This window comes from Thamnophis elegans, chromosome Z (genome assembly GCF_009769535.1).
Source record: "Thamnophis elegans isolate rThaEle1 chromosome Z, rThaEle1.pri, whole genome shotgun sequence".
Lineage (NCBI taxonomy): Eukaryota > Metazoa > Chordata > Lepidosauria > Squamata > Colubridae > Thamnophis > Thamnophis elegans.
This window is the reverse complement of record NC_045558.1, coordinates 92,206,159-92,350,337: the sequence shown is the minus strand read 5'-3', so window position 1 is coordinate 92,350,337 and position 144,179 is coordinate 92,206,159. Positions and strand designations below refer to the sequence as shown.

Below are 144,179 nucleotides of genomic sequence, written 5' to 3'. Positions count from 1 at the left end.
CCGCAAGGCTTTCCTTTCACTGGGACTGCCTCCTCTGTATTGGAAAATGTGGCCGGTGGTGGCATGGCCACTGCCATGGGAGCGGTGAGTGCTTCCACATGTGTACTGGACCCGTGCCCCTCCTGGCTGGTCGCGAACAGCAGGGAGGTGACGCGGGGCTGGATCCAGGCGGTGGTGAATGCCTCTCTTCGGGAGGGTTTCTTCCCACCAGCATTGAAGGTAGCGGTGGTGAGACCCCTCCTGAAGAAGCCATCACTGGACCCAGCCAGTTTGAACAACTACCGTCCAGTCTCCAACCTCCCCTTCATTGGGAAGGTTGTTGAGAAAGTGGTGGCCTCGCAACTCCGGCGGTCCTTGGATGAAGCCGATTATCTAGACTCCTTTCAGTCAGGTTTCAGGCCTGGCTACAGCACAGAAACCGCTTTGGTTGCACTGACCGATGATCTCTGGAGAGCCAAGGATGGAGGTCATTCCTCTATCCTAGTGCTCCTTGACCTCTCAGCGGCCTTCGATACCATCGACCATGGTATCCTTCTGCGACAGTTGCGAGAGGTGGGGGTGGGAGGCACCGTTTTTCGGTGGTTCTCCTCCTACCTCTCGGACAGGTCGCAGTCAGTTGGGGAGGAGAGGTCGACCCCTAGGCCCCTGAAATACGGGGTTCCTCTGGGTTCGGTCCTGTCCCCCCCGCTATTTAATATCTACATGAAGCCACTGGGTGAGATCATTCGACGGCACGGGATAAAACACCATCAATATGCGGACGATACACAGCTGTATCTGTCCGCCCCGTGCCAACTCAGTGAAGTGGTTGACATGATGTGCCAGTGCCTGGAGGCTGTTAGGGTCTGGATGGGGGTTAACAAGCTTGTACTCAATCCAGACAAGACCGAGTGGCTGTTGTGTTTCCCTCCCAAAAACTTGGTCAATATTCCATCACTCAGGCTGGGGGGTGAAAATCTACACCCCTCAGACAGGGCTCGCAACTTGGGGGTCCTCCTGGATTCACAGCTGACTTTAGAACACCATTTGTCGGCTGTGACCAGGGGGGCATTTGCCCAGGTTCGCCTGGTGCACCAGTTGCGTCCCTACTTGGACCGGGAGGCACTTGCAACAGTCACTCACGCCCTCGTGACCTCAAGACTGGACTACTGCAATGCACTCTACATGGGGCAGCCCTTGAAGAGTATTCGGAGACTTCAACTCGTCCAGAACGCAGCCACGCGAGCGATTGTGGGTGCACCTCGGTACACCCACGTTACACCTATCCTCCGCGAGCTGCACTGGTTACCGATCAGTCTCCGGATACGCTTCAAGGTGCTAGTCGTAACTTATAAAGCCCTTCATGGTATTGGATCTGGGTACTTGAGAGACCGCCTGCTGCCAATTACCTCCCACAGACCCATTAGATCTCACAGGGTTGGCCTCCTCCGGGTGCCATCTACCAGCCAATGCCATCTGGCTATTACCCGGGGGAGGGCCTTCTCTGTGGCAGCTCCGGCCCTCTGGAATGAACTCCCCGCAGGGATTCAGACCCTCACCTCTCTCCAGGCCTTCCGAAAAGCCGTCAAAACCTGGCTTTGCCGGCAGGCCTGGGAGTGATGAGTTCCCTCCCCTCTCGACATGTATGGTTGTGCGACTGTTGCTTACTTTTATTATTGTATTTCGGTTTTTTTATGTTCCCCTTTTTCCCCCTTGAATTGTTCGCCGCCCTGAGTCCTCCCGGAGGAGGGCGGCATACAAATAATAAAATTCTATTCTATTCTATTCTATTCAGTGCTGCCAATCTCTTCCACATCCCTTGTCCCTTTCTGAGCATGAAGGGAGGAAGGAGATAGGAATGGGAAGGAGGGGGGAGATGGACGGAAGGAAGGAAGAAGGAAATCATGGGTGGGCAGCAGTGGAGCAACCTCAGTCCATCACTCTGCCAGGCACCATGTTCCAAGGGCCTAGGTTCGACATGGTGAGACTCAGCTCCATTGGAAGGGATGGTTTCTTTCACCAGTGCCTGCATGGTCCGCTTGCTGGCTTGGCCCCATCTTTCACTGAGACTGATGCTGCCCCCGCCCGAAAATGGAATGGGACCTTTAGGCCAATCTAGTGTAGCAGTGGGATTCAAAAACATTTACTACCAATTCTGTGGGTGTGACTTGGTGGGCGTGGCATGACTTGGTGGGTGTGGCAGGGGAAGGATACTATAAAAATCTCCATTCCCTCCCCACTCCAGGGGAAGGTTACTGTAAAATCCGCATTTCCTCCTGATGGGACTCGGGAAGCAGAGAATAGATGGGGTCAGGGCCAGTCAGGAGTGATATTTATTTAGGTTTTCTGAACTACTCAAAATTTCCGCTACTGGTTCTTCAAAACTGGTCAGAACCTGCTAAATACCACCTCTGATCAGGTGGCAGACAGAAGCCATGACGCTTCTGCCTGTCAGTGTGTGATGGGTGATAGGCAATTGCAGGAACTTTGGAGCTGTTGTGGGGGGGAGACGTGGCAGGTGAATGGTGGTGGCATGCAGCTTTTGGCATTGTGGGGGCACAGAAGCAGAACTGCCCTTTTGGCATCAGGTGTAGAATCAGTCCGGGAATAGAGACAATGGCGGGGGGGGGGGTGTTAGACAAAAAGAACAGGTTTTTTTTAAAAAAAAAAAAAAACCTGGCAGAGATTCCACTGGAGACAATGGATCCCCCAGCCTTGTCTGGGTCACAACTGGTGCCTCCCCATGCGAGTGATGTTGAGCTGGCCATACCCAGCTGGCCCCCTGAGGCCAACCACAATCCTGATGCAGCCCTTAATGAAATCAAGTTTGATACCCCTACACTAAGCCATGAGTAATAAGAACCTTAGCGCAACACAATTGCAATTGCTCCAAATGGGAGAATAGCCTCAGAATAAAGATAATAAAAAAGGTGGATGGAAAAATGTATTTAATAATATAAATAGCAATAAACAGAGCTGTAGTTAAATAGGATTAATCTTCCTCTTCCTCTTCTGAATTTCTGTAGATATAAAAGGAATGAAAGATGATATTACAGTGTGGTTATAAAACTTATTCTTCTAATAAGTCTGTTCAACTTTTGTCAAGCTATTATTATTATAATTGATCCATTACGATTATTCTCAGATGCTTCTAAAGAAATATCCATATATTGAGGTGCCATTATTTTTTTGAGAAGAGCAAGAATTTCAGTATTTCAGAGCTGCATTTCAACAACCCTCTGATAGCCAGTCGCTCTAAGAGAAAAGGCTTCTGTAAGCACCCATAGAATCTTCTCCCAGTAGCTATTTTGGGTCTGGCACCATCACTTTCTATCTATGGTAAGATAGGAAAGGGAGAAGTGAACCCCTAAGGCGAGCAGTAGGTTTCCTCGTAATTGCACTTCCAACAAGACTGAGGAAAGAACTACTGTGTTCTGGCTTCTCTTTTTTGGCATGTTTGAATAAATGTTATAACCCACCTGGAATTACCTATATGTGAGTTGGGCTGTTATATACGTTTGTTTAATAAATAAATGAAATGCATGACTATTTCTATCTTCCTGTAAACAAGCATCTGTGCTAAGTAAAATATTTCAATAGGAGGAATGCAATGGGTACGACTAAAAAAAAGTACCGCTTATTCCTAGTAAAGCAGTGTTTGGGAGGATAGTTATTGTGGCATCCAAATGGAAATGTACTTAGGAGTAAGACATACTATATTCTCTAGGGTTCATCTGTGAATTGGTTATACAGATCGGGAAGCATATTCTTCAGGGGTGGTTTTCATTTACCTTCCCTACCAATTTGCAAATGTGCACTCACAGTTTTTTTTTATTATTATTTTAGATTTCATTTATTATTGTAATTATATATTGCTCTAGCAGAGGACCTTATTAATTCACCAAACATTTCCATTTTTAAAAAGAGCCATTTGTCCATAAGTTGTTGAAGGTTTTCTGAGTATTCTTCAAAGAATAAATATAGGATCCAATTTAAATACAAATGCAAAAGCAAAACTGAAAAAGCCTCCAATCTGTTAGAATTAGATAGATGGAAAAATGATTGGAAATTAAATCTACATTTATGCATGAAAAGTTTCTAGTTTCATCTTTATCTTCATTTTCAAATTGTTCTGTATTAAAATATGAATGATGCTCCAATTTATTTATTTTTGCTTTATCACATCTCCACCGTAAAGGATAGAAAGTCCCTTCTTTACTTTTACACTTCCACCACTAGTTTGACATATTTTTATACATCTTAGATGACTTACCTGGTGTTAGATACCAGCGATACATCATCTTATAAAAAGTTTCTTTTAAATTATAATTTAATGTAAATTTTAAATTCTCTATTCACATATTCTCCCATTCTTCAAGCATCACATATATAAAATTCCCTAGCCACTGAATCATGCAATGTTTCACATTTCAATTTCACTAACAGTTTATAAATCTTAGCAATAATATGTTTATCATTTCCACACAGTAAGATTTCCAACTCATTTTTAACAAAGTCAAACTCATAACTCTTTTTATCCAATATAAATTTTCTTTCTGTTGTTGACAAGTAAACCAATGGCAAACATAACCTTCTGATTCAAATTCTTCCCTCGGCTTTAGTTTTGGGTCACCAGAGTTTAAAGATAAACCAGTCTGGCTTTGCCACCATTTCTTTTCTTTAAAAAAGCTTCCTGGGTTAACATCCAAAGAGGCAGCTTCATAGAGAGCCTTGTTTTATATTTATTCCAAACTCTTAGTGTGGAACATCTAACAAAGTGAATATTAAAATCAACATTAATTTTAATTTCATCATACCATAGATAGTTGTGCCATCCAAACCTTAATTTATGGCCCTCTAGTTCAAGTAGCCTCTTGTTCTGGAGGTTCACCCATTGTTTTAACCAGGGCAGACATCAAAATACAGTTTCAAGTCTGGTAGACCCAAACTCCCTCTTTCCTTAGCATCTTGCAGTAGCTTTTAGCTAATTCTTTTTTCCCTTGCCATATAAACTTAGAAATATCCTCCTGACATTGCTTAAATGGATTATTAGTTGCAAATATTAGTAACGTCTCAAATTTTAAAAAAGCATCTTTGGTAAAATATTCATCTTAATTACAGAGATTCTGCTCAATAGTGATAGGTGCAGTTTGGCCCATCTTTGTAGGTCTGGCTTAATATCCCTCCAAAGAGGAACATAACTATTTTGAAACAGTTTTATATTTGTACTTGTCAACATAAAACTAAATATTTCATCTTTTTCTCAACCCTAAAATCCAACGTTTTGGTCAATATATCACTGTCCTGAAAAAACATATTCTTAATCAACATTGTTGTTTTTGGTTTGTTTATTTTAAAACCTGTCAAAGGCCCAAACTCATTTCACAAATTTTTCCAAGAAAAGTGCAGGGACTTCTCCAGACAGTTTCCAGAGGTCAACACTGATTAGAAGGCACCAAACTTCAATCTTTCATCTTCGATTATATTTATTGTCTCTTAAAACTGGAGTTTCCTGGCTCTGCTGTCTCCTTGAAAAGGTTGCTTTGTGCAACAATAGAAATAACCCTAGGTACTCAGACAAGGACTTGCCAAGCTTCCCCAACAGTTGCCATCAAATCAGATTCCTAGAATTTTCTGTCCGCAACCTCTCCACTTCTACCTCACCTGAAATGGTGCCTCTCCTGATATCTCTCAGGCATCTACAGACATGGTTCTTAAACATCTACTGGACACTTGCCACTTCCCCAAAACCTTTACTATGTAAATGTTTGTGTTTATTTATTATAATTGTAGTTGATAATCTCTCAATAATCTTTATTTTCTTCGTCTACCACTTGAGAGTGTAAAAATAACAAGATGGCTTCCCTTTGTGGCTTCTGCTATAAATACAATAATTTTCCCATAGCTGCAAGAATGTTTGTTTTTCATACTATAAAATCAGATAGCAGACACCATGCTTTAGCATATGACTTTGGATCAATAGCTCTATTTTTAAAAGAAGAACAGCAATACCTCAGGAACAAATAAGCTTCCATTATTTGATTTCATTGGAGCTTTTGACACCATCAAACCTTCTATTATTCTGGACAGTCTATACAAATTGTATGCTGGAGGTGAAGCTTGAACTAATTACATTCTTGCTTCAATGGCTAGTTTATAATAGTGATAGTAGCAGAGTCCCATTAAGGATTTCCTTCTTTTTTCCAAGTTAACTTTGATGTTTCAATCAATCTCTGGATGAGAGAGATCCAGAAATATCACAAATAGATGAATTTGAGGTTTTTTTTCTCAATGAATATAAAGAATGATGTGGTTATGGATAGAATAATATTAGGAAACTTGAAACTAAGCATACAAGAAGGGAATATTGGTGTGCATATGTGTTTAAACTATTCATCCAGTTCTGAATGGGGTTATCAGAGAGCTTTCTGATCCAAGGTTGCCCCTAAAAACTTGAGCAGTCTTTGTGACAAAAAATAAAGATTCTTCATCAGTTTTGGCTGATACGCTGGTTGTCACTTTTCTTGCAGGTAACAACCTGTCTACCCTTCACCCTGCTATGGTCATCTTCCACAGTGCATTGTTTTCAAATAGTCTTAAAATTTCAGTGGGCCAAATAATGCTGCAAAATTTTTGAAGATTAAGAAATTTTCCATACTACTCTAGTGATTTATTAGCTGCACAGGATGTTTCTGGGCTCAACATCTGGGAGCAAGATTTTAGAAAGAGTTTATATTCTCACATCTCTCCGTTTGAACCATGAAAGCTTTTTCAAAAGCTGTTTTATTTTATTTTATTGCTCCTGACAAGTGAAGTGAGGAAAATTTAATGTTTTTCCTTGCAAAGGAGAACAGTCTTATACAGCTATTTTTTTAATTTACCATCAAGTAAATATTGTTTTATTCCTCAGTCTTTTTAATATCTGTTACATTTTCATTTTGTATTGTAAATGTTGTGGATTCTTAGTCACATTGTGAGTTTTATTTCACTCCCTGCTATTATTTGTCTCTCTCTGTGTGTTACAGTTTATAGTCATAATTTTAGTTACAGATATAAAAAGAACTGATACTTATTCTGCATTTGGTGACCTGGAAACATTACTGAACATTTTATAGAGATACAATAAATAAATGAATACATACATACGAGGGTAATCCTGCTGCTACACAAATATCATGTGAATGATCTACACATTTGTAAAACATCATTCTGGCACCAGAAAACCTATATAGATTTTATCACTGGTAGTCACTAGGGCCATAAGTAATAAGAACTTTAGCCCAACCCAATTGCAGTTGCTCCAGATGGGAGAATAGCTATGCTGAAATGTTTTAAAGCGTCGTGATAAGGATAACAATAAAAAGGTGCATGAAGAAATGTATTTAATAGTAAAATATGTAGCAATAAGCAGTGTTCTGTATAAGTAGGATTAGTCTTCTTCCTCTTCCTCTTCCCCTTCCCCTTCCTCTTCCTCTTCCTCTTCTCCTTCTCCTTCTGAACTTCTGTAGATATAGAAGGAATAAAAGATGATATTACGGTGTGGTTATAAAACTTATTCTTCTAATAAGTCTGTTCAACTTTTGTCAAGCTATTATTATTATAATTGATCCAGTACTATTATTCTTAGGTGCTTCCAAAGAAATATCCATATATTGAGGTGCCATTATTTTTTATGAAGAGCAAGAATTTCAGTATTTCAGAGATGCATTTCAACAACCCTCTCATAACCAGTTGCTCTAAGAGAAACGGCCTCAGTAACCACCCATAGAATCTTCTCACAATGGCTACTTTGGGTCTGGCACCATCACTTTCTATCTATGGTGAGGATAGGGAAAGGGAGAAGTGAAGCCATAAGATTTCTGACTATTCTTCAAATATAGGATCCAGATAGGATTAAATATAGGATCCAATTTAAATAGATAGAAATAGAAAAGCAAAACTGAAAAAGGCCCCAATCTGTTAGAATTGATGGAATGAAATTGAAAAAGAGTTAATATTTTGTATGAACACTAGAGGGAGCCAAGAGAGAGTTTTAGAAGAGAACTTTGTAATCATTTAATTGGTTAAAGAAAAACAATGTTAGAAGTTGATTGGTTAAATGTCATAATTCTATATAAGGTAATAGTTAGGGCGTTACTGTCGCTGACTGGTTTGTGACCGCCCCGATCAGGCTAGCTGATATGGGAGTAGGAGGAGTTAGGGAGGGTATAACTGCTGTCTCACTTTCATTGTGGGTGTGGCTCTCCTTGTGACTTAGGTGAAGTCAGGGTGAGACCCACCAACGCTTTGCAAACCGTTTTCAAATTAGCTTTGATTTTTGAAAATAAAGAAGAATTTTATTACTCTACTCCGAACCTCGTCTCCAGAATTCTTTTAAATTCTGTAAACAAATTGGGGGCTCGTGTCCGGGATCCAATCTGCGTTGGGGCTCTGAGGGGTCCCCCTCAGGTGCACCCCTTTCCTTTTTGAAAGGAGGGGAGCCACCCAGAGGACTGCGTAGCTTTTGGAAGCCCGTAAAAATTGTGTCATAGACGAACAGTAGGAGGGGAGTGAATAAAATAAGAAAAAGCCTGAAGACAGACCGGATAACTCCTGCGCGCGGACCCTGGTGAGTACTGGTTTTGAAAACACCAGAGCACGAACCCCAGGGCGGTCAGGAAGTGTGTGAATGTGAGAACTGGCAGTGGGGCTGGGCATAAGTCCTTTTGAGGACGGAGTGAGTGATGGGGATATTGTAAATATCCGGAGACGGTGACGTGTGGAATTGAAAAGAGCTGCTGGGAGGGACACAGAAGCACACACTTAAGGGAGGGCTACCTACCCATATAAGAGATGGGGGGAAATACAAGTTCAGCTGAGAAAGGAACACAGTGTGTAAAGAAAATTAGAAAGAATCCTAAGCTTAAAATTGACCCGAATGGCCCATTGGGCCAAATGCTGGCTGGATGGGGATCCCCACCTTATAATTGGGAAATTTTGAGATTAGGATTAACTAAAGAAAATATGGTAAATTTATGCTGTTTTATTTGGTGGCAAGATGATAATATTGAGTGGCCGCGGGACGGCTCTATGAATTTCTTTAAATGCCATAATCTATATGATTATGTGAAACAGAAAAAGTGTAAATATTTGGACAATGAGTTAGATTATGCTCTGCTCTGGAACCCGGACCTTTGGCCATCAGAACGTATTCTGATGGTGAAGCCCGGAGAGCAGGAAGAAGAGGAAGAAACCCCAAAAAGGGATTTGTTGAAAAATATCCCTCCTCCGTATAATCCAGTTCATATCCAAAATCCCCCACACCTGGCTAATGCAGTAACTCCCCCATTATATCCTGGAATGCAGGGAGGGATAAGCCAATTTACCCCAGGGCAGTGGCCTGGTTCTCCGATGCCCGTATTAAGTCCACAGGGAGGGGAGAACCCAGTTTGGACTCCTAATTGCAACACACCCCCCATCCCTTCCTTAATGCCATACTCTCCGGGGGTTGATGAGAAAACAGGATGTTCAAAGGACAAATTGGATAGTGCAAGGAAGAATTTAATAAACCAATTGGGTGAAGAGGAACAGGTTAAGCAATTTCCTCTAAGAGAGACCCCGAATGGAGTAAATGCCCAAGGGGCCCCAATTATAACATATGTACACGAACCGCTAAGGGCAACGGAGGTTCGGGCATTTAAAAAGGAAATGAAAAACTTCATTGAGGATCCATTAACAGCTAGCGATCAATTGGATTCCCTATTAGGACCTAACATATATACTTGGGAAGAAATACAAAATATAATGGGTATTTTGTTTAGCCCCGAAGAGAGAAATTTAATCAGAGTAGCCGCCATGGCAGTGTGGGAAAGAGAAAACCCTGTGGTGGCGGGAGGGAATCAAGATAGAGGAGATACTAAATATCCCCTGGTAAAGCCAAATTGGAATAATAATGAAGCAGAGGGGAGAAGAAACATGCAAGATTTAAGATCAATAATTATAAAGGGGATGAGGGAATCAATACCAAGAACTCAGAACATGGCTAAAGCCATGGATATAGAGCAGGGAAAGGAAGAAGCACCAGCTACATTTTTGCAACGTCTCAAGGACGGAATGCGAAAGTATGCGGGGGCGGATCCTGACGATGCCCTAAATGTACAGATAGTTAAAATTCAATTTGTAACTAAAGCATGGCCAGACATTGCAAGGAAATTACAAAAGAGAGAGAATTGGGCTACAGAATATTTAGAAGTTTTGTTAAAGGAAGCGCAGAAAATATATGTGAATAGGGAAGAGGAAAAAGTGAAAAGGGACGGACAGAGGACAAGTCGGATGATGGCTATAGCAGTAAGGGGGGCTATGCAAACACAGCCCGAGCAAGGGAGGGGGCGGGGCTGGGTGCCACATGGACGAGGGAGAGACGATACCGGACTTAGAGGGAAGCTCGGAATGAGAGGCAGAGGCGGAGTTAACCGAGGAATGATGAGAAGGGGAACAATGGGAGAAAGAGGAACTTGCTTCCATTGTGGCAAGATAGGACATTTTAAGAGAGAATGTCCCACTTTGGCCGGGGAGGAGCAAATTAACCGATTGATGGAGGAAGATGAAGATATATATTAGGGAAGTCAGGGGCCCTTCATTAGGAGTTCCCGCCGGGAGCCCTTGATAAATTTGGAGGTGGGAACCCAGGAATATACCTTTTTAGTGGACACTGGAGCATCTCGCACCTCTATGTGTGTGATGCCAAAGGAGGGAAAAATTGATGATCAAGCAAAAATAAAAGTTAGTGGGGTAAAGGGGGAAGCTTTTAATGTGAAGCAGTTAGAACCAGTGAAAATAAGATATGGGAAAAATGAGATCCGGACTCTAAAATTATTGTATGTGCCTGAAGCAGGAATTAACATCATGGGAAGAGACCTGATGTCTGCCTTGGGAATTACAATAAGCTTTGACAAAAGTGAAACAGTTTATGTTCTAACAGAAGAGAAAGAACAAAAGATCGACCCTTTAGTGTGGGTGCAACCGGGAAATAGGGGTGGGTTAGAGATAGAGCCTCTAAAGATAAAATTGAAACCCAATAGTGAGATAGTAAGCCAAAGACAGTATAATATTCCGATGGAAGGAAGAAAAGGTCTTCAACCAGTGATAGACCAACTAATAAACGACGGATTATTAGAAGGAACTATGTCACCTTACAATACCCCTATATTGCCTGTGAGAAAACCAGATGGTACTTACAGGATGGTGCAGGACCTGAGACTTTTAAATAAAATAGTAGAAACCAGACATCCGGTAGTCCCAAATCCCTATACTATCTTGAGCAAAATACCTGTAGAACACCGCTGGTTTAGTGTAATAGATTTAAAAGACGCTTTTTGGTCCTGTCCTTTAGACAAAGACAGTAGGGCTCTATTTGCATTCGAATGGGAGAACCCTTTCACTGGGAGGAAACAGCAGTATCAATGGACAGTGTTGCCTCAAGGGTTTACAGAATCTCCAAATTTGTTTGGACAAGTATTAGAACAGACCTTAGAAAAGTTTAAGTTACCAAAAGGAATAAACATGATCCAATATGTAGATGATCTTTTAGTGTCAGGCAAGAAGAAAATAGATACCGAGGAAGGAACAGTGGCTTTATTGAATTTTTTGGCCCAACAGGGTCTGAGAGTAAGTAAAGGGAAACTTCAGTTTGTAGAACCGGAAGTGAGATATTTGGGACATTTAATTAGTCAGGGCTCAAGAAAGATCAGTGCTGAAAGAATTCAAGGGATTATAGAACAACCAAGGCCTAAAACGCAAAAAGAGTTGAGAAAGTTTTTAGGATTAATTGGATATTGTAGGTTATGGATAGAAGATTATGCCAAATGGACCAAAGGATTATATGAACAGTTAACTCAAACAAAACCATTTAAAATTGGGTGGACCAAGGAGTTGGATGAGGACTTTCAGAGACTTAAGCACTTGTTAGTCAGTGCCCCAGTCTTAAGTCTTCCCAATTTAGAGAAACCATTTCACCTTTTTGCGTCAGTGGAAGGAGGGACAGCCCTGGGGATTTTGACACAAAGTTGGGCAGGGCAAAAGAAACCAGTAGCATATTTGTCCGAAAACCTTGACCCTGTAGCTCAAGGATGGCCCACATGTATTCAAGCCATAGCAGCAGTAGCGTTATTAGTAAAGAAGAGTGAGAAAATCACAATGGGAGGGGCGTTAATTGTAAGCAGCCCACATCAAGTGAGAACATTGTTGAAACAAAAAGCTGGGAGGTGGTTGACTGATTCAAGGTTGCTAAAATATGAGGGGATGTTACTGGATCATGCTGACTTAGTCCTGACAACTGACTCAGCATTGAATCCAGCCCAATTCCTCAATAAAACCAGTTCATCTGAAAGTGAAGAAATTGAACACTGGTGTAGTGAAATAGTAGATTTAGAAACAAAAATCAGGCCAGACTTACAGGATACCCCTTTGGAAAAAGGAGAAAGATGGTACATTGATGGTTCTTCACGAGTGGTAGAAGGGAAAAGACAAAATGGATACGCTATAATCCAGGAGGGCACATGGGCTCTTCTAGAAGGGGGGAGATTGCCAAACCATTGGTCTGCACAGGCAGCCGAATTGTATGCCTTGAAAAGAGCTCTCATATTGGGGGGAAAATCAAATTTAACGATTTACACCGACTCTAAATATGCGTTTGGAGTGGTGCAGACCTTTGGGAAGATTTGGAGGGAAAGGGGATATGTGACAAGTCAGGGAAAGGACCTGATCCACCAGCAATTAATTGAGAAGGTGTTATCAGCCCTTGCCCTGCCCCATAGAATTGCTGTAGTGCATTTGAAAGCACACCAAAAGGGAGATGAGGTTGAGAAGAAGGGAAACAGGTTGGCAGACCAGGAAGCTAAAGAAGCTGGTATGAATGAAGTTATTGAACAAATTAAAATTATGATTCCCCATGTATTTGAAATGAAGGAGATACCAATTTTTAATGAGAAAGAGGAAAACAAAATTAAACAGATGGGGGGAACGAAAGATGAAGATGGGAAATGGTGGTTACCAGATGGGAGACAAATTCTCAATTACCCCCTCATGAGACAAATCTTTGAAAGACTACACGAGGGGAGTCATTGGGGAACTCAAGCCTTGATTGATGAAGTATTAAAAAAATATGCAGGAGTAAAAGTCTATACGGCAGCACAACAAGTAACTCAAAAATGTATAATTTGTCAAAGAGTAAATAGAAATCAATTAAGGGAAAAACAAAAGGGAGGGAGGCCTTTAGCGCTCTATCCTTTCCAAAATATACAAATAGACTTCACCGAAATGCCACAAGTGGGAAGATATAAATATTTGTTAGTTATTATAGATCATTTGACAGGATGGGTAGAAGCCTACCCATGTTTTGATGAAACTGCTAGAACTGTTGTTAGATTATTACTAGAACATATTATACCAAGATATGGGATTGTTCAGAGAGTTGATAGTGACCAGGGAAGACACTTCACGGGAAAAATTACTCAAGGAGTGGCTAGCGTATTGGGAATAAAATGGGACTTACACAGTCCATGGCATCCACCCTCTAGTGGGAAGGTGGAAAATATGAATGGAAAGATTAAAACAATGTTGACAAAATTGTATTTGGAAACAGGAGTGAATTGGATAAAAGCGTTGCCGATAGCCTTATTTAGAATAAGAACACAACCCAGGAGGGATGTGGGAGTCTCACCTTATGAAATGTTATTTGGAATGCCACTAAGGAATGCTGGGATACGAATGGGGAATTTACCTAGTAAAGACAAAGGATTGATACAATACTTGCAAATACTGTCCCAGACTTTTGACTCTTTCAGGAAAGCGGGCTATTTAATACAGACTCCTTCATTGAGCTTCAAAGTACATTCCATTGAAGTGGGAGACCAGGTGTGGATAAAAACTTGGAAGGACGATTCCCTAAAGCCGAAGTGGGATGGACCATTCCTGGTGTTGCTGACCACAGACACTGCCATCCGGACGGAAGAAAAAGGCTGGACCCACTACACCAGAGCGAAGAGAGCCAACTTGGAGGAGTCGGAAACTTGGAAGGCCTTTCAGAAGGAGCCATTGAAGTTGGTGTTGAAAAGGCAGTAATTCTTCTAAAGGAAAAGGCCCGTGAGTTCTTGGCTTGTGACTAATGTGCTGGTTCTGTTCTTGTCCGTGTGAAGCTTGCTGCTGTTCCCATTGTATTGACTGCGTACTTTGTATCCACTGCCGGATCCCCTGTGACATTATATTGATTGAACAATACCTGGCGGCATATTTTTATTATCCGAGTCTATCTTCAACTGCTCTCACCACAGACCTCCGTATTACCCCAACAGTACAGAGAGCGCTTGATAATCCCTTTTCTGACAATTATCACGCCGCCGGGCCCTAAAGAAGATGAAACCACGATGCCCTTCCATCAGAGGACTGTTACCTGGGCAGGAAACGGGATTTTGGGACTATTGGGCTCCTCGACCATCTTGCAAGTATTTCCTGTTGCATTTTCTAGGCATGACAATAATGATGGGTATGTTACTTTTGGTGGTGTGGGGAGCATGTGAATATCAAAATAAGGAGGGAATAGTAGAGGATTTCTATGGACCTCCCTCTAAACAGAATCGCTCAAAAAGAGAGATAAGTTTTCACCATCATGCGAAGAAATTCATAAACTCACCTGTAAACACCATTTGTATAAAAGGAGGAGGACTACAGAAAGGAGAATTCCAATATTCGAAAATGACACATGAGGGATGCAATCTAACATTAGAAGTAATGGAAAAACAAACTAAGAGAGGATTGGCCTGGTCATGTGAGAATCAAAATGATGGGTGGAGAAAGGGACTTTTCGAAATATGTAAAAATGCAACTAAGAAAGATTTAGATAATGGAGACCCAAGGTGTTATTGGATTGATAAAATTTTATGGTCTAGTAGCTGCAAAATTTCAGAAGAAAGCCCTGGAGATATACAATTTCTCTGTAATAATAATAATAAGAGTCAAAACATGCAATTAGGATGGAGTGGGATGTGTAAAGTATTATGGGAACCCAGTTGGTACAATAAAAGCCCTTCTCGAACTAAAAGGGTTCCAACTGCTGCAACTAAGGTTGAGTCAGAGAACTGTTCACCCTGCATTACCAAGGCTAAGGTGGGTGAACGGACTATCAACACCTTAATATATCATACGCATCCACCCCAGGGATGTAAACCTACTAAAATGGATTGCATTCACAACAAAACGATGTACAGTTTGTGTACTCTAAAGGGAAAAACTGTATGTTATAATCCCAACACTCCAGTTCGCCTTAACGTTACTTTATGGGCAGGCTTGCCTAAGACAGGTTTTAGAAAGAATCCACAGGGAGGGGGTAAGCTGTATTTCCTTAATTATACTATACAGTTGCAGAAGGGGAAACAACCCCTAATTCTGGTGTTTGATGCATGTACTGCCACTAAGTGGGGGAAAGGAGTGCCTTGTGGAAACCAGGCTTGGATTAATAGTTATAAAATTAATCATAAATACTTGTGTGAAGCTGTTACCAACTGGAATTATGGTAATCCTAATGTTTGGATGCCTTGTGGAGGTACCATCCAGTGCTCAGGATGGGAATGTGTTTGTGGTCACACAGGGGGTGGTTATAAGGGGTGCTCTTATGTAACTTCTTTCCGAAGGGGTGTCGGAAATACTATCCAATTAGAAATATCCCGTAATATCCCACCCATGGTGACGTATGGTTTTGGAATTGACGGAAAAGGGTTGGATCCAGAGACATATCTAACTATTAAAGTTGAGAGGATTAAAGATGGAGAAATAAAATCCCTTGGGTGGTCTGTGTATGATACTCTACGAAAATTAGATGACCCCTTACCAATAAATACTAAGGCTAATAATTTATTTATAGAAATGGCTGAGCAGGTGGCTAAAACCTTGACTGTTAAAAACTGTTTTGTTTGTGGAGGGACTAACATGGGAGAGCAATGGCCATGGGAAGCTCTGGAAGCTGATCCGGTGACATATAATAATCTTTCGTATGCTGGTAATGTCACAGCAAGAAAAGACTTCACTGGAATTGTGTGGACTCTGTCTACCAACCTGGTAGGGAGAAATTGCTTTGTTAGGAATGGATCTATTCATGTTGGGAATTTAATTTGTCTGGGAACATGGAGTCCTGACTATAGTATTTGGTCTTCCCCGGCTAATAATACTCAACCCCTACGTTTTAATATGACTAATTTGAGCTATTTGAATTCTTCCTCTATTAATGATATGTGGAGAGCACCCAATGCTATGTATTGGATTTGTGGAAAATTAGCGTATGAAACCTTGCCTAAAAATTGGTCTGGCTCTTGTATTTTAGGATGGATAAAACCATCATTTTTTCTGTTGCCTATAAAAGCTCGACAGGTGTTAGGGATCCCGCTATATGAAAAGGTTGGCTCTCAGAGCAGAAGAAGACGAGAGTTAGAATCAAACTCGGTCTTTTCCAACTTTCTTTGTAGTGATTACACGAAATTTGAAAATAGTGATGTTTGGAGCTCAGAAAGAATTATATGTACATATGGTAGAGCAACGTGGGCAGAAGATGGAACTTATGGGTACCGTACACCCATTTATATGATAAATAGAATTATTCGTCTCCAAGCAGTATTAGATTTGGCTGGCCAACGAATTGATAAAGCTTTTAATATTTTGTCTACTGCTACAGACAAAATAAGAACCGCAGTATATCAAAACCGTTTGGCATTGGACTATTTGTTAGCCAAGGAAGGGGGTGTATGTGGAAAATTTAATCTATCTAACTGTTGTTTACAAATTGATGAAACTGGGGCCGTTGTGAAGCAGTTAACTGCAGAGATGCGGCAATTAACTTATAATCCTGACCAGATATGGCGGGGATTCAATTTGGATGGTGGGGGCTTTTTAGGGGGGATTTTTAGAAATTGGAAACAAGCATTGTTCATGGTTGGTATAATTTTTATTGGATTAATGATGCTACCATGTTTAATTCCCATAATAAGAAATGTTGTCACCTCCACGGTGGGAAGCATAATACAAGTTCAGCAACATGAAAAGTCAATGATGGTATTAAAAGAAATTGGGGATCAGATCCAATTATTGGAAAGTATGAATACATTCCCTATGGAAAGTACAATAATAGAAAGAGAAAGGTTGAAAGAAATAAGGGAAAATATTAAGAAAATTGCCATATAAGAGATGGGGAAATTGATGGAATGAAATTGAAAAAGAGTTAATATTTTGTATGAACACTAGAGGGAGCCAAGAGAGAGTTTTAGAAGAGAACTTTGTAATCATTTAATTGGTTAAAGAAAAACAATGTTAGAAGTTGATTGGTTAAATGTCATAATTCTATATAAGGTAATAGTTAGGGCGTTACTGTCGCTGACTGGTTTGTGACCGCCCCGATCAGGCTAGCTGATATGGGAGTAGGAGGAGTTAGGGAGGGTATAACTGCTGTCTCACTTTCATTGTGGGTGTGGCTCTCCTTGTGACTTAGGTGAAGTCAGGGTGAGACCCACCAACGCTTTGCAAACCGTTTTCAAATTAGCTTTGATTTTTGAAAATAAAGAAGAATTTTATTACTCTACTCCGAACCTCGTCTCCAGAATTCTTTTAAATTCTGTAAACAGAATCAGATAGATGGAAAAATGATTGGAAATTACACCCACATGTATGCAACAGAAACATACAATGAATATACAGTGAAAGGAGCATCTGCTCCCTTTCGTAATAGGGTTTTGGTACTTCAGAACAGGAAAAGGCAAAAAGTTGTTGCTCTTTTCTAGTTTTGCTCCTTCCTTTTCCTATTTCCTACTAGAACTTTTTTTTTCTACTGTTGAACAGTGAAATAAAATGATGAGATGATGAGATTATGACATGTTTTACACATCAAAAATTCTTAAAGAGAAATACTCCTAATTTGCACACTGAAGCTACTTACGCTTTTTTGGAACCACCTTCAGTGTCTTCTGCTTCTGAAGCCCTGGTTAAAAGAAAAAATAAAAGCAGAATAAGTATTGTTGTGAATATTTTATCTTCACCTGGTCAGCTTGCCTTCCTCATTTATCTGTTTATTTATTCAATTTAATTGCCACCCATCTTCTTCCTGAGCAACCCTGGGAGGCTTATAGGACAAAGGATAAATATCTCTAAGATTATAAAAATGGCTACAATCAAAGATAAAGTTAATAAATGGAGGATAACTAAAAGATAAAAGATGGGGAAGGAGGGAGCAGGATGTTCAGTGGGGAGGGGGGGATTGCCTCTTAATTCACCAGCCACCTCCAGTGTGATGCTGTCTCTTGTTGGGGCCCCAAACCATCTGGCAGGATCAGGTCTTCAGGTCTAACTTTATGGAAGGTCAGAAGGGTGGGAGACAATCTCATCTCAAGGGTAAGTTATCCCGATGGCCAGGAGCCACAGCAGAGAAGGTCCTTCTCCTGGACCCCGGCAGCCACAATTCCTTGACTGGAGGAGCCTGAAGATTGCCTCCTCTGCTGATGTGAGTGGAGTGGGCCAGCCTCAATGGGGCAAGACTGTTCCTCAAATAGCCTGGACCTATGCCATGCAGGGCTTTAAGGGCAATAACCAACTCTTTGAATTGCACCCAGAAGCAAGCTAGCAACCAGGGCAGCTCTTAGAGCAGTGATGTAACATGGGCCACTCTAGGAGTCTCAAGAACTGCCTGTCTTGCAGTTATCACTTGTATGTAAGCTTGTTTTTGTATGGGTTCCTCACACACCAGATCTACCATTTTAGTCCTTTCCTTCCAAATACTACTGCTTATGACTCGCTTTTCTTTGTCTCTCCAAATTCAGTGATGAGGATTTTATTTTATTTTATTTTATTAGTAAGAATGTTCTCTTTCATCTCACATTGTGGTCTCTTCTGTTGGGCCTAGAAGACAATCAACCCCATATATAAGACTTCTTTTATCTAAGTCCCAGGTTGGAACAGAGTTTGCAGGTAAATGGATTTGTGGCAGAAGAGGTCAATCCACAAAAGCATTGTGCAAGGCACTTCTCTATCCCTATTATACCAGCAAACAAATCAGTTTTGTAGCATCATTAACTCCATTTACTTACACTAAAGAGAGTGAGAAGATTTCACAAAACCTTCCTTAATGTGCACCAAAATAAAATAAGCCTCCCTGGGAGGGAGGCACTCTCTGCTGCTCAAATTTGGGGAGCAAATTATTTTGGGCTGTTTCCTGCACTCAGCTGGAAACTCTCATTTGGGTTTGGGGAGTGGAACAGTCTGGAAAGAATGCTGCTTTTTGCCTTGTAGTTTCAACCAGGTTAGTGAATGCTGGAACTAAGAGGCATCCTCTGCTTCCTAGTTCTGCTTCCCCCAATTTACATTTTTAATTCAGAATAATCTTAGAATCTGAAATGTCTTCAGCTACTAAAAAATTGACCCTTTATTTTTCCAGATTATTTCATACTATTACAGTACAGGAGGAATTAGGATGTTTCAATTGTGTGTGCAGCATATTTTATTTTTGGTTTATATATGTAAAGGCTTTTAGGTGTGTAAAGTTGTTGATTTTAATAACGATGAAGCTGCAATAGTAACAGTACATATTAGATGTTGTTTTAAACAAACACATTACTTAGAAATAACGGAGGAAAAAAGTTCTAAGTGAAAGAACAGCCCTTGACACATTGTAGTACTCACTCAGTCACTGGTTCGGCTTCACTAGCGGCCGTCTCTTTTTCTGACCTGACAAAGAACAAACAAGCATAGACGTTAAAAAGAATTCTGCTTCAGCTAAGATTGTCTCCTTTCCTTCCCAGGAAATATCTTGGAGGAAAAAGGTTATAAGTTAAAGAACAATCCTTGAGAGAGACTCTACTACTCACTCAGTCGTTGGTTCGGCTTCACTAGCAGCCGTCTCTTTTTCTGACCTGACAAAGAACAGAGAAAACGTTTTAAGAGAATAGAAGTTAAAAAGAATTCTGCTGCATCTAAAATTGTCATTTTAGCTGTCAATTTAAAATTGTAAAATTCCCAGGAAATATCTTGGAGGAAAAAGCATATAAGTTAAATAGCTCACTCAGACTTTGGAGAGGCTTCACTAGCGGCCGTCTCTTTTTCTGACCTGACAAAGAACAAACAAACATAGACGTTAAAAAGAATTCTGCTGCATCTAAAATTGTCAATTTAAAATGTAAAGTTGTAAAATTCCCAGGAAATACCTGGGAGGAAAAAGCATATAAGTTAAATAACAATCCTTGAGAGAGACTCTACTACTCACTCAGTCGTTGGTTCGGCTTCACTAGTGGGTGTTTCTTTTTCAGACCTGACAAAGAAGAGAAAGGTGTTTTAACAGAAGTTAAAAAGAACTCTGCTGCAACTGAGATTGCATCCTTCCTATGGACACGTTATCCTGGGAAGGTAATGGCTCATTTCTTTTCAAACTTCTTAAAATGAAAGGAAATTTAGACTAGATTGTCTCAACCTCGGGAACTTTTAGATGTTAATATTAAGCATGGCTGGCTAGGGAATTTTGGGAGATGACATCCACTCATCTAAAAGATTCTATAATTGAGAAACATGCGGTAGATAAATTGTCCTCTCCATTCTATTGGAGATTTTTTTTTCTCCTGAGCAAATTAACCCAAATATCGCTCCATTACAATATGCTTGTCTATAGATAAGGCTAAGAATTTCAAGCTACCTCTCTTAGTATAGCAATTATGAAACACAATCAGTGTATATAAATATGATTAAGAAATTGTATAGCAATAGGACTAAGACTTATATACAGTGCTTTACAGAGTCAGATTTGTAGAGTCAGCATCAGAGGTCGTATTCCACAGGTTCTGACCAGTTCTAGAGAACCAGTAGCGGAAATTTTGAGTAGTTTGGGGAACTGGTAAGTACCACCTCTAACTGGCCCCACCCCTATCTATTCTCTGCCGCCCGAGTCCCAGCTGATTGGGAGGGAATGGAGATTTTACAGTATCCTTCTCCTGCCATGGCTATGGCACACCATGCCCACCAAGCCACTAGGAGGCATCCTCTGGTGGGCATGCCCACCAAACCATGCCCCACAGAACCGGTAGTAAAAACAAATTGAATTCCACCATTCTTCAGCATATTGCACCCAATAATCTGAGTCTTCAATTTAATGACACTGAAAGGGTGGAAGACTGAGTCAATCATGATTGAACTCCTGGCAATGAACGGTTGAGTTACCCTTCAATATTGCATTCTAACCACTGCGCCACCTTGGCTCTTTCATAAACTGAATGAATTAGACTCTATGAGTAGATCTACCTTCAAGTAAAGGAATACTATCCCACACATACTCACAGTTTCTTTGAACTAGCCTTTTTAACTGGAGCTGGGGCTGGGGCTGGGGCTGGGGCTGGGGCTGGGGCTGGGGCTGGGGCTGGAGCTGGAGCTGGAGCTGGAGGTTCAGTTGCTGCCGGTGAGGATGGTAGTATGACCCTAGGAAGATAAAGCAGAAACAGAGATTAATCCAAGTTTAAATGGTTAATAAAGAACAAAGTTGTAATCTTTTATTTCCTTATGTGAACCCAGAATTTCACAATTTCTCTAAAGATAGCAACAATTGTGTGTTTGCTCATAAGAATCCTAAAATGGCTTTGCTGCAAAACTCACAGCCTCAGCTCTGTTGAATTTGAAGTTTAGTTTTTCCAAAATGTCTAAGCAGACTCTTCTAGCTTTTTTCAAGCCTTTGATTCTTATGTACATGTATTTATTTTATGTATTCTCATTCTGCTTCAGCTTGTTGATTCATAGTTGAAAGTGTGACTTAAAGCAGTGTTTTTCAACCTTTTTTGTGCAAAGGCACACTTTTTTCATGAAAAAAATCACGAGGCACACCACCATTAGAAAATGTTTAAAAAAATTAACTCTGTGCCTATATTGACTATAGGCGGGTGTTTTTCCCACGGCACAGTGGTTGAAAAACACTGACTTAAAGGATAGCTGGGTTAAACTGTTGGACCAGATGTGGGGAGACCCAGATTCAAATCTCCACAAATGTCATGGAACCCTCCGAGTAATTTGGAGCCAGTCACTTCCCAAGATAAATCTACCTCACAGGTTCATTGCCTTTGGGATAAAATGAATGAGGAATCCCCTATATGCTATCTTAAGCCCACAGGAAAAGAAATGGTAAAACACATATCCAACAAATAAGAACATAAACAAATATGTCTCTAACTTTGGTACTAGAAGTGGATTAGCTTTCGGGAAGCACCAGTGGTTTGTGTCTCTTCTATGCCTCGAGAAACAACAGAACAGATGCAGTAGAATAACAAATTCATGTTAGTCAATGTAAAATGTGTATGTGTCCTTGAAGAAAATAGAATCTGATCCCAACATAAAGGACTTCTTCTGCAGTTCTTTTAAAGCCTTAAAACTCTAAGGCTTTAAAGGCACATTTAAAGGCAAATCTTTAAGGACATTTAAAGGCACTGTCTTAAAGGTACAGTTGTTTGTTTAATTGGTTCTGCGCCCAGATAGCGTTCTTGCTCTATGTTAACCAGTTTGGAGAGATTTGCATAAATATTTTTGTTGTATTTATTTATTTAACAATCATTCTTTGTGTGCATGATTTTACATCAATGTTGACTTTTTGGCAAATGTCTGGACTATCTGTGCAGTTTTCTAGGAAAGATTTCAGAAGTGGTTTGCCATTGCCTCCTTCCTAGGGCTGAGAGAGTGACTGACCCAAGGTCACCCTCCTGGCTTAATGCCCAAGGTGAGACTAGAACTCACCACCTCCTGGTTTCCAGCCTGCTATCTAAACCACTGCAACAACTTGGTCTCTGTATCCATTGTAGCTGTTTCTTAAATATTAATTGAATTATATCTCCATTTTTGGATTGCTAAAATATAAGGAAAATGTAGTTATATTTGAAAAATAAAATATATTATTTCAGAGGATAAGTCCTATAATACATAGGCTAAAATACACACACACACAAACACACACACACACAAATATATATATATATATATATATATATATATATATATATATATATATATATATATATATATATATATATATAATTTCAAATATATACTGGAAATTTAAAAATCCAATGAAATACCATAAATATTCTTCCAATGTTTTGAACTCTGCTTACTTACTCAATTGTGTTGGAAACAGCATTCTAAAGTTTTCTAATTTTATTTCAATAAAAATGCAAAGGAATTGCTGTGGTGCTCTAAATTTTAAACAGGGAAATAACATTAGTAATAGTTTTGTAGTATCTGTAGTAACTCACCTTACTCCCACAGGACGAGGCTCAAGTTTTTCTGGAGGCCTGATAAAGAGCAGAAATTACAGAGTTTGTTGTTCAACAATATCTTGTACATGACGGCTGTAAACAAACCTATTTTCAAAACAATATTACACACAAGGGTTCTGGAGAGATGTATGCCCATGTTTAAAGAAAGCAGCCATTCCAGAAAAGCTAACTGGTATCCCCAGCAAACTACAGAAGCAGTATATGAAGAGAACATCCAAATTTTGGAGTCAACAAAGGCAACATATGCAATTGCATATATTTTTCATTTTTACATAATTGTTGTGGCTTTTTCAATGGAAGAAAAAATAAGCATTTCTGTGAAATGCCAGACTTTACCTCTATAAGAAATATTTGTATGGCTGCCCATGTTTTTTTAATTAAAAGGTTTTTTTTATTTTAAATTTTCAAAACAAACATAACACAAAGAATCCTCCTTCTTTAAATACTGTAGAAACTGTATCAGTTGGTTACAAAAAGCTTTCATGCATTTCTTCTAATGTCGTCACAAAATTCGTATTAACTCAAGCATTTTAAATCAAATATTTTTATATATATTACCATCATCGTATCTCTATTTTCGTTTGACTATAATTGTTTAAATGTCCTTCATCATAAAATGTACCAAGATTTAAAACCTGACCACATACTGGCATTTCATTTGTTATTTCTAATATCCTCCAATAACACTATATCCTTATGGCCTATTCTGACTAAATATCAATAATATTTAGTAACAAAAAATTCTAATCCTCCTTTCCAAATCACTGTTTACAATTTACATCCAATTTCCTTATGTTGTACCCATACATATATATACATTGTTATCATTATCCCTTCTTCATTTAACTCTATCCATTATCATAGCATTTCCCCACCCCAACTAGTTTTAGATTATACACTTTAATCTATCAACCTGTATCTTTCCAGTAGCAAAACAATCTCATATCTTCTGCCATTGGTGGTATCAGTCTTCTAATCATCTCCTTAATCAAATTTGCATGGACTCCTCTTTGCAACTCATTGCTTATTGAGTCTCTCATGTAATTTTGATGCCCTTCTTCTGTTTCCTTAATCAGCTTATCTTTAATTGTCAGTGGTGTTATCAATGATGTTGCTAATAAAATTTCTCTCTTTAAATCCAAAAATTCTTTTGTTTTTTCTTCTTCTGTATCTTGCCATCTGGGATAGAGTTCCCCTCCATTTAATTCCTCTTTCTGTATTCCACTCTTTCCATTTCCAGACATAAACCAATCACCATAGATGGATTTGATTTCTTTGTGGTCATTTTTCTCTTCGGTTTTTAGGATTCTAACCTCCACTTTTTCCACTTGATAAACATCTCCAACATCTTCATCATATTTTATTGTTAGATCCTCTAGATTTTCCAACTTCTTCTCCATCATCTCAAATGTGTTTGATAATTTCTGAATTTCAAACATTATCTTTTGCAAACTTAAAGCTTCTTTCTGCTGTTGAAGTTGTGCCACAATTTCCAGCTGATAAATACTGCTGCTCTGGCTTGAAGTATTTTTACATGGTTAAACATAAATTAACATTAACATCTTCTTTTAACTTTCTGTAGTTAGAGATATAGTTCAAAAGGACACCTGTGTAAACAATTCATCCTTTGGTTCTTATTACTCTCTATAAACAAACTGTGAGACTTTGAATTGCCAAGTCAGACTGTTCAGTGAAGAAAGTGAAAGTGCTTTGTTCCCAATGTTCCGAGCAGCAGGACTAACTTTCCCTCTGTTTTTAAAATTATCTTTGTTTCCTTCTTTTCTTTTCTTTTTTATATTCCAAGTTAAAAAAAATAAAAATCAAATTCTTGAGTAAAAGAGAGAAAAAGAGGAAAACACATGTAGTAAAGAGGAAGGAGAATTTTAGTCCATAGGTTGCAAAAGTAATAATAAAAAAGATAGAAGAAGAAAACAATCCATTCGTTTTAAAAGGCTTGCATAAATTCCATCCATAAAAATAGCATTTAAGAGCAAGATAACACACTGACCAAAACCATTCAAAGCTTAATTCTGCCGCTTATTTCTTCTGTTCTCAGATTTAAATTAATTTTAAGTTTTTTGTAGGCAGTCTCTTTAAAATGGTAAAAATTCCTCACCAGCTGTAAACACTTTCTGTTTCCATTTCCTTCCATTTGGAGCTGTCCCAACTTCATCAGCCTAGAAGTTGTGCTTTTATTGCCAGCTAGAAGAACTTCTCCTGGGTTGATCAGGGACTTTGCGGTGTTTCTGAGATCAGCAGGATGTATTCTTCCCATTCGCCATCTCTGCGAGACAGTTTAGATCCAATTGGACCACCCTGCGATAAAAGTTTCAGCAGTGATCTCAGAGAATTGAGATCACATATCTGTCTCTTAGCAACATTGGCTCCTCCTCTATCTTAAACAAAATTCTGAGTAGTAATAATAATAAAATTAATAAAACATAAAATGAAACTATTAAACCATAAAATGAAAATGAAAACCAGGCTCTGTAGTCTTTCCTTTGGGATGTTTCACCACCAGATTCAGATATTCTTTTTGAATCCCTGCACCTGGGTTTGCCGAATCCTTTGGGTAGAGAGTGTTTCATAAGGTAGGGATAGCCACAGAAAAAGGCACACCTCTGAGCTTCCACCAGATGGCAAGACTTCAGGAAAGGACCCGGAGCATACCTACCCTATCTGATCTGGTAGGAAGGGCAGGTACTGTCAAGGAGAAGAAATCCTGCAAATATCCTGATCCTTGGTATGTAGGCATTTAAAGGTTACAACCAGGAGCTTGAATTACACCCAGAAGAAAACTGAAGCCAATATAGTTCATACAACAGAGGTATAAGATGAGCAAACTTGGGGCTGCATGTTTTGTGGCCTGTTGTAGCTTCTAAGTTGACTTCAAGGGCAGTTGAAGTGATCTTCAAGGACAGCCCCATGTAAAACACATTGCAGTGTTCTCAATTGGACAAATCCAAATTTGTTCCAAGAATTTTGTAATGAAAAATATGAAGATGTTCTCTGAGTGGCAGAATGGGATGATTCCCACTCTAGTTTTACTTTGGTTATGTCGCACAGGGGGGTTCACTGGAGAATGCAATTACATTTGGAAGATTCAATGGTAAAAGGAAGTCCGGCTGTCAAAAAAACATGGTGGCTGGGCACTATCAAAACCTGACATCAACCAAAGCAGACAAAAGCTCACGGAAGTAGTGCAAGAAAAGAAGATGTGGCAAGACCTGGCCATAGAATTGCGAAGAGATGGACATAATTAAGTGCACCTCATCCTCATCCTCCTCTTGATACCTTGTGAATTTGTTTCTTGTAATATGTGCCAAAGGGGAAAAAAGAAAAGAAAGATACCTTTCACGACTGAATATCACTTCCTCTTCAGAGGATTCTCCATCATGAGATTTATCACCGTTGTATTTTTTCCATACTTTATCTTGATATATTTTTTCAAGCCAAGGAGGCTTGTCCAAAGAAGATGCTGAAGTCTAAACATGAGAAAAGGATGTGAAATAATGAAAATAAAACTTCAGCCTGAGATTTAATTTGTTCATGTGGCATTAACATTTTATTTATATCCCAGATTCAAATTCCAGATCCTGGAATGGAGGTTCTTCCTGTAGGAATATATGGCTAGTAAATTAGAGCAAATTTAATTGTGAACTCCTAATTAAGTCACAAGTTTTAACTCCCTCTTTAACCATGATAGAGAATTCTGGAATGTGTTTTATATTTCTGCTAATTTAGTGTTAGTAGCCAGTAACATTAGTAGTTAGCTGTAGTTTAAAAAGTATTAGCATTCCTAAGTTTTGCAAATTTTGTTATGCTTAATATATATTATTTAATGTTAGTTTAATTATGATACATGAAATAAATGTATGCCTTAACGTTGTATGGAAATAAGGTTTTTATCAATTCATCTGGTAGATACCACTCTGGTTTAAGTGAATTGTCACTACTATTCTTATGGAATCTTTTCAAAAGATCAGTCTTGCTTCATGCATGCTATCTCCCACATTAATGGGGTTGACAGAGCTGGAAAAGATGCTTGCAAAATCTTCCAAAGCCATGTTTGTTCATCTTTGGTATATTTAATAAGTCACAAATGGCTGTAGCAAAACTTTTCTCCTGAAAAGATGCATTAGGAATAATGATAAGTACACAAAATACATAAAATTATAACATATAGTTTCCACATTTGACTCAATACACTTCACACATTCAGATTTTCCCTTTAGGTTTTGTGAATCCAGCCATTGGGATTTACTCTACAAATAATTTTCTGTTCATCCACAGTTTGGCACAATGTGGGAACTATGTCATAAAAAGTCTTCAAAATGTTCACAATATTGTTTTTTCTCTAAATACTGTAGCATATATTTAGTCATTTCAAATTGTCAGTCATCTATAAATCACAGGTGTTGGAAAGACTCCAGACCATTGGCTGTTACAATGGCCTTCTTCTCATTCTACAGAGAGAAGCTAAAGTGGTTCTGAATTATTTCTACTTGAACAGAAAATAAGTGTAATTCTGTTCCTGAAGGCAACTGATTGTCTTACAGGATCCAGAAGAAATGATAAGAAGCGGGAGAAACTGGCAAATTAGGAGGAACGGCTAGGAAGCTGCCATCTTTATTCACAGAACTGTCAAAATGGGGCAATTATCCTGCCTGGCTTAAATGACTTTAAAACTCAAAGAGTGACTTTAAAACAGGAACAGCTACATTTAGAGAGATAACTTCAATTACCAAGTAAAAGCCAACCTATGTTAAACTGCACCCAATCCTGAAGCATATTTACTCAGAAGCAATTCTCATTGAGTTTAATATACTCCCCAAATGACAGGATTATATATTTTTTATTTATTTAAGCAAATTTAAGTAACCATCCAAATCACACATAACTGATTCAAGGCAGCTTGCAAAAAATTTAAAAATCCACCATTCAGTGACACTTTAATTTGTGTTATTGATGATGATGATGATGATGATGATGATGATGATTAAATTCAGGCTTGCCTGAGCCACATCTATAATACTTATGTTGATCCATGTTTTTCAGATCCAAATAGCCAGTGGTTCTTTCTACATTTACATACCTGTTTTTCAGGTGTATCTTTCTTCTTTCTACCCAGAAATGACCTTAAAGAAACAATTAAAAAGAAATCAATAGTGAGATCTTAAGACTGGATAAACCCTTTTGAAAAGGTGATCAGATGTCCCGCTTTTAGCGGGACAGTCACAATTTTTAATAATTTGTCCCGTGGCGTGTTCAAAAAGTCCTGATTTTCCAAAAGAAAGAAAATCAATTTTAAAAAGGATGCTGTTAAAAAAAAGTTTTTATTTCTCTGAAGTGTCATTCCCGATGTGGCCTTTAGAGGGCAGTGGTTTCCCTCTCTCCGCTCAGGTTGATCGCAGCGCCCGACGTGTGGTGAGGCTCCCTCCCCCCTTGCGCCTGCGCGTGCCAACGCACAACGTTTTTCTGCAGGGGGAGCGACGGCTTTCTGACAGCGGCAGCATGGCAAGAAGGAGGCTTGGTCCCAGGCCAAGCGGCTTTTTTTGCCCGCTTCTCTCGGGCGCCGCTCTCCCTGCAGCCATTTCTCCCTCTTTCTCCTTTTTGTCCTTTCTCCTCCTTCCCCCCAAAAAGAGAACAAGAGGGAGAAAGAGGAGGTGGGGGTAAGGTGACCAGACCTCCTGCTTTTGGCGGGACAGTCATGATTTTCAATAATTTGTCCCATGTCCCGCGGCATGTTCAAAAAGTTCCGATTTTCCAAAAGAAAGAAAATCAATTTTAAAAAGGACGCCGTTAAAAAAAAGTTTTTATTTGTCTGAAGTATTGTTCCCGATGTGGCCTTTAGAGGGCAATGGTTTCCCTCTCTCCGCTCGGCTTGCTCGCAGCGCCCGACGAGGGGCGAGGCTCCCTCCCTTCCTGCACGTGCGTGCGCTGACGCATGTTTTTCTGCAGGGAGGGCGATGGCTTTCTGGCAGTGGCAGCGCAGCGAGGAGGAGGCTCGGTCCTGGGCCAAGCGGCTCAACCATCAGAAGTTGTTTTTTTTTGCCCACTTCTCTTGGGCGCCACTCTCCCTGCAACCATTTCTCCCTATTTCTCTTTTTTGTCCTTTCTCCTCCTTCCCCCCAAAAAGAGAACGAGAGGGAGAAAGAGGAGGTGGGGAGATATAGTGGGATCCTTGCTGCTTTCTGAGCTTGGTGCAGTAAGGATCCCATTATTCCCCCCACGTCCTCTTTCTCCCCCTTTCTCCTTTTTGTCCTTTCTCCTCCTCCCCCCCCCCAAAAAAAAGAACGAGAGGGAGAAAGAGGAGGTGGGGGGAATAGTGGGATCCTTGCTTCTTTATTTTCTGGATTAATTGGTGGAAATGTGCTCTCATTCATGATCCATTCCTATGACTTCGTGTATGTCCTGGAATAAATGTACAATAGTTATTGTTTCTTTTTCCATCATATTTTTCTTACAAAAAGATGAAAAGGATTGTTGATGGAGCTACCTGGCATTTGGAAGGCAGGATTGCTCAGGTAGTCCTCGATTTAAGCCTGGTAACTGAGTAACTATTCAAAGTTATGACAGACCTTTTCCTCCCTCCCAAAAGGTACTTACGACCTGGTTCGAAGTTCTGACACCTCATGTCTCCCCTGCAGTCACTCCATAACTGACCCACATTTATAACCATTTGCAGCATCTTGTGGACATATGACTGTGACATACATTTTTAAAAATTCTATGCACAATACTTTGAAATGTATTGTGCATAGAATTTTTAAAAATAGTTTTACTTCAATTTATTCTGTGTGGAGTAGTTTGAAATATTTTACTTCAATTTATTCTGTGTGGATTCTTTTTTTAAATTGTCTTAGACTATTTAAAAAAAGATTCTATCCAAAATAAATTGAAATAAACCATTTTTTAAAAATTCTATGCACAATACATTTCAAACTATTGTGCATAGAATTTTTAAAAATTGTTTATTTTCATTTATTTTGGATAGAATCTTTTTTTAAATTGTCAGGAGTCATTGACACTGAATTTGCACTTGTAATAATCAGGAAGCAAATACTGAGTTTCTTTGAAAGAAAATCCAATAATTTAAAAATCCAATAATTTGTTTCCTAGTATAATTTGATTGCTTATTAGTAACCTATGACTATCACTAAGTGTTGTAGCTTATGATTCTTGATGAATGTATTCTATTTTATTTTTCTTTATGTACACTGAGAGCATATTCACCAAAGACAAATTACTTGTGTGTCTAATCACTCTTGGCTAATAAACTATTCTACTCTACTTTACTCTACTCTACTCCACTCTACTCTACTCTACCCTACCCTACCCTACCCTACCCTACCCTACCCTACCCTACCCTACCCTACCCTACCCTACCCTACCCTACCCTACTCTATTCATTTCTATTTCAATTCTAATAAGGAGTTTAGCTTCTCTCTCTTGAAAATGTAAGCTAGCATAAGGCATTATAATGCAAGCTAGCCTTAGCTTTCAAACAGTTCATTTAGTGACCAAAGCTACAATGGCATTGAAAAAAGTGACTGATGACTATTTTTCACACTTAGCAACCGATCGCCTTTGTGACCTTTTGACAAAATATAAAAGTTTTAATCAAGCCCCCCCCCCCCCCTGGTCAATGGTGTCCCTCTTTATCAATCTGAAAATCTGGTCACTTTACCTTTTGACAATGTTCAAATCAAATATGGCATCCATTTCTGTACTGGAGAAGTATACAAACTCTTATCATGTAATGAAAGATGTATATATTTGTTTCTCAAAATGGACTTAAAAGGCTTTTCAGTCACAAGATTCTTCTGTGCATGTACAAACTATAACCAGGCAGCAGAAGCCTTAATTGCCTCTTATACTGAAACCCACACCTGCAATGTCTCCAAAGTTTAAGAGTGCCTGCTGCAGGTAGCCACAAAGCTGTTTGGGGTTTTACTTATTTTTGGTTTCATTTGCATGCATGTCGTCCTGGTAATCTGAACTTTAATGTTTGTTTAGCACTGAAAATAATTGAAAGTTGCCAAGAGGAGAAGAGAAAAAAGGATATGAAACCAATGAAGGAATGTAGCAGAAAGCCAATGCTAAACATACAAATTCAACCAGCAAAAAATCAGATTATTTGGCAATGTTTTCAGTGTTTTCAACTTTTAGATGCATCATCTTGTGAACTAAAATTTGCATTTTAAGAGTTTTATAAGTGCATTGCCACTTAATCTGGAGACTGTTCCTCATAAACAGGATTTTCACAGTAGAAAGTTACAAATAACTAAGTATCTCCAGGGAAGAGTTACCATTTTACAGAAGGGGTTCCTTCTCTTCTTTTGGCAGCTTGATGAGAACAGACCTGTTGAATCCAAAAAGAGAGGTGTGATTGTAAGGGATAAATGTAAATATTTTTCACACTGAGGAAAAAGAATCAATGGCTATCACAGAGAACAATGTTTTTTCTTTGCTTCTCAATAAGAAACTTTTCTTTTTCTCCATCTTCTGCTTATAAAAAGGTGTGGGGTCTCCAACATGGTCTTGGTCAGTGATGTGCAGGCAGGGAAGGCAGGGGCGGCAGGGCCTCACCACTGTCATCATGAAAAGAAAAAAAAATAAAAGGAAAAAGGCTGAGGTAGTTGCTGCCAGAGTCACAGTGGATGACTCTATTTAGTGCTTAACTGTTTAAAAAAGCCTCTTAAAAAGTGCCCTCTACAGGATGAGGTGGGAGAACCATGTGCCTCATTTAGTCTGACTTTATGATCATTCGAGCAGTGTTAAGCAAGGGTTAAAAGCCAAAAAATTCCTTATGTAGATGAGGCACGTGTTTCTCTTGCCTCCTCCTGTAGAGGGCGTTTTTTTAGAGGCTTTTTTAAACAGTTAAGCAGAGACATCCATTTGGGACTCTGGCATCAGCAGCTCTTGCTTTTTCCTTTTACATTTTTACATTTTCATCATGCCAGATAAGAGCAGAGTTGAAATCCTCTGTGAAACAGCTGGAAAAGGTATGTGGGTTGGAGGGAGGGGGAGGAATTCAAAATTAATGTAATTTGTAAGTAATTGTATTATTGTAAGTAATGTGTGTATGTGTGTGCATGTATGTGTTTTACCTGTCTCTGCTGGCCCGCGGGCTGGCACTTTTTTATGTTGGACATAGCAGCAAGGCTTTTGGACATAGTGGCAGGGCTTTTGGAAGCCCCAGCACTGTGTATAGAGGCGTCCCATGTCTATGGAGGCAAAGAAAGTCTGGGGCGCCCTGGGCTCCTGTGCACCACGCTAAAGGGAAAGCAGTGGTGGTGGCAGTGCTGGGAAAGGAGGACCGGTAAGCATGGGCTGTGGGCTGGCATGGGCACCCGGTGGGCTGGGGGCGCATCAGCGAGGGGCTGCATCCTCTTTCTCCTCCTCCTGCTGGCCAATCGGGGCTTCCAAACACTGCCAAACCCGAGCTGGGCTGAGAAGGAATTCAAGACATCTGCTTTGTTCAGCCTGCCAGTGTGTGCGGACAAGCCCGGAGCAAAAATAAACTCCAACAACACAGCCAAAGCTGGAATCCCCGCACTGGCCATGGCTTTGGAGCTGAAGGGAAGGGAGGGAGGGAGCAGGGAAGGCAGGCAGGCTCTCGGGAAGAGTCCACCCGCCTAGTGCAGGGAAGGCAGGCAGGCTCTCGGGAAGAGTCCACCCGCCTAGTGCAGGGAAGGCAGGCAGGCTCTCGGGAAGAGTCCACCAGCCTCCTCCTCCTTCGCGTCCCGCCTCTATGGTGGACCCAGCACTGGGGCATCCAAAAGTCCTGCTGCTGTGTCTGACATAGAGGCATCCCATCTCTATGACAGACACAGCGCCGGGGTGTCCAAAAGCCCTGCCACTGTGTCCAACATAGAGGCGTCCTGCCTCTATGGCGGACACAGTGCCGAGGCGTCCAAAAGCCCTGCCGCTATGTCCAACATAGAGGCGTCTCGCCTCTATGACGGACATAGCGCTGGAGCGGCAGGGCAGCTTTTTCCCACTTGCCTCACCAGCCATAAACCTCACCGCACATCACTGGGTCTTGGTAAACCTCATGAGAAGGTCTTATGGAGCAAATCAAGCTTACCAGCCAGACGTTCCCTCTCAGAATTGAAGATGGAATGAATCCAAGCTTAATACACCCATTTAGTCATGATTTATCCCACTCACCAATAATTTTACAAAAATCAATCCCTTTCTTTTTTTGAGGTTGAATATATTATATTAAATCCTGATTGCAGTAATGTGGTTTCTGAGTTACAGTGTTCAAGCAAATGCTGGCTCTTCAATAAAGCACTGTATTGAGTGTTTGAAGAAGTTTATCTTTTCATTATTAGACTTTGAAAATAGAGGGTAAATAGAAATATAGTTTAGCTTACCTCAATCAAACAAATTATTAAAATAACAACCACCGTCACTGTTGTCACTGAAACAGCCAACCACCATTTGAGACCATTCCCATATTGTGGAATTCCCTGCTTTGGTATCTGCACGGTTAAACAAAGAGGAGTAAAGTGGAAAACGGGCCTTTGTATATTTTAACATAAGAGCTCTTTTCCTTAAAAGTAAAGTATATTCGGGAACACCTATCCTTTAAAAGCAACAACAGTTTTACCAATCCAGTTTTATTAAAGTAATTGTATTTGAAATTTCTGATTTAATTTTAATAAACCTCATTCTGCTTTCCCTTGTTTTTAGTTGCTTTTGCTCTATGCTATATGCAGCTCTCCCCAGATACTGATCACAATTTGTAAGAACCTTACATGTCGCTTATCCTTGTATATAGAGATGGGAATCAGGCAAAGAAGCGGTCTTGGCACATGCACATTACAATAAACAATCCAACAAGACTTTTACTCAAAAAGAGTAATTGTCTTTACAGAAATGAATGCACAATTTGCCTCAATTGGGCCTTCTGAGGAAAATAAGGGAGGCAGCTAGGTAACTAAATCTTGTAATTCTCCTATTCTTGCACCTGTTAGGATTATTTATGTGGGTTGTTTTTACCTCATCAGAAGGTTTCTCCATTGTTCTGGAGCTTGCTGTTTTCATATTGGTTTCATTTTTAGTCAGCAATAAGTAGGGTTTCAACCGAGCAGATGGTTCCTGGATGGGTTTTCTCCTATTGAAGAGTCTCATTGCAAGCCCTATTCTAGAGATGAGAATATCACAAGATGTCTTGGTAGTCAGTTCTCTACAGTTCACTTTTATGATACGGATTAACTGGGCAATTAGGCTCCTCAGAGGCTCATTAATGATCAGGTGTGCCAACTGTTTTTTCACCACAATTTCAAAGACATTGGCCTGAAGAAGATAGTTTTCAGAGCTTGACAAAATGTCAGATGAAGGGGTAGCTGACATGGTTTGTTCCTGATACCCAAAATCTGCTTCATTGGACAATGTTTTATCAGGCAATGGTTCATTCAACGTTTCAGTTTCTTCGGTGGTAATTCTGGAGTTTTTTCTTCCAATTATTAAATGCTTGAGAAGATTTTCCTGTCTTGATTTTTGGGACTCAAGTTTGTGCTCCAAAAGTTTCTCTGCTATTTCTTCATTCTTAGGATTTTTCTCTTTTGCCTGTTGACTGATTACAAGTTGTTTTCGATGATGGGGCCTTGCTGATCCGTTATCAGATTCCAAAATGAAGATGGCTTTACCAGGCTGCTCCTCACTACCATCCGCTATAATAGAAGTAGTCAAAGGAGGCAGCTCAGTCGGAAGGTGCAAAATTGAGCGTTTGTGTAAAGTGTGAATGGATGTTTGAGGAAGCCTCTTAAGGGAAGAAACCTGCTGAGAATCTAGTAGCACTGCAGGCTTCCCTGTTTTTTCAGCCATGGAATGTGAAGCACGTTTTCCTCGCTCTGCTGAAAGTCTAACAGGAGTTTTTGCAAATCTTCGTCTATTAGTTAGGAATGGAGCAAAGAAATATTCTTCACTTGATGTATTTCCAAGCTCATGAACTTTCTGTTCCATTATCTGATGGATCTTTAACTTTTCCACAGGATTTTTAACACTCAGGCTGATGTCTCCAGAAGCTTCTGAAAGTTCTTTTGCCTTTTCCTTTTGGATCTCAAACTCATGAGATTTCTCTATTTTTACTTTTATTTTTGCTTTGAGGGTCATCTTTGGCACTGTATTAGCCTTCCGAATTTCTGAAATTTCTTTAGGCACTTCCTTTTGAATCTCCAAGTCCTGTGTTTTATCTTTCTTTCCTCTTGTTTTTCCTTTGAGAGTAACCTTCAGCCACCTCTTAACCTTCAGAGGTTCTGAAAATTCCGGAGGCAATTCCTTTTGAATGTCCAGCTCCTGAGTTTTCTCTTTGTTTTCTGTTAATTTTTCTTCAGTAGCAACCTGTGGCCACTTGTTATTCTTCAGAGGGACTAGTTGCCTTCCGACCTTCCTCCATTTTTCATCCATTTTAGGTGAAGCTGGTTTTATTTGCTCCCCTCTATCTGTTCCTTTAATTCTTTCAAATCTTTTCCTTTTTGTTACCAACTGAAGAAAGAAGTCTTCTTTTCTTGTATTTTTCCCAACCACATGAACCTCTTGTACTATTTTTTGTGGGCTCTTTAACCATTCCAGAGGGCTTTTAGATCTCATGTTGATGTCACCAGAATGTTCTGACATTTCTTCGGCCCCTTCTTTTTGAATCTTCAACTCATGAGTTTTCTCTTTGTTTTCAGCAATTTTTACTTTGGTAGTCAGAGGCACTTGCCACCCTACAAGCCTCCATCGTTTTTCAGCCATTGTATGTGAATTACGTTTTACTTCATCTTCTGCAAGTTTTCCTGTGTTTTTTTCTAATCCTTGCTTCTTTGTTGGTAACCTAACAACTAAGTCTTTTTTTCTTTGTTTTTTTTGAAGCCAAACCATATTCTGATAGTTCTTAAATCTATCTAGAGAGGTTTTAGTCCTCAAGATTATGTCATAAGCAATATCCAAAATTTCTGTAGATAAATCCTTTTGGAGTTCCAACTCTTGAGTCTCTACTTTTTTGGTTATTTCTGCTTTGGGTGCCACTTGTAGGACATTGGAAGATTTGTACAGTTTTTTCAGCAGATTTTCATGAGTTTCATTCAAATATTCATGAGGATTTGATTTCGTTAATCTACCCCATAATTTTAAAATTGATGACCTAATAAATTCAGTGGAATTACCAATTGTCTCCTGAATATGAGCATTGTAATAACTGGGAGAATTGGTATTCCTTTTGCAATAAATGTTTGAGGCTGGGCATGGAAGTACGAATCCATCCAACCTTTCAAAATATACCAGCATTCCAACCAGGAAAATTTGGGTCACAAAGGGGGCAACACATCTCATGATGCCCAACCCCTCTTGCTCACTTTACCCAAATGAAGGCTGCTTGGAATGTTGCAGCCAACAATTGAGGTGTGTTTATGTGGTTTCCAAGCAACCACATGTTATTCCATATGGAGGCTGCAGGATAATGCCACTGCTGTGACATCAGTTTACCATGATTCCTGACATCATAGAATTGCTAATAACCATGGCAACAATATAGGTAGTGGCCTCTTTTATTGATAATGAGTTGATTTTATGAGATCACTCAGATATTTATGATTAATAATTTTGGGTAGGAGTCACAGTAGGGAATACCATCTGTTTCCACTGGAAAATCAGATTGTAAGGCCTGGCTATCATTCTCCAGCTACTAAAACAAATTACTGCACATTGCTTATATCTAAAAAAGGAGGGATAAGCAGTTCAGGAAGGAAAGTAGCAGGACTAACTTATATACCTTCCCATAGTGCTTCACAGCATTTTCTGGGCAGTTTACAATGTCAGCATATTGCCCCTAACACTCTGGGTCCTCATTTTATTAACCTCGAAAAGATGGAAAGCTGAGGCAACCCTGAGCTGGTCATGATCAAATTCCAACTTTGGGCAGTGTTAGCCCCTGATGGTGCACGCAAGATAATCATCCACAAAAGAAAGAGCAGAGAAATGATAAACAGAAATTCCTGGGAAACACACAGCTGTCTTCCTTCACCCAAAGTTTATTGATTGTATGTGTGTCACATTGCAAGCACCCAAATCCTAGGAGTTTACATGATGAGTACCCTCTGTGGGACAATTTACAATAGTCATGGTAAGTCTAAAAACAAAATCAACCTTGAGAATATTAAAAATGACAACTCAGGAAGAAAAAAAATAAAGCAGCAACATCAAAAGTGACCCAAAATAATTAAATGTCTGAATACAATCTGGGAAATCAGCCTGATTTCCAAAGGAAGACATTTTTGTAAAAAAAAGGTTAAACTATAAAGCAATCCCTCCTGGCTTCACATTTATCACACTTGGGGGTGATAAAGACTAAGGATATTTGTGGGGAGGAGGGAACATGATGATGGTATCTGCATTTAAGTGCCATGGCAAACAGAAACATCCTTGTATCTAATGTCCTAACTAGTAAATTGATTGCTGGTGGCTTTGGGGTGATTAAATCATTACATGCTCATCATTTCACTATAACTGCTGTTGACACACATACCCCCCCCGCCCCCCAGAATCTACCTATGACGAAAAAGAAGAGCCAGCCAAAAATAAATACTTAACTTCATGACTAACTTAAATTATTTGCCTCCTTTTAAACATTGGCTGGCTTCTATCTATATCCCCTGACAATTCTTATATAGAGAAACTTCTCTCACCCACACTAACATAAGCATAACGACTCTGGCATCCAATTCTTTCTTAGTCCTGACAAGAAAAAGAGGACAATGAAGGACAAAAGGGGAGCTGGACTGGAGAGAAAGGTGAGAGGAAAACTGGAGAAGGCAAAAAAAAAAAAACATAATTGGAAAGGGAGCAAAAGTGGTACAAAAGAGGAGATTCCAGTCCAATTAATTTTCTTCTTGTTGTTGTGCCATATCCGTCATCACACATTGAAGATCATGTTGGCAATCCTATTTTTGTCAACAGCTTCACGAAAAAATGCTGCTGAATCTTGTCCAAACTAGTCCCTTAGGTTTTGAAGGCATGATGTTCTTCTTCTGCCTGGACCTCATTTGCCTTTAATCTTTCTCTGGAGGATTAAGTGAAGGATACCATATTTTTCTGGGTGTTGCATCATATTCCAAAATATTCTAACTTTCATTTTTTATTGGCTTTGACTATTTCCCTTTGCTTTTGTAGGTGGCTTATCACCACATCATTTATGATTTTTTTAACCCAGCTTATACATAACAGCTGTCTGTAAATCCACATTTCAAATGTTTCTAGTTTCTTCAAGTGGCTTTCTATCAGAGACCAATTCTCTACTCGGTAGAGCAGGATAAAAAAGATGTAACATCTGAGAAGCCTGATTTTCAATCTTAGGTTTATGTCGTGACTGCAGAAGACCTTTTTCATTTTGAAGACTGCTATTCAAGCTTTCTCTATCCTTGTCTTTACTTCAGTGGTCATGTCCCAGATTTCATGTAAATTAAAACTGAGGTACATGATCCTTTCAACTTATCTAGTGGCATTCCTTCCAAATTCAACAATGGTAAATTAATAGGTTGTTTATTGAGGAGCATGATCTTGGTTTTTGAAGCTTCAAGCCATATTTTTCAGATATTTCTGAGGCTCTGTTGATGAGGAGCTGAAGGTCTTCATGCTTACTGGCAAGCAGAACTGTATCATCAGCATATCTTAAATTGTTAATTTGAACACCATTTACTTTGAAACCAGCATCAGTGTGTTTCAATGCTTCATTGAAAATTCAGAGTAGATATTAGGCAACAGCAGAGACAGAATACAGCCCTGTCAGACCCCTTTTCATATTTCTGTATCATCTGAGTATTTTTGGCCTAGTTTCACATTTGCTATCTCATACCAATATAGATTCTTTATGATTAAAATGTCTTTATCATCTAGTCCCATTTGTTTCAAGATTTGTAATAGTTTACTGTGTCTTATTTTATCAAATGCTGTCACAAAATCGATGAAGCACATGTAAATATTGTGATTGATATCACTACAGCACTGTACAAGAACTTGAATGCGGAATAGGGCATTTTGTGTACCACAATTGTTTCTGAAAAGAAATTGTGTGCTACTTAGACACTCCTCAATTTTGTTGTATATTCTTGTGTGAATTATTCTCAGGAATATTTTCAGGGTATGACTCATTAAGCTAATTGTTCTGTATTTGGCACACTTCTTTGCATTTATTTTTGGGAGGATTGTCACAAAGGTTAACTTTAGCCAATCATTTGGAATCTTTCCTATTTCATATATTCGATTGAAGAGCTGCAGTAAAAATGTCTTCCATTTGACTTTACCAAACCTAATCTCAAGGGCATCCATTGTTTTCAACAGCAGTATTTGCCAGTATTTGCATTTCTTGCTCCTTCCTTTCTTTTTTCAATGGTTTCTACCAGGCGTGGGCTTCAAAAAACCAGTTCTGTGGGCATGGCTTATTTTGTGGGTGTGACTTACTTTTGTGGGTGTGGCTTGGGTCATGTGACCAGATGGGAGTGGCCAAGTCGATATCACTGAATTCTTTGCCTCAATGAATGATCTACAAAAAGAAGATGTAAGTACACAAGTACACAAAACAATAAAAGACCTACCTACAGAAGGAAAATGACTTTCCTTGCCTGTCTTCAACACCGCCAACACCTTGCTCCAATGAATGACCAGCACAAAGAAGAGACACAGAAAGGAACTATTTAATTGCATGCACTACATAAGGATGAAACCAGCACACAAAACAATAAAACAGCTACTTATAGAGGAAAGATGATTGTCCTGCTGATCTTCAACACCACCAACTGACCACCTTGCTCCAATGACCTGCACAAAGAAGAGACACAGAAAGGAAGACTTTAATTACACCTTACTTAAGAATAACACAATGAAAGAGATATACCTGTGTTATTGGTTTTTTGGTTGAAGATGTTTCCACATCATTCTTTTATTTCTGGACTCCTTGGTTACACTTCTTTTACTCTTCATTCATGGATTATTGGCCTTGTGATGGTGTGCTCTGAGCCGCTTTTTGACTGAAGACATCTTGCTACAGGCATGCCAATAACACTTATTGTCATCAACTTGCTAAGGTTTGAAATAGTTAGGCACGTTCTTAGTTCTAAACATATAAGGTTCATTTTTGAGAACCCCCTTTTCTGCCTCTGCTGAACTAACAGCAATTATCCTGACAATATCGCTAGCTTTTTTGATACTGTCAGGAATTGTATAGTTCTTTGGATCTTTGAGTACGTTTTCCAAAAAATCTCTGGAGCCATTCAAATTAATTTTGTAATTAAACATTTTGCCAAATTCAATCAATCCTTCCTCTGCTTCTGCCCATGGAAGGACTACATCTTCAATGTTCCAATAATCCAACTCCAAATGTGTGAGAAATTGTAATTTGTTTGCCTCTGGCAATTGGCTACCTGTTTTTAGATGTTCACAATCCATCAGCCTTTTCTTCAAATTGGTGATGATGGTTTCTAAAAGTTTTTCATGAGGAAATGCAACAAATCATTGATTTTGAACAAATTTTATATTTTGGAAGGCTTCTGAAGTTATCATTCTGTCAACCTTTTTTTCATATGGGCTCTTTCCCCACCTACGCATTTCAAATTCTTTAATTGATCACAATACCAATTATTTGGCCTTGATGATGTCTGTGTTTATCTCTTGCAGGGCATTTGACAGAAGAGAAATCTCATTTAGAATATCAATCATGATGGCCAAATCAGTAAAACAAATTAAATTTTCAAGATAGGCAGCCATGCCTGGGTATTTTTAATTGCCCAGAAAAAACCTGATGGAGCGCTGGATAAGCACACGACACAGCTATGGCAGCCCATCTTGATCCCAAAACTCTGCTAATCTTCATGATTCCAATGCCCAGTTGTTCAGAGATTTGGAAAAGTTCCATCTGGCTCTTGCAGGATTTATAGAAAGTAGTGTGTATCTTGTCAAGAAATTTTTTGGTTCAGTTGCTTGATTTGTTGTATGGAATGATCCAGCACAAGTTGGATGTGGTGGTTCAAGCAGTGCCAGATTACAATGTTTGGGAACTCTTTAGCTATTCTGGTGCTGACTCCACATTTTCTCCCAAGCATAACACTGGCATCATTGGAGCTGAATGCTATTAAATGCTTTCGCAGATATTCCATGGTAAACCCAACTTTATGTAAGTTTCCCATCACTGAGGAACATATAGTTGTTTGTCCAATTCCACTAGCTCAACAAAAATGGTTGCTGGGCATTCTGAATACTCAGCTTTTACAAAAACTCTCACAACTGCTGCTTTCATTGATAGTGTTGAGGCTTCATCAATCATCAAACACACTTTCAGATGCTTTGCAATAATACTGGTAAACATGATGGTTTTAATTTCTTTTCCAATGAAATCAACTATTTTCACTGCGGATCTCCGTGAACGCAAGCCTATTCCCAGATCTACTCCAATTGCAGTTAGCAAATCTACCTGTCCTTCAATGTCTAGAATGGTCTACAATTTTGCACCAGATTGTAAACTGTAAGAAATACTGTGCTAGTATTTAGTAGATATATGTTTTTCAGTTGACGTATCTACTGATTTTGTTATAGCAGCCTGCTCCCATTGTTTAATGTTTTCTCTGCAAATGGTGTGTGATTTTGATTTAAAGTGTTCTTTCATTTTTTTCCATGGATCTCCTTATTTGTCCCTGTTGCCTCAACCTGGAAATTTTTCCTTTCTCTGGAAACATGAGCACCTTTCTCTAATGGGAACCCATGTTTCATACAGTACTCATAACCTAACTTTTTGTCTGACAATGCCAGCCCATCATACTTCTCCTGGAAGTTTCTATATTGCTGCAAACTCCAGCAGTCAGGAAGACTTTCAGTTGAAATGGACTTGCTGGTTTCTCTCACTTCAAGTGGTGGAAATGGTGGTACTTGTGGTGCTGGTGGTGCTGGTGCTTGTGGTGCTGGTGCTAGTGCTGATGACTGTTTTGGATTAGCTAATTGTTCCTGTCTTGGTTTCTTGGTGATTGAAAGCAGTCACACTCTGTTGTCTCTTCTTCATCCTGTTAAATAATACTAACTTCAAAAGAAAAGAAATAAAACAATATTGTGCTTTGGACTCGATTGTGGTTGTAAGCTGAAGACTACAGGTAACAGAAGGGATCTCTATTTTCATCCAACAATGTACAGTCTTTTCAGGAAGGATGTCCCCCAACAAACAAGAAAGATATAGTTTTTCATCTAAGAAGTTAGATCAAATAGAATGAATGCCATAGATAGAGTCACTGAGCAATACAGATTTATTTGTATTTATTCCTCAGTTCAAAAAACAGGAATATATGAATTAGGTTCAGTACTTAGTCAGTCCAAATAGCTATTCAATAGTTAGTGGTGTCATAGTTAGAAGCAATGGTAAACCAAGATATGGATTTAAAACCAGAAATATTTGGGTATTTCAAAGGGAATACAATACATATTTAATTTTACACATGTTAACAGCTGCTGGAATTGTGTTTGTGCAACAATGGAAAAACAAAGATATGAAAATGAATAAAGAAAATAATAGGATGTACAGAAATGAATAAATTGACAATTAAAATCAAGGAGAAGCTTCAAATACTTTTTAACTTGTGATTTGTTTTATCAATGGCTAACTAACACAAACAGAAGTTAGAAATGTAAAAGTATGAAAGAAAATACCAATTATGTAAAGAAAGGTCACTCAAATATATAAGCAAATATTATTAGTATTTGATCATTATTAATGTGTAGATAACTGCGGGACATTACACACACATCCCAAACTATGACAGCACCAGGAACACCAAAAGAATAACAACCCCCACCGTAGGGAGGAGGAACCGACCAGCTGGTTCCGCCCCAAGCGACTGATGGATCCTGTTAGGTTCCAGACGGAGCTTGGGGTTATTCCTGATACCCTCGCCCACAGTTCGGCAGAGACCCTCGTCGCTGCCTGGCACTCGGCAGCTTCGGAGTCTCTAGACCGGATTGCGCCGCTACGGCCCCTCCGGGTCAGCGGCCCCCGGAGGCCTCCTTGGTTCACTGAGGAACTCCAGGAGGTAAAGCGCCGGAGGAGACGCCTAGAGCACTCGTGGAGGTCCGATAGGTCCGAGTCGAAACGGGCACTTTTAACAGCATGCACCAAGGAGTATATTCGGACTTTAAGAACAACAAAAAGAACATACATTGCCTCCTTGGTAGCGTCCGCCGAGTCCCGCCCAGCCGCCCTGTTTAGGATAACCCGCTCCCTCCTAAATAGGAGGGAGACGGGGGACTCCTTACAGGGTAAGGCTGAGGAGTATGTCCAGTTCTTGGCGGACAAAGTTGCCCGGTTTCGAGCGGACCTGGACTCCACCCCAGTAGATCCAGCCGAGACACAAGGAGAAAACTTGGCAAACCATCTCTGGGTTGAGTTTCAGGAAGTTGCCTCTGGGGATGTGGACAAGGCTATGCGAGCTGTGAGTGCCTCCACCTGCATACTGGACCCGTGTCCCTCCTGGCTGGTTGCCAACAGCAGTGAGGTGACACGAGGCTGGATCCAGGCGGTTGTTACCGCTTCTCTTCGGGAGGGGTACTTTCCCACCGCGCTCAAGACAGCGGTGGTAAGACCCCTCCTGAAGAAGCCGTCTCTGGATCCAGCTGTTCTTAATAACTATCGTCCAGTCTCCAACCTCCCCTTTGTAGGGAAGGTTGTTGAGAAGGTGGTGGCTCTCCAGCTTCAGCGTACCTTGGAGGAAGCTAACTATCTTGACCCCTTCCAGTCTGGCTTCAGACCCGGTTACAGCACAGAAACCGCTTTGGTCGCATTGACTGATGATCTCTGGAGAGCTAGGGATGGAGGCCATGCTTCCATCCTAGTTCTCCTGGACCTCTCAGCGGCTTTCGATACCATCGACCATGGTATCCTTCTGCGACGACTGCGGGAGATAGGGGTGGGCGGCACTGTCTTGCAGTGGTTCTCCTCCTATCTCTCGGACAGGTCGCAGTCGGTGTTAGTGGGGGGGCAGAGATCGTCCCTGAGGCCCCTAACCTATGGGGTGCCGCAGGGGTCGGTCCTATCCCCCCTACTATTTAACATTTACATGAAACCGCTGGGCGAGATCATCCGAAGGCACGGGATAAAATACCACCAATATGCAGACGATACACAGTTGTATCTGTCCGCCCCGTGCCAACTCAATGAAGCGGTGGACGTGATGAACCGGGGACTGGAAGCCGTTAAAGACTGGATGAGAGCAAACAAGCTGATACTCAACCCAGACAAGACCGAGTGGCTGTTGTGTTTCCCTCCCAAAAATTTGACCAACATACCATCACTCAGGCTGGGGGGGCAAAATTTATACCCCTCAGAAAGGGCCCGCAACTTGGGAGTCCTCCTGGATTCACAGCTAACTTTTGACCACCATCTCTCAGCTGTGACCAGGGGGGCATTTGCCCAGGTTCGCCTGGTGCGCCAGTTGCGGCCCTACCTGAATCGGGAGGCCTTCACAACAGTCACTCGAGCCCTTGTGATCTCTAGGCTGGAATACTGTAATGTGCTCTACATGGGGCTGCCCTTGAAGAGCATCCGAAGACTTCAGCTAGTCCAGAATGCGGCCGCGCGAGTGATCGTGGGCGCACCACGGTTCGCCCACATAACACCGATCCTCCGTGAGCTGCACTGGCTACCTGTTGGTCTCCGGGTGCACTTCAAGGTCTTACTCACCACCTATAAAGCGCTCCATGGTAGTGGATCTGGCTATTTGAGAGACCGCCTTCTGCCAATTACCTCCCTGCGTCCCATCAGATCGCATAGAGTTGGCCTCCTCCGTATCCCATCCGCCAGTCAGTGCCGACTGGCGACTACTCGGAGGAGAGCCTTCTCTGTTGCGGCTCCGACACTATGGAACAATCTCCCCGTGGAGATTCGTACCCTCACCACTGTCCAGGCCTTCCGCACAGCCCTCAAGAACTGGCTAGCCCGTCAGGCCTGGGGATAATCTTATTTTCGCCCCTCCCGAATGCTGAGTGAATGTTGAGTTTTACTGTCTAATTTACTTTGTGCACATCTCTTTTTGGTATTGTCCTACACTCCCCTTCCCTTTTTTGATTGTAAGCCGCCCTGAGTCCCCTCAGGGAAAAGGGCGGCCTATAAATAAACAAATCAAATTCAAACAGTTTTCTCCAAAATCACTGCAAATGAAACCAGTTTTTTCCCTAACCCTAAGGACAGGAAAGACAAAACCACTGGAATAAAAACCATCAAGGCATTGTGGGAAGTATTAGTATAAATAACGGTGCCAGAAACATCATAGAACCAGAAACAACAAAAAACAGTGCCAAAAAACTCAAGTCAGCCCTCGCTCCTTTAAGAAAACCCCAGGCAAAACCACCAGCTGAAAGGAAGACTTAAATTCTTAAGTACACACATTAAGACAAGGGAAATCAGCAGGCTAAAAATAGCTCACCTGGAACTTCCTTCCTGTTTTCTGGCAGAACTAACCCCCAGGATCGGAAAGACAAAAGACCTGGGACCAAGATTAACCCAGGAAAACTGGAAAACAAAAGCAGGGCAATCAGAAATCCATCAAAACTCATCAAACTACAAGAGCTCACAAAGCCGCACAGACTCAACATATGAAAGCAGCCATGGAATCACATAAAAGGTGATTGCTGCAAGAAGCAAACACCTCACAATTACCTCAAAAACCAGTTATCACACAGAAACACACAAAATCATGCAAAGCTTGCACCAACCTGCACATATAAAAGCAGCCATTTTGAGGCAAATAAAATTTATGTAAGCTGGACTGGAGGCACACAGAGACAACCAAGTCAGTTAGGCCTGCCTGGTGAGGCCAGGGACTGGAGGGCAGCAAGAGCACCAGCAATCTTTGTGGTCTACGCGAGTCTGGGGAGTGGCAGCAAAGGAGGCCTCCACCAGTCCCCGGGGCTTGCATAGATCGCGAAGCCTGCCAGCACTCTTGGTAGCTTCTTGCTGCCCCTGTACACCCCACAAAGTCACCCTCCAGGTGCCGGCAGACTTCACAGTCTACATGAGCCCAGGGAGTAGTGGCAAGGAAGGCCTCAGCCAGTCCATGAGCTCGCTTAGACTGTGAAGCCCGCCAGCACTCTTGGTAGTTTCTTGCCACTACCCCCCCAAAAGTCGCAACCATAGGCTTACTTACCTTTAGGCAGCCGCAGGAGGAGGAAGCAGTAACACAGCAGGCAGGCCGAGAAGTCAGCGTGGATTCAAGTGTCTCAGAAAGTCATATTGAAAATTTTTGCTCCCTGTGAAAAACATATTTGGAGCCAAGTGGTCTTTTTCTATTAGTAAGTCATTTATTAGAAAACTATAAAATAATACTGTCTTTTCAATCATCATTAATTATAAATAGGCAATTAGTTTTTTCTTGGAAGAGTGCTACTTTCTATTGGTAGCTTGTATTTAGTAGCTTCAACACCCAAATGTTCTAAAAACAAAGAAAACCAATTTCCAGGACAGATAATGTGCTTAGGAGAGAAGAGGATACTTTTCTTGACCAACAAGAAAGAAACAGAATTGAGAGTCACCTCAGGATTGTGCTTGGCCTTGGGGACTGGAGTGGGCATGGCCAGGGTGGGTACAGCCAACTCAATATCACTCCTGTCAGGGACCTGTGGTAACATGAGCGAAGCGCGTTTCCAACTGCCATAGCCTCCTGTAACCCTCTGCCAGTGAAAACAGATTGGGAGGGCCATATCAGGGTTGTGTTTGGCCTCAAGGGTGAGTGTGGCCAGGGTAGGTAGGGACAGTTTGACCTCATTCCTGTCAGGAGCACCTGTGGTGACAGGAGTGCTTTGCCACCAAAAATAGTCTTCATTTTCAACTGCCACAGCCTCCTGCAACCCTCTGCCAGTGAAACTGGAACTCGGGAGGGCCAGTATCATGTGCTTTTGACCTTGGAGGGCTGGCAATGGTGGGTGTTGCTAGCTTGATGCTACTCTTGTCAGGGGCATCTGTGGTGACCAATGACATGCAGTCAGGGGAGGCAGGGCCTCACCACTGTTATCATGAAAAAAAAATTAAAAGGAAAAAGGCTGAGGTAGTTGCTGCCAGAGTCACAGTGGATGACTCTACTTAGTGCTTAACTGTTTAAAAAAGTCTCTTAAAAGTGCCCTCTACAGGAGGAGGTGGGAGAACCATGTGCCTCATTTAGTCTGACTTTATGATCATTCGAGCAGAGTTAAGCAAGGGTTAAAAGCCAAAAAATTCCTTATGTAGATGAGGCACGTGTTTCTCTTGCCTCCTCCTGTAGTGGGCATTTTTTAGAGGCTTTTTAAACAGTTAAGCAGTGTCAACCATTGGGGACTCTGGCAGCAGCTAATCCAGCCTGACCTCAGCAGCTCTTGCCTTTTTCCTTTTACATTTTTACATTTTCATCATGTCAGATAAGAGCAGAGTTGAAATCCTCTGTGAAACAGCTGGAAAAGGTATGTGAGTCGGAGGGAGGGGGAGGAATTCAAAATTAATGTAATTTGTAAGTAATTGTATTATTGTAAGTAATGTGTGTATGTGTGTGCGTGTGCGTGTTTTACCTGCCTCTGCTGTCCCACGGGCTGGCACTTTTTTTATGTCGGACATAGTGGCAGTGCTTTTGGACATAGCGGCAGGGCTTTTGGACATAGCGGCAGGGCTTTTGACATAGCGGGGGCTTTTGGACATAGCAGCAGGGCTGTTGGACATAGCGGCAGGGCTTTTGGACATAGTGGCAGGGCTTTTGGGCATAGCGGCAGGGCTTTTTGGGCATAGCGGCAGGGCTTTTGGGCATAGCGGCAAGGCTTTTGGACATAGCGGCAGGGCTTTTGGACATAGCGGCAGGGCTTTTGGGCATAGCGGCAGGGCTTTTTTGGCATAGTGGCAGGGCTTTTGGGCATAGCGGCAAGGCTTTTGGACATAGCGGCAGGGCTTTTGGACATAGCGGCAGGGCTTTTGGACATAGCGGCAGGGCTTTTGGGCATAGCGGCAGGGCTTTTGGACATAGCAGCAGGGCTTTTGGGCATAGCGGCAGGGCTTTTGGACATAGGGCAGGGCTTTTGGATGCCGTGGCACTCTGTCTGCTAGGGTTGGAGGCCATGGCAGTCAAAAACGTGTCACCACCAGTGACGTGCGGTGAGGTTTATGGCCTGTGAGGCAAGCGGGCAAAAGCCACCCTGCCGCCCCGGTGCTATGTCCGACATAGAGGCGTCCCATCTCTATGGCGGACACAGCGCTGGGGTGTCCAAAAGCCCTGCCGCTACGTCCAACATAAAGGAGTCGCACCTCAGGAGGGGCTTGGAAAAACTCTATCTGGAACTCTGAGGAATTACTCCCAGTTTAAACAATCTTGGATTTAGTTCATTATGGTACAAGTCAGCTTCTTTCATTCTTGACTTCTGGCTAAACAGTCCACCAGTCAAGAACTGGACTAGATGGGCCTTTTGTCTCATTGAGAAGGATTCTTTTTATGTCCCCATAGGACATCTATTGGGCAGTTCTTTTACTGGCATGCAGAAAGAACAAAATTAAGCTGGATAACATGTTTCTACCCCCTTCCTCCCGCCCCCCCCCCAAAAAAAACCCAAGTAATTATTGCCCTGGCTGACACACTTTCCGTCCATTGACTAGTTATATTTTTCTTCTTCAACAGGGGCTGACAGTTGAACTAGCTGATATGTATGAAGACATTGATGTTTATCAAGACAAACCAGAGAAATAGGATTTGGAGGAACATCCATGTGAAGAATGAAAAGGCTAGCAACTGACTTAACATCACATCACTTTTTGACACTCCATGAATGCGTGGAAGGTCCTGCACATGTGCAGAGGTGGCTCACATTTGTGAACCAGTAGCAAAGGTAAGTTGATTTCACCCCTGATCTGGAAGGCACCAGGTTGGAAGAATGATATATTATAGTAAGAACTTCAGTGGTTATTATTCCTAGGTGAACACATCTGTCAATGGAAAAACTTTCAGCAATTGTATTTTGAAAATCAAATTAAACAAAAGAAAACAAAACAAAAACCCTTTTGAAATAGAAATCAAGTCATTGTTGGCAAGCACAGAAGCTTTTCTAAATCCAATTTGGTCAGAGATATTTTGCTGCCCAAAATGGAACAACTGTGTTCGCATAGACATCTATTTCAATCAAAAATAGTGAAAGGTTTGTTGTGAAGTGATAACACAAGCTACACCTTTTGTATTAATTTTGCACACAGGGATATTTAAGAGCCATAATTTATCTTGCAATGTTTTGTAAATTAAACCTTTTTTCTGAAATTACTGATTGGAATAATTTACTTCCTTTTTTTTTTTTTTTACAAAGCATAGCTAAATACCTCTACTTATCAGAAAATAAAATTGACGTAGGAAGCTGGGGAACTGGGGGAAATAGCTTCATGCACAGACAAAACCAGATATTCACAAAGTTAATTTTCATAACTGAGTTTCAGTTCTGCCTACTGTGCCTTTCATAGTCTACTTCCCTGCATATTTCAATTTATAATGAATCTCAAAACTGGGATTCAAATTCAGCTGCTTTTAAAAGGCAATGTCCCACTTCTTCTTTCCAGTCTGTAAGAACTTAAGTTGTCCTGAGCCAACTAGACCCAAAGTCTATTTTATGCCAACTGAAAGACAGATAAGGGAGCACAAGGCTATCAATGACCATCAGTCACAACAGTCCCTGCAGAGGCAGTATCCTGGGTATCTCAGATAGTAAAATACTAACACACACACACACACACACACACACACACAAACACACACACACTTTTTACCATTGCCTGCAATCCTCAGTTAACTCCAGGAGGGACAAGAGATTGGCCAATTGTCATAGCTCTAGGGAGAAATAGTAAGAACTAGAGTCATCTCTTCCATCATGATGCAGGTAGGTAACAAACTGGAATCCCTCAGCAACTCTTTTGCTTCTGACTTTCTGCTTCGAAAATTAAAGAGGAAAACATGTGGAAATTGAATTGTACAACAGCAAATTGGAAAAAGATATGGAAGGAAGACTCTCCAAAACATCCAAATCCCACTGCAGCCTTCAAGCCCCGCATCCTCCCAATGTGGTTGATCCATGTGTAAGAAAAGACACAACTTCCCCAAAGAAAAAGCTCTCCACATTAATAAAGAACTGCCAAGGAAGAAAGAAGTAAAGGAAAAGAACACACAAGCCACTAAAAGTAAAAAAGAACACCACCTCTGTCTTTTTCCCTCTAAACCAGGGGTGTCAAACACAAGGCCTACGGGCTGGATCCAGCCCCCAATGTAGTTGGATCCGGCCTGCGGGGCTGCCCTGGAAAATGTAAGGAGCTGCCCCATGTCACTTCAGCCCGCTCTACCCAATGCAAAGAGGAAACATGCCAGCAGTTTAGGGAGTGGGGTCAAGCTGGCTGTGAAGTTCCCAGAAGATGACCTAATTAATTTGCCTCGAGACAAAGTTCAAAAGAAATCCATTCATTTTATTAGGATCAACATTCTTTTTTTTTATTTTTTAAACAAAAAACAAACAAAAATACATATAACATCATCAATTACATATGTGTTTAGCATGTTGTTTGGTCACAAACATTTGTGCATCACCGCTTTCAATTGTGTTTAAAATCAGCCATCATCAACCCAAAATACATGAGTACATTGTTATCATTGTAAATCATATATTCAATTTACTCTTATAATTCTTTCATTTTAGACATGTATTCTAAGAATTAAATTCATATATATGCCAACTATCTGTTACATCATTATAAATCTATTTAATAATAACATATCTTTATAGTATCACCTGTCTTATTCTGGTATTTCTTGCAGCATATAAAAAAAAGGTTCATCCAAATTTTATATTTATGCCTCATTACTTTCAATTGTATGTAAAATCATAAAATATCTATCAAATGTATATAAATACATCTTTATCATTGTGCCTCATATGTTCAACTACAATTCTTATTTCCTCATTTTAAACAAGACATTCTAAATATTCAATTCATATATATACCAATATTCCATTACATTGTTATAAATCTATATAATCTATGTGATAGCAATATGTCTTTATGGTATCTCCTATCACATTCTATTATTACAATTCAAGATTGTGGTAATTGTATCCATTGATAGAACAAGTCCCAGATCTTATAAAATTGTTCATCTTCTTGTTCTCTAATTTCAAATTTCAATTTACTCACTTCAGCACATTCCATTGATTTTCGAATAACTTCCTCCTGGGTTGGTATTTTATAATTTTTCTAATTTTTTGCAAATACAATTCTAGCTGCCGTTAAAATATTTACGATTAAATATTTCAAATCTTTATTGTATGTATCTGGTATAATACCCAATAACAAAGTCTCTGGTTTAAGTCTATGTGTTTCTGTGTCATTTTCTCCAACCACATGTGGATTTTAGTCCAATACCTTTTAGCTTCTATACAAGTCCGCCACATGTGGTAATATGATCCTGGTATTTGATGACATTTCCAACACTTTTCCGATTTATCCTTGGACATTCTTGCTATTCTCGTTGGGTGTAGGTGCCACTTGTAAAACATCTTATACAAACTTTCCTTATAAGCTGTTGACATTGTCATTTTATAATTTTGAGACCACAATTTCTCCCATTTCTCTAGTTCAATCCCATGTCCAAAATTTTTCCCCCAAACTATCATAGGTTCTTTAATTTGTTCTTCTTTTAGCTTAACCTCTAGTAAATGTCCATATAGTTTTTTAATTACTTTTTCATCAGTACCTGTCAAGATTTTATCTAACTCAGTCTTTTTATCATAGAAACCTTCCATTTTGCAGTCTTTGTCATATATAGATTGTATTTGCACATATGAAAACCAATTCATTTCTATTCCTTCCTGTTTCAGCTCTTCCATAGATATGAGTTTACCCTCTTCATTCAATATTTCACTATATCTAACTGTTTGTTCCTTTTTGTATATTATTGGATATGAAAAAGATTCAATAGTTGATAGCCAGACTGGTATTTTTAGGTAATATTGCTTTTTAATCTTCTCCCAATTCAATAACAAAGCCTCCCCTAAGTAGTGTCTTCTAAAGTAACCCTGTGTTTTGGTTCCTTTATACTATAAAAAAGCATGCCATCCCAACAATAGGTCATGACCTTCTGGAGTCAATAGTCTGGAATTCCTTAGTGTTACCCACTCCTTAACCCACATCAAACTTTTTGCCTGGTGATACAATTCCCAATTAGGTAAGCCCATGCCTCCTCTTATTCTAGCATCTTGTAACGACTTTTATTTTATTCTTGTTTTTTCCCCTGCCAAATGAACTTCAATATTATTTTATTTAATTCGTCAAAGTAATTTTTCCCTAGTCTAATTGGAGTTGTCTGGAACAGATATAAAATTCTAGGTAAAATGTTCATTTTGATTGTAGAAATTCTCCATCATTGATAGTTGTAGATTTTCCCATTTCATTAAATCAGACGTGATCTGTTGCTTAAGTTTATAATAATTGTTCTCTTTAAGCGTTCTACATCTTGCAGTTAAATATATCCCCAAATATTTAACCTTGTTTGTTACTTAGATCTCCAATGCTTCTGCCAATTCTTCCTTTTGTCTCAATGATATATTCTTTGTCAAAATTTTCATTTTATCTTTATTTATTTCCAACCCAGCTACTTTCCCATATCCCTCTATTCTCTCAATCAATGTAGGTACTATTTCAAATGGATCCTCAAGAATAAAAACCAAATTGTCTGCAAATGCTTGTTGTTTATATTCTTCTTTTTTGATTTTCATTCCTTTTATTTCTTTTTCTTCTCTAATCTTTCTATTTAATATCTAATGTTAAGACAAAAAGTAAAGGTGATAATGGACAACCTTGTCTTGGACCTTTCTTTATTTCAATGGAATCCATCAATTCTCCATTTATCATTATCTTTGCTGTTTGTTTATGGTATATGGTTTGAATGGCTTGTGTGAATTTCTTGCCAAAATTCATCTGTTCCAATTAGCAATAGCAATAGCAGTTAGACTTATATACCGCTTCATAGGGCTTTCAGCCCTCTCTAAGCGGTTTACAGAGTCAGCATATTGCCCCCAACAATCCGGGTTCTCATTTTACCCACCAGAAGGATGGAAGGCTGAGTCAACCCTGAGCCAGTGAGATTTGAACAGCCGGACTGCAGAACTGCAGTCAGCTGAAGTAGCCTGAAGTGCTGCATTTAACCACTGCACCACCTCGGCTCTCCATGTTTATGTAAAAACATAAATCGCCAATTCACATTATCAAATGCTTTCTGAGCATCTAAGAAGATCAAAGCCATTTATTTTTTATGGTGTGCCTCATAATACTCCAATGTATTCAGAATTATTCTCATATTATATTTAATTTGTCTTTTTGGCAAAAACCCATTTTGGTCAGGATGAATAAAATCATTTAAATATTTTAAGTCTTTCTGCTAGTATCGAAGCAAATAACTTATAATCTGAATTCAACAAGGAGATGGGTCTGTAGTTCTTAATTTGTGATAGATCAGCTTCCTCTTTGTGTAGGAGAGTAATATATGCCTCTGACCATGATTTGGGTATCCTACTCTCTGACATCACCTCATTTATAACTTCCAGTAGTGGAAGGGACAACAAATCCTGAAAAGTCTTATAGAATTCTGCAGGCAGCCCATCTGGACCTGGAGCCTTGCCATTATTTTGTTTTTAAGTGCTTCAGTTAATTCCATCATAGTTATTCTACTTTATAATATTGTCTCCATTTCTTTAGATATCTGAGGAAGGTTGGTTTCTTGTAGGTATTGTTTAGCTCCTCCCTCTTCTAGATTCTCTTGTTCATAAAGCTTACCATAGTAATCTTGTATAATTTTCTTCTTCTCTACAATTCCATAACAAAGTTGCCCTTGATTATCTTTTAGTTGCAATATTTTCTTTGATTCTCTCTCTTTTTTCAATTTGCATGCCAACCATCTACCTGGTTTATTGGCATTTTCAAAATAATTCTGTTTAGCACCTCTATTTTTTGTGCTAATTCCTCCTTTTCCAATAGATCCATTTTGTGCTTATTTATATCCATTTTTATTTTAATATCTTTTTTTTGTGGAGACTTCTGTAACTCTTTTTCAAGGTCCTTATAATCATTCTCTAAACCTTTAGAAGTTGTCTTTTCTTTATGTTTCTCTTTCTTGTATAGTCTATTATCAAACCTCTAGTATAAGCCTCCATTATATCCCAGAAGTTCTGCATCAATGTATCTTCCTTTCTATTTTCTTTAAAGAAAAAAGCCAGTTCTTTTTCCATTTTCTGTAAAAAAATCCTTCTCTTTTAATATTGTATTATTTAATGTCCATCTGGATCTGTTTCTTTGTCCTTTCCATTTAATTATGATTGGATTGTGATCTGCCCAGGTACTTCTTTCAATTTCAAGTTCCTGTACATTACAACTCAGTTTCATTGTAGCCCACATCATGTCAATTCTGGAGTATGATAAATGTCTATTTGAATAGAAAGTGTATTGTTTTTTTTTTTTTTGTAGAATTTCTTTCTCTCCAAAAATCTTTAAGATTTATTTCATCTGTCATTTTTAAAAAGGCTTTAGGTAATGGTTTTCTATTTGTCTTTGTAATTTTTTCTGTTTTATAGTCCAAATTTTGATCTACAATTCCATTAAAATTTCCCATCATGGAAATATCAATGTAGTCCAATTCAATTATTTTCCTATGTATTTTTCTGTAGAAAATTCATCTTGTTTATTGTTAGGGGCATATATTGCAATTAAAGGTATTTTCTTTGAGTTGTCCATTATTTCCACCATCAAGATTCTTCCCTCATCATCTGTATAAATTTGTTTTGCTGGAATTGTATCTTTAACATAAAAGTCACTCCTTTTTTCTTATAGCTTGCCAATTTTCCCCTGTGAGTATTTTCTCCAATTTTAGTTGCACCAATAAATGTTCGTGCTGTTTTTGAATATGTACTTCTTGTAAGGAGATTATATCCAATTTTAATTTTCTTAATTTATGAAATATTCTTCTTTTAATTACTGAGTTAAGTCCATTTATGTTAATTGAGATCATTTTTTTCTTCCATATCTATATTTTAGAATTAGGATTTATAGCTCTAGTTGATCTCAGTTCTCAGTTCTCGTTCTCTAATGTCAACACCACCTATAGCTCCCTCCTCTGCACCTTCAAGTTTCTCCATCTCAACTATACATACCTCTTGAAGGTCTACCAATAGGTCTTCTCTTCCAGTCTTCTCAGCCTTTCCTCTCAGAATGCTTCTTCCTTATTGCTTGTGTCTATTCTGTATCTTTGACCTTGCCATGTAAATATTAAACCTTTTGGTATGTGCCACGCCTTTTTTAAGTAAAATCTTAGTCAGGAATTGATATGTTCTTCTCGTCTCTCTCACTCTTCTTGGAATTTGTTTCAGCACTACAATCTCCTTCCCCTTATATTCCAATTTTCTATCTCTTGTTTTCTGTAGAATTTGTGATTTAGTTGTTTTCTTGGTAAATCTTACGTGAACTTCCCTCAAGAGTCTATTTCTCACTGCATATCTTGTTTGGACTCGAAACATCTCTTCTATGCCATCTATCATCTTCTCTTGGGTTATCTCTAACATATCTTTCAATAATTCTGATATTATTTGTGCCAAGTTCTCACCTTTTTTTCTTCTATGTTTTGGAATCTTAAAAAGAATTCTGAGTGATCCATCTCCCATCTCAATATTCTGCTGTTATCTTTTTCCACTGTGTTCAATCTACTGTCAATATTCTCCATTTTCTTCTCTCTTTCTTTGATTTTTTTTGTAGTCTATCTTCAGATTTCATCATCCATTGTTGAATAGTTTCCGTTTTTCTTCTGTTTTATCTGTCTTTTATTTTATATTATATATTCGTTGTTCTATTGCTTCCATCCTCTTTCCCATGTTCTCTGTTCTTTTTTCAATGATTTCCAATCTCTTATCAATACTCTCTCTTCTTGCTTCTGGTTTTTATATTCCTTGCATAATTGCCTCTAATATTACACCCTTGTCTTTTTCCTTTTCCTGTTGAAGCATCATCTGTATTGATCTTTGCCCTCCTGCAGGTGAAGAGGAGGGGGTTGTTGTTGCAGAGCCAACAGTTGCTATTTTTTATCTTCCATTTTGTGTTTTGGTTTTTAACCATGAGGGTTCAAAGAATGAAAAATAAAGCAATAACTAACAATTAAGACAGCAATAAAAAAGGCCAAAAAGAAGAAAAAGGAGAAAGAAAAAGGGGGAAATATGCAATAATATGGAAGACCAAAAATCAGGAAGGAAAAAAGAAAAATAAGAAAAATTATTTGATTTCTTCTATGTAAAAAGTTATGAAAAGAAGAAAGGGAAAAAGAAAATAAAAAAATTGTAGAAATTTCCCTTAGTCCAGCACTCTTGATATACTCTGACAAAAAGGAAAAAAATCAAAACAGAAAAATAGACTGAGTGAAACCACAGCTTCCAAAACAAGGTAATATAAACACTGCCACCAAAAGGGAGCAAAAAAAGAAAAGTTCAAAATCTAAAGTGAAAGCCTTTCCGAGGTCACTCTAAGCTTCCCCTTTAAAAAGAAAGATTTTTATTTATTCTTTCAAAGTAAATTTCCAGCTGCTGATAATTTCCCAAGAAACACCTGCGTTCCTCTCACTATCATATCTAGCTGAATACCCTTCAGCAGCTTCTCTCCAAACATTCATGCAAGAATAAAAACATTGTTCTAAATCAGTGATGGCAGTGATACTTGTTTCAATCTCAATCTTTGTTACACTGTTACACTCTGCATTTAACTTTCTCTTTAAAAAGAAAAGGAGATGGTAAATAAAAAGAAAAAATTCTAGGTCAGTTCCATCTTAATTGTAGCAATAATTCCAAGAAATCCAATAAAGTAAGTAAGAAGAAAAGTGCAAGGAGCTAGTCCAAATTAAAATCAAATTGCCTCGTGAGTCCAGTCAGGCTTCCAGAATTAAAAGGGGGGGGGGGAACCTTCAATTAACTATTTCTTAAGTCCGCTGCTTATTCTCTCATCAATCTTTCTTTCTTTTAAGTAAAATCTCCAGGTTTTAGGGTATTCTCCCTCCAAAAAAAATAGAAAATTAAAACTCTCACCAAATCGACATGCTTTTCTCCAGCACTTGTGTTTCGGTGCGGTCAGCAGTTTCAGCAGCCAAAAAGCTGGCTCTTAGTCGCTGGCAAAGGGGCCTTTTTCCCTGATCGCCAGAGACTTTGCTGGTGTCTCTGGGATCGACAGGGTGTACCCCTACCTGTCGCCGTCTCTACAGGATGGTTTAGGTCCAAATAGACCATCCAAATGACCAGAATTCAGCAGCGATCCCAGGACTCCAGGAAAGTCTGACCATTCCACTGCAACACCATGCCCCTTTTCAGGATCACCATTCTGATGTGTACTCCTGTGGAGCCAAAACTGATTTCCACTTAATTGCATTTGAACTTTATCCCTCCACCACCTCCCTTCTGTCATGCGTCATAGATCATATTCACGAACTAGGTTGTAGAAATATAAGATCCAACTCTGGCAGAAGGTATGCATTGAATCCTCCCTCGAATGCCAACCTGATAATGGTCATGCAATGCTTTACAAGTTGACATCTGGTTCCCCTCACTTCCCAAAAGTGACCTGTGTGACAAAAAGACAATTTGAATACAGGTATATAATCTAGGGATGCGTTCCTCCCATAGGCCTGCCTGGATTTTCTGCATGGAATTTTATTTATTAATAAGCACCTTGTTTATTAACTGCATGAATACTACTGGGGGGCCCTGCAGTCCAAAAGGTATCAGTTTGAATTGAAAACTCCCTGGGGGCAGTTGAACACTGTTTTCCATTCATCTCCCTTTCTGATACATACTCGGTAGTATGCTTCTCTGAGGTCTCGTTTGGTGAAAACCTTTGCCTTGGCCAGAAGGGATAGCATGTCTTTCATGAGGGGGATGGGTATAGATTGTGTACACACATCCCATTTATCCCTCGAAAGTCCATACACAATCTCATAGTTCCATCTTTTTTCTCTTTGAAGAGGACTGGTGCCGCGACCCGTAGTTTGGCTGGCTCAATGAACCCCCTTGCTAGGTTTTTGTCTATGTATTTGCAGATCTCTTGCATTTCCCAGGGCGTAGTGGCATACAGTTTGGGCTTCAGTAGTTTTGCCCCAAGGATGATTTCGATGCCAGTCTGTCTCGAGGAGGCAGAACATCGCACTCAGCCTCGCTGAATACTTCTGTGAGGTCCTGATATTCTATCAGAATCAGTTCAGCCTCTGGGGTTTTGTCAGTTGTGGTTGCCAGTTGTACTTGTGGGTTCTTTTGGGGGGTTCCTGTGTGGGTGGCATTTCTGCTAGCTGGTGTGGGAGGGGGAGGGGGCCCCTTGATATCCTAAGTCTGTGGGTACCCTCTTTTTACCAGATGGTCAGTCCCCATTTGTCTAGCCAGGAAAGTCCCAGTATGACTGCATCTGTCATTTTGCGGGCTATTATGAATCAAATTACTTCCCAGTGATCTGCTAGCTCTAACCTCACTGGTTCAGTCAGGTGATTGGCATAGGCTCCTCCCATTAGGGACCCATTGACCTGATCGAACTGGATCAGATGGACCAGTATTTTTGCTCTAATCCCCAGTTTCAGGACTGTGATTTGGTTGATCAAGTACCTCGTGCAGCCTGAGTCTATCAGGGCTTGAAAATCCCCCTGGTTTCCTGTTTTTGGGGCTGTGAGGCATATTGGAAAAAGGAAAGGGTGAATTGGTTTACTCACCATTGGGTCATTTTCTCCCTCATCCTCGCTGTTGTGTGATTCGGGTGACTGGTTGTTGTTGCCTGGTGTTCCACCACTTTTGGCTGAGAGGGAAGGGGCCTCTGCAGCCTGGAGGGTTTTCCCAGGCCTGTTGGTTGTCTGTTTGGGGTGTCGTTCTGGTCATGCCTTGGGGTGGTGGGTCTGGCCTTGGTTTTGGGGCTGGGGTTGGGCATGCAGCTGCCATGTGGCCTTCCTATGACCCTCTTAAATTCATGGGTATGCTCTTTCATGGGGTGGCCCCTCTGCTTTAGGTTGCTGAGTTCCTCTTCCTCATATGGATCCTCCTCTCCCTCCTCAAACCTGGCCTCCAGCAGTTGTAGGAAGTCATCTATGTCTTGCAGTTGGGGGTTCTCGTCTTGTGGAGGGGTGCTTCTCCCTCTAGACCCTCTGCGAAGGTATTCACAATGGCTCTGGGGGATAGGTAGAGGTGCCCATAGCATTTTAGTTCTATTATTTAGGTTAAAGAATAGAACTAGCTGGTCTGAGTCTCCGTCAAACTTTCCCCTGAATTGGGTTGGGTCATTTAGCCCTACTCCTCCAACCTCCTGTCGGCCTCTGTATCCTTGTGCCTGATATGACTGGTCATCTTCTTCACCCCTAGTTCGGACAGAGGGAGGGGGTTGTCTGTTCTTGGCAGCCTGCCTGCTGCATGGGAGAGGCACTGGTTGCCATTTTGGGTTCTATTCTCCTTCTATTGGGTGGCGGAGGGGGGCTGCATTCCAGTCTGCGACTCCTCCCTTCAACAGGATCAGATGTCCCTCCCCTCTCTTTTGGGTGGCATGATGGCCCCTCATCATGAAGGGTGACCCGGTCAAAATCCTCCCTAACTTGCTCTATTGCACTCCTCAGGGATTCCATCTGGGGCTTTGGGAGCCTGGCTTGTTTCCAGTCCCACCTCTAATCAACCCTTGCCAGCTTGCTTGAGACCCTTCCCTATATCTGGGAATTGGGGTAAGGGAACTCTACTTCAGCTGCCTTAGGGGCTAATTTCCACCAGTACTCATCCTTTATTGCTTCTGCTGCTGGGAAAGACATTGCTGTGTGGAAGTCTGGAGCTCTGAAGTCGGGGGCTGGCCGACTTCCTTCAGCCAAAATCAGGCTTTCTTCCGATAATCCACCTTCTGCCATGGTTGCCTGATTTTCCCTCCAAGCACCCCAAAAATCGGGAAGTGACTGGAGAGCCCAGTATTCAGGAAGCCCGGAAATCTTGATAGATTTTAAAAGTCAGTTTTGACTCTCTGTGAAGTTCCCAGAGGATGACCTAATTAATTTACGAGCCTTGAGACAAAGTTCAAAAGAAATCCATTCATTTATTAGGATCAACATTCTGACATGTACTCCTGCAGAGCCAAAACTGGCTTCCGCTTAATTGAGTTTGAACTTTACCCCTCTATCTCCTCCCTTCTGTCATTCGTCATAGATCATATTCATAACTAGGTTGTAGAAATATGAGATCCAACTCTGGCCAAAGGTATGCATGAAATTCTTCCTCGAATGCCAACCTGATAATAGCCATGGCAACGCTTTACAAGTTGACACTGGCGACACCCACCCAGTTGACTATGTCCATCCAGTCGACCATACCCGGTGAGTAGCATCAGGTTGGCCATGCCCACCCAATTAACCACACCCACCCAGTTAGCCAAGCCCCCCCCCTCCCTGAGGTCAACCTCAGCCCTGCTGCAGCCCTCAATGAAATTGAGTTTAATATACTTGCTCTAAACCATAGCAAGAGACTCAGTGTCTCAGCCTAAAAGGGTTCAATGTTGCAACTGGTAGTTTGAATAACTTCAGCTTTTTCAGAAAGTGGAAACTTTGAATCCAGCCTGACAATTCACGATGAAACCTTGCTAGCTACATCAGACTAATTAAAGATAGGGAGATAGGCTTAATTACATTTGTTAGACAGGATAAAAACCCCAAGGAAGCCAGCACTTTAGACACATTTCTGGCCTTCGCAAGACAAACTAATTAAAATCAAAGAATAAAATATACAAAGCAAGCCTCTAAATTACAAAATGCTGTAGAAAAAAATTGTATAAAAATCCATGTACTGACCAAACCAATTGATCAGCTGTCCCAGAATTGAATGTTGTTGTCACTTCTGCCTCCATTAAACCTTTTTGATGTGCTGCTCCTGCCTGGAGAACTAGGGTAGGAAGGCCTTGTAAACAACAAGTATATAGTAGATGAACAGAATTCTTTAGACCCCTACTTTAGGATTTTTCCATCCTCTATTCAGCATACTTTTTATTGCTAAAAAACCATACATGACTTTTTTGCCTTGTAAAATCCAATAGATTTACTAGTGTTCCAAGATCTGGAATTTCCAAGATCATCCCTCCCTCTGACCATTTCAAGGAAATAGAAAAGATGACAGAATAATTCTGAACTGAACAAAAGAAGCTACCTGAATGAGAAGTAAAAGTTTTTTTAAAGAAAAAAAAACCAATAACCACTCCCTCCCCCGCCCGGAAAATCCAGTTTCCAGAATTTCCAACATTAGAGAGCTGGGCATTTAATCCACATCAATCTATTCTGGAAAGTAATAACAACAGATTGCTTTAACACTTATTTAATACTATTACTAAGTATGATAAATCAATAATAATAACACAATTTAATTCAGTCTATGATGTAGATTTTATCAACCTAATTCTGCTTCAGAAATACTGGGTGGCTTGAAAGTGTGGCTACATATAAAACCACAATGGTACTATTCTAAAAAAAATAAATGAATTCATTCTAGATTCTTTGCACTTTAGAACAAATTTTCCTCTGAACAATACAGATTTTTTTAAAAAAACAATTGTAAGAAAAATCTGCAACCCAGAAGGTTTACTGGGTGTGTTTATCTCAGAATAATCATTTCAGTATTCATTTGGCATGGAAAAGTTTCATTTATACATCTGGGTTTTTTCCCTTCTCCTTTATGCCTGGAAGACCAACACCAAGGAGTAACAGACTGAGAACCACTATCCTAAAGAATTGTGCTTTCTGATGGAGAACATCGGAGCTAGATGACAGACTGATTTTTGGGTGTGTTTCTCAGAAATTGCCTTTAATACAGAGAAATTTTAACTTAACTGGATTGATGATCCAAATATCCCTTAGCAGCATTTTTCTCATCCCCAAAGGCATATGTAAAACTGAATTGCTGATAAGCTGGGGAAGAAATTGGCTTTCCAAAAATTCAATAGAATACATTTAAAAAATGTCAATCTCATTTAATTAATTTCATATAGCTGGTATTTCAGATAATAAGTCTCTGTGGGTTGAAAGAATTAAGACTTGAAGCAGAACTCATCAGGGTTTAGCCCTGGAACCTAATTCTACTTCCTAGAATCAACTTAAGTCAGGTAAAAGAACTAAGTAGACATTCTGATTCAACAAATGCAATATATATAAAAATTAAGTTCATTAACTATAATGAATTCTTTTTAAAATTGAAAAAACTCTCAGGAAGATAACAAGATATAATCATGTTGTTACAGAAACAGCCAATCAGCACTGTGCACAATTAAGGCACAATCAGTATTTACATTCCCAATTTCTCACAAACCAAACTAAAACCAATTCACAACTAATTTCATTTATAAATTCAGAATGTAGAGAGCAACTAGTGCTCATGCTCTTTCTTCTGTTTAAAAAGTTGCCCAGTGAGTGCCAAACTCCTGTTACCATGATTCCTGAAATTGAAATTTAAAAAAATAAATAAATTTCTGCCAACCTTCACTTAAAACAGAAAAATAGCTAATATTTCTATTCTACTTCATATAGTGCATTATGTGTCAGCTGCCACTGTATGTTTGCTTGTATATTTCATTACCATGCAGGGACAATCTGCCATGAACTCTGGGGAGGATGGATGGGAGGTGGGATGCATGGTGGGGGGATGAAACTTGTTGTATGTGGATGGGAGGGCAAATGCTTGGAAGAAAATGAAACTAACTGCTGTATTTCCCCAAACACTGTTTCAAGGTCATCTGGCTGGAGAAGAATGCAGCTGCATGCCCACCTATGTCTGAAGTGACTGTTCTGAAAACATCTTGCTGAAAGCTGATTGGTCATTGGGGGAGGTGTCAGTAAAGGGAGGGAAATAAGAGAGGGAAAACTTAGGAATGTTGGTACACAACTGTCAGTTCTGACTTTACACTAGTGTAATACACTTGACTTCTTATAAAACTATGTCTTTCTCAACAAATGGAGCCAAGGATCATTTCTACTTGGAGGATTAAGTGTTTGGCAGGTCTGACATTAAGCCAGAACTGCATTATTCAATTCTCTCTGAGAATTAACCTACCTTGGGAATGAGCAACCACATCTATCTCCAGTGGGGACCAAGCCAAGCAGAGATAGAAAGTGGGGAGGCTTCCATGATAAGACAGGAGAGCAATAGTTTGAGGATCTGTTAGCAGACCAGAAGGTGAAAAGGAGAATCAGAACCATCAGACAAGGCTAACAATTGGCCGTGGCCTAAATCCAAGAATTCCAAGGTCTGGCCAGTAAGTTGCTAAACTGGACCCAAGAATACTCCCGGAATATTTCTAACAGGGCCTTAACCAAGAAGACCTAGTCAATTGCCTATTCCAGGGGTTGCCCAGAATCCTGCAGGAATGGTACATCCTGGCCAGTGAGATGGAGATCAACCTCACCATTAGCCACAAAACACCAGAGAGGAAATCACAGCCCACAAAAACACCAGAGAGGAAGCCCCCCCCCCAAAAAAAGAAGGGCAAGAAACCAACCCAGTGGGCAGTTTTCAGTACAGCCAAGAAGATCACCAAGCAAACAACTGTGCAAGCTCATGACTAGCACCAGTGATTCAGATCACCCCAATGAAGCAACTACCAAACCCAAAACAGCTGTCCCGAATGTGAGTTCTCCCCACTGTCCAGTGAAGGGAAGGAGGCCCTGGGGAAGAACCAAGATCCAACCTCAGAAAGTGGTGGAAGCAATGATGACCCACTGGCAAGTGGCCTTTCAAGACTGGTGACAGTGAGGGGGGGAAACGAAAAGTGGATTCCTCAGGGTGGAAGGGAAGATTAGGGCCCTGTTAGACTCTGGATACATTGATGTCTTGTTACCTGATGGAGAGACTTATAATACAACTCAATAAATGTGCCAATGGCATTTGTGCAGTTAGATAGCTCATTGGCAGGAGGGGATCCCACTAGATTCCCGACTGAGCCCATAGAAATGAAAATAAGCATCCTTGTGGAAACCATAAGATTGTGTACCATCTAGTATGGACAGGTCCATGATTCTGGGCTTCACATGATTAGATAAATGGAGTCCTACAGTAAACTGGGTAAGGGAAAAACTAAAATTTCCTCAGACATGCCCATCGTAGAAATAAAATCTAGCAAGTTCAGGCTTCATAATGCAGGAGTGCAAGAACCTAGCACCTAGCTTGCCCAGCAACTGAGGAGGAGAGGTCTCTTATCCTGAAGGAATACTGGCACCTAAAGGAAGTGTTCAGTGAGTGGGAGACTGATGCTACTCCCCACACACACATCGCCCCATAGACTACACCATCAAAATATTGCCCTGGGCCAGTTTTCCAAGTGTAACCTGTATTCCATGATGCCAAGGGAGCTGGATGCTCTTATCATTAATTGATAAGAACTTAGCTAGAGGATCAAACAATTGGCGAAATCACGCATGGCAGTATCCATGTAGTTTTGGAAAAAGAAAAATGGGTCCCTGAGACTATATGTAGACTACAGGGGCCTAAATGGCATTTTGTGGTGAATATGTACCCACTACCCCAACGAGAAATATGCTAACCCTCTTATCCAAGGGCAAAATCTTTATTAAACTGGGCTTGATAAAAAATACTAACAGAGGGAGACCAGTTGCCATTGCAGAGGGAATGGCAGAGCTCTGCTGAGCTCCATGAAAACCAGCCAATATCAGCTTGCTATGGGGTCAAAGCTGCTCTGGAGGGGTGGTAAAGAAAGAAGAAGTGCTTCATTAATCACAAGGAAACCATCATTTCCTTGTTAGAGCAGAAGAAAGCTCTTCCAAATGACAACAGGGATGACTGCTGTTTTGGCAAGTCACAAGCTGTGACAACAGGGACAATAAGATTTGTGCTGGAGCAGTTTATGGACAGAGCATTGAAACTGGATGAGTTAACCTCCAACTTTTATTCTAGATATTTTAGTAAAATAATCTCAAAAAATAATCTCCTAAGAAAGCAGCAATTAGTGACATGGAGAAAGATGAAAGACTCAGAGGTGAAAGAAATGTCTAACGGAAGCTTTAAAACACAGAAAGCCTGGAAAAGAGCTAACAACAACTTGAAAAGTGATAGTTGGGAGAAACTGCTTCTTATTTTTATTTTTAACCTCCCTGAATCTGTTGACAATCAGCTGTTTGATTTTGGTAGCTGTTCAGTGTTGGAATTTGGAGCAGGGGAGCCATCTACTAGAGAAAGAAGATCACTACAACCTGGGAAACTCAAGTGAAAGTGACAATTTTTAAATACAAATAATGGACTGGAGGGAAAGTAAACAACAGCTGGAGGGCCATTTGACCTTGATTCTATTTCAGAAAATGATTTGGATATTTGGAAATGTTTAGTAAACTTTTTGAAGATCTTTAAGACAAATTGAATTGCAAATAACTAAAACTCTATTGAAACTGTTTATTGGTTGGTGAATTTGAAAGACTCAAGAAAATTTGGTGGGTCAATTTGGATCTGGGTTATTAATGTTAGTTGACAAAACATCCTACGAAGCAAAAGAAGAAAGGTGATAAAAGAGAAAATATGATTAGGTAACCTAATTATATTATTATTATTAACAGTGTGTAAAAAGTTTACTGAAAATTATAACTTTTAAGAACTAGAAATTTGGGGGACTTAGAGATCTAATCCTGGACTGACTAAACCTTGCTAATAATTAGTCCTTATTAGTGTTTCTTTGGGATATTGGAATTATGGTGGAATATTGTGTAATTTTTAAAATATTAAAATATTAATGACTCAGCAGGGGACCACAAATATACTGTATGAAAAAAATGTTATCTATGTTGAAATGAATATGAAAAAGTGACAAAGAATCATAGAGAATGGTATTGTTTAAAGATAAAGATGTAGAAGATTGTAGAAGAACCCCAACAAGTGGAGGTGGGAAGTACAAATTGGGAAAATAGCATTATACATAGTGGGTTATAAAATAATTTATTATAATTACAAGGTATATGTTAAGGTTTGAAGTTGAAAGACAAGGGTTATGTATATTTAATTCTTTTATTATTTTGAGCATTGTGTAAAAAGTGTACTGACCCAGTCAATATGCTGTCCACAAAATATGTATGGCTGTTAAAGGAAAACTACAAATGATAGATAGATAGATAGATAGATAGATAGATAGATAGATAGATAGATAGACAGACAGACAGACAGACAGACAGACAGACAGACAGACAGACAGACAGACAGACAGACAGACAGACAGATATACATAGATACACACACACACACACAAACACACACATAGAAATGCAGATTAAGGCTGTAATGAATGGTAAACTGTGTTTAATTGCCCGCTGGGGTGTTTTCAGTTCTTGATCTTCCCTCTTGGCCTGCAAGGACCACCTGCTCTGTTCATGCAACTGATTAACAAAGTCCTGCATGAACATTTATTGAAAGGAGGCTTGGTCTACTTGGATATTATGTTAATTTGTACTGAAACCATTGATGCGCATGTCAAACTTGTAGAATTATTCTAGATAAGTTATTGGCAGCACAGTTGTATGTGAAGCTCTCCAAATGTGAGTTTTACCAACCCAAATTGGACTTTCAAGGCTACCCAATCTCCCATTAGGAAGAGGAGATGGATACAGGAAAGGTGGGAGCAGTCGTGGAATGGAAGGTATTGCACACCCGAAAACAGTTGCAAGCTTCATGGGTTTCACAAACTTCTATAGAATTCATTCCTGCTTTCACTCAAATTGCTCTATAGCTTATCAATTTGTTAAAAACTAAAGGGAAGGAAAAACCTAAACCTCGTGGAATGTCAGGTGACTTTTGAGAAACTTAAGAGACTATTTGCTGCTAATTCCGAAACACTGTTTCAGTTCTGAAACAGATCCCAAAAAGCCTTTTGTCATCCAGGCAGACACAAATGGCATAGCGATCATTATTCATCAAGGAATGATTACAGCCTTGTACATACAGTTCCAAAAAGCTCTCAGAGGCTAAACATAGATGGATGGTTTGGGAGAAAGCTTATACAGTGAAATGTGCATTACTAACATTAGCAACACTTCCTACAAGAGGGGAAGAGGCTTTCAAAGTGTGGACCATCACTGAAAACCCCTTGAAAACTTCACCCCAAATAAGTGAGAGGGGAGCAATACTTTAAGTGTTTTAATTTCACGTTGAACACCTACCTGGATAGGAAAATACCCTCATCAGAATTCCCCAGTATAACTGTAAGAGACGTAGTAGACACTGTCATCCCCTCCAACTAAACAGCAGCGCTAGCCACAACCAGAACACACAGCAAAGTGCAATCCAACTTGACCGACGACCTTACCTAGGCGATGAAAACAATCCTGGTCCAAAACAAGTGGTTTGTAAGCCACAAGGAGGATGTCCCTCTACCCAACAGTCTCACATGGGCCGATAGTAAACTCTCTGTGCCTGCAAGCCAAAGACTCTTGATTCTGCAGAGGAGCCACAACTCTAAAATTTCAGGATATTTTAGTTTTATAAGGACCCTGCACCTAGTTAGATGTCAATTTTGGTGGCCAGGTGTCAAGAAAGATGTGGAGGCTAATTGACCCATACGTACCTTAGCATGCCAACAGTGTATTGGAACAATACCTGAGGTGTTACATCAATTATCTGCAAGATTATTGGGCAGACCTGTTCCCATTCACAGAGAAAGCGTACAACAATGCAGTATATAGCAGCACTGATTTTGCTCCTTTCTTTGTCACAACCAACAGAGATTTTGTAGCCAGAACTCCTACAAGAAACACCTAAATGCCTCTCTCTGGTTGAGTGGATGAATCATACAACTATATGGCTAGTGATTTCACCAGGCATTGGATGAGGCCAGAGAAACTTATAAAAATATGCTGATAAAGAGGTCCCCTCAGAAAAAAAATCAAAATAGGTGTTGAAGTTGCCCATCAAGTATCTGCAATCTGGATAACCTTCAAAGAATCTGAGAACAAAATTTGTGAGTCCTTTTCCCATTGTAAGAATTATCAACCCTGTGACTGTTGAACTTTAATTACCTAAAAACCTTAAAAGGATACACCCTGTCTTCCACTGTAGCAAGCACCAAAGCTGTTAGCAAAAATTCATGTCCAGTATACTGATAAACCTAACTGAGTTATTAGTTTCTTTTTCTCTTTCCTTTTCTATAAATATACTTTATTCTGTCTTTATTCAATCCTTTATTCTTTATTCTTTATTTATCCTTTATTCAAGGGAGGGGGAATGTCAGCTATCATCGTCTTCTTGCTTGTATGCTTTGTTACCATGCTGTGACAATCTGCCATGAACTATGAAAAAGATGCATAGAAAGGAGAATGCTTGTGAGAAAAAGAAATTAGTAACTGACGTATCTGGCTAGAAGGGGGAATGTTTGGGAGAAAATAAACTAACTGCTGCATCCGATATGCTGTTTCAAGGTCATCCGGCTAGGAGAATGCAATTGCATACTAACCTACTCCTGAAGTGACTATTCTGAAAGCATCTTGCTAAAACCTGATTGGTCATGGGAGGATCAGTGAGGGGAAGACATTAAGGGAGGGAAAAAATTGAACAGGGATTTTTGCATACGATTCTCAGTTCTGGTTTTACAATATTGCAATTCACTTGATTTCTAATAAAACTATACCTTTCTCAGCAAATATAGCCAAGGATTGTTTCTTCTTAGAGGCTTATGTGTTTCTCAGGTCTGATATTAGGTGTGTATTTATCTGGTGACTTATCAAAACAGAATCTCAGAGATTAACATGAGGAAATTTTCCTAGTGTACAAAGCTATCATAAAGTTAAAAGACCCAGGGATCTATTGAATAGAAGAAAGTGAACATCCAATTTTCTGCTGTCCTCACCACTTTTTGCAGAACCTTCCTATCCAAAACAGTAATGCTTCCAAAGCACACAGTAATACAATATAACAGGATGCTTTCAATTGTACCTCTATAGAAAGTGGTAAGGATATGGAAAGGAAGATGTGCTCTTCTCATATAACACAAATGCAGGTGCTTCTATGCCTACTTCACCAGTGACTCACTGTTGAGAGACCGTAACCTCATCAGCTGTACACTCAGAAACTTAATACTATTAACTATCTCCGTAATTGAATATTTTGTACATAGAGGTGTATGTTTGAGCCTGCCTTTTCTCTCTTTTGCTTTCCTACACCTAAAACCAGGCTGTTTTTATTTCACCAGTTGACCAAACCTTTTACCTCATCCTCATTATCTTTCCGAATAAGGCCCATACTGTTGTATCATCTGCATAATTCATAATATGGCTTGAAGCTAGCCTTGTACAATAATCATGGTCAATAGGGTGAACAATAGCAGACTTACGACACAGCCAAGATACCTCTAAAGATACATCTTTATTTTCTTTATTTACATCTTTATTATTTTCATAGTACACATATCTTAGCAAAGATTTTGCAACCCCTACAATTTATCATTTGGATGTACTACAGGTTATTTATTTATAGGGCATGCCATTAGGGCTAATTTAATTGTTGATTTCTAACATCCACCCATTAAGTTTGATTACATTCACATAAATCCTAGAGAATACGTAGAACTGGGAGCAATGGCTGCCATTAAGCCAGACTTTGAATAATGGGAGAAGTAAAAAAGGAATCCTGTTTGATTAAGGGACAGGTAGTTAATAGAGGAGGGAATGGGGAGATGCAAACTGCAATTTGAACTGTGAATCAGAATGTAATCCATGCCTTATTCTAAAGCAGAGCTCTTTAAAGGAGAAAAAAGTGGATTGGCAAACAAAAAATGCAGCTTACATTCCAAGATTATATGTAGACTTGAGAATTAGAAAAATTATGAAATTGACAATAAATCCTGAGAACAGATTAGCACATCACATTTGATTTTTTTTTTGTTGAAAAAACAAACAAACTATATTGGTAGTATCTAATTAAAACTTAATTGGACTTCCAGCCACTTTTAACAAAAATCTTTTTAAGACTGCTCAAATTATTTAAATAAAAAATGAATCATATTTAAGACATTGCAGTTTTGTGTTCCTAAACTGTGCTGTTATTTCAACTATTAGTATATGCCATTCATTTTGCACCCATACTGCACATGCTGGAAAGAATCCTAAACCCAAAGTCTATGTCTATTAATATTATTATTTTTAAAGAAGTCAGAGACCCCCACCTAGTTGTTAATATCTGAGCACAAGTACAGATCCTAACTTTCACTGCTACCATCTTCAAGAAAGACATACAAAGAAGAAGGAAATTGCTAAAGATGAATATTTCCCAGCTATTTCAAACTGGATTTAAGACGTACTAATCACTAAGATCCGGCTTTGCATATTTTATTTTCCATAATCATATCCAATTTCTGCATGTGGGCAGAATTTAGCAATGGGCATTAATTTCAGCCAACTGGAAATTTCAGTTTTGACTGAAAAAGAAAGTATATTTCTAGTTCTTATGGCTGAAAAAGAAGTGAAATACAAATAAATGAATTGTCAGAAGCCATAAACTGTTCATTCATACATATATACATACATACATACATACATACATACATACATACATACATACATACATACATTGTTCAGGGATTCAATTGAAGGCTTTCATGCCCAATGATATTTCCAGCATTAGCAGAATAAATTAGTAAAATATTCAGTCTTCTGAAAAATTGCATAATTGATCAGATCAATAACTAAATAACAGTTATTATTGGCACATTTTTAAGCACATGAAGCTTTAAGAGATCCTGGTGAAATTCTACAGAAATGATCTGTTTTCATTCAAAGCTTCAATCTGATTATAATGAATTAAAGACTTTCTTCTTTTCCCCTTTTCTTCCACTGCTTAATCATTCTACTAATAAAGAGTTGATTCTCAACTCATTCGATATAATTCGGTACTTACAATAATCAAAACTGATTCTGGGGCATTCTATGGAACATATGAACTAACATGAAACTAGGATATCTTTTCACCAGAAGAGGAGATGCTGCACATTTACATTATGAGGAAAGAAGGGGGGAAAACACTTTGCAATTTGTGGTAAATTTTAAAAACAAGCAAACAAGCCAGAAATCAGTTGGATTCTGCTTTCAATGTTGAAGTGTGGCGTGAAGTACCTGAAATCTGGCAAAAGAACCTTGTTTGTATACTAAAATAGAAGATGCCAAAAGGATTTTGTGAAAAAAATCATTTGGAACCATACACCAACATTTGTTGTCTATATGTGTGTTCATTATACAGATGACTCTTTTACACCACGTTTGGCATTCTCACTTTTTTTAGTTTTTCCAGAGTCATCTCCCTCCTTGCCATTATTGTCCTGCTCTTTCATTTCACCAGCATCCTTTTTAATCTCGGGGCTGCTTAGTGGCTCAAGTACAGGAGATGGAGCTGTTTCTGGGGGCTTTTCCACTTCTACTTGTGAGCTATACATTGCGTTCATTTTGTTTGCAATCATTCCTTCTTTCTCTGGGGCATTTTCTTTCGGTATGTCCATATCTTGACTCTGCCTGTACAGATATGAGGCCTGTTTCACTGACCGTTTTAACAGATATCGGCGGAATGCTCTTTGGATTTTGATGGCACAGACTTCTTCCTGTTTTCGTTTTAGTGTTGTGGTAATGGGCTCATAAGATACTTTGGAAGGATTTGCAGCCATAAATTTCTCCTCCATTGATTGCTTCAGGGCATCCATTTCTCCAGAGTCTCCCAAAACTTCTTTTGTCAGGGCAAAGAGAATGTCCAAGCAATGTATTTTATCTCCAGGAACCATAGGCAAGTCCAGAGTAATCAGTTTAATTTTATTGGGTTTAGCAATTCTCAGCGGCTCTTGCAGGGTATCCACAAAATCAGAAAGTGTGCTGTAAGCAATAAATTGTGTGGCATCCGGATCAAACTTCTCCCATGTTTCATAGAACATTTCAAAGTCATCTTCACAGAGAGGCTCACTGCTCTCCTCTGTGGCTACATTAAAATTCTCCAAAATGATGGCAATGTACATGTTAACCACAATCAAGAAAGAGACAATGATATAACTGCAAAAAAAGCAGATGCCCATGGAAGGATTGCCACAATCACCTTTCACATGACTGCCAGGGTTCTCCAGATGAGGATCACAATCCGGGGGAACACTGTTCAAGATGGGGTTCAATAAGCCATCCCAACCAGCTGAAGTGGTGATCTCAAAAAGACAAATGATGCTGTTACCAAACGTCTCGAAGTTGAAAATGTCATCAATGCCAGATTCCTTCTTAACATAAGCAAAGTTTGACATTCCAAAAATGGAATAAATGAACATAACCAGAAATAGTAGGAGGCCAATGTTGAATAATGCTGGCAGAGACATCATCAAAGCAAAGAGCAGAGTTCGGATGCCTTTTGCTCCCCTGATCAACCGAAGAACACGCCCAATTCTAGCCAATCGGATGACTCTGAAGAGAGTGGGCGATACAAAGTATTTTTCGATAATATCCGAGAGAACAAGTCCTAAAAGACAGGAAAACATTTTTTCTCAGAATATATCAAAATATCACACCAATTTTCAAAAATCATTATTAATAATTTATTGTAATCACATAAATATTGTACATACAAAATTCCCCCTAATATCAAATTCAACTATAGAGGGACTATCAATCTGAAACAAAAACAGGTTACCTAAAAATATGAGTGGCTTCTAAATATTTGAGAAATACTTTAGATGCAGAAAGGATACAAAAAGGTGCAGAAAATGTGGAAGAAATTGACATGAAATCATATTAAATTATTATATAGCAAACATATATTAAAACAGATTGAAGAATATTTAGACAATACAACTTACAAAATGGATTCAACAATAAAAGGAAACTTTTAATAAGCCAATTACTAAGGAGGAAACAAAAATATAATTCAAAAATGGAAATGCAAAACTCTTCAGGACCAAACAGATTTTTGGAAGTGCACTACAAGATCTTCCAGAAAATTCTGATTAAATCATTACTTCAGGAAATGAATGAAATTTGGCAATGTCAAGTAATGCCTTGTTTCTGGAAGAAAGCTTTAATTTCTTTGATTTATAAAGAGAGAAATTACTTAAGTTTTCTTTAGTTATATAGAGTTTAATGTCTTGAGTCATATTTAATTATACAATGTAGATTATAAACTTTTTATAGCAATAATTGCAAAGAGAGAAAATGGCCTTTAACTGAAGTGATATACCCAAATCAGGCTGGATTTGTTTTGAAGAGATATTAAAGAGATAATATCAGATATATTTTGAATGCTACTGATAATTAAATTAGAAAAGAAAGAAAATGATATTTTTAGATGTAAAGAAACTTCGATAATTTGGAACAAAAATTTATGTTCATGAGTATGAAAAATGATGAACTGTGGCAAGAACAAGAAAGATAAATATATTAAAGGTGGTTCCTCCTTCCTAACAACTATTCACTCAATGACTGTTCAAATTTACAATTTTGTTGAACAAATGGCACTTATGATGGGTCTTTGTACTTCAATAGTTGCATCCCATTGCACCAATAGTTGCATCTACAGTCACATGCTGATGATCTGGGTTTTGGTAACTGGCTTGCAATCATGATATTGAAGCACCCATAGTCACATGACCATGTAATTGCAACCTTCGCTACTGCCTTCCTACAAGAAAAATTGGGGAAGCCAGCAGGGAGTCCCAAATGGTGACCATGTGATGTCACACTTAATGACCTTATGGGATTTGCTTAACAATGGTAATTGAAACTGAAGGGGTACAAGCATTTGTCATTAGTGTTTCTGTCCACTTGACTTGGCAAGGGAAATTCTGGTCCCAATTGCTGTTGCTAAGTGAGCACTACCCACATTATCACAAAAACTTACAACATATGATAAGAAAATAAATTCTCAGAAATCAAATTATCAAAGCAAAAACACAAATTAGAAGTATGTGCAATTGATGTTGCATTATAGTTGTATAACATCTAGAACAGCTGGCAGCCAAGCGTGCATGCACAAACACATACAAAAACTCCATTCTGCACTGGGGATTTTTATCTGCATCCATGCTGGGAAATTGCCTGTCGTGTTCGGGCTTGGAGAGAAGGATCTCTCCTTTACTGTGCTAGGTGCTCACGTGCGCACATGCATGCATACATGCATCCCAGGAGTGGGTTCTTGCCAAATCTACAGTGCTGTTTAGAACCAGTTCCAGCTCCCTCTCCCCGCCCGTCCGCACATCATCAAGATGAAGAGCGAGGAGGAATTATGGGAGTTGAAGTCCACAAGTCTTAAAGCTGTCAAGTTTGAACACCCCTGGGTTTTCCCCCCCCCCTAAAGGGTTAGGGGTGCAAGGGTCTTGTAACTTGACAGCTTTAAGACTTGTGTGCTTCAAATGCCAGAGTTTCTGAGCCAACATTTTGGAGCGTTGTTAAGTGAGTTTCACCACATTTTACACGTTGGCCACGCCCACTCAATCACATGGCTGGCAAGCCACTCCCACCCAGTCATATGGCCGGCAAGCCACTCCTACAAAGCAGGCCACACCTACAGAAGAGGTTCTAAAAAAATTTGAAACTCACCACTGATGCATCCCATTTGAAGTTTGGGGACTTCCCCACCTTGTTTAGCAAGCTGCAAGCTCCCCTTTGGAGCACAAATATTCAATTCTGCAGATGCAGACACTGAGGGACCTCATTGTTCATTTTTCTCTTTAGTATTCCTTTTGCAGTACCTCCCTTTGCAAACTTCCTCTAAGCTATTCCTTGCTGATCCATGATCTGCATCTTACTGCCAACTTGTGGTGCCAGAATGAGGCAAGTCCCCAAGCTTGGAATGATGTGTGTGTGTGTGTATGTATACATGCATGCACTCATGTGAATACCCAGCATGCCAAAACAGAGTTTCTACTCCCCAACCCAGGCACGACTGGCAGTTTCTAAGCACAGATGCATACAAAAGTCCACAAACGGAGAATGTGATTTGTGTTGTGAGTGTGTACATGCTTGGCTGTCAGCAGTTTGGGAAGGCGAAGAGTTTCTGAAACATGAATTGTCCCCACATCTTCTTGTGACTTGTTCTATGCCAACCCAGCCTTGCCCACCCATCTGCGCCCACCCAGCCACATCCATTTGGTCATACCCACTTGTCCCTACCACTTGTCTGTGCCAAGTTGGCAGAGCTGAGTCAGCAGCACTAAGCCTGCCATGCCCAGTCTTCTGTGCCCACCTGGCCACACCCACCCATCTATGTCAATCTAACTGCTGTGATTGTCCCATTCCTCCTTTTCCATGCCTGTGAGTTGGGCTATTTCTGTAGCCAGATCTAGCCTTCTTCTGGAATACCAATAAATCTGTGTTTAAAAAATATCCTGGCTAAAGATTAAGCTTGTTGAAGATGTCATGGAATGAAGCAGGAGGCAATGCTAAGGAAGTCAGCCAGTGCTGCTAGAGAATGGTGGTGCTGATAGAGAAGCCCAAGAAGTCCAGCTCCATTTTTTTGGCATCATTGCTCCCAAAGCCAGAATGGAGTAGGCAAAATAAACTGTAAAAAGTATGAAAGTTCTTGGATGGAAATCTTATAAAGGTGGCAGAATTGGCAATATACCGTGGGCAGAATCTATCTATTCATCTATCTATCTATCTATATCTGCAAAGTTGAAGTGAGGAAAACTAAGGCCTAGAATTAACTGAGCCTTTCAAGAAATGTTTAAAAATATAATAAAAAAAAGTTTCAACATGTAAACAATAAGAAAAACTCAAGGAAACGATTGGTTCACTATTGGGACAAGATACAAGAAGATAACAGGCAGCAGGGAGAAAGCAGAATTGCTTAATTTATTATTTGCTTCTGTCTTTACAAAAAGAAGAAACAGTTCAACCAAACAAAAACAGTACTATAAAAGGCAGATTGAGAATACAAATCAAAATAGGCAAGAAAATGAAAAGGCAACATCTATCTACTTGAGTGTAAATTCAAATCATTAGGACCAGATGGATTATCTTCCAGGTTCTGAAGGAACTATCAGTTCAACAACAATAGCAGGGACAAACCAAGAAAAAATAAGCAGTGGATCTGCTAACATTTAGAAACAAGCAAAACTATTATTAGAAACCATTGTGGGTTTATCCAAAACAGGTCATGTCAGACAAACTTTTTGACAAAGTGATTAAATTACCAGTGAAATGAGGTGTACATAATATATTTGGACTTTACTAAGGCATTTAATAAAACAGATCATAGCATACTTCTTGGTAAGATAGAAAAATATGGAATAGACAGTATCATCACCACATGGATATGTAAGTGGCTGATCAACCGCACTCATTGTGTAGTTTTTAATGGAATTATTTCTACATGGAAGGAAGTATGCAGTATGCAAGGTTCTGTCTTAGGCCCAATACTCTTCAACATGATTAAATGAAAGGATAGGAATTCATAAATGTGCAGATAATACCAAACTTGGGCGAATTGCCAACAACATGCCAACTTTAGAAGAAAGGCTCAAGACCCAGAAGGATCTTGAGAGACTTGAACACTAGACCCTATCCAACAAAATACTATTCAGTGATGAGAAAAAAGACCATTGGCTTACCTGAACAGTCATTCTCAGGGCGCTGTGAGGAGAATCCAAGCGTGGGTTAACACAGCATTTTACATTTAGAAAAGAAAAACCAAATGCAGAGATATAGAATAGATGGTACCTGCCTTAACAGCAATAACTGCAAAATGGATCTAAGAGACCTGGTGGACAACCAATTAAATATGAGACAGCAGTGTGTGACAGCAATCAAAAAATGCCAACGCAATCTTAGGTTGCATTAACCGAGGAACAGTATAAAGATTACATGAAGTGTTGGTATCTTTTGTACTGCGATGGTAAGGCCACACTTGGAATACTGTGTCCAGTTTTGGTCTCCACAATACAAAAAAGATGTTGAGACTCTAGAAAGAGTGCAGAGATCAATAAAGATGATAAATTTCCTGTCAGTGAGAACAATGAATCAGGAGTGGTGAGTGGTCTATCACTGGAGGTTTGAAGAAGAGATTGGGTGGCACTTTGTCCAGAATAGTATAGGTATCCTGCTTAAGAAGGAAGTTGAATAAGAAGACCTCCAGGATCCCTTCCCACTTGGCGATTCTGGTTTAAAACCAGAACTGCTAAAGATAATTTTAAGTGGTGAGCTCTACATTGGTCATAGGATGAAGGCAAAAATATGAAGCTATGACAAGAAAAAATGATTACTTGGTCAGATTTGTCATTTCTTTAGGAAGAGATAAGGAATAGCTCTCAGAGTGATCTACAGACATGGTAAATACAGTAGCAGGATATAAAAAGAATGATCCAAAACATCCCTTTTTAAAGGACGGAAACAGAATGTAGATTGAATTGCAGATCTCACTTATAGTCATGAAGTTTACTAGTTTCATAATCAGAAATATGGATTGCCTATGAACAGCAAAAAAATCCATTGTTATTCTTTTAATAATTGGGAAGATTTGGCAATATTTCTGGAAGTCTCTAGGTAGGAAATCAAATGGATTACCTTTTAGAGGCTGGGTGAAGCAAGAGAAGGAATGGAAAACTCCCCTATCAAGTAATGAAGGCAACAGATAAACTCTGGAATAATTTTCAAAAATTATTCTGCTTGTTTTGTAAAACAGAAATATCTTATCACAACCTCCAACCATCGATAGTATATTCAAGATTTGTTAAGGAGAAAGTGGGAATACCATTTTAACACAATTGTTATTTGGTACAATTTGTCAGCTCAATTTCAATTTCCTTTGTACATAAGCACATCATGCCATTAAATATAAATCTATTTTATTAATTTTTTCAGCTTGATTTTCTCTTCATTTTAGTAGGCACTTTTTAAAATATTCTAAACTTTTTACTTCATGTTTAATATTGTTTTGAAAAAGATTTGGATTACATGATTATTTATTTGCACAGATCTGCTCCAGAAGTTGAGTTTGAGTATGTTGGTTACATAATAGCTTTTAGCTAATTGTACTTATCCTATACCACCTTTATTCCTGCTTTGCTATTTCCACTGTACATACCGTTGATTGAAGTATTTCAGAAACAAATCAGTTATGCTCATATTTGTTCTTACCTACAATGGAGAGAATGACCACAACAAAATCAAAGATGTTCCAGCCATTAGTGAAAAAGTAGTGCCTCAGGGCAATCATCTTGAGAAAACATTCAGATGTGAAGATGATAATGAAGACCAAGTTGATCTGAGCAAGGATATTTATCTTGGTTTGGCTTTGGTCATCTGTTTCCACCATCATTGTTACCATGTTAAGACAAATGAGGATCATGATGACTATATCAAAAGCTTGCTGAGTCACAAAGTCAAAGATCATCCCTTGATACTTGTTCTTCAATAATTGGTAGATATGCATGTGTGTATGACAGAAAGACAGGAAGGGTGCAAGACACATGGACAAAGACAAACATGAAAACGAAAGAAAAGGAAGAGAAATGGAGAAAAACTCAAAGAAAAATGTTGAAGTGCTGAAGGGCTAAATCTAAATCATTTAGTATGCTACCCAAAAGTAAAAATTTCCAATTTTTACTGTCTTGAAGCTACTTGAAGACACAAACATTACTTTTTAAAAGAAGAAATAAGTTTCTTGACTCTGAATTATTTTTTAAAAATAAAAATTCCTAATGTTTTGAGAAAAAACAAGATCACTGTATTGCCCTAGAATCTCATCATTATGCTAAGACCCCTGACTTGTGAGATTTCTTAAGAGCGGGATGGGTGACTCACAGCCCATTTAGTGGACTTCAGAACTTGCTGAGATAATGCTGTTGAACTTTGGTGAGAAAATGGCTAAAGTTGGGCTGTGATACTTCCTGTAAAGTCTAATTCATACAATGTCACCCTTAATATTTCCGAACTTCTACAAAATAAACTGAAATATTTTAATCTCATTATTTATGATGATATCACTATCCTCTAAGACCTGAGCATGGGAGGGAGAAATAATGATTTTAGGAATTACCTGGAATCACTTATAATATCAGTTTGCCTCTGTAAAGACAATTAATGTATAGTACCCACTTCACAACTGCTAGAAAAACTAATGATAATGCTTCTATAAAAATCACTGCAGTAGATATCATGGGCAGAAAAAAGTCAGATGTTGGTATTAGAAAACAGTAGGAAATGAAGAACTTGGAATCTAGGAAAAAGAAACTTGGATGCAAAGGAAAGAAAGAAATAGAAAAAGTTGGTAGAAAAGGATAGTAATCAGTTAAGGGTATATATGAAAACTTGTTAGGAACCTGGCCTCAATACTTTTTTTTCCTTCATGTTTACCTTCTGAAAAATAAACTTCATAGCAGTTGTCATAATTCTAAAGGGTTATATATTAACATATTTTTATGATCCCGAGAGTCTTGTACAGTAAATTCTCAATTTACCAGAGAGCGGGAAAGTTAAAGCAGAATCTCCATTAAATCCAAATGGTATCTTAGGCATGTGCAAAAACACATGGTATGGGAGCTTTTGCCAGTTGTTTCCAAAATCTGCAGCCAAAGTTCATTAAATCAAAAATATATTATCATTTAGTGAGACAATTAATATTCTGACTAGTTAGATTAGCTTTTGTATCTAAATATGGGGCGAAGTGGGGGGTGTTTCTGAGGGGAACAAATTCCCATGGACACTGACCATAGGCTTGGATCGTGAGAATGGCATACCTGGGGTCTTGGAATGGGCTTCACTGGTTTTTTTGAACCTAGTTTCTTCATGGCATTGTAGTATTTTTTTTGTTCCTCTGTCATGAAGATATCTTTGCCTCCAAAGTAAAAAAAGAATCACCCTTATTAGACATGATGTGAAATCATATAGTATTATCATCATCATAATCATTATTATTATTATTATTATGTGGTTAATCTTTAGTGAGATTCATAGCCTTTGGGGCTGGTTGGTAGCTCAACAGCTCGAGTCCTAACCAAGGACCTAGGAATTGTTAAGGTAACGTTGAAGAATATAAGCTGTTCCAAGTAGGGTGTTTTTTTGTAGAATCAGAATGTTCAAGTCTGATAAATGTAAAATTTCCAAATAGCGAGGTGTCACTCTGGGTATTGCTCCAAGGGCTCCAATTACAATCGGGACAACACACAATTTCTTTTTCCACAGTCGCTCAACTTCAATTTGCAAGTCCCAGTACTTTGCGATTTTTTCTTGCTGTTTATCTTCAATTCGTGCATCTCCAGGTATTGCAATGTCAATGAACCATACTTTTTTCTTTTCAACTATTGTTATGTCAGGTATGTTGTGGGCCTGCCAGTCTGAATTCTGAAGTCCCACAAGATCTTGACTTTCTCATTCTCTAAAACCTTCTGGACCTGAATTGAATTGAATTGAATTTATTAAATTTCTATGCCGCCCTTTTCCCCAAAGGGGACTCAGGGCGGCTCACAACCCAAGTCAAGGGGGAGGGTACAAATAAGGAATAAAAAGATAGACAAAACAATACCATAGTTTAAAAGCACACAACAACCATACCATTCGAGGGGGGGACAAGACTCATTAGCCCCAGGCCTGTCGGAATAGCCAGGTTTTAAGGCCTGGAGGGTAGTGAGGGTTCGAATCTCCACGGGGAGCTCGTTCCAAAGGGCCGGAGCAGCCACAGAGAAGGCCCTCCTCCGGGTGGTTGCCAGACGGCATTGGCCAACAGATGGAATACGGAGGAGGCCTAATCTGTGGGATCTAATCGGTCTATTGGAGGTGATCGGCAGCAGGCGGTCTCTCAAGACCTGATGTTCCAAGTGATTTTTGCTGCACTCAAATTCAAACTTTTGGCACAATTTCCAGTGAATGATCTTAGCAACGTGGTGATGGCATTGTAGGTAGTCAGTTTGTGAAATTTTGCTGCACCCACTGAGCAAGTGGTCAACTGTCTCATCTTTCTTATTACAGAGGTGACATTTGCTGTTGGTGGTAACATGGTGAATTTTTGCCTTCATGTAGTTTGTGGCTAAGGCTTGTTCTTGAGCTGCCAAAATAAAGCCTTCTGGTTTTTTTTTCAGTCCTCCTGATCTTAACCAGTTCCAAGTTAGCTTTTGGTCAGCTTTGCCTTCAATACTTTTCAAATATTGGCTATGCATAGCTTTTTCAGCTCGCTTCTCAGTTATTTCTTTCTTATATTCAGCTTTTGACTTTGTTGTCTTTAAAAGGCCTCCTTTATTTACTTCCTTAATCATTCATTATTCACTTTTCTGGATGTAATCATTCAAGCTGTGTTTTTCTTCTTCCACAGTCTGTTTTACTTGTAGGAGTTCTCGACCACCCTCTGCTCTTGGCAGATATAATCAGTCAATATCACTTTTAGGGTACAAAGCATGATTCATTGTCATAAGCTTCCTTGTTTTTCTGTCCATCTGGGTTCAGTCAATTATTCCTGCAGAGTATCGAATCACAGGTATAGCCCAGGTATTTATGGCTTTTATGATGTTTCCTCCATTCAATTTGGACTTTAATATCTTGCAAATTCATCAAATGTATAGGCCATCTATAGTTTCCAGGATCATTTCCTTTTTCTTTATCTTTTTGGATCAAAAATGTCCTTTCAGTTGTTATCCATTCATCATTTTCAGGTGTTTTTAAGATCTGGTTCATTTGGGCTGCCAATCTTTTGTACACACTTGCAAGTGCCTTTAACCAGAAGCCATGTAACTCATCTGGTCCAGGTGCACTCTAGTTCTTCACTTTTCTTGACTGTCTTTGCATCATTTCTTTTGTTATTTTCACATCTTCCGTTTTATGCACTTTAATAGAATCCTCAATCTGTTAAAGTGCATAAAATTGTTGTTGTTGTTGTTGTTGTTGTTGTTGTTGTTATATTTTATTCATTAAACATGAAACTCAGTCAACTGAACATTCAAAAATGCATCACAAATACCATTGACTGATGCTAATGGTTGATACAGGTTGCTGCCAGTGTCCTAGGTATCAACAAGTACCTTCTTAAAATATACAATATTCCAAGTAGCTCAGTTTTTTGCAGTTCTGCTGGTGTTATTGCAGGAAATTGCAATTTCTTGATGTATCTTATACATTTTTTGGGACATGATACCAAATGCCCCGATGACAATGGGTATCACTATTACTGTTGTTGTTGTTGTGGTGGTTGTTGTTGTTGTTATTTAATCTTTAATTCAATTCATAGTCTGGGGCTGGTAAAAACTTAACAGTTCAAGTCCTAACCAAGGACCTAAGAGCTATTAAGGTAACGTCTGAGTATATAGGCAGTTCCAAGTTTGGTGGTTTTTTTTGCAATGTCAAAATATTCAGGTCTGGTAAGTTCAAAATCTCCATGTATCTAGGCAGTGCTTTTGGTATTGCTCCAAGCATTCCTATTACTATTGGTATAACCGTTGATTTCTTCCTCCACAATCGGCTCAACTTCAATTTGCAAATCTCAGTATTTCATTATTTTTTTCTAGTTGTTTCTCTTCCATTTGTGCATCACTTGATATTGCAATACCAATGAACTAGACTTTTTTCTTATCTACAATAATGATATCAGGCATGTATGTGGGCCAGATGTCTTTCTGTTTGGATTCAAAAGTCCCTCAAGATTTTGACCTGTTCATTTTCAAGAAATTTGTCAATTTGGTGTTCCCAGTCATTTTTGCAGCATTCGAACTCAAACGTCTAGCAAAACTTCCAATGTATGATTTTGGTAACTTGATCATGACATTGTAGATAATCAATTTGTGAGATTTTGCGGCAGCTACTGATAAGGTGATGCACTGCAATAAGATACTATTTTTCTTGTTGCATAAGCAATGTTTGCTGTTGTCACCAACATGTTGCGTTTTTGCTCTCATGGAATTGGTTTGTAGGGCTTGTTCTTGGGCAGCCAAAATGAAGCTTTCCATTTCTTTCTTCAGCACTCCTTATCTCATGTTAGCTTTGTATCTACTTTTCCTTCAATGTCCTTTAGGTATTGACTGTGAATAGGCTTATTCTTCCAGTTACAAACTCAATACTCATTGTTTCCTTTTGATATTCTGCTTTCAATCTCGCTGTTTTCAACAGTTTCCTTTGTTCATCTTCAGCAGATGCTCTTTGGCTTTTTTTAATGTAGTCATTTAAGCTATGTTTTCCCTTTTCCATAGTTTGTTTCATTTGTATGAGTCCTCTTGCAGTACAATCGATCAATATCATTTTTTGGATGCAAAGCATGGTGCATTGTCATTAGTTTCTTGTCTTTTGGTACAAATTATCAACTTCTAGCTGAGTCCAATCAATTATTCCAGTTGAGTATCATATTACAGGCACTGCCCAGGTATTAATTGCCTAAGATATTTCCTTCACTCAGCTCTGATCTCAATATTTTCCAAACTCCTTTTATGTATTTTGTTGAAGTAGCTTCCTTGACTTGGTTGTGGAACAGGTCAGAAGCTTTCAAAACTCCTAAGTACTTGTATCCTTCTGGTGTTACTTCTTTTATCAACTCTGCATTATCAAATTTGAATCCATTATCATCAACAATTTTTTCTGCCTTAACAGCAATTGTTGCATCTTTTCAGTGCAAATTGTTTTCCCTTCTTAATTGTTTTATTCTTTCCAATTTTCAAGCCCAATTATTCAGTAATAACATAAGATGCTGCATACATTAGCTGATTTGTCTGAGCTAATGTTTCTGTTCGAATAGTCTGGACAGCTTCATTCACATTCTTCAATAATTTAGCCAAACGTCTCTTGCTAACTTGATCAGTTTTGGCAATCACTCATCTTCCAGTTTCCTATCAACTCCATAGCAGAGGGAGCCGAGTGCTATATCATATTAGCCATAGTATTCGATGCAAGTTTTGTTGATCCAGGCAACATTTGATCCAGCATATAATTCACTTGATATGTTTTCACCATAGTTAAATGGGTTTGTAGCAAGCAACCTGTTTCCAGAACCTGTCAAAATTGGCTGAATACTATCTCTGTGCTGCATGTCTTACACCACAGCTATAGTTTTCAGGACAGGTTCTTAGGCTCTGGGAAAGCAAGGTGGGCTTCAATCTGATCCCTGAAACTTAACTATAATTCAGTTATTCAATTTGCAGTTACAGGCTCACAGATTATTCACAGCAATCTGGGAATCAGTTCTAAGTAATGTTTATAAGATTATTCCATGCTTTGCCTAGGGCAGCTGTAGTGTATTCAGTTAAAATGCTTGGAAAATAGAGGGCAATCTTTATGGAAAATCAGAACCAGCATTTAGGGTTCCAGAACTGGCCTCTGCCATGGATAAACCAAACCACTAGAAGGCTGCATTGTACCCTTTTTATCATATGAAGAACAGCCAAAAGTAAAATATTCTGGCCACATTGAGTAGTTGCAGGAAGCATGCAATTTGGGTAATTTGATTGTCTGTACTATTGGTAAAAACTTTTCCAAAACTACTTATTTGAAAGAGAGCATATGCCTTTCGAAGCAAAATAAATAAATAAAACAAATTAAAGATACTTATCTTTTTTTTTTGCTGGTTGAAATTGTCAATGATTACACCAATAAAAAGATTGAGAGTGAAGAATGACCCAAAGATAATAAAGATGACAAAATAGATATACATGTAGAGATTAACTTCATATTGAGGCTGTTCCTCCTGCTGGAAAGGCAAAGGAAGCAATGAACTCCTTGTTAATTCCTCCATAAAAGCTTCAGAAGGGGCAAAGAAACATTGTCTTTTCAAATTACCTCACGGGAGTCAACAGCTGCATACATGATGTCCATCCAGCCCTTGAAAGTGGCCTGCAAGGAAAAATAATGCAGACACATTCATTTTGATTGAGAACAGAGCAGGGGTGAGCTTCAAAAATATTAGCAAGGGGTTCTCTGCCCAATTGGCGGGTGGCCACGGCCATGGTGGCCGTAGCCTAGTTGGCCTCCTGCACCACGGTGGGGGGCGTTTTTGCCCTCCCCTGGCTCCGGAGCTTTTCTTGAGCCTCCAGGAGGGTGAAAAGGGCCTTCCCAGGCTCCAAAGGCCCTCTGGAGGCTGGAAGCGGTCCCATTTCTGGCCTTCTTGAATTTCCGGTAGGCCTATTTTTCACCCTCCCTGAGTCTTCACACACACCCTGTACTTACCTACATCCAAAATGGTCCACATGGGGACTCCTGGGAGGGGAGGGGCATGGTGGACAGGGCCAGCCATGAGTGGGATTTGGGGGTTCTCTGAATTGCACAGAATATTAGCTAGAGGTTCTCCCAAACCCCTGTGAACCCCCAGCAGCCCAACTCTGATATAGGGGACTGTGAATTTGTAAAAACATATAACCCAGGTTGGAAGTTACATCTTTCATTCTCTTTTTCTAACTTTTTAGGGGGGGGAAATAAAAAAATAGAATTGTCTTGTGAAGAGAGAATATGAAAGGATGAGGACAGCCATGTTTATTTAATCACACAACTGTCTTTGTTAAGTGAAAGGAGATTATATCAATAGCAATAGCAATAGCAGTAGACTTATATACCGCTTCATAGGGCTTTCAGCCCTCTCTAAGCGGTTTACAGAGAGTCAGCATATTGCCCCCAACAATCTGGGTCCTCATTTTACCCACCTCGGAAGGATGGAAGGCTGAGACAACCCTGAGCCGGTGAGATTTGAACCGCTGAACTGCTGATCTAGCAGTAGCCTGCAGTGCTGCATTTAACCACTGCGCCACCTCGGCTCTTGAATATCAACTTATTCAGATATTCCTTTTAATGAAAATTAGAACTATCTGCTAATATATATTGATTGAGCAGGTACAGGACAAACAAATATGTTTTTTCTGAATAATTTGGATTAGTTTGTAAAGAGGAATTAGAATAGAATATGTTTACATCAGCATGTAATTTCTTCATAAAAACAAATAAAGTAGAAACTCATCTTCATTGGATTGTAATTATCTTTTCTGTACAATGTAACTGGCTGGAACTCATTTCTGAATGTGAACCCTTCATAGTGGAGGTAGTGGGGGTGAGGATATATGATACAAAGTGTTCTGAATAATGGTAGTTTCAATGAGGGTAAAGAGTAAACATTATCATTTCTATTTTAGAGGGGGAAATAGAAATCATTCTGAAGGAACAGGAGATTGCCCCCCCCCCCCTCCCAAGCAATATAGAACTCCAGAATGTAGAAATAAAACCATAATTGAAGGCTGGGTTTTTCCCTGATCACAAAAGCAGAGAAAATTTGGTTTGGTTCAAGAGAAATTAGGGGAAGATAGTTTAAATCAGGAGAAAATGTAGGAAATTAGTAGGAAAAAATACAAATTAGGGAGGGATAACCACAGGAATCACCAAAATTAATCTCAACGCATCCTTACACTGATCACACCAAACAGTTGGTGATTGTTCTATAATAATTCTATAGACCAGTCTTCTGACAGAAATAAGCATTCTCATCAAATCAGTCAAGCTGAAAGTTAGTGGGGACAATCTTAATTTGGAATACAACATATCAAAACATAGAAAACTCTCTCAGACAAAGGTATTCTTATAGTGAAATATTGGTGAAGTGCTTTTTGAAAACCCCAAAAGACAAAGAATTGAATCAGACTAACTAAACCAATATTTTAATATTTGTGTGGGGAAGAGACATTAGAAATTCCATGTATTAAGAAAAATCTACTAAAATAAATGCCATTGCAATAAAAGGCTCTGGTCCCCTCTCTCTGCACATCCAGATCAACATGCTGTTTCTTCTCTGCAGCATCTCTCTTAGGCCCAGGTGTTCTAAACACTGAACTGGACGAAAAACGAGTCAAAATAATTTGGGTTCAAACTACGTTTTTCTTCCTGGAAGAAATCAATTTATTGGCCAGGATTAAATAGGTCAAAGGGCCAGCTGAGAAGGATAGTTTTAGCCAGTGCTTTAGTTGACAGTTTCTCATATGAGCCCCTATATAAGAAAGACGGGTTCCAGCTAAAATAGAACATTTCCTAAGGGAAAGCATGCTTACTTACCACTTGCAAAAGGGAGAGATAGCCTAATCCCACATTGTCAAAATTGACTTTGACATTGACCCAACGGACATCAGTGGCATTTTCAATATTGATAAGGTTGATGCAGTCACTTTTGTTGTTTACATGTTCGATTTCAAAGAGATCACCTGTGGTGGTATTGACACAGCGATAGTACTTCCCTGCAAAGAGGTTCACCCCCATAATGCTGAAGATGAGCCAGAAGATCAGGCATACCAAGAGGACGTTCATGATGGAGGGGATGGCCCCCAAAAGAGCATTTACAACCACCTAGTATCAGGAGAAAGAATCTACTCAGGATTTAATAAAAGTAGCTCAACTTCAACACTTTTCACAAATGCATTATATGACCTGTTAAAAAGATGTTTTTGGTTTCTATTGTGAATTAGATTGGAGATAATAAATTCAAGTTAAATTTATACTAGTGCAGAAAAGGCACTAAGATAGAATATTAACATGACTATAGACATTTCAATTAGTGCCAATATGTGGGTTCATTTGCTATAGACAATTCTGAGATGTGAGTAGTCTATACATTTATTAAAGCAAGAATCAAGAGAACTGGTTCCTAAAAGATCATAATAAATAAATAATTGCATAATATTTTATAATCTAATTTAAAATAATATTATAATAATTAAAAAAATAAGTGTAACTCTCAAGGATCTCTCCCATTGCCTGGAGGGTGTAATGAGCTATGAGAATGGGAGAGAGGAGGAAGAAATGCAGCCAGAGCAATGATCAGACAAGAATTATGTTAGCCACAGAAGGAATAAGGGTGGAGGAATCGTTTCAGGAGGGACCCTTCCTTCTTCTTTGGAAAGTAAAGGCAAGGGACGGGACAAACCTGACTCTTCACCCAGGCCACTTGCCATGGTTTTTTATTTTATATCAGGGTTTTTTGTAATTTCTTTGTTTAATGTTTTGAGCTGTTTAGAGTCATTGAGAGTTGGGCATCATCATCACTATTACTACATCCTCCTCCTCCTCACAATCCTCATCAACATCATATTTTCCTGGAGTGACTGTCTCCAATTTTCATCTCCATATATTTATAATATTTAGAATAGTCTTGGATTGTGATCATTTCTCAGAACAAAATAGAACTATTCTATTTCTATTATTCTAACTTCATTAAAGAAAGCAAAATGTAAATACAATGGAGAAAAAAATGGTAACCTCTGCGGCAAATCAAAATACTGCAAATGCTTTCAAGGCAGGCTTGGGCTTTATTTCTATTTTCTATAGGAATTATATTCATACCCTCTGAAATTCCCATGGCATGGAAGGAAACTGGAGAAATGAAATTTTGGATTGTCATGCCACACTTACTCTCATGCCTTCAAATCTGGATAAAGCCCGAAGCGGCCTCAATGCTCGGAGTGTCCTCAGGGATTTGATAGCTCCCAGCTCTGAATAGCCTAGCCAGTTTGCTGTTAAACTAATTAGGGAGACCTGATTAAAAAGAAAATGAAATAGTTAGTAGTAACAAATGATAAAATTATAGAAGAAGGAATATAGTCGCATTTCTTGCACATAGGAGCATCTGGGTCAGATTTCCGGAATCCCCTAAGCTACATGATGCTTTAAGTATAACCATGATAAAAATATGTCCTGGCAATATATTGTTTTAGGCCATTTTCCCATGATGTTGCCTTTATCTTATGCCCAGCCCATGAAAGAGACAGTTATCTTTAGCTGTACCAATGTTAAAACATTGTATGCTTTAAGCAGACAACATCCAGTGTTACAAGACTGTGTACATATACAGTTTGCCATCCATTACACTGATGGAAGGAGAGTCAATGATCAGGAGTAGACTCTTTCAGAAGGATGCTCAGTAGCATCCTTATAGTTCAGATTCATTCATACACATTTCCTGCCTCCCTTCCAGGTTAGCTATGTCTAAAAATTTAATAGCTGGGGAGAAAAGCAGTTTTGAACCAAAGTCTTTCAGTTCTGTGCAAGAAGAAATAAGCTATATATTTTAGCATTCTACTGGTTATTCTGTTCCACCAGATGGTGTCTTGCAATAAAACCCACACCATGATTAGTGGAAGATTTCCTGCCAGTTGGTAAGATCCTAAAGAAGGTGGCAAAGCCAGTAGAATTAAATAAGTGATTGGCTGATCATATGCTGAAAATCATAAACAAGACAACATCATTCAGCAGCCATTCAAAACAGATTCAATAGAGGCAGTATATGGATCATCAATAGGAACATCAAATTACAAGATAGCATAGTTTCCTGCCAACTTAGTGGTGGATCAATAGCATTTTAATTTAGCTATGGGAAAAGAATCTGGTTCCTGAATTCATATCAAGTGTCCTTAAATATTTATCAGAAGGAAGCTGTTTCCTCTTATTTTGAGGGCTAAAATTTGAAATGGAACCTAACGGAATCACATGATTAATCAGATTGAATGCAAGACCAAAGGGATCTTTGGGAATCTTTCCCAGATTGCTTACTTCTAGAAAGCTGCAACTTACATCAACAATGAGGAAGTCCAGCCAGCACCAAGCATTGGTAAAGTAGACCTTGAATCCATAGGCTACCCATTTAAGGAGCATCTCAAGAATAAAAACATATGTGAAGATCTTATCAGCATACTCCAAGATGGTGCGAATTGTATGTCTGCGTTCTATGTAGATATCTTCAAAAGCCTGAAAGGGGAATTAAGGCGGAGTAATGTTTGAGACCTCTTGACAAGACATAAAAGCAGCAAAAGCAGCCACAGTCTAAGTGGTTTTTACCCTTCTGGGCATAACCTTGTATTACTGAACAGGAGATGTAATAAATATGCACAAGGATTTGGACATTGTACAGATAGGTGTAGAAATATGTAGAAAATTCCTGGGAATCCCATCTTTCCCAGGGACCATTTTGAATCCTGATGTAGCCTCTTCTTGATTTCTTACTACTAGTTGATAAAATTCTACCCAACTGCTTTATTAGCCATGTAATGAACCATAATAGTTTGTTCCTATAAGAAATCTGAATCATCAACAAGCTAAATCTTGTTAAATATTATTTGCAGTTAATTGGTGCTACACTTATCAAGGAGAATTGCAGAGCAAGTACTAAATTCTGAACAATGTCTTGGGGATAGTCTGACTTACTCAAGATGAAGACTCAGCTTTGGCTGGTAATGGTTAATTTTTGAAATTCAATCTCAGTCCAATAGAACTGGTTGTTTCAATAATCTTTGGAATTTAGTAAATTACATTTGACCTGGAAGAGGACATTATGACATGAACTGCTAACCCAAGTCTCTCCAGAGTTGTTGCTTGCTCTCTTTAGACTACTGGGTGCATCTCAAGGAAAGCCCATGATGCTAAATGGTAAAATGACTTAAGTCTATTCCTAGTCATACTAAGTTTTGGAGACAAAATCTGAGTCTACAGTTCATTGTGTATGTTATCATCTTGGAAATGCCAAATCACAGAAGTTGGTCACAGTCTCAGTTTAACATTCTTCCATCTGCTCCATTCAAAGACAAACTATAAGAGGAAGATAGTCTATGTGACTCAGGATGATAAGAACAGATAGATAAAATGAAATTTTATAGTGATTGACACAAAAGTTTTATTAGAACTTTTTCATAAATCTCTCTCTGCAACCCAGATTAATCAAGTGACTTTTTTACTTTGGACCCACAGTTTACTAAAATTTTGCAAAACAGTCTGTAGAATATGGTAACAGGTAACTGCAGTAAAACTAATAATCTCTCCCTCTCTTCAAGTGTAACGTAAAGAGTAATCTGCTCTGGCTTTCATGCATTGCATTATTGTATAGCTATTTTAATTCTTGTAAGCTATTTTAAGTGATGGCACTTAGCTAGAATAAATAGTTCAAAGAGTTTATTTATTCTGGGAACATAGAGGCACTGGAGCTATCTGGGGGCAGCAGCCTTTCAGTTACACTGAAACTGCCTTTCTGGAAGAGACTGGATCACCAACATGATCATAAACATAATCTGCTGGATCCAATTGATTTGTGTTATTATACCTCAAATTGAATTCACAATGGTACTTATGGAATCTAATAAACTAGGAAGATTAGCCTATATTCTTAGAAGAAGCATATTATGAAAACAATTTAAAATCACTCTCATTCTAACTTGTATTACTGTAGGGGAAAATATATTGCAAAAGAGAAACGCTCACCAGAGCACCACTGCTAAGGAGAATCATGAAGATAATGAAGGTCTCAAACCAATTGTGTTCTACAATTTTGAAACATGCTTTCCGAAGATTCCACCACTTCGCTCCCTTTTCGGTTTTGATATCAACATACAGGAAAGGACACCTTTGAACACAGGCTGCAAGGGAAGAAAGAGTGAGTCATTTAACATTGCAGCTGCTCTACCTTGTTCTAAATCTATGCTGTGAACTTGAAATTTTCATTCACCGCAAACTACAGACATTTTGTTGTTTCCTCATATGCTCTTAATGCTGACCACACAATTTGGGACTCCTTTATCATAGCAGCAAAGGAATTTAGAACAGAACAGAATATAATAGAATAGAAGCAGAGCACTTTATTGTAAAGTGTGATGGACACATGAGGAATTTGTCTTCAGTGCAGAAGCACATACAAACAACAAAGTAATATAATCCTAAAATACCAATAGCAGTAGAAAAGATGAGCAGTAGAAAAGGTAGTAGAAAAGATGAGAAGTATAACAGTAATTATTCTTAATAATTAATACATAATTAGAATTATGTACATGTTGGAGCACTCTTTTTTCACATGTGCTGGAAGAGAATATTTGAAAAGTACAGAAGAGTCGCCTTGCTGCAAGATGGGTGATAAAAATTTAAAATCAATCAATCAATCAGAATAATAGGGTTGGACATGACCTCAGAACACCTCTGTTCAACACCCTGCCCAAGTCAATAGGGGTCTATGACAACTCATTGCAGTCAAGTGAGTATGACTGGGTGGGCACGGCCATCTAAGCACTGCCAGGTGGGCGTGGCTGGCTGGGTGTGGCCAGATTGACATGGAGGATTAGGTGTAGCCAGCTCGGTGTGACTGACTCAGGGCGGCTGACTCAGGATGACTAAGTCAGCGTAGTTAGGTGGATGCACCAGGTTGGGGATGGTAGGGGGAAGTAGGACCAGGTGGATGCAGAACAAGTTGCCCTGGGCAACTTGGAGTCAACCTGGCACCCTGCCAGAAGAAAAATCGCTCAGAGATGTGCTGGGAAATGGGAAGCAGGAAAGCAGCAAAATTTGAAAGGCAAGGGGTGGATTTCCCACCATCGCCCCCACTTGCAGAAATGTTCCGTTTTTTAATCTATTATCTAACGTGTTAGCTATTTTTCTCCAACTTGATGTCATCTGCAAATTTGATGAGTGGAGCTTGTTTTCTGACCGTGATACCTTCAGTGAAGCATTCCTCTGGATCGTCATTCTCCATATTTTCTTCAACTTCTGCTTTCTCCTCCGAAGGATCTGGAGGCTTATAATCCACGGTGCTGCATATGGATGAATCTGTTCCATCAGATAGTGGTTTCTGAAGACAGCAAGAGAACAGCAGATTAAACCTTTGGTTCATTTTAGGAAGCAAGAGTAAATCTGTCCAAAGCGTTCGCCATAAATTTAAGAATGATTGTACTTAATGGTTTGTGTTGGGAGACGAATAAAAAGATAATTAAGCATATTCTGAATATCTGAGATTATGTGTGTGTGTGTGTGTGTGTGTGTGTGTGTTTGTGTGTGTAGAAAATGGACACTGTCATAATTAACATCAAGTTTCATATGAAATTGTTACAGTGACTTATCTGTGAGGAAGACACTCACTGAATTTTATCCAGGATCCAGTGAGTTACATATAGCTACTTCTGAAGGCAAGAGATTATCCTGCAGATTAGATTAGAAATTATTTTATGTTTTTATCGTCCTTAGGTTAGAGAATTAGGCCATGTTTCTAAGTTCAGAGGAGGTTAACATTAAAAAGAAAGGCCAGATTAACTCCTTTTACAAATGCATGTTAATAAAAGAAGTGTAATTATTTATTCTTATTCATCTCAGTAAATAGTTCATTATTGGAATTAAAGAACATGATTTTATATTTAAGATATGGAAACATCTAGAAACAATGAAACTCTACCAGAGTTTCAATACTTGTGACAGAATAAAGAAATAGAACACTCTGTCTTGTTGTCCAGACATATGCTTTATTCTTATATTTTGACAAAGATAGGAAAAGTGCTGCTTTCAATTGATAAAAGTGTTCAGTTAAAGAGATAAGCAATTGCACTTGCATAGAAGCTTTCTGGGGAGAAGGGATGCATAAATGGGGCTAATGTGTTGGCAGGAAGTTTGTTTGGTGCTAAATTTGGATAGCTGGTGAACCAGGATGAATGCTAGATAGCTTTAGCTGTTAAAGACTTGCTCATTCTAAAGTGACCCAGGATAAGACCACGGAAGCACTTCTGAATTTGGGGAGACCACTGAGAAGAAAGGTATGGAATATTGTGGTCTGGAATGTGTCTACTTGGCCCAGATGGTCTAAAGCAGAGGTGTCACACTTGCAGCCTGTGGGCCGGATCCAGCCTGCAATAGGCCGCGGAGTTGGCCCATAGGGCCACCCTAGAGACGGCAAGGGACCAGCCCCTGCCACCCTGGGCCCCTGCTCTATATCATTCTAGACAAGTGGCTATCCAGTTTCTTCTTAAGAGCCTCCAGTGATGGAGCAACTTTCATTGAATAATTGTTCTCATTGTTAGTAAATTTCTTCTTAGTTCAAAATTGCTTCTCTTTTAAAAGGCTGCCTTAATTTTTTTAGATCTAGAGAAGGCCTTTGACATGAATTGGGGCTTTATGTTTAAGGTATTGGAAGAAATGGACTTTGGAGTAAATTTTATTCAAGGAATTAAAGCAATCTACACGTCACAGAATGAAAAAAATGTCATAAATGGTGATTTAACTAATCCATGTACAATCCAAAAGGATACAAGACAAGGATGGTCTACATCCATGCAACAATGTTGAAAGAATCTACTTACAAAGGAAAATAGGTGGGTGCACAAGACCAAGCTCTAAAAACAAATGCATACAAATTCAGAATTGAGAAGTCACCAACAGCAGGAGCCGGTTGCTGCCGGTTTTACTACCAGTTCGCAACTCATGCATGCGCTGTTCAATGTAAATTGTTCTTTGCACATGTGCAGAACAATTTACAGTGAACTGCACACAGGCAGGCAGTAAAAATCAAAATGGCAGCGGCCCAGCAGCGGCAAGGGAACCGGTTTGGGTGCGTGGCAGGCCTAGGTCGCTGCCAGTTCTGCGACCCAGGCCTCAATTCCACTACCTGTTCGGCTGAAGCAGGCCAAACCAGGAGCAACCCACCTCTGACCAACAGATAACATGCCACCACTGCAAAGAAGCTGAAGAAACACTGGATCATCTGATTAGCTGCTGAAATAAGATCACACAAACTGAATATGAACAACAGCATGACAAAGTAGCAACAATAGTGCATTGGAAGTTCTGGAAGAAATACAATTTGACTGCAAGTAAGAACTGGTGAGATCATAAAATAGAGAAAGTCATAGAAAATGAAGAAGCTAAATTGCTCTAGACTTTAGAATTCAAACAGACAGACACCTGTCACGCACATTAATAACCCAGACTTAACAACTGTCGATGAAAAAGGCAGAAAAAGTCTAAATAGAGGATGTGGCAGTACCTGAAGACAGCAGAATAGAAAAGAAACAACTGGAAAGGATAACAAAATACAAAAACATGCAAATATAAATAGGATAACAGTGGCAAAAGAAAGCAAAGGTAATAATAATGGGTGCCTTGGTTGCAATCTGAAAACAACTAGAGCACACAACTTGAACACCACTGGCACTAACAAAATTCTCATCACTCAATTGCAAAAGACAGCTTTGCTAGGAACAACTTGCATCCTGTGGCAATACCTTTAAGACCATTACACATCCAAATCTGCCTATCCCAAGTCCTTGGGGAAAACTCAATAGGTAGATAAAAGTGCCAAAGCTAGTCTAAACATCTGTGCAACAAGCCAGAGTAAGAATAAGATGATTTATATCCCACCTTTCTTTCAAGGTCCAAGGCAGCATCTACTAGGCTCCTTCTCTTTGAATTCGGCATTAGGTTGATTTAAGCATTCTTGAAATTACTTTACTAAATAAAACAGTTGTAATTTGAATTAATTCTGCCAAAATTGCATTTTGGAATTTGCTTCAAATATCTGCCCCATCAAATACTGTGCCTTATGCTTATCATGTTGATCCAGGCACAAATTGTCTAGAATAATAGTCAACAAGGTAAGCATTGGCAGCAATATTGTTGATTTGGATTTAGAATTACATGGAAAGATCTGTAGATCAATAATAGCATGCTTTTAAACAGTTTCTCATAGATAGACTCCACAAATACCATTTTTCTTAGAAAACACCAATGCTCAGTGCAAAAACTCTTTATATACTACACAGACAGAACTAATCCTGTGTTGATTCTTGCCAATCAGATGGATTGATAACTGTGTGGGGTTGCAGTCTCTTAAATTTCTGGATGATGGAGATCCACTTACTGGAAGACTCTTCCATTTTAAAAAAAAGTATACAAAAACATAGGGAAAACCACAGTCAATCTCGACATGAAACAACAAAAAAAAAGAAAAATGTGTAGAAAAGGAAAAAAAGTAATTTCTCCCTTCATCTCAGCAAGTAAAAACAAATTTAAAGTTTATCACGACCCCTTAGTACAACATATACCCTTTATCCCTTAAATCAGCTCTTGATTAAAAAATCAAATATTAAAAACTTTGTCATTCATTCTTTATTAACAAAAATCCAGTATGGTAAACCAAATAAAATTATTTTTTTCTATTTTAATCTTTATCAAAAGGACAACCCTATATTCATTTCTTGAATCTTTAACAATTTTTATTTTAACCCTTCCAAAGTTCCAGAACTTATTTTCTGTTCATCTTTTTTTACCAAAAAATCTTTCAAAACTTTATCTCTGTTGTATATCCAGAAAGTTAAGTTTGTCCTTTTTTCCCCACTTCTCAAAGTCCTCCAAGACTTTAATAGATCTCTCTAGTAAATCCAGTAAGAAGATTATCCAATCCAGATTATATCATAAAATATTTACATTTTAAAATAGAGCCAGTTTGATCTAATGGTTTGTTTATTTGTGTCAGAAGCATCACAATAAAAGTAAGGCATACATTACAACATAACATTTAAAAATAAAATACAAGATTAAAACATGTACAAGTTAAAACAGATCTTGCCCAGAAACTAACAACATTAATTTCATTCTGTTGTGTTGCCATGAAGTCCTCAGCGGTACACTGATCAGGACACAAAGAATAGGTATAATATATGTTGTTTTCTGCATGTTATCACAAGCACAAAGAATAGAAGCTACTGGCTAGCTCCCAGGGGTGGGTTTCAACCGGTTCGCGGCGGTCCCCGCGAACCGGTTGGTCGGCGAACCCGGAAGTAAGTAACTTCCGGGAACGGCGAAGGGCCCACCCGCCCGCCCGCGTTACTTACCCGGTTTTGACGAGTTCTGCGCTTCCACGCATGCGCAGGACGCATACAGCGCCTGCGCGATCCTCCAGGAGCAGCTGGAGCATCGCACAGACGCTAGTACGCATGCGTGCGCTGCGCGTGTGCACGAGGACGCTGCCAGCCCTGTTCCAACCGAACTGGTTGGAACGGAGCGAGAAACCCACCCCTGCTAGCTCCATTTCTTCAGAGTGTCTCTGGATCTTGTTATAGCAGTAGCAATAGCACTTAGACTTATATACCGCTTCTCAGTGCTTTATAGCCCTCTCTAAGCGGTTTTACAGAGTCAGCATATTGCCCCCAACAATTTGGGTCCTCATTTTACCCACCTCGGAAAGATGGAAGGCTCAGTCAGCCTTGAGCCTGGTGGTATTTGAACTGCCAAATTGCAGTCAGCCGGCAGTCAGCAGAAATAGCCTGCAGTATTGCACTCTAACCACTGTGCCACATTATATCCATGTATAGTCTCTAACTATTTCCATACTTCCAGCTTTTGCCAGACACAGATGTCAGCTCCTTTATTTATTCCATCCAATGTTGTAACTTTCTATAGGTCCACTCTGCATTTAAATTATTTGAAATATTCCATTGACCTAAGGAAACGTTTCCTAGGTTTTAATCTCTGATGAACTGGTAAGCCATAGAGAGTTTTGCCTAGATGTTGATCATTTATGCCTCTCTCTGTATGCTGCTGCTGCTCTGCAAACAGCAGGCGGGACAATGCCAACTGAACCAGTAATAATTGTGCTAGCTTTATTCAGAGCAACATCTACTTTTCCAGCATGTGGTGATTTATACCAGACTGGCAGGCAGCTTCTGAGTGACAAAAAGCTAAAGTTGTTGTCTTGAGGACCCTTGTTTTTGTACATTGGGTAGAGCTCATTAACTTCTTATTTTGTCCAGTAGTGGTTAAAGGATAAGTCTAAAAACTGGGAGACTGTCCCACCTTCCCATCTTAGCAATGAAAGCCATGTGGGTGACTTTGGGCCAGTCCCTCTCTCTCAGCCCACCTCAGAGGGTTGTTGTTGTTTAGAAAATAAGAGGAGACAGATATGTTAGATATGTTCATTGCCTTGAGTTAATTGTAAAAATAATAAAGGGAGGATACAAATAAATAAATAAAAATGAAAAATTCTTCTAGTTTAATAATTGTATATCTTTCATTTGTGTTTCCAGCACATATTTCCCCATATCCTTCTAATTGCTTGGCACATTTACATTCAAATTAATTTCAATGTTATCTGTGGTATTCCATTCATCTTCTATAATTGCATTGACACACAGTTTGTCTATCATATCAAGCAATTTTGAAGACTAATATTCAAAAACATCCACTCCCTCCCCCCTCTCTCTCATTAATAAAACTAATTAATTATCCTCTAATTCCCTCTAGTGTCAAACATGAAAGCCCCATTATTATATTTCTTTTTTTAAAAAAATATCCCAAACAACTGCCATTTTCCCTGGGATTAATTGAAAACTCCGGTCCATCTGGATTCTTAATCAATTATTAGCTCTCCCAAATTCATATTCTAAGCACCCTTTTGTTGTTTAATCCAAAAAATATTTTCCAAAGCAAAGAAGGCAATTCATCCAATTACTACAGTAAAACTTTGCCAATTCAAAAGTCTTAATATTTTCAATATAGTAAAAAAAAATCCCAAAACTGATTGTTTAATTTATAAGCCTAAGAAATAAGGCTTGGATGAACTTTATGCTCTTAAAAGGCTGCATTATGAGTGTGAGCTGGATGGAATCCCTTAACTCTCAGCCATTCAATCCAGAAGCAGATTGCAAAACACTATTTTCTAAATTGTACCCATGAGGAATGGCTATCCATTGATGATTTCTCCTTCCTTCAGGGACATTTTGCTATTCCAGCCACAATTTTCCTGTAAACAAAAACCCATTGCCAGCAGAACATCAGCTCACTATGGTGCTCACAAAAGCATCTAAATACCTTGAAGCTTTTCAGTCTGGATTCAATTTCTGGGTGTGAATCTGAGAGAACATGGTTGCTCTCTTGGGTGATCTGTGATTGCACCAGAATTGGGGTAACTGTCTTTGTCCGTTTGCCTCTTGGTGGCTTTTGAGGCTGTGATACATTGGGATCATTGGGATGATCTACAGCATTAGATCATATGCTATTTATATTCTACCCTGATTAGTAAATAATTACTGGAACCCATTTGAACTTGGTGGGGTTTTCTTTGGTGTACTAATTGCATCCTTATCTGCTACAAGAGGACCTAGCAACACGCTTCACCACATAAACTACTACAATGGTCTTTGCCTGCACTGCTACTAAAACTATTTTATAGTTTATAGGAAATTATAATTAATTCAGGATATGGTGGCCCATTCTTAACTGGTCCTTGGCATTGGAAGAATATTACACTTACATTGTGCGACCAGCAGAGATTACCAGTTCTGTTCCAAATGTAATTTTAAGTGCATATGTTAACTTATACTGTAAAAGTCTTATATGGCTTGAGACCTGGATACCCATAGGGCTATATCCTCCAAACAGATACAGCCAAATGTATTAGATAATATAGGTATTGCTTCTTTGCAGTAGCACTGAAACTGTGGAGTCTCTTCACTAAAATCAGCATGGCCCCCTCCCTGGAATTTTGGGGAGCTATTAAAAATGGAAATTTTTCAAACAGTCTTTACATACTGTACCATCTGAATCTCTTGTTGTTTTTTTCTTGCATATTATTTTAATTCTATCATGTTTATTGTGAAACTATAACCAGCATGCAATAATGTGGAAAAAAATGTGGCACAATAAAAATCTTTAAAATGAATAAATAAATATCCTGGGAGAGAGGGAGGGAAATGGGAATAAGGAGGAGGAGGCAGGGAAGGAAATTTTGGCAGATACAAATAAGACTACAAACGATGACTCGTTCATTACAATGCAGCTGCTTAGTAATGTTTTGCAGATTTCTCTGAAATTCTGCTACATTTATATCTCTTTTTAATTGATGTTTAGTCTGTATGAACTTATGTATTTACTGAACCTGGCATTTTCAGTTTACAATAAATGCAATTCCCAGGGCACATAGTGTGGTAGAATGTTAGAAAAAGTGTCACTTTAATTACAGAGCTTCTACTCTATAATTGATACTAATGTTTAAGTATACATGTTTTAAGGAGAGGAGGATATATGCCGGATAAACTATAAATAACTGCATATATTTCTTATTTTAAAAAAATTGTTGTATGGCTAGAATTTGCCACTAGGTGTCACTTTAATATAGTCCTATTCACATAAACATTACTGTGTATGGGAAATCTTCTGGCATCAACTGAATTGCTCCTTCTTAAAAAGCTTTTAGCTTCTCTTTATATTTAGAAAGTTTGCTCCTGAGCCTTGACATTAGGAAAGAGGCTCCCAAACTGAGCTTTATTTCTAACTTCGGAAAATACTGAGGCTTCAGGATATGCTGGAGTCTCAAATTTGGAAGTCCTATTTCCTAAATGTCAAGCACTGATGCCCACATGTGTAGGAAACTGATCATAGGCTCTTAGTAACTCAGGAAAAAACAGTCTATAAATGTTCATGATTTTATTTATCATCATTTATTGTAAACAATGACATTGATAACAGAGACACAAATTAAACACAGCATCCTCAACTTGGTATCTCCTAAAATTCCCATCATTTATATTTAAATGCTCCAGATGTTGGGAGGGCATTTATATCTGACAGCTGGTTTATAGTTTACACGTGCTGAAAAGGATTCTTCTCTACATATTCTAATTTTAATCACTGACATCCAAAACTCACAATATCCAGCAATACCAATATATGGTTGTCCTGAGCCCTCTTGAGTGTCTAGGCCTAAAACCGGCTCCAGATTTTGATGGCTTACGGGCATTTTAAAAGATAAAACCTTTAGGCACTTACTGAATTAATTTTAGATCCTATGTTCATTCACACACTCCATTTGTACAGACCACTCTGTACAAATTGAAAGTCCCTTTCATAAGAAGCATATTTCTATTCAGAGCAGTGCTCTCTTTGAATATTTACTATGTGAGCCTCTTTCAATATATATTTCATTGCTACCCAATTACTATCTTACACTGGAACCTGGAAAGCATCCTTAATATGCTATCTGCTGTTACGGCAACCTGAAGATGTCACTGCCTAGGAGCCCACTACAGTTTTCCTTTGGCCAAGGAAAGAATAGCTAGCCCCCCACCTCCTACCAATTTTTTTACTCTCTTGGTGTAGAGTAATGGTAACAGAGATAGTTGCTGGAGATAGAAAAGTCATGGGCAAAGGAGGGAGTCCTAAACATTATGACTTTCCACCAAAACTGGAAAATCTATATAGTGGGCATAAAACGAAAGTGAAGAGACTGGAAGCTGTCAACTAACTGTTACAAAACAACTAGGAAAATATAATGGTTAGAAGAAAGAGATGACAAAAAAGGTGGTTGGATGGGTGCTGTTGATAGGAATTTTGGAGTTATTGAAGAGTTTATGGAGTTGTGGCATGGCAAGAAAATGAAGAGAGGGCAGAGCCGGATTAAGGTGGTTTGGGAGGGACGGAGGGATGGACAGACAGACAGACAGAAAGACAGACAGACAGACAGGTAGACAGAGAAAAAGTAAACATGTCAATTGTAGGAAAGAAAAAGGAAGTAATAAACTGTCAGGGAGGAAGAAGAATTGGATTCATTAACATCTAAGCTGAAGTGGCCCAGAAATATATTGACTCAGTGATAGTTAAAAAGTAATTGACCAGATTGTCACTGAGAGCACCATCATTGAGAAAGCACCAACACCCAGGATCAGGATCGTCTGATTGAAACTCAGATTGAAGAAATCTGGAGTGAAGGCAGGAGAGAAAATTTCCTGCCTTCATCAGCCTAGTAAAACTGGACTGAGAGATCAGAGGAAAACTGAAGGAATGGATATTGATATGAGATTGCAAAAATGTAATGGGAATTTGTGCTAGTTAGAAGACTACTTTGTTTTGATAGGTGCAGATTAAAGTCAGAAAGAAGAAGTGAGAAGGAAGGAAGGAAGTCTAGGATATCAGAATTGAATACAGAGACAGGACTGCTGGCTGGAAATAGGAATGGCCAATTTGGAAACTCTGATGGAATTATACAAACCAGTCTGGCAACATCTTGTTCCAACATCTACATGAAGAGCACTAGGAGGACACAAATAAGGTACTTTCACATACTTTTGCTCTCATGTGACATATGCCATAATCTGCCAGCAATACCCTTCTGGATTTTACATAGGACATACGAGACAAATCTTACATAAAATAATTGATGAGTACAAATTTGAAATCAGGACTCAAAACAACAAAATGGTAAAAACAGATTTCAGATTCTTAGAACTCTTTATATGACTATTTTGGAAAAATGGACTTCACTAAACAGCAAAGAGATGTTTTTGGAAAAGTGGACTTCATTTACAATACCATTGGTTGATAAATTCCTAAACTCACAAACATCAAGAGATTTCAGCAATTTCAGATGGTCTCAACAAACACAATAGGTTTTTAACAAAGTACAATTGTTAATTGATAAGATAGTTGCAATTATTTATTTATTTATTCATTTGTTTATCCATTCATTCCATTTATGTAGGTGCTTATCTTACATGAGTGACTCTGAATATCTTACTATTTAAAAATATATCTATTTCATATTTAATCTGCGTATGAATAACTGGTCTATCTTCCTCTCCCTTCTCACCTCCTGCCTTGCCTCGATTTAAAGCCTACTTCAATCTAGCAACTCTATGCATTTGGTGAAGTGAAATACAGATCATGAAAAGGCAGGTTATGACTTTTACTAAAATGTGTTAATAAAAAAGGTACTAGTACATTCCTTTCAATGGCCACTTCAGGTTTTTCCTCAAGTGCCTGATTCAGCTCCCCAATACAGAGTGACAGAACAGATGCCTGGTAGTACTGATGAAAAGGATTGGAATGGATTAAAGATGGGCGTGAGCTCATGAGCTCAAGCTACAGCAGCATGATAAAAGATGGTAAAACATATTTATTTCTCCGTTCTTATTGTATTGTAAATGATGCACTTACCATTTCATTTAGGATGACTTTTTACCTCTTATGAATCAGATGTCAAGCTTCAAATGGCATTTTTGCTGTTATAACTATTATCACTTCTCAGATTGCCAATAAACTATAGGGGGAGGGAAGGGAGAGATAGAATGGAGCTCCAGACATCAAGATGCCAGCCATGGGAACCAAGGATATTTCGGCAGGTGTTTACCAGAGCTGAAAAAGACTTTCTCATAACAATAAAAGAAGTCTCCATTGGACAAGTAACCTGGCCTAATAGGGGGAGAGGGAGATCTTGAACTTTAACTATATGGGATTGCATGGGAAATAGTTAAATCTGGTTTTGCCCTCATCTTCGCCAATATGATGTATTCATTAAAGTTTTGCATTAAGAGATTGGCTTGTCTCAACTATGCTTACTTTAAGTTGGGCTTGTCAGTCAGAACATTGATAGGCAAAATCATCATTACGTTATTTCTGCCTCTTTTAGTCTTAATAGTCCCTTGCTTTCTTTAACACTATACATTACATCTATTCTTTTTGTTGCTAGATTTATTATGCAATAACTACTTTTATCCACATTTTAAATGTTTTCCTCATCCAAACTTCTTTCTAATCTCACAAAGATCCCTTATCATGCTTCCTATATGGTAACTTCACAAACATATAGTAATTTCAGACAGTTCCATAACTTTTTTCTTTTATTAACTTTCTATTTATTCTACCAGTGGATTATTCTACCTTTTAGTCAGTACACTTTTATTTTAGATTTTTGTCACTTCTTTCCATTTTTTCCCATGTCCACTTTCCCCCTAAGATCATCTACGGATTCTAGGTGAAAAAAAGATGCATTCTTTCAGTCTTTCTAGTAGAATAACCTTTTCCACTAGTCACGTTCCTTCAAAATGCTGCAGTCTACCCCTGCAACTACCATAATTCCAATAATTTGTTTGTATTCACAACTAGATGATAATAACCAATTTATAGGTTTTTTAATATTCACACACTTTAGTCCATTCATAATTAAAGCTTCACCTTCATTTCCATCATGTATCCAGCAGCTCTCTTTTTAGAATTTTAAAAATAGCCAATTAAATCAAATTAGAAAAGTTTGCTCAGGAGCTAAATCTAATCACAGTCACCTTGACCACACTCAGTAACAAACAGGAGCTACAGAGGAAGAGACATGGTTTCAAGATTGACATTCAGTCTCGACCAATCAGGCTGTGATAATAACTCAGCTGTGACTCCTCCCATGATGTCCTGGAGAATATGTGCCATCTAGTCATTTTTTAGTCCTAGTGACTACATAAATAGATTATAAACAGAGGCAGCATAGTGATATATGAAGATAATCATCATCATCATATGATGCATTTGAAAAACAATAGATTTTTTAAAAGCTTGTAAGAGGAGTTATGTAAAAAGAATGGCATTATGGAAATGTACTGTATGTTTAGAGATGTTGCCATTTTTTCTAAGTACCATTCATTCAATTTTTCTTCTATCTAGTTTCACTCTCTCCATAAAGCTACATAGCTTGTGAACAGGAATTGTTCTAGAATCCTCTTCAATGCATAATGCAATTGGTAATGATAGACAACCTACCTTTTGGACAAACATTTTTGAGAACAGTCTCAGCAAAAGATCCTGTATGTGGATATGTTTAAAAAAAATTCCAGCCAGATGCATCTCTGCACTAAAATCTTTGGGGGGGAGGGGAACTCACCTTGATGTCATCAGCAGTTTCTTCACCTGTATCAGTTTCATCATAAAGATCAGACTCTTCAGATGCTATAGGTACATTTATGGTCAGGTTGGGATTATTAATGAAGTTCATTTGTCCCAGTTCATCAATGAGTTGCTCGTTTTTTACTATTCCATCCATGTATTCAGACTTGAAATCCTGGCCTGTGTCCACATGGTTAAGATTGTCCATGTGGTTGAGAACAAAGTTTTCTTTTTTACTGTCATCTGGTTCCTCAGATGATAGCTCTGTTTTCTCTTTCAGTTCTCTGTGAAGCAGCAGCAGGACATGTTTCTTTACAAAATCAATTCCTCGGTTGATCCTGCCAATTGCAATTTGCAAATTGTTCATCTCACTATCATCATCGGATCCTGCCAGGCTATCGGCACTGAAGGAGCTAAGCAGCAAAGCTAAAAACAGGTTGAGTACCTAAAAGGACAAAAGCAAATATCACTTTTAAAAAAATATTCAGAATGCTTTCCATAATTTATAGGAAGAAATAACCAAGGATAGGTTCTGCCAACCAATTCACAAAATTTAAGAAAAATAAAGATAATAGAAAGAGATATAAGAAAATACCTTATGTTGCCAAATAATCTATGTTCTCATTTAAGAAAATCAAAATTCTATATAAATCATGCAAAATAAGTCTATGCTGTATTACAACACAGTTTAAGTGTTTTCCAGTGAGGTCTATCAGGACAAATATGGGACGGAGCATACTCAAATATGGGACGGAGCATACTCAAATATGGGACGGAGCATACTACTTCCACTTTTGCCTTTCAGCCCCAATCCAGGGGCCTTTGCAGGTAGTCACTTTCGTGAGAAATCATTTTTGTGTTAAACTTATATTTACTGACAAAGAAATAAAGAGAGACTAGTGTAGATCTATTTCAAGCTATTTAGCTCTTGTCAGCTAGCCATTCAAATCCCAGAAGGGTATAGCTAGCTGACAAGAGCTAAATAGCTTGAAACAGACTTATACTACTCCCCCGGTATTATTTTGCTGGTAAATATAAATTTAATACAATACAGTTTCTTTGGTTTCCAAAGATGTTGTTGTTGCCTCAAACCTTTATCCAAGCATTTCCTGCCATTTGAACAGGATGTATTCTTTGCATATAAGCACAAAGTCTGATCCTTATTTTATTTATCAATTTGTCAGCCAGGAACTTTGTGGCAGGTTGATTACATTAAAACATTGAAACACATCCAGGTCTTGAGTCATAACTCATTTGTATTACACTATTACATCAACTTCTCTATGGCTTACTTTCTGATAATTGTGACGAATATACAGTACAGTAAAAGACAATGAAATATATAAATTATGGATAAGCTATATTTCGAATAAATAAAACTCCCTTCCTAATGATCTGCTTCTTAGACAGTGTCCAAAGGAAGATGGAAAGAAAACTATAGCAAATATCTCCCCAAGTTAAACCTCCCTAAAGAAACCAATATTTTCTTCAGTTGTATATAATAAAAATATAAAATCTAACTTGATTTACTCTTGCTTGATTCAAGGTTATTACATTCAAAAAGCAAAAATAATATTATAATATTTGTTCATTTTTGAAAAAAATGATGAAAAAGGACTTGCTCAGTTTGGTAAACAATATTATGAGATAACACAGTGTAGTGATTGCTAAATCACAATGACACACAAGACTTATTATTGTGTGAAAGATTTATTATTTGCACTATTTTGCATGTTGCAGTTGATCATCTGGAGAGATGACCTAATATTTTTAGAATGGTGGCAACCATGTTGATCTGGGAAAGGCCAAAGAAAAAAGTAGGTAAAGGAGATAAAGTTCTTCTCTCATGAAATAAATCTGATGAGCAATAGGCAGTGTTGGACTTCAGGATTTAGTGACTGTGGTAACAGTTCATAGCAGGAAAAAGGGAAGGCCTTGATCACACAATATATTAATTTACAAGAGTTATTCCCAAAAAGTGAGTGATAGCCATGATTATATATGGGTTCATAATAGGATTAGACAAATTTCTGGTGATTCAGCTACTTTTAGTCATAATGGATAAGCAGATCGTCCAATATTCACAAGCCATATTCCATGAATACCAATTCTTAAGTGCAAACAGCCCTTAAAATGACTCTGCATGATCTACTTTGGGATTTCTTGTAATCATCTGTCTGGCTTCTGATGGAAACAAGATGCGGAATCTGTTTGCTCCAGTAAAAAAAATGTTCTTTTGAATTTGGGATCTTGCTTTTGACCTCCCATGTTTGGCTGAAAGGAAAATCCTGTGCATTTTTATCGGAAAAAAACCCTTAGGTATGCCGGTACAGTAACATCAGCAAAAAAGGGGGAATGTGTTTGCTGTGAAAAGCCTGCTTCCTGCCCACTCACAGCTGTTGATGTTTGTGCTTCAATCCTGCCAGGAATACATTTGAGAAGGGATTTTGCTGATATTCAAGGTCATGGCTATTTACACATGTCTTATGCCTCATGACTTAACTAGGACTTTTATATAAACTCCTTTGGTTTCCTTTAAGCTCTTGGAGGCTTCTTTTAAATACTACTTACAGCTGCCAATCACCAATAACTGTAACATTGACTCAAGTTAGGGGTTTTCACTCTTATAACTTTCATAAATCATCATAACTTGATAATGATGAAAAAAGAATAGCTAGCTTAAGAGATTCTAAAAATATATTAAGTTTCTTAGGTCAAACTACAACATTCTTACCATGAAAAATTATTGACTTGAGATGAGAGAACAGAATGGAGATTGGAAGTCATATGCATACAAATGGAATTATTTAATATTGTGGAGAGGCTTTCTCTTTGTTAACTTCTTTGCCTAAATTGCATTTCCATTTGCTTATTTTCCCATAGAAATAATGTATTTCAATTTAAAATAAGTCAACCATATTTGAATCTAGCAATAAATTGTAGCGGGAAAACTCTTGGCAGAAAAAGAATCTGAACCTAGCAATTGGTGGGATGTTGGGCAGCAACACTGATACCTGATTACTTACAAATCTAGCATTAAAATTAGTGGGATTGTAGGGTACATTTTCTTTCTTTTCAGGGATGTTGCTGTTCCCTTGTGGGAGTATTTCATGATCAATACTGTCTTTCCTTGGGGTAACCAGTTTGGTGGGAGCCTGCTACTAATAGCTGGTTCATCTATGCTCCTAGCTCATACATTGTTGTTAGTTTCTTTAGCCAATACATGTGAATCATGTCTGGGCCAAGTACTGTCTAGCTCAGTGGTTCCCAACTTTTTAATGCCCGAACCCCACATAAGCATCTCTAAAATCCTCCCACCCTCTGTGACATATAATTATTACTTTACTCAAAAAGTGAATTCTACTCACGTGGAGGAAGCCTAAAAGGCCATTAACTTGGTTAAAACAAGATTGAACTTGCCCCCATTAAAAATCAAATTGCCCCCACGTGGGGCCCATGTTGGGAACCACTAGTCTACCTCTTCATGTTCTTAACCTGCTGTTGGATATCTGCTACTGTACTGATGACTGGTCCCTGTTCTGGGATATTGCTGTGGTCTGTTCTCAGGTACTACAACCATTTTGCACTTGTTTTATATGCCTTCTCTTTCTCCCATATGTCCTTCCAGCACTGTTTAATTTGTGCTGTTGGTGGCTCTGCTGATGCACTGCACTGCAGTTGGGAGTACACCTTTTATGTTCTTTAGAAAATAGGGCATTTATCATCTTGGCCTCTGCTTCTCTAGTGTATCTCCTTAGCCTGGTAGCCAATACTACCCATATTTTACTTTGATTATTTTTCAATTTTTGCTCTTGATGGTTCTGTTATTACTATGTTATTGCACTGTAGTTAGAGTACCCTGTGGATGGTTTTGGAGGACATCCATTTATTTTCTTGGCTTCTGCTTCTCTCATGTATCTCCTTAACCTGGTAGCCACTGCTACAAGCCTTTGTTTAGTAGTCAGATGGAGTCAGGCCCTTGCATTTCTTTTCAGTAGCTAATCTCCAATCCTGACACCTTATTCCACCAACTGACTAACCTCTCTCTAAATTGCCTTGATCTTAACTCTAACCTTATTTTCCAGGGAAGCTAAATACTACTATTCTTCTTAATTGTGTGGCCAAACATATCCAGGATTACAGTGGCTGTAGCATATATCAATCCATTGGTTTGAGTTTTGTTGTAGTAGTGATTGTTCTGAGGGCTCTATTGCCATCTTCTAGCATACTATCTGATGGTATATCTCTGATGAGCTTTAATAGCTACTTTATCTATGATCTTATGCTTCACATCAGCAATTGTGCTCTGTAATGGAGAGGGTGATAAAGACATTCCAGCTTCAGGTTTTGATTGCACATCCACTTAGACTTTGAGGTCTTCTTAAGTATTGGATGTAATGTGTATTTAGTCAGTCTCCATTTGTGGTAGCAACTTTCCCTTCATTATGTTGAAGGATTAGATAACTAGCTATTTCTCAGTTACTGTGGATACATACATACATACATACATACATACATACATACATAGTATGTATAAAATCTAAAAAGGGAGTTTAATATCATATCAAGTTTAAACAAATACTGTTTTTTACAAACAAAACTGAAAAAAGATCTGACTTTTTTTTTTTAAATAAAAGCAGTTGGCAACTTGTGGCCTATTTTTACAGTCTCTTGAAGTTTCCATCAAGGAGAGCATAACAAAGAAATCCAACATGAAATAACCAATTTTCAGCAGCATTATTTTGTCTTTTCTAAAATAGCAAATACATAAGGACAAACTCAACATATTAAGGCACACATTTCTGCCTTTAAATAACATTCCAGGTCTTTTACCACAACACACATAGGACTGAACCCCTTCTAAGTTAGTGAGTCTTTCTCACATATCTCTGTGACTTTCATAAACCTAAATTTAAAAAGTTCATCAACCATTCTCTATAGTATTTAATTTTATATTCCTGTACTCACCACTAAATTCCCGATGACCATGACCATTAGAAAGACAATGAGGCACATGGGCTGTCCAGCCACTTCCATGCAATCCCACATGGTCTCAATCCATTCTCCACAGAGGATGCGGAAGACAATAAGAAAGGAGTGAAAGAAGTCATGCATGTGCCAGCGTGGCAGCTCACAGTCACTGGAAATTTTACAGACACACTCTATGTAGTTCTTCCCAAATAGCTGCATGCCCACCACAGCAAAGATGAAAACTATGATGGCCAGGACTAGAGTGAGGTTTCCCAAGGCACCTACTGAGTTCCCAATGATCTTAATTAACATATTGAGAGTTGGCCAAGATTTGGCAAGCTTGAAAACTCTCATCTGAAAAAGAAAGATGGATCATGATTAATTTATGGAATTGTGCTTTTAGCCAAAGTAATACAGGCATCTCTAGTACATTAAAGTTACATATTATGAAATCACAAACTTCTGTTTCCATTTTAGACTTCAGTTGTTTCTACTCATAACAGCTTTTTGATATATTTTTTCTTGTTTTGATATATAACACAGAAGGGCCATGTGCGTGTTGCATGTAATTGTCATAGGATACCTAGGTGGTTTTCCATGGGGAAGCATCCCTCCCCAAATCAATTTTTCTAAAATGGCAGCAAAAATTGCAATGATGTAAACTGGATTGCCATGAAGAAGGGAGAGCTAGAAGAACATGATGCACAATTATTTGTGCTGCTCTTTTTTTTTACATGCATGGTGTATGTATGCACCTACACACATCAACGTTCTGCTAGCTCCAAGGGTTAGAAATTGCTTTCTTTTGAACAAAATATAATCAAGAAATTTAGGAGGCTAAATCTGTATGGCAATATTAGACTATATTAAAAGCCAGCAGTTCTCAAATATTTTGGTCTCCGCCCCACCTCCCTTTACATATTTAAAAATGATTGAAAGTTTTAGTTTGTGTGGACTGTATGTACTGATATTTACTGTATTAAAATTTAGAACTGAGAAATCTTTGTTTGTTTATTTATTGAACTTATTTATTTATTTGATTTGTGGACTCCCTGAAAGGGTTGTAGCAGTGGTCCGCAGAACAATACTTGGAGAACTGTTGTTAGGCCATTATTGCTATAATGGCAGATGTTTTGCTATTTGATATATGCAGCTAGTATAGTGCAAACCAAGAGACTATCTTCAGGCAAGCATTTCCCAGTTTTCACACTACAATTTAATCTGCAATTCTCTGCACTGCTTCCCAATTTGCAGCAAACATCATACCCCTATCTAATTTAGTATGGGGAGGGAAAATATTTATTTTACTTTATCATCAATCAAATTTATATATCTGCCCATCTCACTGAAGATGACTCTGGTAGTGAACAAGAAACAATAAATAAAAACAACAAAAATATACAATATATAAAACCTTATTAATAAGTATCATAAAAGTGAAAATATAAACCATAGGAAAGGGAGGATAAAAATGGTCACCTCAATAATGGAAACCATCTGAGCAGGTATCTAGTCACCTTAGAACCTCAGGCCCCACAACATGGCGAATACCTGAGAGCATTTCAGAATACCCAAAGGAGGGAAGAATGTTCCATGAAGTGGGTGTCAGAGAAGAGAAGGCGCATTTTCTACGAACAATCAAATGAAGGTCCCTGGCTGATGGCACTTATAACATGCATACTTTGCCAAATATAGTGGAGATGGCTGATGTAATCAGGGGGAGTGGTCTTTCAGATAATGTGATCCTATGCCAAGAATGGTTTTTGCCCTCAATGGTGTGGTATCAAATATTGAAGCTGCAGAAAACTTTCTATGTCACTTACCAGACGGAAGGATCGTAGTACAGACAGACCTTGAACATTAGCAAGACCAAGCTCAACTAAGCTGAGAGTAACAATAATGCTGTCAAAGATGTTCCATCCTATCTGGAAATATTCATAAGGATCTAGAGCAATCAATTTAAGCACCATCTCAGCTGTGAATATCCCTGTGAATACCTGCAAGGGAATAGATAAACTTGACTTATAAAAATGGGAAGAAGGAATTTATTTTCTTTAAAAACATGCCAGTGAAAAATATTAAATTCAAAAGCTAGTCCTGAATCATCTTCTATACACTACAACTAACAACAGCAGACACTTCATATTTTTTCAGTGGATGACGGGAAATATTTTGATAGTTTTTCAGGGAGGGAGCTACTAGAGAACACTGCAGAGGTTTTCCCTCCCCTCCCCTCCGCCCCCAAATTATTCACCAAGATACCATGTATAGGTATAACCCCAAACTCCCTCTGAAACCCACCTGGGTCCATTAGGTGCCTGGATTGGATCAAACATATCCTAGCATCTTGCAACAGGTGTCAGCTTCCCAAATAGATCAAACAGGAAACTCGACAAGATGTTTAATTCTGCTTTATTGTAGAGCTACATTAATATAATCTTGCAAACTGAAAATACAGATCTCCCACCATCTCTTTTTACCATCTGATAGATAGGTGGTTCCTTTCTAAGCTTATTTTTCTGTTGTTATTCAGCTCTGGTGCCCTTCACCTTTTATTTGATTCTTCTCTAGGCAGAATCTCTTACCAATGGTGGGATTCAAGTAATTTAACAACCAGTTGTCCTAGTGATTGGGTGGGTGGGTGTGGCTTGGGAGGGCCATGTGACTGAGTTTTTTGTTGACTGCAACACCGCATGCAGCAAGCACACAAGTAAATGAGCTTCAGCAGGATTCAATTATATACAGGTGAAACACAAAAAATTAGAATATCATGTAAAAGTTCATTTATTTCAGTAATGCAACTTAAAAGGTGAAATTAATATATGAGATAGACTCATTACATGCAAAGCAAGATAGTTCAAGCTGTGATTTGTCATAATTGTGATGATTATGGCTTACAGCTCATGAAAATCCCAAATACACAATCTCAGAAAATTAGAATATTGTGAAAAGGTGCAATATTCTAGGCTCAAAGTGTCCCACTCTAATCAGTTAAGCCATAACACCTGCAAAGGGTTCCTGGGCCTTAAATGGTCTCTCAGTCTGGTTCAGTAGGAATTGCAATCATGGGAAAGACTGCTGACCTGACAGTTGTGCAGAAAACCATCACTGACACCCTCCATAAAGAGGGAATGCCTCAAAAGGTAATTGCAAAAGAAGTTGGATGTTCCCAAAGTGCTGTATCAAAGCACATTAATAGAAAGTTATGTGGAAGGGAAAAGTGTGGAAGAAAAAGATGCACAAGCAGCAGGGTTGACCGCAGCCTGGAGAGGATTGTCAGGAAAAGGCCATTCAAAAGTGTTGGGGACTTTTACAAGGAGTGGACTGAGGCTGGAGTCAGTGCATTAAGAGCCGCCACACACAGACGGATCCTGGACATGAGCTTCAAATGTCATTTTCCTTTTGTCAAGCCGCTCCTGAACAACAAACAATGTCAGAAGCGTCTTACCTGGGCTAAAGAAAAACAGACCTGGTCTGTTGCTCAGTAGTCCAAAGTCCTCTTTTCTGATGAGAGCAACTTTTGCATCTCATTTGGAAATCAAGGACCCAGAGTATGGAGGAAGAATGGAGAGGCACACACTGCAAGATCCTTGAAGTCCAGTGTGGAGTTTCCACAGTCTGTGTTGATTTGGGCAGCCATGTCATCTGCTGGGGTTGGTTCACTGTGCTTCATTAAGTCCAGGGTCAACGCAGCCATCTACCAGGAGATTTTGGAGCACTTCATGCTTCCTTCCACAGACTAACTTTATAGGGATGCTGACTTCATTTTCCAGCTGGACTTGGCACCTGCCCACACTGCTAAAAGCACCAAAACCTGGTTCAATGATCGTGGGATTACTGTGCTTGATTGGCCAGCAAACTCGGCTGACCTGAATCCCATAGAGAATCTATGGGGCATTGCCAAGAGAAAGATGAGAGACATGAGACCGAACAATGCAGAAGAGCTGAAGGCCGCTATTGAAGCATCCTGGTCTTCCATAACACCTCAGCAGTGCCACAGGCTGATTGCTTCCATGCCATGCCACATTGAGGCAGTAATTGCAGCAAAAGGGACCAAAACAAGTACTGAGTACATATGCATGCTTATACTTTTCAGAGATCTGATATTGTTCTATGTACAATCCTTGTTTTATTGATTGCATGTAATATTCTAATTTTCTGAGATTGTGGATTTGGGGTTTTCATGAGCTGTAAGCCATAATCATCACAATTATGACAAATCACGACTTGAACTATCTTACTTTGCATGTAATGAGTCTATCTCACATATTAGTTTCACCTTTTAAATTGCATTACTGAAATAAATGAACTTTTGCATGATATTCTAATTTTTTGAGTTTCACCTGTATAAGAAAGATAATCAAGCAACAAATTAGTGAACACCTAGAAGCAAACAAAGTAATAGCCAAAAGCCAACATGGGTTTGTCAAAAACAGATCATGCCAGACTAATCTTATTGGATTCTTTGATAATGTGACAAAATTAGTGGGCCAGAGGAATGCCATCGATATAGTTTACTTGGACTTCAGTAAGGCATTTGATAAGGTAGACCATAACCTACTATTAGATAAAGTAGAAGAATGTGGGTTAGACAGCATCACCACCAGATGGATTTGTAACTGGCTGACCAACCGCACTCAACATGTAGTCCTCAATGGAACTGCATCTTCATGGAGGGAAGCATGCAGTGGAGTACCCCAAGGCTCTGTTTTGGGCCCAGTACTCTTCAACATCTTTATCAAGGATTTGGATGAGGGAATAAATGGGCAACACATCAAATTTGCAGATGACACCAAGCTGACAGGAATAGCCAACACTCCAAAAGATAGACTAAAGATACAGAAGGCACTATCTCATAAAATGAAATTCAATGGTGAAAAGAGTAAGGTTCTACATTTACAGTAGGCAACAAAAACGAAATGCACAGGTATAGTATAGGTGGTATCTTGCTCAGCAGTAGTAACTGTGAAAGGGATCTTGGAGTCCTAGTGGACAACCATTTAAATATGAGCTAGCAGTGTGCAGCAGCTGCCAAAAAAGCCAACACAGTTCTAGGCTACATAAACAGAGGGATAGAATCAAGATCATGTGAAGTGTTAATACCACTTTATAATGCCTTGGTAAGGCCACACTTAGAATACTGCATTCAGTTTTGGTCACCACGATGTAGAAAAGGTATGGAGACTCTAGAAAGAGTGCCGAGAAGAGCAACAAAGATGATTAGGGGACTGGAGACTAAAACATATGAAGAACGGTTGCAGGAACTGGGTATGTCTATTTTAATAGAAAGAAGGACTAAGGGAGACATGATAGCAGTGTTCCAATATCTCAGGGGTTGCCACAAAGAAGAGGGAGTCAAACTATTTTCCAAGGCACCTGAGGGTAGAACAAGAAGCAATGGGTGAAAACTAATCAAGGAGAGAAGCAACTTAGAACTGAGGAGAAATTTCCTGACAGTTAGAACAATTAATCAGTGGAATAGCTTGCCTCCAGAAGTTGTGAATGCCCCAACACTGGAAGTCTTTAAGAAGATGTTGGATAGCCATTTGTCTGAAACGGTATAGGGTTTCCTGCCTAGGCAGGGGGTTGGACTAGAAGACCTCCAAGGTCCCTTCCAACTCTGCTATTGTATTAAACTTCTTTATATACAATACCAAATAGCAGAATTCAGCATACAGCGTCAGGAACACAGAAGCAATATTCATAGAAGCAAGTCATTATAGAGTAGAGAGATACAGAGGCCTATATTGTACAAAGGCTGAGGCCAAATTACAGAGGCCAAATCAACTCTTATATACAGTTCGGCAAGTCTAAGCCACGCCCAGACTCCAAACGTCTGATATGGCCCCATACAAACAAAGACTATGTTTCAGTTTCTCAATGGCTGACCTGTTACCATGTCTATTCAAATAGTCCCCATTGGCTGACCTGTTGCTATATCTATTCCAGTCTATGAACATACTCTGACAAACTCAACATCACTCACGGCAAGGTGGGGCAGCACCTTGGTGTGAGTGACATTGAGTTGGCCATGCCCACTCAGTCACATGACTGATGCTGCAGAGACAGGGTGATTTCCAATGTACCTTTCCCCTCTCCCCCTCCGCCCTTGGGCTGACAAAATAAAACCCCATCTAAACATTGCAACTGCTTGCCGAGTCTGCCTGCCGAATGCTGGCAAAAGGAGGCTAGGGGGAAAAAAAAGAGAAGGGCCAATAGAAACACCCCATTTTCCTTCTCCATTGGGCTGTCTGCACCTTGCTGGTTCGGGATGGGGAGGTGGGGGACGAAAAGCAAAAAGCCTACTCAGTCCATACTCATCAACATGACTGTGAATCACTCTTCCAACTCGCTGGTTCAGGCATTGGAGCTTGAGGAGTAGATTGTTTGCTCTGAAGTCCATCTGCTTCTTTTCCAAGCTCGGCTCTGGCTGCATCAGCCAAGTTTCTTCCAGTGCTTGTTCAGGGAATCCTGGGAGCGGCAGCATATTGCATGCTTTTTACTCCAAGCACTCTGGACTGGAAAACGCATGGCTGGGGTGGAGGAGCAGTCCTCCTTAACAAGCTCCAAACTGTTGCTGCTGCTGCAAGCCTGGATTCCCCGCACGAATGCTGGAAGTCTAGGACTCCAGTGCAGTCAGTTCTGTTTCCCCTCTATGACCGGCCTTGGAAAAGCCTGCCCTCACAATTGCATGCCTGCAGCCAGAGCTGGGCTAGAATGGTATGTAGGAAATCTGTCTCTGCAGCATCCATTGATTTACGGAGGGCAGGCAATGAAGCAGTGGCAGCAGGCAAGCATGCTGAGCCTCAGGGGAGCCATGGGGAAAGCAGACAAACTGACTGGGAAACATGGGTGGCAGTTAGACCAGGATTCAGGTTCACCCAGGCTAATATGGCTGCCCAGCTGGGTTGCGTGGAGAGTGCTGCGTGGGATTCAGCCATGCAGAAGGCAGGCAAGCTGGCTGGCCCTCAGAGACCGTGTGCCCGAGGCAAGTGAGAGTAGCAGCAGCTATGCCAGGCAAGCAGACAAGATGAGGAGCGACTGAACAGAGCGAGGTGGGGTGGGGTGTGGCGGCACAGAATTTTAACAACCGGTTTGCTCAAACTGGCCTGAACCGGCTGAATTCCACCACTGTCTCTTACCCTTGTTTCCCAAGATCATTCTCATGAACCATTACAGCAGGGGATAGGCACATAAAATTCCAAGACTAATACAAAGTGATCCGTCTAAGATAAGAGAAAATATTCATATCCACCAATTCCAAATCTAGTTTGTGACTCCTCCTCTTTCCATGTATACCAAGATCTCAGTGACCTTGATCAGGGCTATGGCTGCCATGAACTCCTGAGCCACTTTTGTTTCTGTGCCCAAATAAGACAGATTAAAGTCTCCCAAGTTTGTACACCTGGGCAACTCCACCAACAACCTAACTAAGTCATTCAGCTTACACTGCAATGAGGTCGACATAGTTACAACAATCCCATCTCATCCTTAGAATCCAACTTCAGAATGTAGGGACTTGCATCTGGTTATCTGCAGAGAGTCTCTTGGAAAACCAAAGCTACCCCGTCACCCCTGTCCTTAGATTGTGGCACACTTTATACCCAAAACCTAAATAGCCCCTTTTCCTAGAGAGGCATTTTGCCTTTGTCCACCAGGTCTCAGCAATACCTACTACGGTCTCTCATCCACAAATGAGGCAGTTAGGCAACCAGGAATTAAGTAGCAGTAGCTGCAGACCTAAGGTCCAATGACCTGGCAAATTGTCCAGGCAGGTGAAGGACCAAATCGGTACTAAAATTAAACATTTATAACCTAACCACTTTGAACCCTGGCATGAATTGGTTTCCTTAAAATAACTGTACATCTGTTTTTGTCTGAGCATTGGAGAAAGTTGTACACCAGTGTTTCTCAAACTTGGCAATTTTAAGATAGAGTTGTGCTCTAAACATAGCAGGAAAAAACTGAGAAAATAGTGCTGCATGTAGATTAATAAAAATGTAATTAATATAATGAAAGTTCTTACTCCCTCTCAAAGAACTAATAGTCACTGTCAGTCAATTGTGATCAAATTATGATCAAAATAAAGACAAGACAAAATATTTTAATAAGATATCTATGCAATTTGCTATTCATTCTCAAACAATATGAAAATGATCAATAGTAAGGCTGGCAAACAAGCAAGCATCATGGAGGATACAGGTGTACCAATTGTTTTAGGCATCAAAGATATATATCAGAAATATCGGGTTGGTTACTGTTGGAATCAGAGGCACCACCTATTTGTTCCATCTTGCCAATTGTTAGATTATTGTGGTATTAGGGGTCATTTCTTTCTTGCAAGCACCTCAGAGATATCACACTATCAAATTAAAGTATGAAGAGCAGTTCTCTTACCAGATTGCCCACATTCAATACATTGTTGAACTCTTCAGTCATTGGGTAGTGTTCCATGGCCATGAAGACAGTATTAAGGACAATGCAGATGGTGATCCCCAAATCAACAAAAGGGTCCAGGACAATGAGCTTAACAATGTGCTTTAGCTTCACCCAAAGTGGACAACAGTTCCATATTAATACAGCGTGGGCAAACTTATACCACCATGGTGGGCACTTCTGGTGGGCCTCTTCCAGTTCTAAAAACAAATATCAAAAAAGATATCTATAACAAAATCAATTCCACTAGAAGTAAATCATGAATTACTAAGAGTGCTAACTTTAGCCAACTAATCAATGATCGATGATGCATTGTTCCTTAAACTGGCACTTAAAACAGTATAGGATTACAATTTCTGTACTGTGGAAATTATTGGAATTTTCTTATCGAGTCTGCCTGAAAGGAATTTCTTAATCTCCTCATTATGCTGGACTGAGGTTGTTGAATTGTTGCACAAAAGAGCTAATAGAACTACAACCATTTTATATTTTAATACTGAATTATCATGTGTGGATAGTGTATAATATATAAGAGGGACACATTTTTCTATTATAGAAGGCTGTTGTAAAAGGCATAAGACTTATGGCAGAGAGCTATTCTTTTTCAAAACTCTTTCATCAGCATGTCAAATATTTCTGAAGCTACTTTTTCATTGGTTACTGGAAAAATCTAGCAGGTTGTCCATTTGTAAAATTTCTGGCTAAATATTATAGCCTTTATCAAATAATCTGGTTAATTTATCTTCAATTCTTATACTATATTTCAGAGCAATCTACAATACACTAAACATGAAAATGTTATTAAAATATCTGTCTTTAATTCAGAAGTAATCTAGTTTCTACCTAATCATTTACCTTCAAGAGTACTGGAGACCACACTGACTGCACTCCCTACTCGCTTCTCCAAACCCTTCCCCTCAACACCATCCACATACAAATGGTTTTGATCAGATTTCTCATGTTCTTCCCTTGGATTTGACTGTAATAAAAAAATGAGATCCAAGATTAAAAAAAACAGTGACAAAAATGTAAGTTTTTGAATAAAAAAGCCTCTATGGCCATTAGCATTAGAATCTGAAATAGTACTTGAATTAGAGATGTAATGAGGAAGTAATTCAAGATGTTTGCTATGATATGACACTATTTAAAGGAAAGATTAGAGCTAGGGCTAGGGTTAGAGTTAGGGCTAGAGTTCGAAAGTAAGTATAACCAAGGAAGTCACTTTGTACCAGCAAAAAAAAAATGTTGATACTCTTTGAATTCTTTAAGAATTTCACTATCAGGATTTGCCAGGACTAAACCATATCAAGTAACTACATATTTAGTTAATTCATTATCAATTATTACATTTATTATTGCTATATTTTCAGTGCCAGATGCCTCAAGCACCAAAACAATTCAGCTGATGTTTGAAAATATGAAACCAGACTTGGATGCGGTAACATTTACTGCTCTGTCACAGATTCAGCAGAAAAGCTATCTTTACTACAAACTTTACTCCCCTACAACATCCTTCTGTTTTCCCAACTATGTTTGTTAATCAGTGTTTCTTGTCGATTTCCAGTTACACTGGGATAGAAGTCCAGAAAATGAAAAAAAATATTGTTTGATGGACTCCTCATACCTCTGGACAATTAGCTAACCCTCCTCATATGTTGGATTAATCTGTGCATATAATTTTCTCCAGCATCAGGGTACAGATGACCGGAAGACAGCCTATGCAGAAATATGAAGAGAGGAGAGGGGGCAAGTCCAATGGTCCAAGATTTTAGTCCTTTCAAACACATGTGAAAGTCTGTAACTTTGAGAGACTGTCTATCTTTTGAGTTCAGCAATTCAGATCAGTCTTCATTTTTAGTCCAGCAGTGTCATAAATATTTGTTGCCTGAAGCCATGAAATGGGCCATTTACAGTCCATGGCTAATCTTTCCTAGAAGCATCCACACATTAGCTTGTATCAACACAATTCTAATGAGCATTTCTATAACTATTGAATGAGCAGCAAGCAGTATGGATTATGTTTTTATCTTTGGTTCCTGGTGCATGGAGAACATACCTCACGTACTGTAGCTGATCTCTCCAACACCAAACGTGGGATGGCACGACCATTGCAATCTTTTGGTCCCTCTTGATCACTCTGAGCCTTTTCGTCTAATTCTCCTTTTTGCTTTTTTTCCACTATAATGCTTTCTGCAGAGCTGTTAGTTGCTGTCTGTGCTTGAAGCTACAAAAAATATAGCAGATTTAGCACAAGAAAATCAGGAAAAGGCTGTTGACATTACTGAAATTGTGATTTGCTAATTTTTCCCTTGAATTTTGAAATCATATGGTATGTATTTATGTTATTTATGATACGTTTTTCAAGTCTTCTACCATGTTTCCCAAAAAATAAGATTTATTTTATTTGGGGTTTGAAAATAAGGACTCAGGCTTATTTTCAGGGAGGTCCTGTTTTTTTAAGTGCAGGAGGCAACGAGCGCTGGGGTCGATGGGAGTGGGAGTGTAGCTACCATTGGCACCGCCCTCTTGGCTTCAATGGGCCAAGCTCTCAGCATGCCCCTACCTCCACCCACCCTGCCTGCTGGTCCAGCTGCTGCTGGGACACTTCTTGGCCACAGCAGGTGCTGTTCTGGCCACCAAATGACTCCTATGCTGCTGCTGGCCTCACTGGGGCTCTTTGCCCTCCTGGCAGGGCGAGTGGAGGTTGGGGCATGCAGAAAGCTTGGTCCTGATTGAGGCCACGAGTAAGCAGACTGTGGGGGAGGGCAGGGGCTGGTAGTAGCTACCCAAATACTTATTATCCAGAGGGAGACAAAGCTTATATTAGGCCCACCCAAAAAAATCAGGCCAGAGCTTATTTTTGGGGTGAATCTTATTTTTGGGAAAACATGGCACTATTTGGTCCCTTCAGTTATGCTGATCAGCAATTTCCATTTGTCCCCAGCCAACAGGATAGCCAAGACTGGTGGAAGTAGTGATCCCACAAATCTCAAGGATGCAAGACAGACAAGTAGAAATGTCTCTTTCTATGAAAATTATTGTTGGAGAAGATGAGTTGGAGTAACAAATATGATGCTAGAAATTCATACAGTACAGCATTCTAAAGTATTCAAAGAATTCTGTAATTATCAACTCAATATTTATAAAATATTGTAATATAATTACTATTTTTTAAATTATTTGATTTCTGATGATAAAACAAAATATTTTTCAATATGTTTTTGTATATTTGCTTATTAATATACTGATTCCAACAAGTCTTGATCATTTGCCATTTAATAGCTATCTTTATATTAATTTCCCACAGGCCAATTTTCCACTGTTGAAGTGCAATCTGTTGGTGCATTAAACAGCATCAAATAATAAATAATAATAATTTATTAAACTTGTAAATTGCCCAAATCTCAATGGTTCACAATAATCAGAGAAATTAAAATAAAATCAATTAAACATAAAAGATAAAATATTGCAATGTCTCACTCTCCCTCACCAAAGGCCTGGATGAAGACTCATATCTTTACTAGTCTTCAACAACAGCAGCAAAGTCAGGCGATCCAATCTTGTGGGGGAATCTTGTTCTAGTGACCCAAAGCTACTATAGAGTATGCCCACTTTCAGGGCCCCTATAGATGAAATTGTTCAAAACAACCTGGATATGCCAACCCAGCAGATCAAACCAGACAGGGAGATACTATGGGAAATAATCAGACCTTCAAAGAATGAGATCCTATGCCATGTGGAGCTTTACTGATAACAAAAAGCACCCATTTGCCAAACTGGCAACTAGCTTGTAAAGCAGAAGTGTTACATAGGCATATTCAAAATAGTGACACAAAAGTATATTACATGCATACATGCATGCATGCATGCATGCATGCATACATATGCATACCCATAACTATTCATGCCACCTCATTTCGACAAGTTGAACTTTCTGAGTGGTCTTCAAGGACAGTGCATGTAGAGTGAGGTGATCACAGCATGCGTGATTGTCTGAAGGACCTTCCGCTTTAGGAAAGGGTACAACTGGCAAACCAAATGGAGTTGTGCAAAGGCCTTCTACACTCTAAGGTAATGATGGTAAACCTATGTCACACATTAGCAAAGCTGATATGCCAGTCTTCATCAACATCCGACAACAACTATTATTGAAAGCATACCTTGTTCTTATGCAAATTTCAGAGACCACACAAGACTGGGGTGTGTTTTTCTGTGTCCTCTGGACCTTCTGGAAATTAATGAGAAAGCTGTGCTATTGCACAGAGTCTCTGAAAATCATGCAAAAATGGGGTGTACTTTCATGAGGTTTTGGAGACTGTAGAAGCTATGGAAGAGCATTTTCCAAAGTTGCTCAAGACCTCGTGCAATATGGAGTTGTCTTGGACAGGCTGCAGGGGCATATGACAGATCCTGGAAATCACACACATGATCAAACTGGTTTTTTTAAAGTAATAAATAGGTAAATAATTATTTCTCTTTTGTTAGAGGAAGAGTGACATGCCAGAAATCATTCAATGTCTCATGTTGTTGATAATTTGCCATGAGTTATATTGGTAATTTGGGTTAAGATTGCAGTGCTTTGTTGTCATGGATATCAGAGAATGGCTGGTAGTCCATGATTATTGGTACCAGCAACTTGGTTGTTAATCAAAGCAGTTGCAAATAAAATCATGACTCAGCTTCCCTTTGCTTTATGATTTTTGTGAAGATTGTAAATGACCGGTCATGATTGTTGTAATCGTGAACAGTTGGTGTGCAAGGCAGTTGCTAAATGGGGAATACCAGCACTCCATTTTGTGTTCTTTAGAATGTTATATTGAATATTTATGCAGGGAATTTATTGAAGGGATAAAAATGTTACCCATAAGTGTTCTATTTAAACAACTCCAGGAAGCCAGTCCTGTTGACAATCCTGTCAGTAAACCTGGCAAGGAGTCTGAGAAGCTATGTCACTGCTCAGGAATGAAATAGCAAGCAAATTGCTGGCTCACAGTTGATGTTTAAAACTCTAAGGCAGCAACAGTGGGAGAAGGGAATGTGCAATCCTCTGTTTGTGTGTTTGTGTGAGAGAAAGGAGGAGAAATATATCAATTTCTCACAGACTTTGTAATGGCATGACAAATGGTGCATTGGAATATCTGCAAGAAATTTGATTTTCTTACAAGCAAGAACTGGCGGGACTACAAAATAGTCAAAGTAACAGAAATGAAGAAGCTAAAATGCTCTGGGACTTTAAAATTCAGACAAACAAGCACCTACCACCTATAACACCCAAGACTTAACAACTATCAATAAGAAGGACAAAAAAGTCTGAAAATAGACATGGCACCACAGCATTTCTATAGTATAGAAAGCATAGAAATAGCACTTATATTTATATACCACTCCATACTGCTTTCCAGCCCTCTCTGAGGAGTTTATAGAGTCAGCATATTGTCCCCAACAATCTGGGACCTCGTTTTACCAACTTCAGAAGGATGGAAGGCTGAATCAACCTCGAGCCCATCAGGAATTTCAGACTATGGGCAATTAGCCTGCATTCTAATCACTATGCCATCAGGGCTCTTCAAAGAACTGGAAAAAATAACGAAGTACAAAAACTTGCAAATAAAAGTAGAATGACTATGGCAAAAAGGAAAGCAAAGACAGTACCAATAGTGATAGGTACCTTGGGTGTAATGCCAAAACATCTGGAGCAGCCTTTGAACTCCACTGGCATTGACAAAATTACCATCAATCAATTGCTAAAGGCAGCTTTACTTGGAACAGTTACATCCTGTGCAGTGGTGGGTTGCTAACTGGTTTACTACCAGTTCGCTCAGGCTCGCACGTCCAGGTGGGTGGGCGGAACCTCCCACCACCATCACTACCAGTTTAGTTGAACCGGCCTGAACCGGCCTGAACCAGCAGCAACTCTGCAACCGTCAGAGGTGGGTACCTCTGATCCTGTGACAATATCTATAACAACATCAAACAACAACATCTGCCTATTCCAGGACTTGATAGGTGGATAAAAATGCCAGGTCCAGTCTAAATATATGATTGAGTGTGCAACCAACCATAATGACTCAAAATAATCAGCAAGCCAATAATAACATAAAAAGATAATTAGGAATTCCAGAAGGACTGACTCTTGTTTCTAAAATTAATCTATCCACATTACACCAAATAATAGTTCAATAAATCTACAGACACACTCACACACAAGAATCTGTTCAAGCCAACAGAAGTGATTAAATCACTTTTAAAAATGGAGTATTCAGCAAATAATTGGTTGGATTAGAATTTGGTTAGAAATACCAGTGAACCCTGTGGAATTCTTGGTACCCTCTAAGCTTGGTTCTTTGCCTGTAGACATTTTATTACCCAAGTAAGCAACATCATCAGCACAAGTGAGTGTGGGATTTTCTGCCTGTTTATATACAGTAGCTTAACCTGCCAGTTTTAGTAGGATGAGCCCTCTCAGCTAAAGAAAAGTTCTTCAAACTCGTCTCTGATAGGATACCAATAGAAATAAATTCCTGAAGTTACTATTTGCAGGGATGGGATTATTTGAAAGTAGAGCTGGGGGTTAAAAGGAGCTCCGATTTGTTGCTGTGGTTTTCCTTAAAAAGTAAATAACCATGTTAGACTTTTGTTGGAAGAAAGCAGACTGAGAAAGTGTTACCTCCACCTGGATCTACTATCTGCATAAGAAGGCATGTTTACTGCATTCCTGCATTGCCACATCTAAAGTGGCCTGTGTTGAAATAGCTTTTCAAAATAAAGTAGTTGCTGAAAACTGTGGGAAAAAGAAAAGTGTATCACCTCCTCTCCCACTATTAGAGCTGTAGAAGCTCACTGATTCAAAAAGAAAAGAAAAAAAAAGCTTTGCTATTGTTTCATATAAATTGGAATTGCACCTGCATTATTGTCAAGTCTCCAAAATAGGGAATATTGTGAGAGGCCTATGCTGATTTAGAGTTGGTGCAAACCTTTTGTCTGAAATGTTCTCTCCCCGACACCCAAAATGAAGTCAAACTATCAAAGTTGCCTTGAATCCCTTGAGGAAGGAAAACTATATATACATAGATCTTCTAGAACTGGATAAATTAAAATAAATAGACATAAAGAAAAAAACCTGACCACTCTTTGTTGCTCCTCCTGATGCTTTTTCAGCTGTTCTACCATCTGCTGGAACTCTTCTTCTTTTTCTTTTTCTTCCTGTAAGGTGGCATCATTCTGTTCTGCATAGGCCATTGCCACCACAGCCAGGATTAAATTGATGAGATAGAAAGAGCCCAAGAATATGATCACAACAAAGAAGATCATGTATGTTTTCCCAGCTGCTCGCAAAGTCTAGAGAAAAAGAAGAATTTCACCCTCCTTGGTACCTGAAAATCCAGAATTCCATTCTTATATACACCCTTTCTAAATAGTCATTAGTCTAAGCAATGTATTTTGAAGAAATTCAAAGCCTCCGTGCTATACTTCACAAATTGCTTGGCATTTGAAATACAATTCTCAGACTTAGGATCAAACTAAATAAAATAATGGTTGGTGGTCATTATGGAAAAGAAGCAGAGTACAACAGACTTTGAATTCACCCAATTGGATCCTTGCATTCTTATATGTCAGTGGAGCTCCTACCTCTTCATCTTTTTGTAAAACAATCAAAGGAGAGGAATCTGGACTGATACTGGGTTGCTACACCCTGTTTTCCTTACCTGGTTCCCATTATTTCTTCCATTAAGGAAATTAAGAGGGATCTGCATACAAGTCCATATGGGAGAAATTTTAACTGGAAAAATTTCTACCTTTCCATTTGCATGCATCCCATATATATTTAGAAAAGTTTAAAACTCAGAATATCTGGACCAATGTCTTCAGTCTCTTCTCTAGATAAGGTTAGGGTTATGAATCTGATGAAATAAAAGCAATCCCAGCACATGATCAAAAACTTTCATAAACATTGGCAAAAATGCAGGGGAACAAAATAAAAGGAGAAAAAATTAAAATAAGTTCCTGAAACAATATATAACAATATATAAACTTACCAATTGGAAGAGATTCTCCCAATAGTCCTGAGTCATGAGGCGAAAAAGTGAAAGGAAAGCCCAGCTGAAGGTGTCATAGCTTGTATAGCCGTAATTTGGGTTTCGGCCAGCTTTCATGCAGAGAAATCCTTCTGGACACTGTCTACAGTAGATTATACAAAAATTCCAATATAACATCATATTATAAGGGAAGCATTTCCTTCCTAAATCTAAGGCGTAATCTAGATAGTTACCATAACCACTCTTGTCTCAAGTTATAGATTAGGTGCATTATTATATATTTCTGACATCTAATATGACCTGACAATTATCGTATTGTACGTAGCTTTTCCTAACAATTAATTCCAAAACCCAATTGTTTGAATTATTTTTACAATATGTTGTTGTGGGCTAGGAGCCATTATCATTAGTACTAGTTTTTTTCCCCACCTTTTTATATATAACTCAGAGCAGTGAACGTTACTAATGCTCCTGCCTTCTCTTTTTCTCACAGCAACAATCCTATGAGGAAAGTTGGCTGAGAGAGAATGACTGGCCCAAAGTTACTCATCAGGATTTCATGCCTGTGAGTCTTAGAACTCACATTGTCCTGATTTCTAGGCAAGCACCTTTTCACTGAACCAAACTGGATCTCATATTCTTTTCTCAGACATTAAGCCCCCTCCTCACTCCAAAAAAGATTCAACCATTGAGAGAGACATCACTTACCCAGCATCAGAGCTGTTCCCACAGAGCAAAGCATCAAGTGCACCATCGAGGAAATAGAAATTGTCTTCATGAGCAAACAAAAAAAATAAAATAAAATAACATTTAAAAAAATAGGAATGAGAATTGACTTTTATTTTCAACTTCATTTAAAAATGGCCAGAAGAATAGCAAAAAAAATTACGAATTAGGAGGAGAGCCAGACTTGTAAGCAGGAAATAAAACAGCTATGCAGATGTTATGTGTTGGAATTAATCAAGTTGAACTACAGCCATGACACTGAAAATTGTGAGTATATATTTATTATGGCCTTGAGATTAAACATATACTATAGTATAGTACTATACTATCACAAATAAATCGCCTCCCTATAGCTACTAAAAGAAAAAATAAACTTTCATTCAAAATTCTAACCAAGCATCTCTTCTGTCTCATATAGCTGCATCTACAGTAAGATACTTAATGGGAATTTCTGATATAGTACCTATCATATTTCTTTCCCCCCATAAATCATGAAAGTCACTACTTTGAGTAAATTGTCTTTTCCTCCCCATTTTATCTGTGTCATAGGATTCTTTTAAAATGGAGAATTATTTGGTCATAACAATCTAACTGCCTTGGAGAAAGATCAGAAATTGAATGGAAAAGAATTGAATAAAATCAAAAATGAAAATCTAAAGTAATTTGACTTCTTTCTTCAAAATCAAAGAAAACGTTCATATATTAGAAAATTGGGAATACATATGAGTATTTGTGAGTACATAGAAAAGGAGAAAGAAAAACAACAATTAGTCTTAAGAGAATACTTTCACTTGCTTTTTGTGGATTTAGGGATTGATGAAAAAAATTTCCATGAAAATTCTAGTCCTGCTGTTTCACACAGAGGGCAAAGTTAGATTGCCAATTTAGATGCTAAAACTGAAAAGATGGGGTGGTAGCGGTAGTGAAATCTTAAAGAACAGAATGTACATCTGTCCTCCCATTCCAAAACTGGCATTAAAGGCAGAACATATCATTAATAACATAGGGATGTTTTACTGTCTATATTTGCAAAAAATAAATAAATTTATATTTAATAATTACGGAGATTCCAGGATTTTGTTGTCCATGTTCTAATTAGAGATTAAATGCATAGAGATAAAATGCGTATTGGAATTTTTTGAGATAACAAAGCTGAACACATTCACAAATCTTTCATCAAGGTCATCAAGAAGGTCATCAAAAGTGACTTAGAAAAACCCATAAATTGAACTACAGTCCTCTACAATTACAGATTGTCTCAGAAGGTATTAATTGAAATTGATCATACTATATGATCCTAATGGCAATGTCCATATAGTGATTTTGGTCACAAATGTCATATTGAAGAACATCAGAAAGGGTTATGAATAGGCCCACCTATAAATTTTATAAATAAATAAATAACTTTTAACAACAATAACTTATGTTGAAATATTGTCCTTGTTTCACAAATATTGTAAATTTGTTCAGCATGGGAAATAACTTAATTTTTGTTGTCAGTTGCCAAATTTGTCCTTGTAAAACCCTGAACTAAATTATATTAATATATTTTTAGCATTAGGTAAATTATAAGCTAATTATTCAGATTTGGTGTTTATTACTTAACTATGTATTTCCTGATTACTTTTCATACCAGTTAAATAAATCTTCTTAAAATATGTATTTATATGTGTGTGTGTGTATGTGTGTGTGCATTTCATCTCTCTCTCCCACACATACACTCATTCTCTCTCTCTCTTCTCTCTCTCTCTCACACACACACACACAACACACACACAACACACACACACGGTTGCTTTTGTTTTCTGCCCTACCTCTTTTTTCTAACTGATTTGGTTTTTAATTTTTATTTTTGATAATTGAATTTATTTCAATGTTTTTATTCATTAAAATTGTACAGTTCTTGAATGATAATAGTCTTACCTTCATTGTTAATGTACTCATGCCAGTCAAAGGTCCCAGTGAGAGTAAAATTGTCATTCAGAGTGCTGTTGTCAAGTGGATCCCTCCATAAGACATCCTGCAGGGAGTCATTGGTGAAGGATGGGCCTAATGCATCCTGCAGGGTGTCATTGGAAAAAGGTGGCCATCGAACACACTTTTGTCGCAAGTTCCCCATGAACAGTTGCAGGCCAATGAGGGCAAAGACCGCCAAACAGAACACAGTGAGGATCATCACATCAGCGAGCTTCTTCACAGACTGGATCAAAGCTCCCACAATTGTTTTTAGACCTTTTGGGGGGAGGAGTCAGAGAAGAGAGAACAGAAATTTCCATTTGTTTATGCAATAAAATGGATCTTCTTCCAATTTCATTTTTTTAAAAAATATTTTATGAATTATATTTGTTAGCAGGAATATTTCAAGACAAAATATTTTGTAAAGAATTGAAAGGCTAGTTACATAAACTATGTCAAGTCATTTTTGCTGTGCTTTAAATTCATTTTATTCTCATAATTCCAGATGATGACTATATAGAATTTGCCTTCAGTACCATAATTATTGTTTTTTTTTAAAAAGGCAACCAAAATTCTTCTTTTTACTATAATATTGATTACAGATTTCCTGGTCTAGTAAAGAGATATGTCTATCTCACCTTTCTACTAGCCTAGTTGATTTGTATAAAAAAGCAAAATCCCTAAAACCAGCTTTAGCTTTGTCATCCCCATGATGTACCTGGAATGACAGTGATAGTTTTTAGCGCTCGAAGAACACGGAATGTCCGTAGAGCAGAGACGTTGCCCAAGTCTACGAACTCTGTGACATAACTAGAACAAAAAGAACAGAAAGCTGTTAATATAAAGGTAATTTACAGAAGAAATGTCAGAGTGTATAAAGTTTTAAAAAGTCAGGATAATGCTCTTTATTAATCATTTATTTTGAAGAAATCATATAGACCTGTATTAAGTACAAGTACTGCATTCAACAAATGTAAAACAATTCAAGGATTCATTCTTGCTTATTACAATTATAGACTAAGTGTAACTAAACATGTGAATATCTCTTTAAACATTTATTTACTGTTTACTGATACAAGTGCATATTTTGGTAATTTAACATTGTATAATTGTGTTAATTAGGCAAAATCCAACCTATCTGGATTTTTATTGCATGAAAGTTTTTGAAATATTTTATATATTTTTGCAGTTATATATACTGGATTGACATATTTTATTCATATTTAAATCACATTTGAGCTTTATATGTAGGGTGTCCATTTTATAATTGCCTGTGGAAAATGTGGGTTTAATTTTATACATTCTTGGGGCATTTATTTTAGGTTTGGTCACTGGTTGGAATAAAGAATTTCAGAATTAACCTATTCTTTAGATTCAACTTGACAACTACTATTTGTTCAGTCTCACACTACTATTTGGCTCTGCTGAAATCCTGTTGGGATCCTGACCAATACCTGAACATCGGATAACTAGCTTCTGTATCTAACAGTTAAGCTTAACATGCCATCTATCCATCCTTGTGTGAGCAGAAAACTATGACATGATGGTCCCATTCACTTAATGCTAGGTAGGTAGATAGGTAGGTATGGAAATATGGAGAGAAAATATCATAAGTTTAAGTTTATGATAATGAAACATATGCAAGAAAACAACTCAGAGAACCCCAAGGATGCCTCATTTCAACCCTGACAACAAATATTCTTTTTATGATATAAGATTGTATGTATAGTTTTTGCTTTTTATATGTTAAAAAGAAATGATAATTCTTTTTTAAAATAAATAAATTTGTTTTTTACATCAATAGCACCGTCATCTTGACAATCATTGTTAAAGGGAAGCTGAAGAAGTACTGGATGGCATGACAACAGAAAGGAGACAATGCCACCTGCTGCCATCCTCTGTTATATCTATTTAGTTCCCTCCATCCATTCCAAATTAAATAAATAGCTATAAAGCACTTTTATGCATGCTCTGCCAGGCCAATCTGATTTCAGACATCACCTTAAACAGTGGCTATGATTTAAATTATATTAAAATATATCCTGAGCAAATTTAGCTAGAGACCAGCCAGGTCACCCAGGGACCAGCCTTCATCATTATTTATCAAATTGGGTTGCAATGTATAAGTATAATGGGAGAGGTAAACTTAAAAGGTTTTCTTAATTGGTTTTGTTAATTTAGTGTATATTTATTATTCATTGAGTTCTCCTTCAGCTTAATAAGCTCTCAAAAATTTCATTTTTAATTTAAAAACTCTAAGGGAACAAGGAAGTTACAAAGTTACAAAAGCAAAACAATATAAAATCAGGGAGTATTTAAAAAGTGGCATGAGCTAAATAAAGCTATCCTAGCCAGTCATCTAGAGAGCAACATCCCTTTAATTCTTCTTGGACTCAGGAAACATGATATACTTCCTTGAAAAAATACACTTTGGGAATAAGGTTAGAGAGTTGTGGTTGCATCAATTACTATACCCATACAATATCACAGGGAATTGTTTTTTTTCCATGGTGACCCCCCATTCAATTTCCCATGGCTGATTTTCATAAAACACTTGCAGAATGCAACATACGCCATGACGATGACACTGAAATCCAGCCAATTCCAAGGATCTCGCAGGAATGTAAAGCTGTCAATACAGAATCCCCGAGCAAGTACCTTGATCATAGCCTCAAAAGTATAAATGCCAGTAAAGGTGTATCTGTGAACAAGCAAGTGTTGGTTTTTTTAAGGTGACATAACAAAACTCCAGCTTTTACAGTCTATTTTAGTAAAAGCAGCAAAAATAAGATAAAATTACAAATAATTTAGAAGAAGAAAATTGGTTAATATTTATTTCCTAGATGTAATTCCACTTCACAATTAAAATTTCACTTTTGAAAGCCTTCTAATTTGCAGCTATTCAACTATCAAGCCTAAAGAATTTTTATTAAAAATTGACAAAAAGGACTTCATGATTTTCCACTATACCTTTTCTGCAAGCTTTAAAGACAGCTGAAATTTCACAGTGATTTTCTCAAACTTGTTAAAAAAGAAACAATCTGCGAAATAGGCTTTTTTCATACACTTACTTTGATTAACAATCCACCCCCAAAAAGGCCTACAAAAGGTCAAAAATGTTTATCCTACCTCCCCTGCTGATGTCATCATATCTTTCCCAAAGTGCATCATACTGAGTAGCTGATGCCATGTGTGTACACTCTCCTTTGCAACACTGGGTAGCTTAATTATATTGATGATATATTTCAAAATATTAATAAGGTGATGAATTAATATAAAAATTAATATAAAAAACTGAACAGTCACTTGAAGCATTGAAAAAGTAGTGGACCCTATGCTGAAATCTGCAATTTGATAGCACACATGTGTTTCACCAAGAAAGTTTTATCTTTAAAAATGCACTGTGAGCATTTGCAAAAGATTGTATCTGCCTCCTTTCCAAGAAAGTGGCCCCTTTCCAATATTCTGCCCAAATTAATCTTTTATAAAGATACAAAGACATTCTAGGTTTGGGGGAAAAAGTCTGTTTTATCATCTTTTCCCTCATGCAAACTGAGTTCAGATATGGATATCTGAAATGTGGGCAAATGTTGGTAAAAGTCAAAGTGATTAGAATTCAGATCACATGGGTCTCACTTTCCCTTTTGGATTCTTGCTCTTCTGGATTAGTTTTCTTCATCATCCATTCTAAGCAGTAAGGACCAGGCATAAAATCATTAAAGATGGAGGGGAAAAAAGAGAATACTTACTCCACATCTTTGGCCCATATTGGAGGGTTACTCATAGTCATGAAGACACAGTTGGCTAAGATGGTTATCATGATAAACATACTGAACAATTTGAATATAAAGTCAAGGAAATGCCTCAGACCTCTACTGAAAATACACTTTCCCCACAAAATACTTATTTCTTAAGAACTACATACTTTGTGAACAGTAGTAGCATTTTCAGCCAGAGTCCAAAAAGTCAAAGTTCATTAAATTAAACTAAAGCTATAACCAAAGCTTTGGGCTTGTGCTTGTTTAAAAAAATGTAAAAATGTAAAAAAAAATTCTGATAGCAAAACAAATGTTTAAATTAAAGAAAAGTTCTTTATAAATGTAGTTCAAGGCTATGTTCAATGAAAAAAAATCTTGAACATGCTATTTAAATTCCCCCTCTTGATTTCCCTGGTAGCTGCACATAGCAGAGCCCCATAGGCCTTTGCAATGTATAGATGATGATGGAGACAGCTGTTAAGTTATTAGTAACCTTAAAACTATAATTATCTTGAAAAATGTGAGCCAACAAGGATGGTGAAATGGGATGTAGGAAAATGAGATAGAAATGGTGGCAAATTTAAAAAAAGAAAATAACCTAACCAATTTATTGCGTTTTAGATATTGGAAATTATGACTATGATACCACTTCTGCACACCATAACTGGTATTCAGCGTTTGATAAGGAAATGATATGATAAAGTTAAAAGAATCCTTGTCATTTGTAGGCATAAAGTGTATTGACAGCCTATATAAAGATAGATGTCAGATGGAGGGTCAGGATGGGAGCTCATATAAATATACACACAGCTAGCACTTAAACCAAGGAAGGGGAATTATTACTTGTAGACTTCAACTCACAGAATTCCCGAACCAGACATGGTGGTTGGAGTTGAAGTCCACAAATCATAAAAGTGTGATAGTTCCCCACTTCTGACTTAAACAAATGAGGGAATTTCTTCTAACCACTGATACCTACATAATATAAGCATGAGCTAAATATACAAGTGAAATATATTTATGAAATGTAGTAGGTATATTAAATCTGTGGGAGGGAGTGTGCGTGCATGTACATGTGTGTTCATACTTCTTAATTCTCTTTTTTTTTTTCTTACTTTGGCTTGTGCTGTATTTTGGCTTTGCTTTTACTTTTTGGGGTGATATCAATGGCTGATAATGGAATATCTGTGGATTCTCCTGACTACTAAATAAAACCTTTAAGCCTTTAACAGTTTTACTAATATTTAAAACTCCTTAAATAGGACACACTCTGATCTCTTGGTATCTTCACATGTTCAAAAATTGCTCCAATATATTCTCAGTTATCCTTCTTGTCTAGGACTGAATCATTGGGCTTGCAAGCTATACTTCACTTGTTTACCAGGTGATATCTTATTCAACAGCATGTTCTGCAACATCTGCTATAACACACCCATACATACACCCACAGACCTTCCTCTGCTTTTCCTTTTTATATACAGGTCATATATATGCCATTGTATGAGTACTTTAAAGCATTCCCCCCCCCCTTTTTTTTTCTACTTGTGATCTTCTGTTGAATCATCTGCTTTCCCTAAAAGCCCCTAACCTTGGCAACAGCTTTCCTTCAATTAAGTACTTTAATCTGCCATAGCAGAGAATATATATCAAAACTGGTGTTGATGAACTACAACTTCCAACAGGTCTAGCCAGCTTTGTCAGTAGTAAAGGTTGGCCACAGATATCCCATGTTTTATTGACCAGAAGCCCCCAAAACCTCCACCCAATGTGGAACCACTCCATATCCAGCTCAAGCATTCTGAGGGATATGAATGTATAAGCACTTTGATAGCACCATTCCGGATAGGGTTGAATGGATCCAACATGTAGAGAGCCGGAGCGGCAGTGAACCGGAATATGGTATTTCCTTTATTGAGGATGATGTATGTCTGAAGAAAAAAGAAAGAAAAATATCAATCAAATGACAATGTGACATTATCTCTACTATTAAAGCCACTACAGATAAAAAAATAGTGATTCAACTCAGAAGAAAAATCATAATAAATAATTATTGCTCTTAATTGTCTAATACCAAATCATCTGTAACTGAAAAAACCAATACATTTGATTTAGAGGGCGAAGATTCTTACTGGTTATGCAGTTGGTCAGCTAATTTTCTTGTAAAATGATGACACAAAATATTGATATTGACTCTAGCACAATATTACTTTCAATCATCTTTTCTACCCAGTCAAATTTTATAAGAGATCATCAAGCATATGACAACACTGGATATTATACATTCAGAAAAATTAAAATTGTGATGATTGTTTTGTGACAAATGTCTTTAATCAGCTGCAGTGAAAATTTCTGAAACTCTATATTACAAATGGAATACTCTCATTATCTATACAAATTTCTTTTATATGCTGATGACATCTCCTATTGATAATTATGTATATTGTATATGAACATCTATTAATAGAGTTCAACATTTTGGTAATGTCCTGGACTGAGGTTTAAAACTACTAAATGCATTCACTAGATTGTAGATGGTGGAATGTCTAAAAAATAATAGTGAGGTGTGGCATAATTTTATCTAATAAGCAACCATGAATAATTAGCAGTAACATTAGCAGAATATTGGATAGTAAAATACAGAAAAATATTGCTGCTACGATCAAAGTATGCCACCAATAAATCCACAATTTTTAGTAATTGTAAATGGAAGTATGTAATCTGAAACATGTAGTGGCAGTGGCATATTAGAATGGAAAGTAAGAAACATACTCCTTTACTCAAATGAGATAAAAGTAGACTGTTTTGTTTCCAAAATGATTGTCAATGTTGGATAAAAGTATGGTAATGTCAAAGAGGGCAAGAAGCATTGATTAGCATTTTAAAATAGAAACGTTTGAAGTAAAGTGGCATAGAAATATCAGTAAAAAATAAACTTATTATTGGTGACAATATAAAAAATAGTAGTAACATGGAAAATTATCCGGTTATTTAATTAACTTATAAACTTCCTAAAGGTTCAAATGTGTAATGTTTCTATGGAAATTTGAACTCTTTTAAATATCTGAAAATAATTAATTCAAGGATACTTTTTTCATTTGTAGATATGAACATATCATTTTTTTAAAAATCTCGATAAAAGTAGATATAAATAGCTAAAATCTCATTGAATTTGGTGGAAAATAGAATTGTAGAATATGGAGGTGGAAGGAACCACAAGGAGCATTTTGTCTAGCCTTCTGTCCTATGGAGGAAAACCAAACTTATTCTTAAGAAGATGTTGTCCTGCTTCTCCAGTGAGGAAAAATCCACAAGTATCATAGCTAGACTGTTCCCCTATTTTATCTGCAGTATATTCTTATATTTAAGTGAAATCTAAGTATTTGCAACCTGCACCTGTTATTTCTGGTCCTAGTTATTGTGGCAATAGAAAATTGCTCCTAACTTTTTTCCCTATAGCAATCTTTGAGGTACTTGCCTTCCTTCCTTCCTTTGATATCATGCCTTCCTTCAATTTTCTTTACCTCAAAATAAATATCTTTTATTTCCTTTATATTATCCTCAAGTCCCTATATCTATTACCTATTTCTATTACCCTTCTTTGAACTTAATTAACTATCAATATCCTTCTGGGAATGTGATTCTTAGAATCAAATGAAATGGTCCTACTGTGGTTTCACCAATACATAATACAAGAAATAAGGACTTTTTTCAAATAATATTTTTTCCAATGCAGTCCAGAGCGGTATCAGGTCTATCAGCTGCCCTATGTTTAGCTTTTCCCCAATGTTCACATCCAAGTCCTTATCTAATATGGTGCTTTTCCAATATATATTGTATGTGCCCTGTTTTTTTCTCTTTTCCCCTGTTGAAGGGCATCTTGTTTCTCTCAGTTCAATTTCGAATCTGTTCAGATTAGATTGCAATTTGTTTGTCTCCCTTATTTTAGCCAGACCTCCCAATTTTGTTAATCTGCAAATCTCATAAAATCTCATAAGACACATGCGCTGCTCTTGATTGAGTACTGCTCTTTAATGAGAGTGTCATGTAGAGCTGTTAATACTAATTATTATAAAAATATTAAAATAAGTTACTTAAACATCAATACCCTTATCTATAAATATGCTAATATTTTTTATTTTAATCAGATTGAAAAGGTCTTTTAAATAAATTATTTATGAATGCAACTAACCATTTATACATAAGAGCTGTTTTTGTACTTTGTTATTGTCTTCAGTTCTCTGATTAAGCACAGTTTTTAGAATGCACGCTAACTCTGCCCACTGCCAGGAGTTCAATCTTGACAGGCCCAAGGTTGACTCAGCCTTTCATCCTTCTGAGATGGGTAAAATGAGGACCCAGATTATTGGGAACAACAATGATGTGCGGTGAGGGCTACCGTTGGTGAGGCAAGAGCGCAGCAGCGGCGAGAAGCAATGTCCTTGCCGCTGTGTCCGACAGGTGTCTTGCGTATATGGCAGACATAAACGCAAGATGCCTGTCAGACATAGCGGCGGGGGTGTTGCTTCTTGCCGCTGCCACGCTGTGCCGCCTCGCCCCCCGCCTCCTCTGTCCCCGCTGACATTCCAAAAGGACATTCCAAAAGTGTGCCGCCGAGGAGCAGCACAGCCGGGATCATTGCCGCTCAGGTGGCCCCCACCGCCAGCAGCTTGGGTGTCCCGGCTCCGTCCAAGCTGCTTGCTGTCACGCTCCACTGCTTTGCCCCCCCCTCGCTTCCTCCAACGAACAGTGACGCTTCCTCCAATGAACAGTGACAAAGAGCGGTGAGTCCTTGTGCCGGCCGGCCAGCCAGGCGGGGAGCAGGTCAGGCAGGGGGTGGGTGGGCTGGCTGGCTGGGGAGGGGGATCATGGCCACTCAGGTGGCCCCCTCCACAGCCAGCCAGCTAGCCCACCCACCGCCCGCCCGACCTGCTCCCCGCCTGGCCGCCTGGCCAGCACAAGGACTCACTGCTCTCCTTCTCCTCCTCCTCCTCCTCCTCCTCCTCCTCCTCCTCCTCCTCCCCGCTCAGTGCTGGGCTGGCTGCAGGCCGGGGCAGCAGGAATGTCAGCGCTTGGCGGCTCCCGTGATGCAAAGTGCCCGGCGGGACACTTTGCATCGTGGGAGCCACCAAGACCCGGTTCTGCCCAGTAGAAAATGCCGGGCAGAGAAGAAATTGCTGCTGAAGAAACAGCGGCTGGCGGCCCAGAGCAACCTCTCCAGAATCACCCTCGATGGAAACTGCTAGATTACGCAGTCGCTCAAGTGCCCTTGCACAGGCATGATTCGCTGCTCCCAGATCAGGAGGTGGGAGAATCAATGCCTTCTTTGCATACAATTTTTTTTTGCTTTTTAACCCTTTCTTAACTTTTAAAAGGCAAAAAATTCCTTATGCAAAGGAGGCCCTGAGTTCTCTGGCCTCCTCCTATAGTTAACACTGAGAGCAGACACCAAGCCACTGTGACTTGAAATCTGGTAGCAACTATCCTGGCTTTAATTATTTTTTTAAAAAAATTTAAAATTCTTTCCTTTCCCTCAGGAGACTGGTGAGGCCCCGCCTCCCCTGCCTCTAGTGACTGCACGTCCCTGGGGAACAACATGCTGATTCTGTAAACTGCTTAGAGAGGCGTTTAAAGCATTATAAAGTGGTACATAAGTCTATTGTTATTGCTATTTCCTGTATTTAGTTGTAACTACCATATAATGATGTAGATTTTAACTTTTTTATTTATTAGTTACATTTATATGCCATCCATCTCATGATTCAAAGCAGCTTTGGACACTTCCTGGCTTTCAGCTTTATTAAAGGATATATATTTTGAATTCAGTATCTTTGTAGAACATTTAAAAAGGAACACTACCATGTGGGCATAGGTAAAAAATTATTATGTGATAGTAGCAGCTTGGCTCCATTTTTAGCCATTCCTCTGTTATTTTATTAAAAATTGCAAGGCACAACTGAAAGACATTGGGATAGAAATGTAGTTTCACTCTTAAATCATATAATAACTTTTCATGCTAGATAATCTCAGCCTGAAATAAAGATAAATCATTTGTTTTTAATTTTGAATACTGAACAAGTAAGGTGTTAAATCATTTAAATCAGTTGATTGTCAAATCAAGTTTTTTAATCATTTGAGTTATTACAAGAAGGATCTCAATCACATAAAAGAGCAAACACAGCAGTACATTCAATTGAAATATTTCTTGATTTTGGAATCTGGTCTAAATGTTTTCCCAGAGCTTTAAACTCCTGTCAGTTTTCTTATGATCTTAAGAGACGTTTGACAAAAAAATACCAAAGAATGTTTAAATTTTTTAGTTGAACCTCATTTTGTTTGAGTGTAAAATGGGGAGGAGACATTTACTCATATGATATGAACTTGTTATTGCCTACTTTGGTTCATAGGATATGAACTTGTTGCCTACTTTGGTTTAATAACCATCAGTTTTAAATCCTTTAAAATATCAATGAGGTTTATTATTTGAGAACAGCAAAAATAAAGTATTTTTCATTATTTGCAAGATAGTGCAATCCCAGATGTACAATCTTGGATTGCTGATTTCTGTTCATTTTGTCTTTGTAAAACAATTGCCAATAATATACAGGTATATTGGGCAGGAGGATGAGGAAGACAAAGGTGAACAGTTGGGAGCATGATGGTTTTCTGCATAACTGTCAGGTCAGCAGTCTTTCCCATGATTGTGATTCCTACTGAACCAGACTGAAAGACCAGTTAAAGGCTCAGGAACGCTTTGCAGGTGTTATGGTTTAATTAGCTGATTAGAGTGGGACACTTTGAGCCTAGAATATTGCACCTTTTCACAATATTCTAATTTTCTGAGATTGTGTATTTGGGTTTTCATGAGCTGTAAGCCATAATCATCACAATTATGACAAATCACGGCTTGAACTATCTTGCTTTGCATGTAATGAGTCTACCTCATATATTAGTTTTACCTTTTAAGTTGCATTACTAAAATAAATGAACTTTTGCACGATATTCTAATTTTTTGAGTTTCACCTGTATGGAGAGTGCAAGTCTAGGGATGTAATGAATGACTCTGAAAAATGAGGAAAAGAGATGCTGCCTCAGGAGCGATCAGATAAAAGGCAGGTAAAAGTTATCCACAACTGAATAATGAGCAGAAAAAAGAAAAATCTACCCCCACTCTAAATTATCAAGCAGTAAAAAGAGACAGTGGGAAATTTGTATATTTAGAATTGCAAGATTCTATTAATGCAGCTTTACAATACAATAGAATTAATTCCTTACTTTATATTCTATACTTTAATACTGTTCATGTTTCCAGTCTGATCTACTTGGGAGGCTGACAAGAAAAACTTTCATAATGCCACTTCACATTATTATATACTTTATTCATTAAACATGAAATTCAGTCAACTGAACATTCAAAAATGCATCACAAATACCATTGACTGGTGCTAATGGCTAATACGGGTTGCTGCCAGCATCCTAGGTATCAACCAAGTACCTTCCTAAAATGTACAATGTTCCAAATAGCAGAGTTTTTTACAGTTCTGCTGGTGTTATTGCAGGAAACTGCAATTTCTTGATGCATTTTATAAAATTCTTTGACATGGTACCAAGTGCCCCGATGACAATAGGTATCACTGTTACATTAGTAGTAGTAGTAGTAGTAGTAGTAGTAGTAGTAGTGGTGGTGGTGGTGGTGGTGGTGGTGGTGGTAGTGGTAGTAGTGGTAGTAGTGGTGGTGATCATTGCACAGTCAGTCAGATGTTCAGACTGGGTTTGGCATTTTTGTCTACCTATATGAGTCCTTACCAAAGACCTGGGATGGGCAGATGTGGAAGTTTGATGGTATTACAGATATCGTTGCAGAATGGAAGCTGTTCCGAGTAAAGCCGCTTTCTGCAATTATTATTATTATTATTATTGAATTCTATCTTTCCCTTTAACATTTCGTACTTACTTTCTGATCACTGTAAAATGTATCCAAATCTTCCAAAGGAACTCCAATGAGTTCTGGAGGAGGTTCCCCGTAAATGAGTGGGAGGCCTTTTCCTTGTTCCAAGTCACAACGGGGCTTTGGCTGTTTTTCTTCATCAAGAACCTCCTCATGTTGGTTCTTCAATTTCTCAGCTTCCCGCTCTGCAATCCGTTTCTCTATAGCTTTAAGGGACTCACGGGTAAAAGGGCGTAGGCAGTCCGGACCTGGGATGTAGGGCACGGCTGCCATATTTGCATTCTGCTTCTGGATCACTTCTATGCAGAGTCACAAAACAATGGAGGGAAGACTAATGAGAAAAAAAGAGAAAAAAATGAATTTTAGACTGGACTTAATTACACACCATTAGCAAACCTTCTTATGTGATAGCATTAGATGCGTTCAGTTACATGTATCTCCTAGAAAGCTTTCTTCTTGGAGTTTTAAACTTCCAATATACATGCATAAAAATTTCAGTCTACAAAAAGGAATACAATTTTTAATTTGTCCTCATTTAAAGTTTTTTTGCCAATAAACATTAATCACAATAGTATATTACCTTGGTGTACTATTTTTTTATTTATAGAGGTGCACCAAAGAAAACAAATCTTAAGGAATCACTACCGATAAGCCAAAGTGGTACAATCTGCTAGGCTTTTATCATTTCATTTCTATCTATTTTAACTGATCAACACAGCCAATAGATCAGGGGTGTCAAACTCAAGGTCCAGGGACCGGATCTGTCTTGTGGGGTGCTTAGATCTAGCCCACGGGGCTTCTGGAAACAGCGGACTCGTCCATGGTGCTTCTGCCAGTGAAAGAAGAACTTGGGAGCTCCATTTTTACTTGCAGAGGGTTGCAGGAGGCCATTACACCTGAAAATGGAGCTCAGGAGCCCATTTTCACTGGCAGAACACTCCGGCCACCACCAGTGCCCCGGCACAAGTGACATCAGCTAGCCATGCCCACCCCAGCCCCCCAAAGTCAACATAACCCAGAAGCAGCCCTCAATGAAATCAAGTTTGACAACCCTGCAATATATTGTATTTCTGAGTTTGGCATTTCTCACTATCCTTTGTTTAGTCTTTCCTGGTGTAGCTGGGGGGGGGGGGGTGTGGAGAGGGGGGAAGAAAAGAAGGAGTTTTTAGTGGGAAACAGAGGGAGGAGAGGAGGAAAGAGGAGTTTTTATGTGGGGAAAGCTGAAAGGTAAGGATAAGAAAAGAGACCTAGGGAAAAAGAGCCCTGAGAATTGTATTTGTATTTTGTATTTTATTAGGATTTATAGGCCGCCCTTTTCCCTGAGGGGACTCAGGGCGGCTTACAATCATTAGGGAGGGGGTGCAATTCGAAATAAACAATATGTGAGCAAAATAAAGCAATAAAAACACAACTTGCATTCAACATTCAACACTCGGGTGGGGTAAATTAGAGGCTTATCCCCAGGCCTGTTGGGATAGCCAGGCCTTGAGGGCTGCGCGGAAGGCCTGGACGGTGGTGAGGGTGCGTATCTCGACGGGGAGATCGTTCCACAGGGTCGGAGCTGCAACAGAAAAGGCTCTCCTCCGTGTAGTCGCCAGTCGACATTGACTGGCGGATGGAATTCGGAGGAGGCCCAGTCTGTGCAATCTTATCGGTCGGAGGGAGGTAATCGGCAGAAGGCGGTCTCTCAAGTCTCTCAAGAGAAGATAGGAAAAGAAACAAGAGAAAGGGATAATGTTGTGTCCTCCCGACGCAGCCGGCAGCCGCGGCCAGAGTCAGAAGAAGGCTGATTGGCTCTGACGCAGCTGCCAACCGGAGGGAGAATTGCGCACTGCTGATTGGTTCCCCGCCTGACAGCTGTCAAGTATAAATAGCTGTCAGGCGGGCACGGTTCCCTCTTCGTCACTACTGTTGTACAAGTTGTGTTAAATAAAGTTCCTTTGATTGAACCCTCTCCTCAGAGTGTCAGTACTTAAAACTGGCGACGAGGATGAGTGACACGGACCCCGTCCATGTTCCTGCCATCGCTCTGGCTTCTGTCTTCATCACGTTCCGTCCTGAGGCAGAATCGTGGAATGCATTCCTCGAACGCTTCGAGGTTTTCTTACAAGCCCATGATCTCACTGACTTGTCTGAGGGGAGGAAGAGGGGCACCTTCCTCCACTACTGTGGCCCTGAAATGTTCGCCACCACCAGGGCTCTTTCCATGCCAATGCCAGTGCGTACGATGCCCCTGGACATTTTGATGGCCAGGCTCAAGCTTCACTACGAGCCAACGCCATCGCGCTACGCCTGCCGTCAGTTCTTTAGGCGGTGCATCCAGGTTGAGGGCCAAACCATCAGCCAGTATGTGGCTGCTCTGAGGGCTGCCACAATCCACTGTGAATTCATGGATTTGGAGGATGCCCTCCTGGAACAATTCATCTACGGTCTCCTCGACATCAACCTTCACTGCCGCATCCTGTCCCGCGCCGAGCTGACCATGAAGATCGTGGTGGACGAAGTGAAATGAAATGGCCAGCCAGTCTGCCCCGGACGTCCGTCGGCTTTGCCCTCGTTGCCTCACTCCACTGTCCATTGCCAGATGGGGCCCGATGACCTCCGTGCAGAATTTGAGCCCTTGGTCGACTGCCTCAAGTCAATGTCCCTTTGGGATAGCGGTACCTGCCTCAGCTGTGGCAGCCGCCACTCCAGGGCCTCCTGCCATTTCCACATGGTCCTTTGCCGCAAGTGCGGGAAAAGGGGCCACATTGCAGCCGTCTGCCGCTCGACTCCTGCCGACCCTCGCAACCCGAGGGCTCCTCCTCATCCTGCTGGCGGCCGACCTGCCTTGTCTTCTTCGGCCACCCACCTGGGGTGCTACGCCGTATCCGACCCATAGCCTCTGCTTCCTGACTGTCCAGCTGACTCCGCTTCCTCTTCTTTTGGGGGCCGGGGTAAGATGCATCTCCACATCTTCCTTGCCGGCCACCCCTGCACTATGGAATTGGACACTGGCTTTGCCCGCTCAATCATGTCCTGGGACACTCTCAAAGCCTTGCTGCCGTGTCTACAGCCTAGCCAGCTCTCTCCCGCCACCTGTCATCTGTGGGACTACCAGGGGAATCCTATCTCCATTCTGAGTTGTGGGACCTTCCTTGTCCAGTATGGAAAATTTAAGGGTCCCTTGCCCCTTTTGGTTGTCTGCAGCCCCCTAGCTTCCCTTCTAGGGCTCGACTGGTTCCGAGCCTTCGGCCTCTCTATTGCTGGCATCAATTCCCTGTGCTTCACCTCCTCCCTTGATTCCCTCCTCTCTGAATTCTCTGATGTGTTCTCTGATGCCTTGGGTTGTTATAAGGGCACCCCCATCCCCTTAAATTTGGACCCTATGGTGGTGCCCATCCACCTTAAGGCAAGACAGGTTCCCTTTGCTCTCTGGGCTCAGGTTGACGCGGAGCTGGACAAGCTGATCGCGCAGGGCATCTTAGAGCCCGTGGATGACTCCCCTTGGGAAACGCCTATAGTGTTGCCCCTAAAGTCCGACAGATCCCTGAGGATCTGCGTGGACTATAAGACAACCATCAACAAGGCCCTGCAGGCACAGCCCTATCCTGTGCCGATTGTGCAACATATGTTGCACACCTTGGGCCAGGGCAAACTCTTTGCCAAGTTGGACCTGGCCCAAGCTTACCAGCAGCTGCCCGTGGATGAGGTCACCATGGTGGCCC

General features: G+C 39.0%; 1 protein-coding gene across 2 annotated transcripts; it reads right to left on the bottom strand.

Moving 5' to 3' along the window:
- Positions 1–70,199: 70,199 nt before the first annotated feature.
- LOC116522989 (sodium channel protein type 4 subunit alpha-like) lies at positions 70,200–140,760 on the bottom strand. Of its 2 annotated transcripts, XM_032238131.1 has the most exons (26): positions 140,479–140,745; positions 134,337–134,455; positions 132,519–132,608; positions 131,342–131,470; positions 129,488–129,579; positions 128,737–129,045; positions 126,796–126,859; positions 126,088–126,229; positions 125,177–125,389; positions 120,108–120,275; positions 118,907–119,030; positions 118,013–118,251; positions 111,439–111,612; positions 109,613–109,969; positions 104,639–105,089; positions 102,062–102,066; positions 92,681–92,813; positions 91,460–91,614; positions 89,783–89,956; positions 88,625–88,747; positions 87,275–87,562; positions 85,025–85,078; positions 84,798–84,935; positions 80,017–80,121; positions 78,416–78,686; positions 70,200–72,806 (listed from the first exon to the last, which is right to left on the bottom strand). In XM_032238131.1, the coding sequence occupies exons 1-26, from the start codon at positions 140,743–140,745 to the stop codon at positions 71,554–71,556; spliced, it is 5,637 nt and encodes a 1,878-aa protein (XP_032094022.1). In that variant the 3' UTR covers positions 70,200–71,553. The 2 variants fall into 2 exon arrangements, with proteins under 2 accessions (XP_032094022.1, XP_032094023.1); XM_032238132.1 differs by lacking the exon at positions 102,062–102,066 and having other exon boundaries at positions 104,643–105,089; positions 140,479–140,760.
- Positions 140,761–144,179: the final 3,419 nt, after the last annotated feature.

Bases quoted from the DNA above. Each gene is read 5' to 3' on its own strand.
- LOC116522989 (XM_032238131.1), bottom strand. From the start codon at position 140,745: ATGGCAGCCGTGCCCTACATCCCAGGTCCGGACTGCCTACGCCCTTTT. The intron at 129,580-131,341 runs GTATGTTGCATT...TTTTTGTTCTAG, and splicing joins TTCAGTGTCATCGTCATGGC to TTATGTCACAGAGTTCGTAG. The intron at 91,615-92,680 runs GTATCACGGTCA...CTTCCCTTGCAG, and splicing joins AGAGGAATGCTTCACTGAAG to CCTGTGTTCAAAGGTGTCCT.